The sequence below is a fragment of the Dendrobates tinctorius genome, unplaced genomic scaffold (assembly GCF_039654945.1).
Source record: "Dendrobates tinctorius isolate UK_male_01 unplaced genomic scaffold, ASM3965494v1 ptg000022l, whole genome shotgun sequence".
NCBI classification, from domain to species: domain Eukaryota; kingdom Metazoa; phylum Chordata; class Amphibia; order Anura; family Dendrobatidae; genus Dendrobates; species Dendrobates tinctorius.
Window position 1 is genome coordinate 38,928,359 of NW_027361690.1, and position 144,179 is coordinate 39,072,537.

At 44.8% G+C, this 144,179-nt stretch overlaps 1 protein-coding gene and 1 long non-coding RNA gene across 2 annotated transcripts; one reads left to right on the plus strand and one right to left on the minus strand.

Moving 5' to 3' along the window:
- Window positions 1–10,171: 10,171 nt before the first annotated feature.
- On the minus strand, window positions 10,172–117,659 carry LOC141084135 (ras and EF-hand domain-containing protein-like). Its single transcript, XM_073568610.1, has 17 exons — window positions 116,912–117,659; window positions 82,182–82,337; window positions 77,806–77,896; window positions 75,503–75,598; window positions 74,739–74,816; window positions 46,391–46,506; window positions 43,712–43,780; window positions 43,019–43,097; window positions 41,867–41,916; window positions 40,067–40,271; window positions 37,993–38,109; window positions 30,011–30,158; window positions 18,435–18,516; window positions 13,534–13,648; window positions 12,242–12,352; window positions 12,076–12,152; window positions 10,172–10,869 (listed from the first exon to the last, which is right to left on the minus strand). Exons 1-17 carry the CDS (start codon window positions 117,226–117,228, stop codon window positions 10,773–10,775), a joined length of 2,004 nt encoding a protein of 667 aa, XP_073424711.1. The 5' UTR covers window positions 117,229–117,659; the 3' UTR covers window positions 10,172–10,772.
- Window positions 117,660–125,175: 7,516 nt separating this feature from the next.
- Window positions 125,176–127,293, plus strand: LOC141083960 (uncharacterized). Its single transcript, XR_012230869.1, has 2 exons — window positions 125,176–125,273; window positions 126,834–127,293. It is a non-coding gene; the product is annotated as an uncharacterized lncRNA (long non-coding RNA).
- The last annotated feature ends 16,886 nt before the right edge of the window (window positions 127,294–144,179 follow it).

Consider the following 144,179-nt stretch of genomic DNA (forward strand, 5'->3'; position numbering starts at 1 on the left):
ACTTTAAGGTTTTTTCAATACAAAACGTTCATTGTTATATTTGATAAGGAAAACTGTCAAATGTAGACTTTTTTTTTCCAAAGAAAAATCAAGATGGCCCACAATTTTGTTGAAGTGTTTAACTTTGTCCCTCTGTGTATTTGAGTTTGACATCTCTGCTTTAGTGGAAGACCCATGTAACTTCTAGGATGTGTATCTCCAGGTCCCTAAGCTAGTTACAATTAATTGAGCACATTCACAATTTTCACTTGGCAACATCCACTGCCTTCCTACTTCTAGAAAGCACATGTGGAGTAAAAGACAGGATTTTTGGTTGCTTACCGTAAAATCTGTTTCTCGGAACCTTCATTAGGGGACACAGGAACCATGGGTGTATGCTGCTGCCACTAGGAGGCTGACACTATGCACAAAAACAGTTAGCTCCTCCTCTGCAGTGTACACCCTACCGACTGGCACTAGGCTACTCAGTTGGTGAGAAAGCAGGAGAAAACCAAGATAAAAGGAACCATCAGACAACTCAAACCGGAATAGAACACAATAGAAAGGACATGAGCTGTTAAACATTGGAGGGTGCTGTGTCCCGCAATGAAGGCTCCGAGAAACAGATTTTACAGTAAGCAACCAAAAATCCTGTTTTCTCTATCGCCTCATTGGGGGACACAGGAACCATGGGATGTCCAAAAGCAGTCCCTGGGGAGGGAATATAAAGCTTCATTCAGGTCGGAGAACTCTCCAATTCCGCCAGCAAGATCCTTCTGCCTAGGCTGGCATCCGCTGAAGCGTAGGTATGGACCTTATAAAATTTGGCGAACGTTTGGATGGAAGACCAAGTTGCCGCTTTGCAAAGTTGTAGGGCAGAAGCCCTATGGTGCACCGCCCAGGAGGCGCTCACTGCCCTGGTAGAGTGAGCCCTGCTCCCAGGGGGAGGCACTATGTTCTTGACGCGGTAAGCCTCCAAAATCGCCGTTCTGATCCAACGAGCAATCGCAGCCTTAGAGGCCAGAAGGCCTTTTCGAGCACCATCAGGAATGACGAAAAGAGAGTCCGTCTTCCTAAAGGGGGTGGTCCTGGCTAGATAGACCCTCACTGCTCTCACCAGGTCTGGCTTGTTCAACAAACACTCCAGAGGATGAACCGGAGCAGGACAAAAGGAAGGGAGGATGATATCCTCATTTAGGTGGAAGGCAGACACCCCCTTGGGAAGGAAGGAGGAAGCTGCAAAACCACCTTATGATGCAGAACCAAAAAGGGAGGGCGACAGCAAAGGGCCACCAACTCCGAAATCCGCCTAATGGAAGTGATGGCCACCAGAAACGCCACCTTCCAAGACAGAAAGGACAGGGAAACCTCTCAGAGTGGTTCAAAGGGAGGACTTCTCAGAGCCTCCAGAACTAGATTGAGGTCCTAGGGGTCCACCGGTGTCCTGCACAAGGGAGCCGCATGCGCAACCCCCTGAAGAAAAGTTTTGACCTGAGAAAGGGAAGATAGACTCTTCTGGAAAAGGATGGAAAGTGCTGACACCTGACCCTTTAAGGAACTTAGGGCCAGACCAGTGTCCAATCCCGTCTGGAGAAAAACCGAGATGGAAGGCAGAGAAAAGGACATAGGCGGAATGTGTTGGGACTCACACCAGCGGAAATCTGCTTTCCAGGTGCGATAATAGACCCTGGAAGATGACGGCTTTCTACCCTGCATCATAGTGCGAATCACCCGGTCTGAAAAACCGGACGCTCTTAGCACCGCGGTTTCAACAGCCATGCCATTAAATTGAGCGACCGAGAATTCTGGTGGCAGATTGGACCTTGGGATAGAAGATCCAGTCTGTCTGGGAGCCTCCAGGGGGCGTCCACGAGAAGGTTGATGATGTCCGCGAACCAAGACCTTCTGGGCCAGTCCGGCACAATGAGAATGACCGGCACCTCCTACACCTTAAACAGTCTGGCAAGAAGGGGGGAAACAGATAGGGAAGCGCAAACTGGGACCAGGGAATGGCCAGAGTGTCGGCGCCTACCCGAGTGGGTCGCGGGACCTGCAGATGAAACATGGGACCTTTCTGTTCAGTTAGGACGCCATGAGGTCCACGTCCGGAGTCCCCCATCGAATGCAGACCTGCTGGAAGATCTCCTGATGCAGGGACCATTCTCCTGCCACGAGACCCTCGCGATTGAGAAAATCGGCGGCCCAGTTGTCCACGCCGGGAATATGAACTGCAGATATCACCGAAACCGTTGACTGTCCAGCGAAGAATCTTGGTTACCTCGGCCATTGCCGCAGACTCCGGGTCCCCCCAGGTGACTGACATATGCCACCACTGTGGCATTGTCTGTCTGGACTCGGATTGGCAAACCCTTCAGAAGCGTTTCCCAGTGGAGGGACAAAAGAATAGCTCTCAGCTCCAGGATGTTGATCGGCAGAGAGGATTCTTTCACCGACCAACGTCCTTGGACAGTCAGATGACGGAATACTGCTCTCCAGCAGAGGAGGCTGGCATCCGTCGTCACCACTTGCCAGTGGACGGGAATGAAGGACCTGCCCTGGAAGATGAGAGGGGAGTCCAGCCACCATGTGAGAGATCGTTTGACTTGGTAAGAGAGCCGAAACGGATGATCCAGGGAGAGAACAGACCTATTCCACTGTAAAAACATGGTACGCTGATGAGGTCTTGAGTGGAATTGGGCAAAAGGGATCGCCTCCGACGCTGCCACCATTCTCCCTAGAACTTTCATGGCTGAGCGGAAGAAAACGGAGAGCTTTGATGAGAGCGAACCCCCCTGCTGGAGGATGACTCTTTTCTCTTTGGGGAGAAAGACCCTTGTCCGATGGATGTCAAACAGCATGCCTAGATAGATCAGGCACTGAGTCGGAACAAGACAGGACTTTTTCCTGTTGACAAGCCACTCGAAACGGGCAAGGGTGCCGAGAAAAATTGCGAAAGCTGTCTTGAGCCTGACAAAATGACGGAGCCTTGATGAGGAGGTTGTCGAGGTACAGGATGAGGACAAGACCTCTGAGTCTCAAAATGGACATCAAGGTTGCCATGATTTTGGCGAAAACCCTTGGGGCAGTTGCAAGACCGAATGGCAGGGCAACAAACGAGAAGTGATGCTGATGTTCTGCAAAGCGCAGGAACCTCTCGTGCCTTGGGAAAATAGGGACATGAAGGTAGGCATCCTGAATGTCTATGGAGCACAAGAATTCCTGCGCCTCCATGGAAGCAATTATAGAACGAAGGGACTCCATCCTGAAATGTCTCAGGCGGACTTCCCTGTTCAGCAACTTGAGATCCAGGATAGGCCGCACCGTGCCGTCTTTCTTTGGCACCACAAAGAGGTTTGAATGGAAACCCGTGAAGAGTTCCTGCTCTGGGACAGGCACGATCACCCCTGATCTGAGAAGGGAGGCGATGGCTGCGAAGAAGCCCGAGACCAGGGAAGGATCCCTTGGAGGGCGGGATTCGAAGAATGGACTTCGGGGATGCGGAGCGAAATTTGTTTTGCATGCCGATGATACGATCACCCTGACCCATGCGTCCTCCACCGAAGCTAACCAAACATCCTTGAAGAGGAGAAGACGAACGCCTAGCTTGGGAGATACGTTGAGATCCTGACACGAGTCATGTCGAAGATCTGCCAGGCCTAGACCTGATGGGTCTACCCTGGGTGCAACAGGAATGCCAGGAAGGGGTAGCCTTAAAGGAAACCTTTTTACTATCCTGGCGAGCCTGCGGCCTCTGCTGGTGGGAAAAAACCTGTCGCCGCAAAACGACGAAAGGACCAAAACTGCCGCTTCGGAGGCGGCCAACAGGGCTTGGATTGGGGAAGGGAAGAACTCATGCCCCTAGTGGCGTCCTTAATAATCTGGTCCAGCAGGGAGTCGAATAGACGAGATCCTTGAAAATGCAAACTGGTAAGTGACTTATTTGAAGATAAGTCCGCTTTTCAGGCCTTAAGCCAGACCATCCGGCAAATCGCTACAATATTGCTAGACGCCTAAGCTGCACAAGAAGCGGCGTCCAGGGAGGCCGAGAGCAGATACTTTTCAGCATGCAAAATCTTGTCGGCAAGATCCGCCAAGTCATCAGGACGAGCACTGGCACGTGTTATGAATGGGTCACCGAGGAGGAGAGCGCAATAGGCTATGCCACCAGAAAACCAGAGAGGTTGGTCGCTCAGCGGATTGCAGACCCCTGATCTTAACAACACAACTAGCAGTAGCCGTGGAGCGTTCCTACGTTGCCCTAGATGCTTCATCACAGCCGGAGAACTAACTAAGCCTAAAGACAGAAAGGTGAAATCTAAACTGTCCCGGAGCAGATCCCCAAAGGAATAGACAGCCCCCAAACATATATTGTCGGTGAGACAAGATGAAACACAAACACAGACAGAAAATAGACTGAGCAAATGATGGGGCCCACACTGACTAGATAGGACAGGACAGAAAAGGCACTGTTTGCAATCATGCAAAAACCCTAATAACTCCAACACGACTGAAGTACAAAAATACTGAGGTTTGAACAACCTCACCCCCACTATATCAGCACTCAGGTGTGAACTGGCGGCTAGCAACAGGCTAATACAGCAGGGGACTGAGCAAACAAAACACAAGATACAAAAATACAGGGCAGGAGCCAGCAGCCCCAGGGGGAGCAAGCTGACCCCTGACAGCAAGGCAAAAACACATGCAAAGGGTTTAGCAAATGACACTTGACTGGAAAAAATGCAGGATCAGGCAGCAGACAGAAATCCTCAGTAAGCAAAGAAAGGAGTATCACCGGCAGTCACTGAGAGAAGTCTGCTCACTTATGTAGTCCCAGTCACTACCACCACCACCACCACTCCAATTATCTTCTGCAGTTGTTGGGTTAACATCACTTTGACCAGCACCACTACCAGCAGTATCCACCAGAGGGAGCCTTGCCTCAAAAGTCAGATCAAGAGAGCTCACAACAGGCACGAATGCCATGAAGGAATTGTTTGACTCATTTGGCAAAGGCCCTCGAGACCCAGGTGGAAACAAAAGCCAGGCATAATGTGTTAGCGGCCGCTTCGAAAGCTGATTTTGCAAAGGACTCTATGATGCTGTCATTGGAGTCCTTGAGGGACGCTCCATTAGCAAGCGGGAGGCACCGTGCTGGTGGACAGTCTGGACACCGGCGGGTCCACGGTAGGAGAGGCTGTCCAATTAGCGGTGAGCTCAGGAGAAAAGGGATATATGACTCCGATGCACTTTCCTCTCTGAATCCGTCTGGTCGGGGTCTCCCTTTCTCTGGCGAGTATCTCCTCAAATTCTCCATGAGGGGCGAAGACCTTGGAAGATGGTTTTGACTGTCTGAATGAAACCACCTGATCTGTGGGTTCCGTAGAGGTGTCTTTGATGCTAAAGGTCTGGTTAACCACCACAATGAGGCTCTGGACCAAATCTCATGTTAGAGGTTTGGTCTGAATCCATGTGCGATTCATCCTCTAACGGCGCGTCCGAGAACGTCTCGCCTGACTCGGGAGAGGCAGACCGCCGGGAAGGCCCGGGGGTGAGATGGAGTGGGAAGAGGACCTAGAAAGGCGCTCCTGTCTGGATCTCTTGCGGTCCATTTTAGAAGGCCTGGACAGTGACTCCTGCAACCCAATAGCAGCTGCGGTCATGGGCAACCTGTCAAGAACGGACACCAGGGTCTGTGCCACCTTGGTGAGGTCCACCACGGACTGCAACAGAGACGGCCAGCCTGGAATAGGGATGACACTGTCACTTGGGACAGAAAGGGGCTCCAGGGTGGTGAATACAGTGGGGTTGCTGCAGCCCTGAGAGGGGAGAGGACTGACCCGAAGGAAGCTTGCACTTACACAAAGAGCACACAAAATGACTGACCAGAGCAGATGAGGAGGAAAAGGTATGAGGGCAAGAGCGCTCTCCTTTAGGCATGATGAGACAGACCCACTAACAGGTGCCAGAAGGTTAGGGGACAGTAAGGTGCAGGGGAGAGTGTCAGGCTGCAGGCTGACGGCAGCAGTCCGATGCAAGCCCCTGCAGGTATCAGGCAGTCTGCAGGGCATCCAGGAGGCAGGCGACAGGCAAGTCCCTGCAGGTACCAGGCGGTCTGCGGGACGTCAGGGAGCAGGTGACAGTCAGAGGTGCAGTGAAGAAAGTGCGCACAGCAGGAGGAAAAGGCATGCTTTCTCCAGATATACCTAGGGGAAGAGGCGGAGCCAGCCACCATATCTGGGAGTAGCAAGATGGTGAGGACCAGCTCTCATACAGAGTCCGAGGGAGTGAGAGGAGCTGAATGCCGGGCAGGAGACAAAACCAGCGGGAGAAAAACCCACCCGGATGCAGGAGAAAAAGGAGCGGAGCCAACGCCGAGCGCTAGCCCCAAAAAGCTGGGGCTTAGATTTATTACCCTGACCACTGGAGCAGGGGTGGAGCGGCGCAGATGTCCTGAGGAAGGGCCAATAGGAAGGTAGCCCAGCGTCCTATCTTGCCATAAATTAAGGGATAAAGGCCCTTAACATCAAAATGCCCCAGCGCTCCAAAAGGGCCAATTAAGGAAACATTTTCCCCGTCTTTTTTTTCATGCACTTCATCTTCCCTCTTCATCCTTTCTTCTTTGGGAACCTGGTGGAGAGGGAGAAAGGTACCTCTTTATCCGGAGATGTAAGACGTCCGAACTTGGCTGCCTTGTGGGACGTCTTCGCCACCGAGTACCGATAGCCTATGGTGGGCGAGTGGGTAAAGAGACGGAGGCAAGGACCGGATCCGGGTCGCCTAAACACACTTCTGTGTTAGGGGCTCTTGGTCCTGTCGGGAAGAGATATGAGGATACGGGGTGTCAGTACACGCTGTACTCAGTCTCTTTGTGGGAGTACAGTTGTGACTTCACACTGTAACCCTCCGGGTACCTGAAAAGGAACGACGCACACTGAGGTAGAAATGGGTCTAATGAAAGAGCCGTGTCCACCTCCTTCTAACACTAAGCTAAACTCAGTAGCCTAGTGCCAGTCGGTGGAGTGTACACTGCGGAGGAGGAGCTATCTTTTTTTGTGTGCATAGTGTCAGCAGCATACACCCATGGTTCCTCTGTCCCCAATGAGGCGATAGAGAAAGTCACACCACCAGTAAATGAATTCCCAGAAAAATGTAATTTCCAAAATGGGGTAACTTTTGGGATGTTTCCTGCTTTTCTGGCAAATGGTGCTCACGAACTACTAAAAAAAAAAAAAATCTGCACTCAAAAGCCAAATTCTCTTCCAAGCCTTGCTGTGTGCCCACAAAGAAGTTTTTGACCACATATCGGGTATCACTGTATTCGTGAGAAATAGCATAACAAATTGTGAGGTTCAATTTCTCCTTCTGAAATAAAAACTTGCCCTCCCCAGTGATGTTTATGCCACCTAGCCTCCCCAGAGATGTATATGCTCCCCAGTGATGTATATGCAGCTCAGCCTCCCTAGTGATGTATATGCCCCCCCCCCCCACTGATGTATATCTCCCCAGCATCTCCCGTGTGATGTATATGCTTTACAAAGCTTATTATCACGCAGAATTGACAGTGCTCCAGACTGACACAAACCTGTATACGTCTGCAGCATATACATCACAGGAGACGTGGGGAAGCGGCATATACATCACAGGAGACATGGGGCTGCGGCATATACATCACAGGAGAAGTTGGGCTGCGGTATATACATCACGAGACGTGGGGGCTGCGGTACATACATCACATGAGACCTGGGGTGTTGCAGTACATACAGTGCCTTTCCCACATATCATGCTTCAGACATAAAGATACCAAATGTAAATCTTTGGTGAAGAATCAACAATAAGTGGGACACAATTGTGAAGTTGAATAAAATTTATTGGTCATTTTAAATTTTTGCAGAAATACAAAAACTGAAAAGTGGAGCGTGCAATATTATTCGGCCCCTTTACTTTCAGTGCAGCAAACTCACTCCAGACGTTCATTGTGGATCTCTGAATGATCCAATGTTATCCTAAATGACTAATGATGATAAATATAATCCAACTGTGTGTAGTAAAGTCTCCTTATAAATGCACCTGCTCTGTGATAGTCTCAGGGTTCTGTTCGAAGCACAAAGAGCATCATGAAGACCAAGAAACACAACAGGCAGGTCCGTGATACTGTTGTGGAGAAGTTTAAGCCGGATTTGGATATGATTTCCAAAACTTTAAACATCCCAAGGAGCACTGTGCAAGCGATCATACTGAAATGGAAGGAGTATCATACCACTGCAAATCTACCAAAACCCGGCCGTCCCTCTAAACTTTCATCTCAAACAAGGAGAAGACTGATCAGAGATGCAGCCAAGAGGCCCATGATCACTTTGAATGAACTGCAGAGATCTACAGCTGAGGTGGGACAGTCTGTCCATAGGACAACAATCAGTCGTACACTGCACAAATCTGGCCTTTATGCAAGAGTGGCAAGAAGAAAACCATTTCTCAAAGATATCCATAAAAAGTGTTGTTTAAAGTTTGCAACAAGCCACCTGGAGACACACCAGACATGTGGAAGAAGGTGCTCTGGTCAGATGAAACCAAAATCGAACTTTTTGGCAACAATGCAAAATGATATGTTTGGCGTAAAGGCAACACAGCTCATCACCCTGAAAACACCATCTCCACTGACAAACATGGTGGTGGCAGCATCATGGTTTGGGGCTGCTTTTCTTCAGCAGGGACAGCGAAGATGGTTAAAATTGATGGGAAGATGGATGGAGCCAAATACAGGACCACTCTTGAAGAAAACCAGTTGGAGTCTGCAAAAGACCTGAGAAGGAGATTTGTCTTCCAACAAGACAATGATGCCAAACATAAAGCAAAAGCTACAATGGAATGGTTCACAAATAAACGTATCCAGGTGATAGAAGGGCCAGGTCAAAGTCCAGACCTGAATCCAATCGAGAATCTGTGGAAAGAGCTGAAAACTGCTGTTCACAAACGATCTCCATCAAACCTCACTGAGCTCGAGCTGTTTGTCAAGGAAGAATGGGCAAGATTTTCAATCTCTCGATGTACAAAACTGATAGAGACATACCCCCAGCGACTTGCAGCTGTAATCGCAGCAAAATGTGGCTCAACAAAGTATTAAGTTAAAGGGGCCGAATAATATTGCACGCCCCACTTTTCAACTTTTGAATTTCCACAAAAATTTTAAATAACCAATAAATTTCGTTCAACTTCACAATTGTGTTCCACTTGTTGATTCTTCACCAAAAATTTACATTTGGTATCTTTATGTTTGAAGCTGCGGTACATACATCACATGAGACGTTTGGCTGCGGTACATACATCACATGAGACGTGGGGGCTACGGTACATACATCATGAGAAGTGGGGGCTGTGGTACATCCATCACATGAAACATAGGGGCTGCAGTACATACATCACAAAGACAAGGGGGCTGCGGTACATACATCACAGAAAATATGGGGCTAGGTTATAGAAATCAGAAGAAATGCTGGAGTTGCTGCACTTTTCTGTGGGACAAGAGCACATAGCAGTCAATTCCTCCCACAAAGAATGTCCTTATGTTGGCACAGGCCAGCATCAATATGTAATCTTTCATTGCATGTACCACAGCATTCAGTAGTAAATGCTGACAGAGCAAGAAGGAATTAAAGGGTTGGCAGTGCTTTGCCAGACATTCTGCCCAGGGGTCGGAGAAAAGATCATTGCAGGCTGTAAAAGTCCTCATGGCCTGAGGTTCCCCATCCCTGTGATACAGAATAGTTGCTGGAGCCAAATTTGCCTAATTAATTAAGAGACATGAACCTAATAATAAATTTGATGCAGTTCTCTATCGATGGAAAATCAAATGCATGTCTGGCTGGGTTAGTTTTGCCCTATAATTTAGAGCAATATCTGGTGTAAATTATAGTAAACCTGTCAGGCTATGAGAGGCCACACTTCCTTATGTACAGTGAGAAGTGTAAAAATGTTCCAAATTATGATGCAAAATTGTATGGAAATAATGTATTTCCATCAAGAGTATAAAAACAATAAAAAAAGTCACTGCCAACATCTGGTTGAAATTATTTGGAGATTTTTGCACCAAATATTCCACTGACCCAAACATATAGTCCATGGGATTTGTTTTATTTCTGAGTACAAAACAAATTTGTAGTGGTGAGTGGGACAAAATATGACAAATGCTGTCATAAATACTTAAATAAAAGCTTTATTTACCATAAAAAGGTTCATAGGCTCTTATGTTGCAGTCCTATCAGAACATGTAGTCCACAGTCATCGCCATCAAATATGTAGGGTGCCCGTTCCAGAATTACCCACGGTGCAACAGAAACTTGCAGCAAGTATATAAACATAAAAGACCTCATAGAGGAGCATTTCTCTTCTGTTCTGCCTCGTTTCACAGCAACATATGAAACGGCACAGAACACGTTTTATACTAAAATTATGTCACCTTGAGAATTCTCATTATTGTTCAGGTCAGAAATAGTTTTGGCAGCTGAGAAGTCAGCCCAATGTTAAAATATCAGTCTTGAAATTCCAAAACCACCTAAACGTGCAGGCAGTGAAGTCATAAAAATACATCCAAATTAAGTAGAAATAAAGAATTAATTATCAATAAGAATATACAGCGCTTGTTCCCTGAGAGCTCACAATTATGTGCTAGAAATGAACATTAAATGCTTGTTAAAATTTTTCTTGTCCATGCTGGTGAGGATTCTGCCATCAAGGTAATCCGATTAAAGTGACGCATGTTTTTTATCTTGTCCGCAGGACGACAACCCGGGTGCCGGTTAAATCTTGCAGCAGCTGGAAGTCTTCTCTGGAATACTGAGTTTAGTCACGGTGTCAGCGTTTTCATTGGAGACATCCACAGTTTTCTTTACTTGTCTGGAAAGACAAAATGTCAATTACATGACCTGATATTGCACCGGTAACGTAATGTTCACATAATGCAAATTTAGTTTTAGTTTTGCAATGCCCTTTTTTTTTTTTAGCAGCGGGAGTAAACCCAAGAGACTTGAAAGTCTTTCCTTTATCTGTTTAGAATCTATTGTTTTGTCCTAAAGGAGCTGTCTGTTCACTTGACTGCAGACTTCTGAATCCTTACAGCATGTGGTGCTCTCGCTGTCTATATTCTTTAGTAGAGATGAGCAAATTTGTTCGGGTTTCCCCTTATTCGGCAAGCTATAGCGCTTACCGAATAAGCTGCAGAGGGAACCCGGCTTCCTGGATGGCACCAGCCACTCAGCTGTTCAGTGCTGCAGCTGAATGTGTCACGGCTGTGTCACAGTACATGCATGGATAGTGCAACACACAGTCTCTCCATGCATTTGCTGTGACTGACACAGACGCGACACATGCAGCTGCGGCGCCGATCAGCCGGCGAGATCCAGGAAGCCGAACAAATTCACTCAACTCTATTCTCCAGCACTGGGGATGAGAGTTTGTGGTCTCGTGACCACAATCATGTGATCTGCAGACTGCCGGCCACATTCTGAGTAGACGCGCTCCGCCTGGCGGATACGGGTGAACTGAGCGAGGCCGAGATATCGAGTAGTCAGATTGTGGCTAGAAGTATGCAAATCAGTTGCTTACGGTCAGATGACCACCCGCACTCACTAGTAATACTTGGGGAACCACGACAGCTCGCAGGACTGTATTCAGAAGTCTGTAGTCTGAACTGGACAATTACTTTAAGAAAAGTAAGAATCTACCCCATGTGACTCAGATTTAAAATAATGAAGACCATTTTAGGCCTATTTTTTTTTATAAATAGTGGTTTAAAAGATTACTTATACACCAGACAAGACAAATCCTTGGATGGTAACAGATGACACCATTACTAAGCTGAGCATTATTATAGCTGACACAGACAAATATTATGTGGGATAAGGCTGCCCTAACCAGGTATAAAGCTGAGGGTACGGAGGACGATGTAGGCCATAGCTGTATCCTGTGCCCATGGGAATAAATCTAAGCAGATGTGGTTGTGCATCCAGCCAGCTAGCCTTCCTCCTGCCTCTCCCAGTCTTTATAGCTAGAATACCGCAGTAACATATTTGGTTAGTACACCTTTACTAGTGCTGGTATTACCTGGCGAGATGAAGCACAGCTTCCACTACATTGGTGCCGTCCTTTGCACTGGTCTCACAGAAGAGGGAGCTGTAGGCCTGTGAATACACCAGACATAAGGCTCGGCACACCACTCTGCATACATCACAGTTTATGGATTAGACAGCTGGCATTATGCCAAGCTTACCATGGCTAACTTCTCCCCCATTGAAGTCGGAATTCCAGATTCACCGCTTTCTGTCCTCAAGTCTGTTTTATTGCCTATGAGCATTAGCGGTATTGATCTATCACAGGAGTTCTGCAATACGGAAAACAACACAGGGGATGTGGTTAACAGAAGAATATCATCTACTACAGCAGAAAAATAAAACTACAGAAATGTGTAGGAATAGTTGGACCTAAAAGGATATGGACTGCTTAGAAAGGTAACCTGTACATAAAAGGCAGAATGAGTTAGAAGGGTAGTCTCAAGTTTGAAAGTTAGCCCCTATGTGAGGGACAGGAGATAATTCTTAATATGATGGTCTCAAAATTGTTGAGACTTGCCCCCACCTGGTCTTCGGCACTCCCATAAGAATAATCGGAGTGGAAGTGCGTTTGCTTGACCGCTGCTCCATTCACACACGGCTCTTCAGAGCCTATATTCTTGGGTTTGGTGGGGGTTCCAATGATCGGTAAGTTGTTCCCCACCTCACTGATAGTGGATAACTTCCAAACTTGAGAATACCCAATTAACTGTGAATCTGTCAGTGGGTTCATTCTGTTCTACTAAAAACGCTTCTAAACTGATTCATGGCTGAAAGTTCAAATTCCATGTGGTGAAAACTTGCCTCAGAATAAAGGAATTAGCTACAAATGGTGTGCACCCAGCCTAGAGGTATGAGGTTTTGACAGATGTGTCTTTGGCTATAGTTTATAATCCAAAATAATGGTGGGGGATGCAGGGAGTTCTAGCTGTTAATCGACTCTTTTGCTTTATTGTTATTCAGGTATTGTACATCACCCCATGTATAAATTCTGATGTATATGACTTTTCAATTTTATATTTGAAGGGCTCAGTGGTTAGCACTGCAGCCTTGCAGCGCTGGGGTCCTGGGTTCAAATCCCGCCAAGGACAACATCTGCAAGGAGTTTGTATGTTCCCTCCGTGTTTGCGTGGGTTTCCTCCGGCCACTCTGGTTTCCTCCCACATTCCAAAGACATACTGATAGGGAACTTAGACTGAGCCCCATCGGAGACAGCAATGATAATGTCTGTAAAGCGCTGTGGAATTAACGGCGCTATATAAATAAGTAAAAATAAATACATTTTAGAAAATTAAACAGGTGATTTAGTGGCTTTAATAAACATTGGTTTGATACAAATTGTGTGGGCTTTGCCCAAAGCAACTGGGGTTATTGTGTATTCATAGTTGTGATAATTGGAATAAAATAATGAACCCCGATATTTAACACAGAGTAAAACATCAGCATTTTATACCTTGATCTCATCAATCCATTGCCGTACATTGAGGAAGCTGGCTTGGGATGTGACGTCATACATAAGCAGCACTCCATGGGCTTTACGGAAATAAGACTTTGCTATACTGCGAAACCTAGAACATTACAGACAATACATGTGTGACAATGTGACCAAAAGCAGAAAGTAAAATGCAAAACCTAGGATTATTCTGTTCTTTATGGACACTGTCAACTGGAAACTATGTGTTGATTGAGATATTAGTTAATTCCAGTGTTGTACGGGAAAAAAAACCCAAAACATCAAAACCCCTAATGTTCACCCTTTTTTAAAATAAACTATTTACTATAGTTGCATTTTCCTCCACTGTTGTCTAGTGGGAATCTGAGGTGGTTGTAAATTGACCCTTTTGATTGTTCTTTTACAAACATAGGAAAACACAGTGTATATTGCTTTAATCTGGGAAAAAAAGGGGTGGTTTGATTCAAATTTTTATGGCATTTGGTTTAGGTCACAGGGGTGGCACCGAGTCAGTCACCTCTCTGAATATACAGAGCAGCTGCTGTAACCGCGCCCCAGCTAGAGTGGCCACTCTGTATAATCAGAGTGTTGACTGAACCAGCACCGCGCCACCACCCCCATGACTGAAGCCGAATGCTGGCTGGAAGAATAAAGTTAATTTTCTCCCTGCTGCATCTGGCTGCGTGCAGCATAATAACCCTGTTAACCTGCAGATTAACCGTGTTATTTCTGGTGATAGGTTCCCTTTCACAAAGCATAAATATGTACCAATAAAAATGCTATAAATAAAAAAGCTCGCCACCTGGGCATAGAACGAGTTCAATAGCTAGGCCTGGTATATGTTCCCCATCCTTGTATATGGCTCCCCTGAGTGGCATATGCTCCCCCATCCTTGTATATGGTTCCCCTGCCTGGTATATGCTTCCTCAACCTGTTATACAGTGCCTACAAGTAGTATTCAACCCCATGCAGATTTAGCAGGTTTGAAAAGATGCAAATAAGTTAGAGCCTTCAAACTTCACACAAGAGCAGGATTTATTAACAGATGCATAAATCTTACAAACCAAAAAGTTATGTTGCTCAGTTAAATTTTAATAAATTTTAAACATAAAAGTGTGGGTCAATTATTATTCAACCCCTAGGTTTAATATTTTGTGGAATAACCCTTGTTTGCAATTACAGCTAATAATCGTCTTTTATAAGACCTGATCAGGCCGGCACAGGTCTCTGGAGTTATCTTGGCCCACTCCTCCATGCAGATCTTCTCCAAGTTATCTAGGTTCTTTGGGTGTCTCATGTGGACTTTAATCTTGAGCTCCTTCCACAAGTTTTCAATTGGGTTAAGGTCAGGAGACTGACTAGGCCACTCCAACACCTTGATTTTTTGCCTCTTGAACCAGGCCTTGGTTTTCTTGGCTGTGTGCTTTGGGCCGTTGTCTTGTTGGAAGATGAAATGACGACCTATCTTAAGATCCTTGATGGAGGAGCGGAGGTTCTTGGCCAAAATCTCCAGGTAGGCCGTGCTATCCATCTTCCCATGGATGCAGACCAGATAGCCAGGCCCCTTGGCTGTGAAACAGCCCCACAGCATGATGCTGCCACCACCATGCTTGACTGTAGGGATGGTATTCTTGGGGTCGTATGCAGTGCCATCCAGTCTCCAAACGTCACGTGTGTGGTTGGCACCAAAGATCTCGATCTTGGTCTCATCAGACCAGAGAACCTTGAACCAGTCTGTCTCAGAGTCCTCCAAGTGATCATGAGCAAACTGTAGACGAGCCTTGACATGACGCTTTGAAAGTAAAGGTACCTTACGGGCTCGTCTGGAACGGAGACCATTGCGGTGGAGTACGTTACTTATGGTATTGACTGAAACCAATGTCCCCACTGCCATGAGATCTTCCCGGAGCTCCTTCCTTGTTGTCCTTGGGTTAGCCTTGACTCTTCGGACAAGCCTGGCCTCGGCACGGGAGGAAACTTTCAAAGGCTGTCCAGGCCGTGGAAGGCTAACAGTAGTTCCATAAGCCTTCCACTTCCGGATGATGCTCCCAACAGTGGAGACAGGTAGGCCCAACTCCTTGGAAAGGGTTTTGTACCCCTTGCCAGCCTTGTGACCCTCCACGATCTTGTCTCTGATGGCCTTGGAATGCTCCTTTGTCTTTCCCATGTTGACCATGTATGAGTGCTGTTCACAAGTTTGGGGAGGGTCTTAAATAGTCAGAAAAGGCTGGAAAAAGATAATTAATCCAAACATGTGAAGCTCATTGTTCTTTGTGCCTGAAATACTTCTTAATACTTTAGGGGAACCAAACAGAATTCTGGTGGTTTGAGGGGTTGAATAATAAATGACCCTCTGAATAAACTTTTCACAATTTAAAAAAAAATTAAACAAAGAAATAACATTCTTTTTTGCTGCAGTGCATTTCACACTTCCAGGCTGATCTATAGTCCAAATGTCACAATGCCAAGTTAATTCCGAATGTGTAAACCTGCTAAATCTGCAGGGGGTTGAATACTACTTGTAGGCACTGTATGTTCCCCCAGCCTGGTCCCCCATCCTATTATATACTCCCCCATCCTGCCTGCCCTGCTGTTGTTCAATACATACATATTTACATATAAAAACACTCCTACTCACCCTTTCCCCTGCTTCCCTCCAGCATGTCATCTGCGTTAAATATTTACATAAAATGAAGCAAGAGTCAAGGCATGCGCTATCCGCCACCATTTTGCTGAAGACATTGTGTGCAAATTTGTCTTCAATAAAATGGCGCTGGAGATCACGGTATATGCAGGAGCTGACTCTGGCGCCAAATTCCTCCGCCAGCCTCATCCTCATGTCACCAGAGATAGGCGCCGAAGACCACACTCTTCCGCCAGCCTTATCCTCATGGCGCTGGAGATGGGCGCTGACTCAGACGCCACACTCCTCCTACAGCCTCGTCCTCCTCCCTGTTACCTTGAGGCACTGGACTGTCGGTGTATTGGATGCGCATCCAGCGCTCTACTATAGATGCTTCTTCAGGTGTTTTGTCTGAAACCCGCTTCTCAGAGATTTAGATGGAAACTCCTGATGCTAGTGATCAGCATAGAGCACAGGATAAATGTGAACCAAACTTTTTTGTGATTTTTGAGAAGCAGAATGAATAACCATCAGCAGTTCAAGAAATTGGTTTTCTTTTTTTTTTTTTAACTTGTGATATTAATGATAAAATTACTTTATCTTTTCCTAATTTTACACATTAAAAACACTTAAAAAAAACTTTTTGCTTAGCCATATTTTGAGAGGTTGAATTTATGTTTCTGCTGCCTGACATGTGAAGGCTTGTTTTTTTTGCAGGATGATTTCAAGTCTCATTTGGTATCATTTTGCGGTACATAATATTTTTAGAATACTTTCTATCTATACTTTATATTTTTACATTGTTCCCCTTGAGGTAAAAGTGATCATACTGATTTATTCTTCAGGTATGTAGAATTACAGTGACGAGGCGTTTCTTTTGATTTAGGTTTTGGTTACTTTTGTACACCAAGATCAATTTTGTAATAAAAAAATAAAAAAAAAGCCATACTCTGAGCTATAAGTACGTAATTTCCCGCTGACCGAGGCGAGTGGGAGCTTGTGTCTTGCGGGACGAGATGTTTTCCAATGATACCATTCTTATTTGAATGCAATTTTTGATCATGTTTTGTTCCATTTTGTGCGGCAGAATGAAAAAAAAAAAAAAGTTTTTACCCCGTTACAGTGTTCATTTCAGGGGTTAAATAATAGGCCAGTTTTTATGGATTGGGCCACTCCAGATGCTGGGATAACAGAATGTGTTTTTCTTTATTTTTGTCTTTGCTTAAAAAGAGTATTAATTGGCACAATATTGTAAGCGTTTTTTTCACTCTTCTTCATTTTGTAGCTTTTTTTCTTAAATATCTTTACAATTTATTTATGTATTTTTTTTTTACACATTCCCTCTATGGGACTTGAACATTTCATGGACTGATCAGTTGTCTAATACTCTGCAACACTTATGCATTGTAGTGTATTAAGGCCCCGTCACACATAGCGACTCACCAGCGATCCCGACAACGATATCACCTTGTCAGGATCGCTGGTGAGTCGCTACATGATCGCAGGTGAGCTGCCCAACAGACAGCTTCACCAGCGATCAGCACCAGCGACGCCAAGCGCGCGGCGTCGCTGTGTAAATTAGTTACCAGCGCGCTGATACAGGGAGCTGGTAACTAACGTACACATCATGTATCTAAGGGACGTGCGTCACTTAGAAACCCGATGTGTACGTTAGTTACCAGTTCCCTGCATCAGCGTGCTGGTAACTAAGGTACACATCGGGTTTCTAAGTGACGCACGTCCCTTAGATACCCGATGTGTACGTTAGATACCAGCTGATCGCTGGTCTCCCGCCTGTCACATACAGCGATGCGTGCTGGGCTTTCCAAGAGCGATCAGCGATACCGGCCTAGTAGACACAGAGGTCATTCTTTGACCTCCGGGTCCATGATATCCCCAGTCACCCCGCGATCGAGTCCCCTCTCTCTTACAACCTTCTAAATGCTGAAATCGTTCGACTGCGGCATCTAGAGGAATAAATATCCAAGGCGGTGTTGGCACTGGCCTCGGCTGTTACTGCAGGAACTCCACTATCAGTTAAGCCAAACTCCTGTTACGAACGCGCAAAGTCACCTTGACCATCCATTTATAGAAGTACTTTACAAACAGGACGTACCAGTATGTCCAATGTGATAGAAGGGGTTAAATACTTTTGTTTTTGTCACTGTATCATTTGATATCCATTTACAGCTACATACTACAGCTATTTAAGGCTGCGGTATTTTATCAATGTAGATATGCACATATTTTCAAGGTTTACACACACACACACACACACCTTTCTTGCCCAGCTGTGTCCCAGATCTGCAGGGTTGTATAATCTCCGTCAACTAGAAGTTTCTTCATTTGAAAGTCCACTCCTAAAATAGAGAAATTCTTAGCTGACATGTTTATAGCAACCAGATAGGCAAAACACTACTGAATAAAATAGATCTGAAGATGAACTCTGCTTAGGAAAGACAATCCGCTGTGAACAAGGTAATCCAAAGTGGAAAAACAAACACGACATTCAGGACAAAGGTGTCACAGTGGGTGAGAGGCACACCACAGATTAATGTGCATTTACACTTAACGATTGTTGTGGGAAGCTCATTTCACAATTATAGCTGGAGTCACACATAGCGACTTACCAGCAATCCCGACAACGATATCAACGTGTCAGGATCGCTGGTAAGTCGCTATGTGATCGCTGGTGAGCTGTCAAACAGACAGCTTCACCAGCGATCAGCACAGCGACACCGAGCGCGCGGTGTCGCTGTGTTCGTTAGTTACCAGCGCGCTGATGCAGGGAGCTGGTAACTAACGTACACATCGGGTATCCAAGGGACGCACGTCCCTTGGATACCCGATGTTTACGTTAGTTACCAGCTCATCGCTGGTCTCCCGCCTGTCACACGCAGCGATGCGTGGTGGCCAACGGGAGATCAGCGACGAAAGAAATTTCCAGAGGTTTCTTACAGCGATCCCGGCAGGGGGGCCGGTCGCTGATAAGTGTCACACACAGTGATCTCGCTGGTGAGGTCGCTGTTGTGTCACAAAACTTGTGACTCAGCAGCGATCTCACTATCGAGGTCGCTATGTGTAACGGGGCCTTATCTTTCAGTCTAAATAGGCTGCTGATCACCAGATAGAATGAGAAAAATGCTTGCTTGCTGGGTGAAATTTTTAACCCTTTAGTGACCGAGTCAATTTTAACCTTAATGAAATCTGACCAGTGTCACTTTTGTGGTAACTCTAGAACACTTCCACAAATCCTCATAATTCAGAGATTGTTTTTTTGTGACACATTGTACTTTACATTAGTGGTAAATTTGGGTAAATACATTTTGCGTTTTTTGAAATGCCGGAATTTTAGCAAAAATTTAGAAAAATTAACATTTTTAAAACTTTCAATCTTCACATCCTTAAACCAGTTAGTCATGCTACACCATATAATTAATAAATAACATTTCCCGTATGTCAACGTTACATCTGCATCATTCTTCAAATGGCATTTCTCCTTCGTCTCATTGGGGGACACAGATACTGTGGGTGTATGCTTCTGCCGCTAGGAGGCTGACACTAAGTGAAAAAAAGAGGTTAGCTCCTCCGCAGTATACACCCTCGCCCCTATTGCGGGCGGAAATCAGTTTTTTGCTTAGTGTCCTATGGAGGCACACACAGTCTGGATCTCTCCAGACTATTTTTTTCTAGTTTACTATGAAGATGAGACAGGGGCGACGGATCCTATTGAAAGGGCCCGATCTCCCCAAACCATCAACGGGCGAGCACGCGTTGAGTATCGTCTCCGCGTATCCTTTCCCGCACCGAGGGACATCTCTGGGACTTTTCCCCAGACATCTATTTTTTTCTTTGTTTTTTATTTTATGAAGATAAGACAGGGGCAACGCATCCTATTGAAAGGATCCGATTTCCCCAAACCATCAACGGGCGACCACGTGCCAGTATCCCTCCACGTATCCTCTCCCGCGACGTGGGACATTATGCCAGACTTAGCCCTGTCCACCCCTAGGTATTGAAACCATGGGCTTGCACAGAGGCACAAGACTAGTCTGTGCGGCCCCCACTGCTCCACCAACGCTAGACGGCGGTGCTGCAAGGTGGCGGACGGTCCCTCTCCTCACCCCCTGAAGGGGTTAGATGGAGCTAGGGTGCCTGCACCGTCCTATTTTTTATCAAAGACCCCCTCACATACCTGCTGGATCTGGATCCGTCAGGACAGGAACACTGCGCCGGTCAGTAGTGCCACTTTTGGTACCGCGCCCCCCCCCCCGGTCGGGTATGGGAAAAATTGAGGCCGCGGCTTCGGCCGGAGCTAGGCCGCGGCCGGAAGTTCCGCCCTCGGGGCCGCGTGTCACTTCCGGCAGCCCGCCCCGCACTCGGCGGCGGTAAAAATCGAGGCCCCGGCTTCAGAGCATGGGCTAGGCCGCAAGATGGGAGTACCGCCCCTAGAGCGATTTTACAGGCTGGTGAGCGCCACAGATGTCGGCATGCGATTTAAAGGAGCATCCAGGACGGGGGGGCGCAGGACTGGGGTAAGTGCTGGCCGAGAGGCTACCTCCTCCCCATATCCCCAGCAGCGGACAGATACAGCATGTCCGAACAAAAGCAAAGACGCACACGTTCTTTTACGCGGCATGCATCTCTTGTCGGGTTGCGTTTCCGCGGGCGCAGAGCAGCATTTATGCGAAGCCTGTGAATCCAAACGCGCCCAGGAGCCCTCCCCTGCGACCGCGACCAATGTGTCAAATGCCCCGGAGTGGGCCCGATCACTGTCACAGTACATGGCGTCGCTTACGAGAGCAATAGAATCCCTTCAAGCCCCAGATAGGGGCAGGGACAGTGTCTCGCCGCCTTTAGAGGGAACCCTCCACCTCACAGGAGCCTCCGGCCTGCAGGGGCCACCCTCACTCCAGGCAGACCCGGGGGAAACGAATCCACACGGTGTCGCCCAGTCTATCCGGTGCCTTCGGCATCCGTAAGATCTGCTTCTCGCTCCCTGTCACCAGTGGTTGATAGCGAGCAGACCTCAGATTGTGACTCAGACGAGCCCATGGACCTGGACACTCCAGGGTCACGTGAAACAGTGGACAGCCTCATAGAAGCCATCAATCAGACCCTGGGGATTGAGGATGATACCGCAGCGGCTACGGAGCGTAAAGTGGCAGGTAAACGGGTGAAGCGGCTGCACAGAATTTGTTCCTCTCACCCGGAGTTTGAGGACATAGTGCAGTGGCACAGAGAACGTCCAAAATTGCTTTTTTCTCGGTTTAAAAGGCACTCTAAACGTTATCCGTTTGCTCCGGACCTCCGTAAACAATCGATGGAATCCCCGATAGTGGATCCTCCGGTTTCACGCCTGGCCACTAAGACCCGGTTATCTGTCCCTAGGGTTTCCTCGATTAAAGATCCCACGGACTGCCTTATTGAGAGCCTAGGTCGTTCAGTATATGAGGCGTCAGGGTCTGCACTCGCTCCCTCGTTCGCAGCAACTTGGGTAGCCAAGGCTATGATATCATAGTCAGAAACATTAAACAAGGTCACGCAGGAGCAGGATCTACCTGCAGAGATCTCGGAGGTCACATGTCAGATGACGATGGCCGGAGATTATGTATTGAATGCGTCTTTGGATGCGGCCAATTGTTCAGCACTTGCTGCCGCTAATGCAATCTCTATCTGAAGAGCCCTGTGGTTGAGGACATGGCGGGCCGATTCTACTTCCAAGAAGTCCTTGACTTCCTTGCCTTATCGGTGCGGCCGCCAATTTTTGTATCAATTTATCTCCGACTCCACAGGAGGACAGAGCGGGTTTCTCCCTCAACAGAAGGTTAAATCGTATTTTCGTCTCCCGGTTCAGGCACGTTTTCGGGCCTTTCGCAGTGCCACCGGCCATTCTAGGCCGGGCGTGACAGCATTGGTCAGGTGGTGGCCGCTAAGCAGCCTGAGCCTGGTCCGGGACCCGAATAGGAGACCGGTCCGGGGTCATGCGTTAAAAGACTCCGGGTGGACTACGGGGCCCAATTCCGCCACCTCAGGCCGCCCCAATCAGGATAGGGAGCGGCAGGCCATATAGAGCCAACCCATTGGGGAGAATGCGTGCTCAACAGGCCAGATCGAGGGGACCCAGATCCTAAGGATCATCGGCCAAATGACTCGAGGTCTTTACCAGACGACACCAGCAAAGTGGGCGGCCGCCTACTCTGTTTTCACCACGTCTGGGCCAACATCGCTCACGACGCATGGGTAAAAGAATTGGGTGTCCTCCAGTTACAAAATAGAATTTGTCAGATACCCTCCAAGATGGTTTTTTCTTTCCCGGCTTCCCAGGGTGAATACCCAGGTAAGGGCTCTATTGGGAGCCATCAAGTCGCTCCTGCACAACGGAGTCATTGTTCCAGTGCCGGAACACAGAAGAGCTCAGGGATTTCATTCCAACCTTTTTGCAGTTCCCAAAAAGGACGGGTCTGTCAGGCCTGTTTTTTGGACCTGAAGCTTCTGAACAAATTCATCAGGATCAGACATTCCCGGATGGAGTCTCCGTTCAGTCATAGCGGTCATGGAGCAGTGAGAATACTTGGCCTCAATTGACAGCCAGGACGCATTTCTGCATATTCCCATTTTTTCCTCCTCATCAGAGGCGGCTACGCTTTGCCATCAGCGTTCAGCATTTGCAGTTCGTAGCGCTACCCTTCGGGCTAGCCACGGCTCCCAGAGTATTCACAAAGGTTATGGCAATTGTCAGGGCCACACAACATTCTCGAGGCATAGTCATCTTGCCTTATCTGGACGACCTCTTGGTCAAGGGCCCGTCAATACGGGCATGTGAGGAAGGTGTCAACATCATGCTAGATACTCTTGCCGCTTAGATGGTTGGTCAATGCAAAGAAATCATCCCTTGTGCCAGCTCAGAGGATCTCCTTCCTAGGAATGATCTTCGACGCTTGCTGAAGGTTGATAATTCTCCCTCAGGAAAGGGCGCTAGTCTCCGGCAGGGAGTCCAGACACTACGCCAACCAGTCCCTCATACCATCCGATCCGCGATAAGGATCCTAGGGAAAATGGTGGCAGCAATCGAAGCGATAACTTTCGTCCAGTTCCATCCTTCACCCCCTGCAGCACGCCTCGTGTCAGCCTGGGACAAGAATCCTTTCACGCTCGATCGGTGGTGCAAACTGTCCTCTCAAGTCAGGCAGTCGTTCGGATGGTGGATAACCAGTTCTTCTCTGGCCTAGGGGAAACCGTTCCCCCCATGTCATGGGTTGATAATGACAATCAATGTCAGTCTCCTCGGTTGTGGAGCGGTGTTTCGCCACCACACAACCCAGAAACGGTGGTCGCCACAGGAGGCACACCTCCCGATCAACTTGTTGGGGATACGAGCAATTCAGCTGGCTCTGCAGAAGTTTCATCACTTTCTAGCAGGCCGCCCCGTCCGGATTCCATCGGACATCGCCACAGCGGTGGTTTACATAATTTGTCAGGGGGGCACCCGCAGCAGAACAACCATGCGCGAGGTGGAGCACATTCTTCAGTGGGCCAAATCAAACCACTCGGTGATTTCGGCTGTCCACATCCCGGGCGTGGAAAATTGGGCGGCAGACTTCCTCAGCCGGCAGGGTCTTGCATCCGGAGAGTGGTCTCTATATCCCAAAGTTCTTCAACAGATTTGTCAACTGTGGGGAGCTCCGGATGTGGACCTGATGGTTTCCAGAGTGAATGCCAAGGTGCCCACATATGTCGCTCGGGCCAGGGACCCGCAGGCATTCGCAGTGGACGCGTTGGTTCTACCATGGAACCAGTATCGCCTCCCATATCTATTTTCCCCACTGCCACTACTCGAGAGTCAGCAAAGGGATCAAGACGGAAGGGGGGCCCGGCGATTCTGCTGGCCCCAGACTGGCCCTGTGGAGCGTGGTACGCAGATCTAAGGCAGCTGCTCGCCGATGTTCCTGGGCGCCTGCTAGAGCGCCCAGATCTACCGTCTCAAGGGCTAATTTGCCACCCGAACTCAGGGACCCTGTGATTGAAGGCAGGGCCGTTGAATCTTGGATTCTAACCCAGGCAGGGTTCGGGAGCAAGGTGGTCGCTACAACGATTAGCGCCCGGAGGCCTGCTTCAGCATGAATTTACCACCACACCTGGAAGGTGTACTTTGCTTGATGTCGAGGCCGCGGTGTTTCTCCGCTAAGATTCTCGATCTCCAACATCTTGGTTTTTCTCCAGTCGGGCTCAGAGAGCCCGGATAGCTCAGTCGGTAGAGCATTAGACTCGGGCTTTGCCCCAGGTTTCCGCATGAGACAAATGTCGGCCTTATCCGTCCTGTTCCAGTGCAGGGTTGCTACCAATTTGCAGGTGAAAACTTTTCATCCGGGGAGTGTCCCACTTGATACCTCCCTATATGGCGCCGATGGACGCCTGGGTTCCTAACATGGTCCTAAGTGTTCTGCAGGAAGCTCCATTGGAACCGCTTCAGGATATCGCTTTGAGGTACTTTTCCTGGAAAGTTGTTCCCCTAGTGGCAATCACTTCCATCAGGCGGGTTTCAGAGCTGGCGGCTCTATCCTGCCGAGCTCCGTTCCTCACTTTCCATAGGTATAAGGTGGTCCTCAGACCAGCCCCTCTTCTGCCGAAGGTCGTGTCCTCTTTGTCACATCACTGAAGATGTTGCTTTGCCTTCATTTTGTCCAGCAGCGGTGCACCGTGGGGGAAGAAGGCTCTTCACACGTTAGACCTGGTAAGAGCCCTCCGGAGGTACGTGTCACGGACGGCACCCTTTCCTCAGACGGACACGCTGTTCGTGCTCCCTGAAGAACGCAGGAAGGGACTCGCTGCCGCAAAGTCGACTATAGCCAGATGGATTCGTTTGACTATTCAGGAGTCCTACTGCATTAGAGGCACGCCGATTCCGGCAGGGATCACAGCGCACTCTACCCGGTCGGTGGGCACCTCTTGGGCGCTTCGGCACCAGGCTTCGACAGAACAGGTTTGCAAGGCAGCAACCTGGTCCAGCCTGCACACATTTGCCAAACATAATATCCATACTCAGGCCTCGGCGGATGCAAGCCTGGGTAGAAGGAGTCTCCAAGCAACGGTGGCGCACCTTTAAACAGGAGGTGCATGTAGCTTGGATCGGTGAGTCAATCTCCCACCCAGGGACTGCTTTAGGACGTCCCACAGTATCTGTGTCCCCCAATGAGACGAAGGAGAAACATGGATTTTTATGAGTACTCACCGTAAAATCCTTTTCTCCGAGACGCTCATTGGGGGACACAGCACCCACCCTATTAGCCAGTTGGCTCTTGTTTAAATGAATATGTGTTTTCTTATTTGATATAGGGGTGGTGTTTTCCTTTGGACATGTTGTACCTGTATTAAGGCTGATTTTTTTGTCCTCCTACTGCTTTGGCACCAAACTGATTTCCGCCCGCAATAGGGGCGAGGGTGTATACTGCGGAGGAGGAGCTAACCTCTTTTTTTCACTTAGTGTCAGCCTCCTAGCGGCAGAAGCATACACCCACAGTATCTGTGTCCCCCAATGAGCGTCTCGGAGAAAAGGATTTTACGGTGAGTACTCATAAAAATCCAAGTTTTATTTTGTCAGGATGTTAGAGGGGTTAAAGATATAGTAGCAATTTCTCATTTTTTCAAGGAATTTACAAAACTTGTTTCTTTAGAGACCTAGTCAGATTTAAGTGGACTTTGAGGGGCTTATATATTGGAAATACCACAAACCATTTAAAAAAAAAAAAAAAAAAAAAACACCCCTCAAACACTTCAAAATTGATCTCCAAAAAATGTTTTAACCCTTGGGGTACTACTCAGGGATTAATACAAAGTCGAATTAAAAAAATAAAATTGTAATTTTTACCCTAAAATGTTGCTTTAGCCCCAATTTTTTCACTTTTACAACGAAAAACACAAGAAAATGGACCCCACTATTTGTCATGGTGCCTTCACATTTTGTTTAGGCACATGCTCCGTGGTACAGTTGGGGCATATGTATAAACGCCCTGCAAAACGGGATTTGTATGTATGTACCTATGGGTTCATAGACTAATCCTGCTTGAAGAGCAAATGTGCACTTGGATGTGCATTAATTTTGCGAGTGTACGCCTACTAGTTGCAGACAATCAGACATAGAATGCACATGGCAGGGATCGGATTGGATGGGAAGGAGCGCTGCTTGACTTTAAAGGCCACGTCACACACACAGCGATATCGCCAGTGAGATCGCTGATTTTGTGATGCCACAGCGATCTGGCCAGCAACATCTGTGTGTGTGACATGGATCAGCGACCAGCCCCCCTGCCGGGTATCGCTGATCGTGCAAGGTCGTCCTGGGCCATTTTTTGATCGTTGGTCTCCCGCTAGCCAGCGCGCATCGCTGTGTGTGGCAGCGACAGACCAGCGATCAGCGACGCTGCACGCTGGTTTCCAATGTAAACAGCGGGTTACTAGGATCCGCGCGACTCTTAAGTTACCCACTGCTTACCTTGGAAACCAGCGTGCACGCTGGTATCTAGGGTAAACAGCGGGTATCCAAGAACCGAGCGGCTCTTAGGTGCCCGCTGTTTACAATGGAAACCAGCTTGCTCGCTGGTCCTGATCGCTGGAGGGGCTGCCTATGTGACAGCTCACCAGCGATCAGCTAACGATGTCCCAGCTATCCCATTCACGTTGCATCGTCGGTGGGATTGCTGGGACATCGTTATGTGTAACGGGGCCTTTAGAATGCAGATTCCGCTTGAATAGATTGTGGGCTCCATTAGCCGAGCACCTGAGGTCCAAGAACCGCAGAAACTCCACCATGTGACCCCATATTGGAAACTTCACTGCATAAGGAATTCATCTAGGGGTGAAGTGATTATTTTTAACCCACAGGTGCCTCACAGAATTTTATACCATTGGATTGTGGAAATTTACACAGAAACCTCAATGTAAGCGCTCAGCGCAGGATAAGCGATGGCCGAGCCTTATTCCAATTTTTGGGAGGCATAATGAACAAAGACTACAGTACAGGAATAGCTCTTATTTTTACTTTTGCACTGTTCAACATGCGGTATAAGTGATAATACGGCTTTATTCTTCAGAACGGTGAGATTACAACAACGCTATCACAGTGATCAAAAGCAAATAATTAGTATGTCATCCCCTTAGTTAGATTTTTTTTTATTGTATAATTTTTATTTCTTTCATTCTTTGCCAGTACAGTTAGGGTTAAGTTTTTTCAAAAGTAAAAAAAAAACGACTAGTGTTGAGTGCAAGCGCTTGCTACTTGAGTTTGCATAGGGATTGCTCGAGCACCTGCGATACTTTGTGCATATTGGTATCTCCCAATGCAAACTCGCATAGTGAGCACTCGCGCTCAACATTAATTTCGACATTATATATGACAACCTCATTTTTTTTTTTAAATTCTGTGTAGTACCTTTGGGTTAAAAATCCTCATTATACCCCTAGATAAAATCCTTGAGGGGTGCAGTTTCCAAAAATGGGGTCACTTGTGGGGGTTTGCACTGTTTAGGCACATCAGGGGATCTCCAAACGTGACATGGCGTCCGCTATCGATTCCAGTAATTTTTGTGTCGAAAAAGTCAAACGGTATTGTTTCCTTTCAGAGCCCTGCAGTGCGCCCAAACAGTAGTTTCCCCCACATATGGGGTGTCAGCATACTCAGAAGAAAATGGACCCCAAAATTTGTTGTGCAATTTCCCCTGTTACCCTTGTGAAAGTAAAAAACGTGGTGCTAAAACAAAGTTTTTGAGAAATAAAGTAGAATATTCAATTATTCCTTCCATATTCCATTAATTTCTGTGAAGCACCTGAAGAGTTAAACTTCTTGAATGTGGTTCTGAGGACTTTGAGGGGTGCAGCTTTTAAAACGGTGTCATTTTTAGGTATTTTCTGTCACATAGACCCCTCAAATTCACTTCTGGTCCCTAAAAAATGGTTTTGTAAATTTTATTGGAAAAATGAGAAATTGCTGATTTACTTTGAACTCTAACTTCCTAAAAAAAAAAAAAAAAAAAAAAAAAAATTAAGGTTCCAAAAATTGTGCTGATTTTGTAAAGTAGACATGTTGTACATGTTATTATTTTATGTGGTATAACTGATTTAAGGGCATACAAAATGTATTAAAGTTAAAAAATGTGAAATTTTTCAATATTTTCATTAATATGCACAAATCATATTGACCAAAATTTAACACCAACATGAAGTACAATATGTCACGAAAAACATTTTCAGAATCAGTGGGATCCGTTGATGCGTTCCAGAGTTATTACCACATAAAGGGACACTGGTCAGATTTAAAAAATTTGGTCTGGTCATGAAGGTCAAAATTAGCTCAGTCACTAAGGCCTGTTTCATACATCAGTTTTATTGTGTCAGTTAAAATCCGCCAAAATGGAGGAAAACGGATCCGTTGTTAACTGATGTGAACGGATGGCACTGGACCTTTTTTTTTTTTTTTTTGACGGATCCGCCGAATGAAGAATTTTAAAGGAACAGCTGCGGGAGAGGGAGGGCGAGAGGGAGGGCGAGAGGGAGGGCGAGAGGGAGGGCGAGAGGGAGGGCGAGAGGGAGGGCGAGAGGGAGGGCGAGAGGGAGGGCGAGAGGGAGGGCGAGAGGGAGGGCGAGAGGGAGGGCGAGAGCGAGAGCGAGAGCAGAGAGCGAGAGCGAGAGGGAGAGCGAGAGAGTGCGAGAGCGAGAGAGCGAAAGAGCGCGAGAGCGAGAAAGCGAAAGAGCGAGAAAGCGAAAGAGCGAGAAAGCGAAAGAGCGAGAAAGCGAAAGAGCGAGAAAGCGAAAGAGCGAGAAAGCGAAAGAGCGAGCGCGAAAGAGCGAGCGCGAAAGAGCGAGAATTTTTTCTGTCCGCCAGAAATGATTTCAGGGTTAAATTTCTGCCTGACTTCATTCCTCCGGGCATGCGCACTATAAAAGTGTGGATCCTGCAGTACAAAAGACGTTACATCTCAGCGGATGCAAAAAAATTGACGGATCCGCAAAAAACAGATCCAACGGATGGCCATTCGTCAAGATCCGCCGGTAATGCAAATCAGTGGGGAAAAAAACGGATCAGCCAAAAAAAATGGCGGATCAGTTTTTTTTTGCAAAAACAGCGGATTTTGACTGATGGTCAAATATGGAAGTGTGAAACAGGCCTAAGGGATTAATGCAAATGCTGAATGTTTAGTGGTAAAACAGCTTTTTGTGAGTGTTTTTCAGATGACCTCAGAGGACCGTGGCAAAGATAGTCAGCCGCGATTACGATGACAGGTGGGGGGGGGGGGGGGGGGAGTGGAGGTGGCGGTTCAATCCTGCCATAAGCGGTCTTTCAACCACTTAAATTCCACTGTCGCAATGACAGAGGTATTTCAAGCGTTAATCGGTCTCAAAGTAGACCTGTGTCAATACCGCAGTCTTCGCTGTTATGTACAGCTGTCACCCAAGGAAAGTGTGCCCACGGGTGTGGGGGGCACCTTTCACTTATTCCTGACCGCTGTTTTAAAATGGCGGTTAGGAATAAGACTGCTTAATGGCTGCCGTTTTAATGCATATTGATGGTTGTGGAGGAGTTAAAGCACACTTAAAATAATTGTTCTGAGCAGCGCATCATCCCGTGTAAACATGAATGGTGCTACTGAAACCAGTGGCACAGAAGGTACACAACGATCTATCACAGATTGTTTAGTGCGCATCTTAAATCGGAGTGCCTACGTAATCATGCCATAAAGCGACTGCCGATAGGTAATTATTTACTGATTGCTGGTCATTTAGTGCTGCGGTCAGTCCGGGTACCGTAAATGGAGCTTAACGAGATAGAGATAGAGAGTAGACAGATGTCAAAAACTCAACCTAATGTGGTCGTAATGTCTCCTTTGAATTCATTCAGGCACAGTCGTAGAAGGAAACTGGATTTTCCAGACCCTGCATCACCAGCCAAGACAAGCCTGTAGATTGGACTAGAAGATGGGGCTTCTCCTCCTATCGTCAAGCCTTCTTTCTGCAATAAACAAAACTAATGCCCATTTTCTGCAAATTATCAATAATTTTAGTAATATTTTTTAATAAAAGTCTCAAATATTGTCTTGCGTGACAATTATGACCACTTGGTGCCATTTCATATTAAAATAAATGCACATATTTTAAAAATAATTTTCTAACACATAGCAAAGAAACATGGATTTTTGTGAGTACTCACCGTAAAATCCTTTTCTCCGAGACGCTCATTGGGGGACACAGAGACTGTGGGTGTGTGCTTCTGCCGTCTGGAGGCTGACACTAAGTACACAAAAAAAGAGTTAGCTCCTCCTCCGCCGCACACACCCTCGCCCCCAGACCGGGCGTAACTCAGTTTAGTGCATAAGCAGTAGGAGAACGCGCCTTAAATTCAGGCAAGAAATTATACGTCTGGAAAAGGGACCACCCTGATCCTTACATAAGGATTTGTATAACTAAAAATAAGCAAAAGCCAACTGGCTAGTAGGGTGGGTGCTGTGTCCCCCAATGAGCGTCTCGGAGAAAAGGATTTTACGGTGAGTACTCACAAAAATCCATGTTTCTCCTTCGACTCATTGGGGGACACAGAGACTGTGGGACGTTCTAAAGCAGTCCCTGGGCGGGATCTTAGCTCACCCAATCCATGCTATTTTGCGCCCCTGATTAGAGGTGCGCAACTGCTGCCTGGAGAATGTTTCTTCCCAGGCTTGCATCCGAGGATGCCTGGGTATGTACGTTATAATGTTTGACAAACGTATGCAAGCTGGACCAGGTAGCTGCTTTGCACACCTGTTCCGCTGAAGCTTGGTGTCGCAGTGCCCATGAGGCACCCACAGCTCGAGCCGAGTGTGCCTTGATCCCTGCCGGAACCGGCGTGCCACTGATTTCATAAGATTCTTGGATCGTCAGGCGAACCCATCTGGCCAGTCGCTTTGGACGCAGCGAGCCCCTTCCGCCGCCCTTCTGGGATCACGAATAGAGAGTCTGTCTGGCGGAAAGGTGCTGTCCTTGTCACATACCTCCTAAGAGCTCTTACCAGATCCAAGGTGTGCAATGCCTTTTCTACCCTGTGCACCGGTGCCGGGCAAAACGAGGGTAAAACAATGTCTTCGTTGATATGGAATGCAGAGACAACCTTCGGCAAGAAGGGAGGAGCTGGCCTTAAAACTACCTTATCCTTATAAAAAGTCAGGAACGGCGGCTTACAAGATAAAGCCGCCAATTCCGAAACCCGCCTAATAGACGTAATAGCTACCAGAAAAATGACCTTCCTGGACAGGTAAGGTAAGGAGACTTCTTGTAACGGTTCGAAAGGAGGCTCCTGAAGGGCCCTGAGCACCAAGTTCAGGTCCCATGATTCCGTCGGCGCCTTATAGGGGGGTACTAAATGTGCGACCCCCTGCATAAACAACCTAACCTGCCAGACCGAAGCGACCTTTCGTTGGAAAAGCACCGACAGGGCCGAGATTTGCGTTCTGAGCGAACTCGGAGCCAATCCTGCGTCCAGCCCTGCCTGCAGAAAAGCCAGTACGTTGGGGATCGAAAAAACCAGAGGAGCCACTCCGCGATCCCTACACCAACGGAAAAAAACTTCCCAAGTCCGATGATATACTCTCGCCGAGGAAGGCTTTCGGGCACTCACCATCGTGGCCACCACATCGCGCCTGAATCCTGCCTGTGTTAACAGCCAAGATTCAATGGCCACGCCGTCAAACACAGGGCCCCTAAGTTCGGATGGTAGATCGGCCCCTGGGACAGCAAGTCCGGCCGATCTGGGAGACGCCAGGGTACGTCCACCACTAGCTGAACCAGATCTGCATACCAGGCCCGCCGAGGCCAGTCTGGGGCCAGCAGAATTGCTGGAACCTTCTCTCTCTCCTTAACTTTCTGATGACTCTTGGAAGCAGAGGTAGCGGGGGGAACAAGTACGGGAGACGAAACTGGCTCCACGGAAGCACCAGAGCGTCTGCTGCGATTGCCTGCGGGTCGAGGGATCGAGCGACGAACCTTTGTACTTTGGCGTTCTCTCTGGATGCCATAAGGTCCACGTCTGGTGTCCCCCACCGTTGGCAGATCTGTTGAAAAACCTCGGGGTGCAGGGACCATTCCCCTGCCGGGACCCCCTGTCGGCTGAGAAAATCTGCCGCCCAGTTTTCGACTCCCGGAATGTGCACCGCTGAAATTACCACGTGGTTCTTCTCGGCCCAACGCAGTACCGGCCCAACCTCGCGCATGGCTGCTTGGCTGCGCGTGCCCCCTTGATGGTTTACATACGCTACTGCTGTAGCATTGTCCGACTGAATGCGCACCGGCCGGTGTCTCACCAAACACTGAAACTGTTGCAGGGCCAATCGTATTGCCCGTATCTCCAGAATGTTGATCGGGAGAATTACCTCCTGAATGGACCACCGCCCCTGGGCTGTGTGACTCTGGAAAACTGCTCCCCAACCCTGCAGGCTTGCATCGGTCGTCACCACCAACCACTGTTCCGGGGGAAAGGGTTTCCCCTGGACCAGAGACGAGTCGCGAGTCCACCATCGGAGTGATCGTCGGACCAGCGGAGACAAATTGCACCGATGACTGAGGGATAGCAGCCTTCGGTCCCATGCTGACAAGAGCGCATGCTGAAGCGGACGGAGATGGAACTGGGCAAACGGGATTGCCTCCATCGCCGCCACCATTCTGCCCAACACACTCATGCCGTACCGGATGGATCTGGAGCCCGGCTGTAGAAGGTTCCGTACCCCGTTTGATCCTTCGCGCCTTGTCCTGAGGGAGGATCACCAGCCCCCGGGAGGTGTTGAAAACCATGCCTAGGAACACGATTCTCTGGGCTGGAACCAAGGACGACTTGTTCCGATTGATCAACCGGCCTAGACGGGCCAGGGTATCCAGCGTGATACTGACATTCTCCTGGCACGCCTGAAACGACGGCCCCTTTACCAAAAGGTCGTCCAGGTAAGGTAGTACCGTTATGCCCCGAGCATGCAGGATGGCCATAACCACCGTCATTATCTTCGTAAAGACTCTGGGAGCAGTGGCCAGACCGAAAGGCAGAGCAACAAATTGAAAATGTCGCCCTCCGATCGCAAAACGCAGGAACCTCTGGTGTGGAGGAAAAATCGGAATGTGCAGATATGCATGCTGCACATCGATCGAGGCCAGGAACTCCCCTGGATCCATGGCTGCAATGACCGAACGGAGGGATTCCATCCGGAACCGCCTGACTCTGATGAATTTGTTCAGGAGTTTTAGATCCAGTACTGGCCTTACTGTCCCGTCTTTTTTGGGGACCGAAAACAGGTTGGAGTAAAAACCTTGTGTCTCTTCGCTTTTCGGCACTGGGACAATGACCCCGTTGCGCTGTAGCGTCATTATGGCCTGTAACAAACCCTCCGCCTGCGATTCTGTTCCGGAAAGCCGGGAACGGAAGAATCGCCGTGGCGGTAGTCCAACAAACTCTATCTTGTACCCGGACGATATCAATTCTGCCACCCAAGAGTCGCGTGCCACTGCGACCCAAACGTGGCTGAACCTTAGTAGGCGTCCGCCCACTCTGTCGTCCGTAGGTACGAAGCGCCTCGAGTCATTTTGCTGGAGGCTTTTGGGATCTGGCCCCCCTCGTTCTGGGCAAACGGCCTCGGCCTCTACCCAGCGGATTGGCTCTGTAAGAGGTCTGCCTTTCCCTAATCTGACCATCATTTGCGGAGGTGGATGCTCTGGCCGAAGTCCCCCTCCAGGGGTTACGAAAGGGCCGAAAACGCCTCTGTGTCTGCCTGAATGCTGGCCAAGTCCTCTGCTGCGGGAGGAAACTACTCCTCCCCCCTGTGGCTTTTGAGATAAGCTTATCAAGCTTCTCACCGAACAACCGATTGCCCTGAAAAGGCAATGAGGTCAAGGATTTTTTAGAGATAGAATCCGCTTTCCACAATCTCAGCCATAATGCTCGCCTAACGGCGATCGCATTTGCTGCTGCCACAGCAGAACACTCGGCCGCGTCCAGAGAGGCGCTGACGAGAAAATCACTTGCCCCTGAAATCTGATTTGTCACCTCCAAGACCTCCGCAGGCAGATCTCTGTCTTGGAGGGCCTTATGCAGAGCATCCGCCCATGAAACCATGGCCTTAGCCACCCAAGTAGCCGCAAAGGAGGGGGCCAGGGCCGACCCCGCTGCCTCATACACCGAGCGGGCAAGCCACTCTATAAGGCGATCAGTTGGGTCCTTGATAGAAGAACCGCTGGGTATCGACAATAGCGATCTTGATGCTAAACGTGATATCGGTGGGTCCACTACTGGCGACTCCACCCATCCTTTATGGAGTTCAGGAGGAAACGGATACTTTGCTTGCAGCGCTTTTTGCATTGCAAAACGCTTATCCGGGTGTTCCCTATGTTTCTGGACTAGCTCCTCGAACTCCGGATGCGTGGCAAACCTTCTATGCGGTCGCCTGGTCTTCTTGAAGGAGACCTTGTGACCTGAGGCCGTGGACACATCGTCCTCGATCTCTAATGTCTGGTTGACTGCCTCAATGAGGCTGTCCACCGAGTCTTGGTATCCTAGGCTTTCTGGATTCCAGGCCTCCTCCTCCTCCTCGCCCTCATCCTGCTCGCTTCCTGAGCTCGGCGACGGGGAACGAGATGCCCTAATACCCGCCGCCGAAGCCCCGGAGGGCCCGGCCGACGGGGAACGAGCTCTCTTGCCATGAGCTTGTCTGGTGCTGGAGCGGCCTCTAACGGTCGGAGGGTCCTGAGACGTGGACGAGCTGTCTTCCACTGGCAGACCACCATCCTTGTCCCTGCCCGGGCCTCGAAGAGACTCAATTGCCCTTGTAAGGGACATCATAGAGTGTGATAAAGACACCGCCCATTCTGGGGGGTCCTGACCTCTGGGCTCTGCAACAATGGGGGGCTCCTGGGCTCGCTCCGACTCGCAGGCTTCACAAAATTTACCCGGCTGCGCCTTAGGCAGCCTGACCCCACAGGAAACGCAAACAGCGTATAGGAAAGAGTGAGCTTTCCCTTTGCCAGACATATTGCAAGGTAGGGTAGGAGGAGGATAACCCCTTCCTTGACTACTAGTGCGGTACTCGAAACGGGGTTGCACTCACCCACCGGTAATGTCCCACCTTGCGTCTCTTCCACGGGGCGTGCGGCGTTACTCGCCGGGGCACTTGCAGCGCACTCCGGGAGATAGGCGGCGGCTTCCGGCCGCACTTCGGCGAGGAAATGCGAGGAGGGGGAGGGGGGCGGGAGCTCCCCGGTAACTGTGCGCGCCCGCCGCTCTCCGCCCCCGGAAGTTAGTGGGCGGGGCTTCCGGCTACCCCCGGAAGTCGGCGGGCGCGCGGAACCTCGGACCTCCCCATACAGCGGGGGCCGCGGCCGCCGACGGGGCTCTGGCCGTACTCCGCGCCCATTAACAAAGGTGAGCCGGGCCGCCGTGGGGGCTCTCTTGTGGTGCTCTCAACCCCATCCCTGGGCAGGGAGGGGGAGGCTACTGCACCGGGACGCTTCGATCCCTTGGCTCACATGCGCCTCCAACTCCACCCCTGGTCTCACTACCTAGGGGTGGTAGGGGCATTAATGAATTCCCACGTTGCAGGAGAGGAACAACGTGGAGGATCACTCACACGTGCTCGCCCGTTGGGGTTCATGGGGAAACCGAATCCTCTTATCAGGATGCGTTGCCGCCTCTTTAAAAAATAACAAAGAAAAATGGTTGTCTGGGGAAAAGTCCCAGATGTGTCCCTCGGTGCGGGAGAGGAAACACGTAGAGGGCTACTCACACGTGGTCGCCCGTTGATGATTTGGGGAGATCGGACCCTCTCTATAGGATCCGTCGCCCCTATCTTATCTTCATAGAAAGGGAAGAAAAAAAAAACAAACAAAAAAAAAAAACTAGTCTGGAGCTCCAGACTGCGTGTGCCTCCATCAGACACTAAGCAAAAAACTGAGTTACGCCCGGTCTGGGGGCGAGGGTGTATGCGGCGGAGGAGGAGCTAACTCTTTTTTTGTATACTTAGTGTCAGCCTCCAGACGGCAGAAGCACACAGTCTCTGTGTCCCCCAATGAGTCGAAGGAGAAAAATATGTAGATTAGCTTATTGGCATACCTGGCAATCCATTGTACATCATGGTCACAGCTAAGAAGCCCATTATTGTCATCCACTTCGTCTACTTTTCAGTTGAAATAGTCAAGTTATACATTGTGATGGCCAAAGTGCTGATATACTAACAGGAGAGGACAACCCCTTAGATGCAGATTATTAATAGGCCCAGGTAGGTGTAAAAATAAATATAAAACTAAATAAGATATTCCTTTACTGGTTCTACACCGCTCCTTTGTAAATTGTGTAGTGGTCATCTACAACTTTAAAAAGAATCACCAACTGAATACCGTGTTTTTTACCTTCACAATTTTATGCCAAATTGTTTCACAATATATCTTTATAGCGTAATATATTTATATTCAGAGCTCTAAATTCCATTTTTGTATATATCTATAGAGTCCCCTTTGTCTAATAGAAGCTGCAGGCAAGAATTTTGTTCCGAGCGCGAACCTTCATAAATTCTGGCATTCATCCACTGGACTTCATACGTTTGCTCACCTGAGACCAGACAGATGCCATTACTCGATTCAATGTGTGACTGGATAAACGGCATTATCGTAACATGACTACTACATATTTTCTATGCATGACATTGTGTAGAATTCAGACAGTAATAAACACCCTTTTCCAGGGGTATGCCAAGTCTTTACTATTGATGACCGACCTAGCCTTATAATTGGCCATCAATATTTAGAAAATGGTGATGATCACATTACTGGCAGCTGTCGGGGGGTTAAACAATTTTATATTTCGATGGCACGGACTTATTGACACGATGATGCAAAGTGTAAATTTTTTTCTTTTTCTAAACTGGGAAAAGAGGAGGTGATGGGGGTCGCAACAATATATAATTAAATCCCTGCCCCCTACATTTATACATTTTCAGTAACGGATGGCAAAATTCTGGTTGCCTGCACTTTCTAGTAGACACAGCCTACTATATAGAATTCTAAGTGTATAAATTACTATTCAACTGTGTAAAAATGGGATTTTGAGATCTGCAAACTAAATAAATGTCAAGATATAAAGCTAGATTATTAAACTATATAAATGGATATTACATTTTTTTTTAGCTTTAATTTATTTGTTCCTTCATTGAACTTGAACCTGTGATAACATTATCACTTATGCTAGATACTGTTGCATTGCCGTATATAGCTGAAATTGCGTCATAGAATTACCAACGTTGCAGCCCTGGTGACCCACTGTCATCCAGCAATCACGCCATTTAAAATGCCACTGTTGGTAATGAACAACGGCTTTTAAGTGGTTAAACATCAGTGATCACAGCAAGTTCTAGACACTGCAGTCATACACAGATACTAAGCTGCTGAGCCCTTTACATACATGTGCACCCAGATAGCTTGTGCGAAAGGATTAAAAGGCTCCTCCAATGTTCCCGGACCCCCCAATCTTGCATGGAGAGGAACTATTACACTCCGGATGCCACACTGGTTGAGAGTTAACCGTACACAGGTCCTACTAATTTCAGTAGCACAATGCATGATCCTCAGTGGTAGTTATATGGCTGCCTCAGCGACAGCCGGCCTAGCTCAGTGCAGCTATACACACCGGGTAGGAAGACTTAAAGCAATGTGGTAGGGACACTTTAAAAAAGTGACCTGTTTATTTTTTTTGGTGACAAAACATAACCAGCTATTGCAATATATAAAACAGCTATCCAGATAGCAATTCCTGGGGTGCTATCACAGGTTGGAAGCAGCCTACTCACTTTTGGAGTGAATGCAGTAAGTCGCCTTTTTGAAGAGGCAGTGGAGCCACTGCGGCTTACAGGGCGAGAAGGGATCCACTTAGTCCGTCCATCAACTTCTGATCTGGCTTCCACAGTCTGGAAACACAACAGCAAATAATATTCAATATAACACAGCAGCAGGCGGATTCTAGCTTTTCTGCTGCCTGAGGAAAGAAAAAATAAAATAATCTCCCACCCCTTAAAAAAAAAAAACAAAAAGCACTCATTAAGATTTTTTTTATACTGTATGTGCATCTACTTTAGTGTGTTAATATTCTCCCCTACCGCCGCCTTCTAAAGTATCCAGAGACATTGTGCTCCTCTTCTCAGTGAGCTCACCGCTATTCACACTCGCTGGATCACCCGAGAGTGGCTTTTACAGTCTAAGTTTATGGACCATCAGAATGAGGCTCAATAGGCCTCATTGTAACAGCCATGTCTGGCTCACACAGAGTGATCCACATAGTCTGAAGAGCGGTGACGTCACTGAGGAGCACAATGCCGCTGGAACCCGGGAAGGGTGACCGTAGGTGAATATATTGACACATATACACGACATTACATGCTTGTTTATTTGAAATACACAAGACAGAAGCGAACAAACACTAAATGCCAGCGGGGAATAATATACACATATACCGACAATGAATAAGCTGCACACAAACTATATACCAGCAGTGAACAAACCAAGTATATAACTGCAATAACCACACACACTTATTAACAGGGAATACACTGCACACAGACACATACGCCACACACTGTGTACCTGGTTTGTTTTTTTTATTATATTTTCACACTTCACTACTGAAAATTCCAGTTCTCAGATGATACAGGAAAGATGTATATCTTTGTACCGTGTTAGCCAGTAGATAGAAAAATATTCAGAATTGAGAGTTCTTAGTGGTTGATACCTTTTAATGGCTAACTGAAAAGATGGTAACACATTGCAAGCTTTCGAGACTACTCAGGTCTCTTCGTCAGGCTTCAGATGTTGTATTAGTGAATGCCTGATGAAGAGACCGGAGTAGTCTGGAAAGCTTGCAATGTGTTACCATCTTTTCATTTAGCCATTAAAAGGTATCAACCACTGAGGACTCACAAATTCTGAATAGTTCTCAGATGATAATTCTGAAAAAAAAGTTCACCGCATGCTCGCCAAGTAGGTGCAGCCTCAGAGGACATCCAAGCGTATTACAGACACTTATGGCTTATTTTACAAATACAAGAAGTGGTTGTCAGAGTCTAAGAGCATGTTCCCACACGGCGTATATACATTGGATTTACCATACAGATATTCACAGTGGGAAGCTGGCTGCATAATGTCATCCGCACGCTTAGGAGGAAACGTGCAATGTATATTGTTTGTGGCTGCAGTATCCACAATGCGTATGACCGGTGTTTACACACAATGGCCATCATTCTGTATCATGGACAGGAAGATAGGGTGGTGTAGAGATGTCCTGCATCTAATACCTACTATATTCTGTATTTTCAGCCTCTACACAGGCCATATTCTGGCTGACATAAATGGCGAATCGGAGCTCTGAAGGACCAAGTATAACGCCGGGTGTGAAATGGGTGCAGCAGACATTATCTGTAAGGGCTGTAATCAGTCCCAACAGAAATTACACCATATCCAATCATTTCAGCCCCTAAATTTCCTAGAGGGTGTACAGTCTTTCTAACTTCCCCTCACTGTATAAGGCACTTCTCTCACAGGCAAGTGCCAGCACCACTAGTCCACCTGTACTGCATCAATAACCAATAAAAAGTAGGAAGACATTCTGTGGTTTGGGAGGTAGCCAAAGGCTTTGCACAGACAGGAGTCATACAAGCTCTTCCCGCACCGAACACACCAGTGTGCACAGCACACAACAAAAACAGGAGGGCTATCAGTGTCCACTGTGGTTAGAAAACAGTACTGCGCCTTGAACAAAACGTCTGACACCATCTTGCCTCCTGTTCCTGGCAGATGCAGTCCTGTGTGCGCGTCAGGAGGAAGAAGACTGCGATTGTGAGCGGCCTGGTGCCAGGAATTGTATAGCTTTACCTCTGCTTCAGAATTTATATAAGAAACGCTCCCTTCCCAGGGCTCTTCAGAGCTATTGCTGGGCTCGCTTCCAAAGTCGCTGGCAGAGCAGTCTATGTCACTGTACCCAAGGCTTCGAGGCATGGACACGCCACTGTCTTTACATCGGTTGGCCCAGCTGGCGACATCAGAAAACTTGGTATATGGATCATCGTCTGCTGAAAATCTGAGGAAAGTCAGACAAGGATGATGAATATAATATAAACTGCACAAAACAAATAAACGATGAACAAGTATTTTACATTGGCTGAGCCCACTGCATATACACCCACACCTGTCGTACGTGTACGTTACACGTCTAGAAAGAATTCTAAATAGGTCGGACAAAATGGTGCACATGTTGAATTATACCTGCCAAACACATCTGATAAATCAATTATCTGAAAGCAAACATTAAGTGAGCCTAAAGGCCCTGTCTCACAAAGCGAGATCGCTGAAGCGTCACCGATTTTGTGACGCAACAGCGACCTTGCCAGCGATCTTGTTATGTTAGACACTTAGCAGCGACCAGGCCCCCCGCTGCGATGTCGCTGATCGTGCTCGAATGTCCTGGGCCATTTTTTGATCGCTGGTGTCCCGCTGGCCAGCGTGCATCGCTGTGTTTGTCACCGACGAGCGACCTCGTTAGCAACTCCAGAAATCATGGACGCAGGCGGGAGTCGTCAGAATCGCTGCTGTGTGACAAGGTCCAAATGACCGCCGAGGTCGTTATACGGATCGCCGCATCGTTGGGTAAATCTCACTGTTTGGCAGCTCACTAGCGACCATTTAGCGACGCACCAGCGATTCTTACCAGGTCGTATTGCTGTCGGGATCGCTGGTGCATCACTAAGTGTAACGGTACCCTAAGTCAGGAAGGCATGAAGGACAAGTAGAAGATGCAGCTGTTTAAATCTCTTATCTAACTCAGATTTATAATTATAATAAAGTGAGTAATTATTTTATAAAATGCATCTGTACTAATTAAAATGAATATATCATTGGAAAAATCTTGTAAATATTATTGGGGCTGAATAGTACTGCTTATCAGTGGGAGCTGGAGTCATGAGACGCCGTGCCCCGTGCGGCCACAACACCTCTCTGAAGCTCACAGTTCCTGCAGGAGCTGCGCACACAGAGCGGGGGACGGGCTCAATTGGAAGTCGGTAGCATTGTCCACCACAGTGAAAATGTGTGAAAGTTTTCCCAAATGGTAGGTACACTTAAAGGTCTTACCTACCTACAAAAGGGACTAACGTGACTTCTACTTTCTTTGTGCAACAGGCCATATGCCATGCGTAATGGACTAATTAAGCATAGAGAGAACCAAGGCACGCCAAAAATAAAAATTTATTTCAATGCCATCAGCAGGTAAATATGTGTAAGACAGTGGGCCAATGTATCGGTTACACGACCTTGATCAAGTATATAGGAGGACTCGAAAATGGAGGAGTACAAATTGACTAATTAATATTATTCGTCTTTATGGTTTCACTCACTTTAAAATTTAAAAAAAAAAAAAAAAACAACTTTGTAAAAAAAGTCCAATAGGTTTTCATAGCGACAGAGTCTTGGCCAAGTGACCTAATTTTTCCTATGCAAGGGACCAATACAACAACAAAGCTTCAAAAAGGTGAACAGTAAAGTCATAGGCTAAAGAATACTCCAGACCAACTGGGACATCAATCTGCACAGATTACGTTCTGCTTCGAATCCCTCTCGTCTGCTCATTTCATTACTATGGATGCTAGCTGATTAATGTGTCGCAGATTTCCATCCTACCTGCTATAGGTAATCACAGGAGCGTCCTTTGGAGGATTGGGAGAGGAATGCTGAAAAAGGAGGAGGACACGGTTAACAGAAATCGCATGCTTCCCTTTATACCATGGTGCGGTCCCTACCTGGAAACGTCACCAAAACAGGGTATGTTCACGTGGCAGATTTGTTACACATGAAAATCAGTTCCTTGTAGGGTTGAATGGGGTTTCTTCTGCAGCATGTACATGAATGTCTACAAACCCCATCCAGAAGATTGGGACAGCGACTAACATTTCTGCACCAAATCTGTTATGTGTGAATATGCCCTAAAATAAGTTTTACACGCCAACAAAATCATGTTTAATCTGTAATCTCCAGGAAAGAAACTTCAAAACATTTCCATTTCAGGAAAATGACTACCGCTGAGTAGGATCCTACATTTATGTCTGGATAGTTACTATCACTGGGAAATTAATCAGAAATCGCATAAAACTTTGAAGACTTACCCCAGCTAGATGCGAACCTGAATAACACTTGTGCTATATGTAAACTATATATAAATGGTAATGAAGACTTTTACCATTTACAGATCTCAGAGTTTAGTGCATAAGGAGTATAGTCTTCTAGCAGAGCAGAAAGTCAATGTGTGCAGCATGAAGACAGCAACGAACAAGCAGCGATATAAAACCACAGCACTCGGATCAGGCGTCACAGAAGCTAGATTAGGTTATTCATAGACTACAACGTTTCCACTTGCAAGAGACTTTTTTAAGCAACCGTCATAGGAGTCAATAGCTTGCCGCATTCAATGAATAAAAGACTCATGTAGATTCTGCTACGGATCTGAGTGCTGTGGGTTTTCTATATTTAATATAGACTCATGAGATACACAATGGGGGGGGGGGGGTGTCACATAATCCGCCTCCATGCAGCTTTACATTAGATTGGGGCCACACCTGCATTCAGAATTGGGCTGTTCTGTTCTAGGAAGAGAAAAAGACATCTAGCAGGAAGGAACAATTAATCACGATACAGGCCCCACAGGCTAACGGGTTCCCGCGATCTTATGTAAGGCGGCTTGGCCCTTTTTTCATCTGGTAAAACTGACAACTCCACACGTGGGAACGAAGCCTTACATTATTATTGTACATGTATATTCTACTCAATACAACTCACCCGTTTTTTTTCATTTTCAATGTTTGTTAGTGCAAACCGCATGCTGTCATTATTGTCATACAGAGACTTGTTGGCCTCGCTGCAAGTGTAGAGTACAAACATCCAGTAAGTCTCAGACATATAAACACCTGTACCTCATATCAGGAGATGTCATCTGATCCCCAACATTTCCTAAACCACTCAGAATCCAAGGTAGATTGTGCAGATTTATTCTTACATTTACTCCAGCTGTTATGTGTCATGCATTTCTATGCATATTAAATAAAATATTAAAACAGTATTGTATATTAAAAAGGATCCTGCCAGCACAATTTTACATATGGAGAGTAGTGGTATTAGTTATATAGGCAATTGAGTCCTTTTTGTAGAGGTCTGATGTAGCAGTCATGAGAAACCTAGTATGGAAATCATATGCAAATCAAACCTAAGTGCAGTGGGGGCGTGACAGTGCACTTAGAAGAAGCCGCCAGTATTGACACGTCCCAAGTGTACTTCCAACCTGATTTGTATACGGCTTTCACACTTGATTTTTCATGACTGACACAGTGTATCGCTACAAAAAAAGTTTTTTTTTTATTTGGGGACAAGCGCCTATACAATCATACTATTACTTTCAAACGCAAAACCAGGCTGAAAGGGTCCCTTTAAAAAGATACAAAATAATGTAAAACAAAAGATATATATCTTACTCACTTCAGCAGCTGAATCTGATTGCTGTACCCGGTGCTCTCGTCTATCATGGTCTTCAGTAGTAGTTTTTCTCTGTTTTACAAGAAAACGGATTTCCAGGTTAGGTTTAGCCTTGCATTACATTTAGCGTCTCTGTTTAATGCATATATACAGTGGACCTTCTAAAACACTTCTGATTATTGCAGCATGTTGGCATCCATCACCCACATTGTGCTTTATATGTTATTTTGGATCACAAGGTATGTAATAGCTGTCTACTGCGCTATCCCATTTTTTATTCTGCAGCATATTAGCACATACTGTATAGGCCAAATAGAAGCCAAAGGACATTTTCTTGAGCGAGACCTTGAGTATTTGACATGTACGCCGGGAGCGTCCCCAGTGTATACACAGAATGTGATGTGATCGGAGCCGAATACATCATTATCAATAGCGGAGCCGACAAATCGCACGCTTGGTGTCTGCAGTCCATCCACCTACACCAGGGCTTCTCTACACACGTCTTGACAAAGACAACATCCTTTTTGCTTGAAAGTAGCTGTTAATAAAGATGGCTCCAAACACACAACCTAAACAATCCCTCCATTTACTAAACGCCCTTATAGTCTCATCCATTTACATCGTTGAGCTAGTAATAGGTAATCCTTACCCATTAACTGATGGGAATAATGACGCAGCATCCGAACAGCTTTACCACAGCTCACAACCTAATTTCTGTGTGTGTACACACACTGTATATAATGGAGGATTAGTTTTTGATTTTGTCATTTTATTATTTAAGAAAATGAAGAGTATATGATCCAGCTCCTTAAAATGGCAAATTCTTTATTGATCCATAAAATAGATGAATTCACCATCGTCGTTTCGTTCTCAAGGAGCTTTTTCACAGCTGATCCCAATTATCAACATAGCTGGTTAAATAGCAACTGCAAAATATATATGTTGATAATTGGGATCAGCTGTGAAAAAGTTCCTTGAGAACGAAACGACGATGGTGAATTCATCTCTTTTATGGATCAATAAAGAATTTGCCATTTTAAGGAGCTGGATCATATACTCTTCATTTTCTAGGATGCTGCACGTCTTGTCCGAGCTCCATGGCTTGTCAATGAGCTGGCTAGGGCGTATTGCCTAATTTATTTTTCCTTTTTTGCACATTTTTTTTTTAACCTATACTGCTCTGTCAGCTATTCCCAAAAGTCCATTCATAAGAAAGAAAGTTTTGATACTATGTTAGCCAGTTGAAGTAAAGATTGACTGATCTCAGTAAAAGAAACAAAATGAGGCCTTGTTCACACGTTCAGTATTTTATATCAGTATTTGGAAGCCAAAACCAGGAGAGGGTAATAAATCCAGAAGTGGTGACGTGTTTCTATTATACTTTTCCTCTCATTGTTCCACTCCTGATTTTGGCAAATACGTAAAATACTGACCAAATACTGAACGTGTGACCATGGTCTGATCTTGTAGATATGATAATGTGTAATAAAAAAAAAAAATATGTGATATTGTAAAGCAATGGAAGCGCCCGAGTAGCGTGAAACGGCCGTAGTCAGCCATTTGACACACTCTCCTTCACATCTCCGACGTGACATGTAATTCAGTGTCAATAAACATTCATCATTATCCCGCAGAGTGCGACCTTTTTCTCTTGGAAACTACATTCGTCTTGCTACGAGGTCAAGCACCCGGGAGTCCTGGATGTGAGCTCTCCGCCTGCTGCCAGCCACGGACCTTAGCACGGTAACAGCGGTGCCGTCCGCTTTCTTGCATTGACTTCATTATTTTGCTTCTATTAGCGCTCATTCACACGACTGTATTTTCGGTCAGAGTGCTGTCCGTGGAAAAAATGGATCAAACTCGGACAAATGATATTCAATGAGGCAGCGCAGGTGAGCAAAGTTTTTTTTTTCCCACTGACAGAACCTGTGCGTGAAAAAAAAAAAAAAAAAAAAAAAAAATCGGAATCCACATGGAGTCACAGTATGGCATCCGATTATTATGGATACATTGCAATTCTGGAACGTAGGAAACTAAAAATGGTCTTGTAATAGCTGCTGTTGTAAAAAAAAAAAAATGTACGCGGATGACAAGAGATGAAAAAATATATATTTTTCTGGATGAAACTGAACAATTTTGTACATACGCATGTAAACCTACCATTACTGGGAGCGAAAATTACACTTCAAATCTATAAATAAAGTGCTTTTTACCTACTACTACCAAAATTCAATAAATTTGAAGCAGAATATGTACCGAAATTAACAACAACACACATTATTGACTACTTGAAATTATTTATCTGCCATTCTGGCACTAATGCTCCTCTGTCCACTGGTGAAGTGCCGTGTTAAGTGGCATCACTGCAGGGTCCAATCATTTTTCATGCCAGCATCAATGACACATCATGTCAAAATGTGACTGCTGCGGCCAAAGATCTTGGGAGCACTGGCACTAGAACGGTAGGCAAACAAGTAATGAGTCTTCTGCTGGCAGCTCTTTTTACATCTGATACTCCACTTTATCGATCTAGTAGGTGGAGCAATGGAGGCGTTTTATTACCCCCATTTCCTTATCCTCCAATTATTGTGCTTGCTTCATTAGATCGGGTCAGAATAATCATGAGTGTAACCACAAAACCAATGAAAGTTTGGTCAACGCCAAGCTCCCTCCATTCCTCACCTTTCATGCTGTGCCCGCTGATCAGTAAAGTCACTTTTCAGCCTGTCCAAATCAGTCTGTAGAAGTGAGATGTTTGTCTGGGTCTCCAGCAGGGTCCGTTTCAAGTCTGAATTTTCCTTAAAAAAAAAAAAAATAATACCAATAAGGCTCTATTGACATCTTGTTTTTGCAGTTTTTCATTTTCACACACCAACTTTTCCAGTGACTACTTAATGACCCACGTGAATAGCAAAAGTGTTTTCTTTGCCCTCTCCATACAGCACAGGCGCCAGCTGCATTGCGCTGCCAGCACCTGAGAGTAATTCATCCATCAGACCTAGTTCTGATCTAATCAGTTCAACAGAGGGACAGCTGCATTAAGAAGAGATACCCAAGGAGGCCGCGGCCAGATCGGAGCCTATCGGCACAGTGTGAGGTGTCCTCCTGATGGCTTACATGTCTGCAGAGATATTATTCCTTTGAAGTCCTCTGGAGTCCTAGGACACTACTAATTTTGTAAAGTGTGGATTTATTACCACCACAAATTGTGTGATGTTTTGTCTCAATAAGATCCGCTATCAGTATGTATTTTCCCCCTTGTTCCCCAAACCAGTAGGAAAATTTAAAAAAAACCCACATTGTCATTGCCCATTAAAGTGTAAAAACATTTATCTTATATAGTGAAAAATGGACCCAAAAAAAAAACCTTATAAATTTGGCAAAAATGTAACGTAAAAAAAGCAGTGGTGGAAATGCATTAATTTCCACCACTTTCTTGCATTTGGAATTTATTTTTCAGTTTATTAGCATAAAATGAGCGGTAGCAAATATAAATTGTTACGCACAAAAACAAGCCCTCATACAGCTACGCCAACCAAAAAAACAACACTGGCCGCTGGAAGAGACGGAAGAAAAATCTAAAGTGCAAAAATGAAAAAATCACCCATCCTTAAAAATGCAATCTGTCACCAAGTTTTTACTACCTAATCTGAGAACAGCAGCATGCTTTATAGGAAAATACTCTGATTCCAGCAATGTGTCACTTACTGAGCTGCTTGCTGTAGGTTTTAGAAAATCACTTTTTTAGACAGATTATCACTAGATCAGTAAATCTGCTGCCATGTAGTCCCAACCACACCCCAATACTAACTGACAGCTTTCTGCCAATGCACAGTGTACACAGAGCTGCCAATCAGTGGTGTGGGCGGGGTTTTACAGAGCTCAGCATTTAGAGAACTGCTAGATCTTCAGCAGAGAAAATAGTTTTTAAAGAAAACTGAAGTCAATGTAAAACACGAGATGTGAATATGCTGCTGATTTTGGTAGTTATTCGCATCATTGCGGTGTAAAGCTGTTATCCAAACAATCATTTAGTCAATTAGTATCTAGTGTGTACAATCACCTGGAAACTAATCCTGTAAATGCCAGGTTTTGTTTTGTTTTTTTTAAAGAAACCTTTCTATTATGGTTTAATCATGATAATGCAATACTGTCAGCGTTTATTCAGCATTTACCTTGTTCTAAGCCACAGAGCTAAGTTTATTAGATCTAGTAACATCCCTAAAAAATCCTAGCAGACACCAGAGGCTACTGCGGCACTCAGTCTATACTTGTTTTGGTGTCTGCCACTCTATCTCCGCATATTGCAGTAGGTTAGTAGACTGCATGTTTGGCCTATACTTTAGGCTACCACTGTAGTGATGTAATTATATTGCTGGATTTTAATACCGCATAGATTTTATAATCCAAGCGTGCTTCCATAATGTGTGTACGTGCACACTAATAAAAATATTATATACCTAAATACACACACACACAAACATATATACACCCCAATATGTTACTTCTAGTGAATAGGAATTCAGTTAGCAGGTATTTGCTATATAATCTGAGAAAAGCATGATACAGGGGCAGAAAGACTGAATCCAGTGATGTGTCATTTACTAGGCCATTTGCTGTAGGTTCAATAAAATCAGTTTTATCAGCAGATCTGAGGACAAGTTACCCCATGCCTTTTAGTCCAACCACACCGCTACCACTGATTGTACACCATGCATTGAGAAAAAAATGCCAATCAGTGGTGTGTGTAGTCTTGTACACAGCTCAGCATTCTGAGCTCTGCTAGATTTGCAGCAGATACATTTTTATGAAAACTGATGCACCCAGTAAATTGAATGACACATTGGTGCAATCAGGTTCTCTGCCCTTACATTAGCTGCTCTCAGATTCTCTTTAAGGGATACAATCTTATGGGGTATGTACACTGCTTGGCACTTAGCTTTAGCAATGACTCAATAGTAAAAACACATTGACTGGAACCTTGTCTTCACATTTGTAATAAGTCATACCCATTGTGCATTTCTATATTATAACATGTCCATTGAATTCATTTTTTCTTTTTAAATATTGTAGTGATTTTTAGTCAAGGGAGCAATATAGGATTTATCATTTCTGGGTATTTTTTTTTTTTACCCGTCCCTTGTTAATACATGAAGTTTCAGTCTCTGAAGAGATGAATAATTCAGCACTGGCGATAGGCTACCCATTGTGACGATGTGGAGGGGGAAGCGGCACAATCTGTCCACCACAGACGATAAACACATTCAGACGTGGTGGAATTGCCCCAGAATTGAGGCAGTGTTTTTGCATTTGCGCAGCAATTTAGGAGTATGATGCTTGTAAATGGGAAATTCAAAACATCCACACAAAGGAAAAAAAATGATTTTTGGATTTGAATAAGATCTGCAGCACCCTCATTATATTGTAGAAAACCTGGGCATTACCAACAGGGATGGTCAGCACAAATTACTGCTGTGGCCAAATCCATGTTGGGAAAAGTCCTCCCCCTGTGAACTTAGCGTAAACGAGTGCACTTCATTTTCTCTGTTTTTCTTTATCTCCAGGAGGGTCCTTTTTAAGTCACATGCTGCCTAAATGTACTAAAATTGGATCTATCTTCAGATTTCACAATGCAAATTGCATACATAATGTAAAAACCCTTTTGAACTCGAGAAAGCTGATGTACTTGCTACGTAGCCTGATAAATGGCCCCTTAGTCTCCTTCCCTCTCTGGTCCTGCAGAGATCTCACACTGCTCAGTATAAGCTGCAGATGACAGACTGCGTGCATAGAGCCTGAATACAGTAGGATGCATTCCATCTTCACCCATTTCAGGCAAGGCACATTTTCGGCGTTTTTCGAATATGCTGTTTAAGGAACTTTATTCTCATTTGCATATTAAAATAATTTTTGCATCTTTTATTGTGATACATGGGGCCTAATTATTTTTTAGCATTTTCCTACTCTTTTTCCATTATCATTGGGAAACTAAAAAAATCTAAAAGAAAATATTTGTTTTTTTTATTTTATGGCCACAAAAGGACCACTACACCATGTTCCAAATTATTATGCAAATTGTTTTTAAGGGTCATAGCGCTTTTTCTTTTTTTTGTTTAATAAAACCCATTGGTGGTATTGTGTCTCAGGGTTCTTTGGATCACTGAAATCTCAGATAATTCTGATAATTAGTTTGCCATGTGAGTCCAATAAAAGGAAAACTGAATGTTCCACACTATTGAGCAGGACACAGTTTTCAAGTATCATGGGAAAGAAAAAGGATCTCTCTGCTGCCAAAAAGCATCAAATAGTGCAGTGCCTTGGTCAAGGGAAGAAAACATTAGATATTTCCCAAAAACTTAAGCGCGATCATCGTACTGTTAAGAGATTTGTGGTTGATTCTGAGCACAGAAGTGTTCATGCTGATAAAGGCAGAATGAGGAAGGTTTCTGCAAGGGAAGTTCATCAGATTAAGAGAGCAGCTGCTAAAAAGCCATTATAAACCAGCAAACAGATATTTGAAGCTGCTGGTTCCTCTGGAGTCCTTCAAACCTCAAGGTGTAGGATCCTTCAAAGGCTTGCTGTGGTGCATAAACCTACTATTCGGCCACCCCTAAACAGTGTTCACAAGCAGAAACGGTTGCAGTGGGCCCAGACACACATGAAGACTAATTTCTCAAACAGTCTTGTTTACTGATGAGTGTCAAGCAACCCTGGATGGTCCAGATGGATAGAGTAGTGGATGGTTGGTGGATGGCCACCATGTCCCAACAAGGCTGCGACGTCAGCAAGGAGGTGGAGGAGTCATGTTTTGGGCCAGAATCATGAGGAAACAGCTGGTAGGTTCCTGAAGCAGTGGAAAATGACCTCTGCAAAGTATATAGAGTTTTTGACTGAAAACTTTCTTCCATGGTATAAAAAGCAGAAACGTGCCTTCAGGAGCAAAATCACATTCATGCATGACAATGCACCATCTCATGCTGCAAAGAATACCTCTGAGTCATTGGCTGCTAGGGGCATAAAAGGAAACTCACGGTGTGGCAACCATCTTCCCCTGACCTCAACCCTATAAAGAACCTTTGGAGTATCACCAAGCAAAAGATCTACGAGGGTGGGAGGCAGTTCACATCAAAACAGCAGCTCTGGGAGGATATTCTGACTTCATGCAAAGAAATACAAGCAGAAACTCTCCAAAAACTCACAAGTTCAATGGATGCAAGAATTGTGAAGGTGATATCAAAGAAGGGTTCCTATGTTAACATGTAACTTGGCCTGTTAGGATGGTTTGGAGTTTTTGTTCAGTAAATGTGACCTCCTAATGCTGCAAATTCCACAAATGAGCATTTTCAGTTCTTTAAAACATATCAAATGTTTAGAAATTCTACAGTGCCTAATAATTTGGAACAGTGCATTTTCACTTTTTATTCATTTTGGAGATTATACTGTTATCATTGGGAGGTTTCTTCAATAAAATTCGATGTATACTCTTGTTCAGCTTGCCGTAACAATTATTTGAATATATCATGGCAGAGGCGCGGTTGCTAGTGATGAGTGAACGTGCTCGGATAACGTGTTATCTGAGCATGCTCAGGTGTTATGCTAGTATCTTGGGCATTCTTAAGTAAAGTGCTTAAGGGTATGTTCCCACAGTCAGTAAACGCTGTGGGTTGGACGCTCCGTACATCCGCAGGGGCCAGATGTTACAGCATAGTGGATGGGATTTCAAGAAATCCCATCCCCACTATGCGTGCACGGACGCCTACAGCTTCCCTGCGGACAGGGGCTTCCTGGCACTTTTCAGCCTGGGGTCAATCACAAGGCAGTGGCCATCCAGTTGCGGTGCTTTCGCCCTGTTTGTCTCTGGCCGCTGCATTAAAGAACCATACATAACAGGCTTTAAAAACAGGGTGGTACATAGATATGGGAACTGAACAGAGCTAGCTGCATATATATGGAAGCAGAACCAAGCTTACTGCCTACATAGATAATGTAACAGAAGCAAGCTGACTACATAGACACGAGACCGGAACCAAGACTGCTGACTGGAGCTTACTCCAGAGATATGGGAGCAGAAGTGAGCTTACTCCAGAGATATGGGAGCAGAAGCGAGCCTACTACAAAGACATGGGAACAGAACGGAGCTTACTACAGAGATATGGGAGCAGAACTGAGCTTACTACAGAGATATGGGAACAGAACTGAGCTTACTGTATAGGAGAACGGAGCTTACTACAGAGATATGGGAACAGAACAGAGCCCTAGAAAAAAAAAAAAATAGTGGAAAGTGAGTGCCCCATCAAAACTAATAATGTTTCCCATTTATAACAAATAATGTCCTCTCAGTGCCCACAAAGCTCTGAATATACAGAATGATGGTCCTACATACCACAAAACACAATATGATGGTCCCCAAAGCCCTTTATTATACATTGAGGACCCCATATCTCCCTATATATAGTAAAATGGCTACATAGCCCCTATACAAAATAAGATGTTCTCATTGCCCCTATATATAGTATGATAGTCCCCACTGCCTCTATATACAGCATGAAGGTCCCCACTGCTCCCTGTATATAGTATGAAAGTCCCCACTGCCCCCTATGTACAGTCATGGCCAAAAGTTTTGAGAATGACACAAATATTAATTTTTACAAAGTCTACTGCTTCATTACAGCCCTGCCTTAAAAGGACCAGCTAACATCATTTCAGTGATTGCTCCATTAACACAGGTGTGGGTGTTGATGAGGACCGGGCTGGAGATCAATCTGTCATGATTAAGTAAGAATGACACCACTGGACACTTTAAAAGGAGGCTGGTGCTTGGCATCATTGTTTCTCTTCTGTTAACCATGGTTATCTCTAAAGAAACACGTGCAGTCATCATTGCACTGCACAAAAATGGCCTAACAGGGAAGAGTATCGCAGCTAGAAAGATTGCACCTCAGTCAACAATCTATCGTATCATCAAGAACTTCAAGGAGAGAGGTTCCCTTGTTGCCAAAAAGGCTCCAGGGCGCCCAAGAAAGACCAGCAAGCGCCAGGACCGTCTCTTAAAAGTGTATCAGCTGCGGGATCGGGCTACCAGCAGTGCAGAGCTTGCTCAGGAATGGCAGCAGGCAGGTGTGAGTGCATCTGCACGCACTGTGAGGCGGAGACTCTTAGAGCAAGGCCTGGTCTCAAGGATGGCAGCAAAGAAGCCACTTCTCTCCAGGAAAAACATCATGGACAGACTGATATTCTGCAAGAGGTACAGAGTGGACTGCTGAGGACTGGGGTAAAGTCATTTTCTCTAATGAATCCCCTTTTTCGTTTGTTTGGGACATCTGGAAAACGGCTTATTTGGAGAAGACCAGGTGAGCGCTACCACCAGTCTTGTCTCATGCCAACTGTCAAGCATCCTGAAACCATTCATGTGTTGGGTGGCTTCTCAGCCAAGGGAATGGGCTCTCTCTCAGTCTTGCCTAAAAACACAGCCATGAATAAAGAATGGTACCAGAATGTCCTCCAAGAGCAACTTCTCCCAACCGTCCAAGAGCAGTTTGGCGATCAACAATGCCTTTTTCAACATGATGGAGCACCTTGCCATAAAGCAAAGGTGATAACTAAATGGCTCAGGGAACAAAACATAGAGATTTTGGGACCATGGCCTGGGAACTCCCCAGATCTTAATCCCATTGAGAACTTGTGGTCAATCATCAAGAGACGGGTGGACAAACAAAAACCTTCAAATTTAGACAAAATAAAAGCATTGATTTTGCAAGAATGGACTGCTATCAGTCAGGATTTGATCCTGAAGTTGATTGAGAGCATGCCAGGGAGAATTGCTGAGGTCCTGAAGAAGAAGGGTCAACACTGCAAATATTGACTTGCTGCATTAACCCCTTCACCCCCAAGGGTGGTTTGCACGTTCATGACCGGGCCAATTTTTACAATTCTGTCCACTGTACCTTTATGAGGTCATAACTCTGGAACGCTTCCATGGATCCCGGTGATTCTGACACTGTTTTCTCGTGACATATTGTACTTCATGTTAGTGGTAAAATTTTATTCAAATAACTTGCGTTTATTTGTGGGAAAAACGGAAATTTGGCGAAAATTTTGAAAATTTCGCAATTTTCCAACTTTGAATTTTTATGCCCTTAAATCACAGAGATACAGCACACAAAAAACTTGATAACTAACATTTCCCACATGTTTACTTTACATCAGCACAATTTTGGAACCAAAATTTTTCTTTGTTAGGAAGTTATAAGGGTTAAAAGTTGACCAGCGATTTCTCATTTTTACAACACCATTTTATTTTTAGGACCACATCACATTTGAGGTCACTTTGAGGGGTCTATATGATAGAAAATACCCAAAAGTGACACCATTCTAAAAACTGCACCACCTTAGGGTGCTCAAAACCACATTCAAGAAGTTTATTAACCCTTTAGGTGCATCACAGGAATTTTTTTGAATATTTAAAAAAAAAAATGAACATCTAACTTTTTTTCACAAAAAAAATACTTCAGGTTCAATTTTTTTTATTTTACCAAGGGTAACAGGAGAAATTGGACTGCAAAAGTTATTGTGCAATTTGTCCTGAGTACGCTGATACCTGATATGTGGGGGGGAACGACTGTTTCGGCGCATGGCAGAGCTCAGAATGGAAGGAGCGCCGTTTGACTTTTTCAATGCAAAATTGGCTGGAATTCAGATCGGACGCCATGTCACGTTTGGAGAGTCCCTGATGTACCTAAACAGTGGAAACCCCCTACAAGTGACCCAATTTTGGAAACTAGACCCCCCAAGGAACTTATCTAGATATGTGGTGAGAACTTTGAACCCACAAGGGCTTTACAGAAGTTTATAACGTACAGCGGTACAATTAAAAAAATCATATTTTTTCCACAAAAATGATCTTTTCACCCTCAATTCTTATTTTTCCAAGGGTAACAGGATCCTAAAAGTTATTGTGCAATTTGTCCTGAGTACGCTGATACCCCACATGTGGGGGTAAACCACTATTTGGGCGCATGGCAGAGCTCGGAGGGGAAGCAGCGCCATTTGACGTTTTTGGCAGGAATTGAGATCGGACACCATGTCGCGATTGGAAAACCCCTGATGTACCAAAACAGTGGAAACCCCCCACAAATGACACCATTTTGGAAACTAGACCCCTAAGGAACTTATCTAGATGTGTGGTGAGAACTTTGAACCCCCAAGGGCTTCACAGAAGTTTATAACATAAAGCCGTGCAATTAAGAAATCATATTTTTTCCACAAAAATGATCTTTTCACCCTCAATTCTTATTTTTCCAAGGGTAACAGGACCCTAAAAGTTATTGTGCAATTTGTCCTGAGTACGCTGATACCTCACATGTGGGGGTAAACCACTATTTGGGCGCATGGCAGAGCTCGGAAGGGAAGCAGCGCCATTTGACGTTTTTGGCTGGAATTGAGATCGGACACCATGTCGCGATTGGAAAACCCCTGATGTACCTAAACAGTGGAAACCCCCCACAAATGACACCATTTTGTAAACTAGACCCCCCAAGGAACTTATCTAGATGTGTGGTGAGCACTTTGAACCCCCCAGTGCTTCACAGAAGTTTATAACGCCCGGGCGTGAAAATAAAAAATTCGTATTTTTTCCACAAACATGATATTTTAGTCACTATTTTTTTATTTTCCCAAGGGTACCAGGAGAAATTGGACCCCAAAAGTTGTTGTCCAATTTGTCCTGAGTATGCTGATACCCCATATGTGGGAGAAAACTACTGTATGGACACACGTCGGGGCTCGGAAGGGAAGTAGTGACGTTTTGGAATGCAGACTTTGATGGAATGGTCTGCGGGTGTCATGTTGCCTTTGGAGAGCCCCTGATGTACCTAAACTATTGAAACTCCCCACAAGTGACCCCATTTTGGACACTAGGCCCCCCCACGGAACTTATCTAGATGTGTGGTAAGCACTTTGAACCCCCAAGTGCTTCACAGAAGTTTATAACGCTCGGACGTGAAAATAAAAAAAATCTTTTTTTCCACAAAAATGATATTTTTGCCCCCAATTTTTTATTTTCCTAAGGGTAACAGGAGAAATTGGACCCCATAAATTGTTTTGCAATTTGACCTGAGTAGGCTGATACATGTGGGGGTAAAACACTGTTTGGGTGCATGGCAGAGCTTGGAAGGGAAGGAGCACCATTTGACTTTTTCAACTCAGAATTGGCTGGAATTGAGATCAGACGCCATGTTGCATTTGGAGAGCCCCTGATGTGCCCAAACAGTGGAAACCCCCAATTCTAACTCCAACCCGAACCCCAACACACCCCTAACCCTAATCTCAGCCCTAACCCTAGCCCTAACCCAACCGTAGCCCTAGCCCAACCCTAGCCCTACCCTAGCCCTAGCCCAACCCTAGCCCTACCCTAGCCCTAACCCTAATGGGAAAATGGAAATAAATACATTTTTTTTATTTTATTATTTTTTCCTAACTAAGGGGGTGATAACGGGGGGTTTGATTTACTATTTATGGCGGTTTTTATGTTTGGCAGCTGTCACACGCTAAAAGACGCTTTTTATTGTAAAAATAGTTTTTGCATCACCACATATTGAGAGCTCTAATTTTTCCGGATTTTGACCTACCGAGTCATGTGAGGTCTTATTTTTTGCGGGACGAGTTGACGTTTTTATTGGTACCATTTTCGGGTACGTGACATTTTTTGATCACTTTTTATTCCGATTTTTGGGACGCAGAATGAACAAAAACCAGCGTTTCATGAATTTCTTTTGGGGGGGTGCGTTTACACCGTTCCGTGTGCGGTAAAATTGATAAAGCACTTTTATTCTTCGGGTCAGTACGGTTACAGAGATACCTTATTTAGGTCGTTTTTTTATGTTTTGTCGGATTTATGCAATGAAAACTATTTTATATAAAAAATAATTATTTTTGCATCGCTTTATTCTGCGAGCTATAACTATTTTATTTTTTCGCTGATGATGGTGTGTGGCGGCTCGTTTTTTGTGGGACAAGATGACGTTTTCACCGGTACCATGGATATTTATATGCATCTTTTTGATCTCGCGTTATTACACTTTTTGTTTGGCGGTATGATAAATCATTTTTTGCTTCGTTTTTTATTTCTATTTTTTAAGGGGTTCGCTAAAGGGGTTAACTAATGGGACAGATTTATAGGGCGGGTCGTTACGGACGCGGCGATACCTAATATGTGTACTTTTATTGTTTTTTTTTTTTTATTTCTAAAAAATGGATTTATTTGGGGGAAATATATATTTTTTTTTCCAATTTATTTGGCGATTTTTTTTAATTTATAACATTTTTTTTATTTTTTTTTTTTACTTTATTAAATAGTCCCAGGTGGGACATCACTGTCCTGTGACAGATCGCTGATCTGTCACATCACAGATCACTGTGACAGATCAGCAATCTGTCACAGGCACTGCAGAAGGTTTCCTCATGCCTGCGCTTTGCAGGCACTGAGGAAGCCAGCTTCCTGCAGGCCCTCGAAGGCCCCCGTCGCCATCTTGGATTCGGGGGCCTGCAGGAAAGGAGCCCCCCGCAGCAGCGCTGCACATTGCGCTGCCGTGGGGGGCTCAGGGAAGCACGGAGGGAGCCTCCTCCCTGCCGATGCTTCCCTTTAACCCCCGGTACACCGCGATCATGTTTGATCGCGGTGTGCAAGGGGTTAACGTGTCGGGGGCGGTCCGTGACCGCCCCTGACACATTGTGCCGGGTGTCAGCCGTGATAATCAGCTGACACCCGGCCGCGATCAGCGGCGCTCACCACGTGGGCGCCGCTGATCGCGGTAGACGTACTATCCCGTCCATGGGCATAGGGGCCCGGGTCCCATGGACGGAATTGTACGTCTCATGTCAGAAAGGGGTTAACTCATTCTAACTGTCAATATAACCTTTTGCTACTCATAATATGATTGCAATTATATTTCTGTATGTGATAAAACACCTGACAAACACACATAAAAACCAGAGGCCAGCAGATCATGTGAAAATATAATATTTGTGTCATTCTCAAAACTTTTGGCCATGACTGTATATACAGATGAAACTAGAAGTTTACATCCACTATATACTGTATAAAAATACAAATCTGCATGTTTTTCTCAATATCTGACATGAAATCAGAATAAATCTTTCCCGTTTTAAGTCATATGTTTCTTTTTTATGTAATGTATGGTAACTTCTGGTTTCAACTGTATAGTATGATGACCCCACTGCCCTGTATATCTAATATATAAAGCTCAAGTGTGTGTGTGTGTGTGTGTGTGTGTGTGTGTGTGTGTGTATGTATGTATGTATGTATGTATGTATGTATGTATGTATGTCCGGGATTGGCATCCGCACCGTCGCAGCTACAGCCACCCCGAGAGTGTCCTAGGCTATGTTGTGAGGCGAAGTTTTAACCCAGCACATTCCAATTCACCAAACAATTTTGCCCCTATCTACATAATGGGGAAAAAGTGTGTGTGTGTGTATCAAGCCCCGCCCCTCATTATGATGTCATAATGGTTGCCATGGCGACGCTGATGTCATCATAGGTTGCAAGCCCCGCCGCTGACTATGATGTCATAATGGTTGACTATGGGATGGAGGATGAGTGATGGGTATATGGGCACGGGACTATGGGATGGCGGATATGTATGATGGGTATATGGGCATGGGACTATGGGATGAAGAATGTGTGATGGGTATATGGGCATGGGACTATGGGATGGAGGATATGTATGATTGGTATATGGGCACGGGCCTAAGGCCTCTTTCACACTTCAGTTTTTTGCATCAGTCAAAATCCGCCAAAAGGACGGATGCTGGATCCGTTTTAGAACTGATGACAACGGATGCCACCCGTCCGTTTTTTTGACGGATCCGCAAAATGAAGAATTTTAAAGGAATCGCAGGAGAGAGCGAGAGCGAGAGCGAGAGAGAGAGCGAGAGAGAGAGCGAGAGAGAGAGCGAGAGCGAGAGCGAGAGAGAGAGCGAGAGAGAGCGAGAAAATTTCGGGTTAAATGAGTGTCTGGAGGATCCGCCAGAGAAAAAAACGTTGCAAGCTCAGTTTTGAAATCTTTGAGGATGGTGACGGACAGCAACTTTTGGCGGATCCGCAAAAAAAACGGATGCAACGGACGGCAATCCGTCACAATCCGCCAGTAATGGAAGTCAATGGGGAAAAAAAAATGGATCCTCAAAAGAAAATTGAGGATCCGTTTTTTTCAAAACCTGGCGGATTGTGACTGATTGTAAAAAACTGAAGTGTGAAAGAGGCCTAAGGGATCGTGGATATGTATGATGGGTATATGGGCACGGGACTATGGGATGGAGGATGTGTGATGGGTATATGGGCACGGGCCTATGGGATCGTGGATATGTATGATGGGTATATGGGCACTCGACTATGGGATGGAGGATAATTATAATTTGCTATAACTAACCACTGTTAGTTACTATGCTCGGGCAGCGCCGGGCTAGTATAGTATAAAGGTCCCCACTGCACCAAATAGTTTGGTGGCCCCAGTTGCCCCCATGTATATAGTAGAATGGTTCTAGTCCCCCCATATATAAAGTCTGATGGTCCCACAGCCATATATATATATATATATATATATATATATATATATATATATATATATATATATATAGTAAGATATCCCCAGCTCACCCCATATATATATATATATATATATATATATATATATATAATGACCCCAGTTAACTCATATATACAGTATATAGTAGAATGGCTCCAGTTCCCCCATGTATATTGTAAGGTGGCCCCAGTTCTCCCATATATATAGTATGATGACCCCAGTTCCCTCATATATATAGTATGATGGCCCCAGTTCCCCCATGTATATAGTATGATGCCCCCAGTTTCCCCCTGTAATAATAATATTCTATTTTTATATAGCACTAACATATTCCACAGCTCTTTACAGTTTGCACACATTATCACTGTCCCCGATGGGGCTCACAATCTAAATTTCCTATCAGTATGTCTTTGGAATGTGGAAGGAAACTGGAGTACCCGGAGGAAACCCACGCAAACACGGGGGAGAACATACAAACTCCTTGCAGATGTTGTCCTTGGTGGGATTCGAACCCAGGCAAGGCTGCAAGGCTGCAGTGCTATCCACTGAGCCACCGTGCTGCCCTGTATATAGTATGATGGCCCCAGTTCCCTCATATATATAGTAGGATGACCCCAGTTCCCTTAAATATAAAGGATGAGAGCCCCAGTTCCCTCATATATGAAGTATGATGGTCCCACAGCCATATATATATATATATATATATATTATGATGACCCCAGCCCCCATATATACAGTATGATGGTCCCAGTTCCACCGCATATACATAGTAGGATGGCCCCAGCCCACATATATACAGTATGATGGCCGCAGTTTCACCCCACATATATACAGTATGATGGCCTCACAGCCCATTCATATATTCAGTATGATGGCCACAGTTTCACCCCCCCATATATACAGTATGATGGCCGCAGTTTCACCCCCCCATATATACAGTATGATGGCCGCAGTTTCACCCCCCCATATATACAGTATGATGGCCGCAGCTTCACCCCCCCATATATACAGAATGATGGCCGCAGTTTCACCCCCCCCCATATATACAGTATGATGGCCGCAGTTTCCCCCCATATATACAGTATGATGGCCGCAGTTTCCCCCCCCATATATACAGTATGATGGCCGCAGTTTCCCCCCCATATATACAGAATGATGGCCGCAGTTCCCCCCCATATATACAGTATGATGGACACATTTTCACCCCCCCATATATGCAGTATGATGGCCCCCGTTTTCCCCCATATATGCAGCCCCGATCATATAAAAAATAATAAAGTTTATACTCACCTCATCCTGTTTCCCGGCACTGCAGCCTCCGTCTTCTCTTCAGGCCCGTAGAGCGGTGCGAGACAATGACGTCATCGCGCCGCCTGCGTGCACAACACAGTGTGTGTCATAAGCTGCAGACAGCGGCTGAGACAGACTTTGATGTGCGCGCCTGCTGCCGGCCGCATCACAGCACAACAGACACGGCCGCACACAGTTTACTGTGCAGGGCCATCAGGCGGCCGGCCCTGCACAGCTGCTGGGGAAGCGGCCCGGGGGGGCATTTGCCTCCCTGCCACCCAGCCCAGCCCGCCCCTGCCTGCGGAGACGGACATGCCGCGCATCTTTCCAGACAGCAGCATGTCTATATATGTAATGGAGATATGCAGTCTCCGCTGCGTAAATTTCCCATACACTTTCATTAGATGCGGTCAAACCGCATTATCTTCTTAGTCACGTATTAAGTGCAGGAACACAGCTTACTACGCATGTGTACTAATTTACATAATAGCGTACCTTGTTTCAGCCGGAAGTTTGCGTACACTGCCATAGAATCATAGAATCGTAGAGTTGGAAGGGACCTCCTGGGCCATCTGGTCCAACCCCCTGCTCAAAGCAGGATTCGCTAAATCATCCCAGTTAGATGTCTGTCCAGCCTCTGTTTGAAGACTTCCATTGAAGGAGAACTCACCACTTCTCGTGGCAGCCTGTTCCACTCATTGATCACTCTGTCAAAAAGTTTTTTCTAATATCTAATCTGTGTCTCCTCCCATTCAGCTTCATCCCATTGCTTCTAGTCTTTCCTTGTGCAAATGAGAATAAAGTTGATCCTTCTACAATGTGACAGCCCTTTAGATATTTGTAGACAGCTACTAAGTCTCCTCTCAGTCTTCTCTTTTGCAAACTAAACATTCCCAAATCCTGCAACCTTTCCTCATAAGACAGGGTTTGCAGACCGGTCACCATTCTGGTCGCTCTTTTCTGAACTTGCTCCAGTTTGTTGATGTCTTTTTTAAAATGTGGTGCCCAAAATTGGACACAATATTCCAGATGAGGTCTGACCAAAGAGGAGTAGAGGGAAATAATTACTTCACGTGATCTAGACTGTATGCTTCTGTTAATACATCCTAGAATTGCATTTGCCTTTTTTGCTGCTGCATCACACTGTTGACTCATATTCAGTCTGTGATCTATTAGTATACCCAAGTCTTTTTCACATGTGCTGTCACTTAGCCCTATTCCTCCCATTCTATATATGCTTTTTTCATTTTTATTGCCCAGATGTAGTACTTTGCATTTCTCCCTGTTAAAAACCATTCTGTTAGTTGCTGCCCACTTCTCCAGTTTATTTAAATCTTTTTGAATCCTCTCTCTCTCTTCTCTAGTATTAGCTATCCCTCCTAGCTTTGTGTCATCAGCAAATTTAATCAGTTTACCCTCAATTCCTTCATCTAAATCGTTGATAAAGATGTTGAACAATACAGGGCCCAGGACAGAGCCCTGTGGTACCCCACTTGAGACATTCTTCCAACTGGATGTGCAGCCATTTACGACCACTCTTTGGGTCCGATCACTAAGCCAGTTATGAATCCACCTAACAGTTGCCTTGTCCATTCCATACTTAGTCATTTTTTCAATAAGGATTGTATGAGAGACTTTGTCAAATGCTTTGCTGAAGTCAAGATATACTATATCTACAGCATTTCCTTGATCCACCCAATCAGTAATACCATCATAGAAGGAAATTAAATTAGTCTGACATGACTTATTAGTTACAAACCCATGCTGACTCTGTTTAATCACTTCATTCTTATCCAGGTATTGACATACATGTTGTTTAATAATTTGTTCAAAGATCTTTCCTGGTATAGAAGTCAGACTCACCGGCCTATAGTTGCCTGGGTCCACCTTCTTCCCCTTTTTGAAGATAGGAACAACATTTGCTCTTCTCCAGTCTTCTGGCACTTCTCCTGTTCTCCAAGAATTTTCAAAGATTATGGAGAGGGGTTCAAAAATTTCTTCTGCTATCTCCTTCAGTACTCTGGGGTGTAATTCATCTGGACCTGGAGACTTGAATACATTTAGGTTAGCTAAGTGTTTCCTCACTATCTTTCTGTTTATAGATATCCTGGATTCTTCTATTCCCTTAATAGGACAGTGAATAACAGTTGATGTTACATTTCCTTTCTGAGAGAAAACAGATGCAAAATAGGAATTTAAAAGTTCAGCCTTCTCAACATCCTGTCTTACCATTTCATCATTTTCATCCTGTAAAAATCCTATAGCATCTTTGACTTTTCTTTTACTTTTGACATATCCCCAAAATCCTTTATTATTGCTTTTGACATCTCTTGCAAGCCTCAATTCATTTTCAGCTTTAGATAATCTGATTTGTGCCTTGCAGGTTCTGCAGACAGCATTATATTCTTCTTTAGATATGCCTCCTTCTTTCCATTTTATAAACATTTTTTGCTTCCTTTTTAGCATGTGCTTAAGTTCTGTGTTCATCCATCCTGGTTTCCTTAAATGCTTCCTATTCTTCCCTCTTTTCGGAATTGTTAACAACTGTGCTTTGAGAATTTCATTTTTCAAGATTTCCCATCCTTCCTGGACATTTTTGTCTTTAAGGATATCCAGCCATTGGATCCCTCCAATTCTCTTTCTGAATCCCTTAAAATCTGCCTTTCTGAAATCTAACCTTGACGTCTGAGTCTTCACAGGTCTTCCGCCTCTAGTTATCCAAAATTCTAAAATAGCATGGTCGCTACCTCCTAGGGTCCCAGCCACTTTTACCTCCTCAACCATTTCTTCCCTGTTTATAAGGATTAGATCCAAGGTAGCAGTTCCCCTTGTTTTCTCCTTTACCTTTTGGAAGATAAAGTTGTCAGCAAGAGAGGATAAGAATTTCCTTGACCTGTTAGTTTTGCCTGAGAGAGATTCCCAACAAATGTCTGGATAGTTGAAATCTCCCATGACAACTATGTCATATTTTTTGGAGAACTTGGCCATTTGATGCATAAAGAGTTCATCCATATCTTCAGCTTGCACAGGCGGCCTGTAGTAAATGCCTACAATGGTGTCCTTTCCATTGTTCTGTCCTTGTATTCTTACCCAAACAGTTTCCACAGAACTCCCAGTCTCTGAAGCTTCAATCTCTGTGCAGATATACGCATTTCTAACATACAATGCGACACCCCCTCTTCGTTTATCAAGTCTGTTTCTTGCAAATAAGTTGTATCCTTCTAGTCTTGTATTCCAATCATGTGTATTGTCCCACCAAGTTTCAGTGATTCCAATGACATATTTCTTTTCCTGTGTTAGTAGTTCCAATTCTCCTTGTTTGTTGCCCATGCTTTGTGCATTAGTATAGAAACATTTTAGTTTGTGATTGGTTTCTCCTTCTCCAATATTTTTTTTAATTAGATTCTTTCGTCTTTGTTCTTCCTTTCCACTTCTAATAGCAGAGTTCTCAGTAGCATTTGTCAGGTGTATGGCTTTTTCTGGTCTTTTGCTTCCCTTCCCATGTTGTTCTAGTTTAAAGCTCTCCTTACAAGTGTAGCAAGGCGACTTCCAAATACCTGCTTTCCAGTCTTCGTAAGGTGCACCCCATCTCTAGCAAGTAGTCCATCGTATAAGTAGTTCACTCCGTGATCCAGAAATCCAAATCGTTGCTGACGGCACCATCGACGTAGCCAGTTGTTCACCTGCAGAATCTTATTCCACCTCCTTGTTCCATGGCCATCCACTGGGAGGATGGAAGAGAAGACCACCTGCGCTCCCAGTTCTTTCACTTTCTTGCCTAAGTCTTCAAAGTCTCTGCAGATGGTTTCCAGGTCGTTTCTTGCGGTGTCATTTGTCCCCACATGTAGTAGCAGGAATGGGTAGTCATCTGTAGGTCTGAAGAGTCCTGATATCCTGTCAGACACATCTTTAATTTTTGCACCTGGAAGACAGCACATTTCTCTTGAAGTTATATCCGGTCTGCAGATAGCGGCCTCTGTTCCTCTCAACAGGGAATCCCCCATGACCACCACTCTCCGTTTCTTCTTCACAACATTTTTCTTTCTCCATCCAGGAGGACTCTGAAGGCGTACAAGGTTGCTGTTTGTTGGCAAAGTCTTATCCTGATGTATTTCTTCATCGTTTTCCTGCGTGAGAGCCTGGTACTGGTTTCTGAGCAGTATGGGTGCTGACTGCCTCCTGATCCTCCTGCTTCTCTGGGTCACATGTCTCCATTCCTCTGTTTCTTCAGGTGCACTTCGAATTTCTTCTCTTTCTGTAACATGAAGAGATAATTCTGCTCTGTCCAAGAACTCTTCACCTTCCTTAATGATCTTCAACGTAGCTAACCTCTCTTCGAGATTTTGCAACTTTTCCTCCAACAGGGTCACAAGCTTGCATTTGTGGCATGTGAAGTTTGGCTTTTCCACTGCCATTCTCACTATGAGCTGACTGCGAGAACTCCCGTGCATGTGACTGCCGGGGACGGGGTTATCTCCGGTCACTGGCCAAGTTCTCATGATAAGATGATCGCGAGAACTGCAGTGCAAGTGACTGCTGAGTTTTCTCCGATGATCATCTCCAAGCTCCGCTGTGTCTGAATGTCAGGCTAAATGGTGGCATAATGTCACCGTTCAGCCAAAGGCATCCAGAAGTAGCAGAGCTGGACTCGTCGTGGGACAGTATGTATATCTTCTCGGTGGACAGGTAAGGATATTGTTTTTTTTTTTTATTTTAATTCTCTTACATGAGACGAGGGCATCCATGGAATAGGCGATGCAGTAAGTATGGTTTAATTAAGGTCTATTAAAGGAGTCTGTGCTATTATTACAATTAAAGGACTTTAATCTGGCTGTGTCTTTATTTACCATGTACAGTGGGTACACAAAGTATTCAGAGCCCTTTAAATTTTTCACTCTGTTTCATTGCAGCCATTTGGTAAATTCAAAAAAGTTCATTTTTTCTCATTAATGTACACTCTGCACCCCATCTTGACTGAAAAAAACTATTGTAGAATATTTTGCAAATTTATTAAAAAGAAAAATTGAAATATCACATGGTCATAAGTATTCAGACATTTTGCTCAGTATTGAGTAGAAGCACCTTTTTGAGCTAGTACAGTCATGAGTCTTCTTGTGCATGATGAAACACATTTTTCACACCCGGATTTGGAGATTCTCTGCCATTCTTCCTTGCAGATCCTCTCCAGTTCCATCAGGTTGAATAGTGAATGTTGGTGGACAGCCATTTTCAGGTCTCTCCAGAGATGCTTAATTGGGTCTAGTTCAGGGCTCTGGCTGGGCTAGTCAAGAATGGTCACAGAGTTGTTCTGAAGCCACTCCTTTGTTATTTTAGCTGTGTACTTAGAGTCATTGTCTTGTTGGAAGGTGAACCTTCGGCCAAGTCTGAGGTCCAGAGCACTCTGGAACAGGTTTTCAGCCAGAATATCTCTGTACTTGGCCACATTCATGTTTCCTTCAATGGCAACCAGTCATCCTGTCCCTGCAGCTGAAAAACACCCCTATAGCATGATGCTGCCACCACCACCATGTTTCACTGTTGGGATTGTATTGGGCAGGTGATGAGTAGTGCCTGGTTTTCTCCACACATACCACTTAGAACTTTTTGGTGATAATTCTATCTTCGTATCATCAGACCAAAGAATCTTATTTCTCATAGTCTGGGAGTTAGTCAAGTGTTTGTTTGTTTTTTTTAGCAAACTCTATGCGGACTTTAATATGTCTTGCACTGAGGAGAGGCTTCCGTTAGGCCACTCTGCCATAAAGGCCCGACTGGTGGAGGGCTGCAAAGTTGACTTTGTGGAACTTTCTCCCATCTCCCTACTGCATCTGTGGAGCTCAGCCACAGTGATATTGGGGTTCTTCTTTACCTCTGTCACCAAGGCTCTTCTCCCACGATTGCTCAGTTTGGCTGGACAGCCAGGTCTAGGAAGGCTTCTGGTGGTCCCAATCGTCTTCCATTTAAGGATTATGGAGGCCACTGTGCTCTTAGGAACTTTGAGTACTGCAGAAATTATTTTGTAACCTTGGCCAGATCTGTGCCTTGCCACAATTATGTCTCTGAACTCCTTGGCCAGTTCCTTTGACCTCATAATTCTCATTTGGTCTGACATGCACTGTGAGGTCTTAGGGTGAGTTTCCACATGCCGTATTGTCGACCCTTTGGACGGAGCAGAAACACCGCTCTGCCCAAAGCGCCGCCCCCTTCTGTACGCACGGTGATGTCGGATGTGCTCATTGAACACATGCGGAATCGCAGCATCGTATTCATAGAGTAGGCTATTTACCTTGTGGAGAGTCTCCGCAAGGTAAACAGACATGCTGTGTTCTAAAAAGTTGCGTTGCATGTCCAGATACGGATGCGGCCCTGCACGCATAGTGGAGACGGGATTTCATAAAATCCTCTCAACTATGCTGTAAAATCTGGACGCTGCGGATTGAACGCTGCGGTTGTATGCAGCTTTCAACCCGCAGCTAATCCGGATGTAATCCGTCAAGTAGAAACATACCCTAATATAGACATGTGTGTGCCTATCCAAATCAAGTCCTATCAGTTTAATTAAACACAGCTGGACTCCAATGAAGGAGCAGCACCATCTCAAGGAAGGTCACAAGGAAATGGACAGCATATGACTTACATGGAGTGTCTGGGTAAAGGGTCTGAATACTTATGACCATGTGATATTTCAGTTTTTCTTTAATGAATTTGCAAAAATTTCTACATTTGTTTTTTTTCCAGTCAAGATGGGGTGCACAGTGTACATTAATGTGAAAAAAAAAAAATGAACTTTTTTGAATTTACCAAATGGATGCAATGAAACAGTGAAAAATTTAAAGGGGTCTAAATATTTTCCGTACCCACTGTAACTATAAGATTAGTAATGGATAGGTGTCTCAGACGTTTCTCCAGTACTAAGCCGTGGGCTTGATGTCACCTGACAATACAAAGGTGACATCAACCCCACAAATATGAACCCCACTTGCCTCCGCTACAGGGCCAGTGGGAAGAGCCGGGTAAAGTGCCATAATTGGCGCATCTTTGGATGTGCCAATTGTGCGGTGGCTGCGGGCTGCTATTTTTAGGCTGGAGAGGGCCAAAATCCATGGGTATCACCAGTCTGAAAATACCAGGCGCAGCTGTCTGCTTTTTCCTTGGCTGGTTAAGAAAAATACGCTATTTTTTAAATAGACTGCTGTGGCCTGGTATTATCAGGTTGGTATGGTTCATGGATATTGGATCTTTACCAGCCTGAAATACCACTCCCAGTAGTCTGCTTTACTTTGGCTGGTTAACAAATATAGGGGGATCCCACGCTACTTTTTAAAAAAAATTATTTATTAAAAAAGGAGGGGACCACTCTCTGCGCTTTCCTCCACTTCATGTGTCATGTACGTCCGGCTGTGTCACAAGATTTACCATTATTTAAATTAGTACACGTGTAATAAGCTGCGTTCCCGCACTTCATACGCATGTGACTAAAAAGATATTGCGGTTTTACCGCATCTAATGAAAGTCTATGGTTTATTTACGCAGCGGAGACTGAGCGAGACTCTACATAAATTGACATGCTGCGGTCTGGAAAAACGCTGCACATGTGCATCTCCGCGGCGCCGATGCCCACAAAGTGGGCATGGGATTTCTTGAAATCCCATCCACTATGCTGTAACAGCTGAATGCTGCAGGTTGGAGGCTGCGGATGTACGCAACGTCCAACCCACAGCGTTTACTGACTGTGTGCACATACCCCAATATATCTGGAAACAGGAAATCACTTTTTTTTTCTTCCCAGAAGCCAACTTTCAATTAGCTTTATTTCATTTGACAAAAAACCCCGCATGCAGTGAAAAAAATGCATCAAAAACGCATGTGGAAAAAACACATAAAAACCGCAGGTGACCTGCCAGTGACCTCAGATGCAGATTTCACCTGCGTTAAATCCTGAACAAATACTGAGCCATTTCTGATCGTGTGCACATACCCTATGGGTATGTTCTCACGGTCAGTATTAGGCAGCACTTTGCACGCAGCACATGTCTGCTCCATCCAAAGCGCTGTCGGCTTTTGAACGCATGTGTTCACTGAACCATGCGGAATCACCGCATCCTATACATTGTATGGGTGACTGTATCTTGCGGAGACTGAGTGTCTCTGCAAGATAAATAGACATGCTACAGTCTGGAAAGACGAGTCGCATGTACTGTACGTGTACGCAGGGAAGCTGGAGGCATCCCTGCACGCACAGTGGAGATGGGATTTCACGAAACAACACCCACTATGTTGTAACATCTGGCAGCTGCAGGTTGGATGCTGCGGATGTACGCAACATCCAACCCGCAGCGTTTACTGACTGTGGGAACATACCCTAAGTGTTCATAGTCCTTGCGACTGCATGATTCCCAGCTGTCAGACAGCCAGAACACATGCAGGGATTGCTAGTTTGTTAGGCTAAGGCCTGTTTCACACTTCCGTTTTTGTGTCCGCCAAACGGATCCGTTTCCGTTTTTTTGACGGAAACTGATGCAAACGGATCCGTTTTTTTAAAAACGGATCCGTTTTTTTGACGGATCCGCGGTAACCGTAATGGAAGTCTATGGGACAAAAAAAACCGGATCCTGCAAAAAAATGGCGGATCCGTTTTTTTACGGAAAACAACGGATTTTGACGGATTTGAAAAAACGGAAGTGTGAAACAGGCCTTAGGAGTTAACACTGGATGGAGACATAAGGTAAAAAGGAATAATATGCAAGCTACTAGATGAATCAATCTAAACAAGCCATGTAAAGCTATGTAAGTTGCTTACAATGTATGCACACATATGAAAGATCTTTTCATAACTTCCGAGTGCAAATCACAAAGTAAATAATACACGTACTGAAGCATGTACAGTGCAAACACAGGGAACCTGCCTGGTGTGGTACAGTTCACTGGTCACAGCCCTGATACTTAAGATAAGAGACAGCTGCCTTATATAAGACTGCACGCTGTGTATGTGCACTTGGCGAAAAGTATACATCTGGAGGTTTTCCCAATGTATATATAACATTATCATATGCTGTCATATACCAGACTACACCTGCATACAATTTGCTTAAAGCGTAACCATTGTATTAATTTTTAATAAAACAGTACATGTGAAAATAAGCAATTATTTATTATTGAAGTTGATGGAGAGCATGCCAGGGAGAATTGCTGAGGTCCTGAAGAAGAAGGGTCAACACTGCAAATATTGACTTGCTGCATTAACCCCTTCACCCCCAAGGGTGGTTTGCACGTTCATGACCGGGCCAATTTTTACAATTCTGACCACTGTCCCTTTATGAGGTAATAACTCTGGAATGCTTCCATGGATCCTGGTGATTCTGACATTGTTTTCTCGTGACATATTGTACATCATGTTAGTGGTAAAATTTCATTCAAATAACTTGCGTTTATTTGTGAAAAAAATGAAAATTTGGCAAAAATTTTGAAAATTTTGCAATTTTCCAACTTTGAATTTTTATGTCCTTAAATCACAGAGATACGGCACACAAAAAACTTAATAAATAACATTTCCCACATGTTTACTTTACATCAGCACAATTTTGGAACCAAAATTTTTTTTGTTAGGAAGTTATAAGGGTTCAAAGTTGACCAGCGATTTCTCATTTTTGCAACACCATTTTATTTTTACAGACCACATCACATTTGAAGCCACTTTAAGGGGTCTATATGATAGAAAATACCCAAAAGTGACACCATTCTAAAAACTGCACCCCATAAGGTGCTCAAAACCACATTCAAGAAGTTTATTAACCCTTCAGGTGCGTCACAGGAATTTTTTGAATATTTAAAAAAAAAAAATGAACATTTAACTTTTTTTCACAAAAAAATACTTCAGGTTCAATTTTTTTTATTTTACCAAGGGTACCAGGAGAAATTGGACTGCAAAAGTCATTGTGCAATTTGTCCTGAGTACCCTGATACCTGATATGTGGAGGGGAACCACTGTTTCTGCGCATGGCAGAGCTCAGAAGGGAAGGAGCGCCGTTTGACTTTTTCAATGCAAAATTGGCTGGAATTCAGATCGGACGCCATGTCACGTTTGGAGAGCCCCTGATGTACCTAAACAGTGGAAACCCCCCCCAAGTGACCCCATTTTGGAAACTAGACCCCACAAGGAACTTATCTAGTTATGTGGTGAGAACTTTGAACCCACAAGGGCTTCACAGAAGTTTATAACGTACAGCGGTACAATTAAAAAAATCATTTTTTCCCAAAAAAGTTTTTTTCACCCCCAATTTTTATTTTCCCAAGGGTAACAGGACCCTAAAAGTTATTGTGCAATTTGTCCTGAGTACGCTGATACCCCATTTGTGGGTGTAAATGACTATTTGGGCGCATGGCAGAGCTCAGAAGGGAAGCAGCGCCATTTGACTTTTTTGGCTGGAATTGAGATTGGACACCATGTCGCGATTGGAAAACCCCTGATGTGCCTAAACAGTGGAAACCCCCCACAAATGACACCATTTTGGAAACTAGACCCCCGAAGGAACTTATCTAGATGTGTGGTGAGCACTTTGAACCCCCCCAAGTGCTTCACAGAAGTTTATAACGCCCGGGCGTGAAAATAAAAAAATCGTATTTTTTCAACAAACATGATCTTTTAGTCACTAATTTTTTATTTTTCCAAGGGTACCAGGAGAAATTGAACCCCAAAAGTTGTTGTCCAATTTGTCCTGAGTACACTGATACCCCATATGTGGGAGAAAACTACTGTATGGGCACATGTCAGGGCTCGGAAGGGAAGTAGTGACGTTTTGGAATGCAGACTTTGATGGAATGGTCTGCGGGTGTCATGTGCGTTTGGAGAGCCCCTGATGTACCTAAACTATTGAAACTCCCCACAAGTGACCCCATTTTGGAAACTAGACCCCCCAAGGAACTTATCTAGATGTGTGGTGAGCACTTTGAACCCCCAAGTGCTTCACAGAAGTTTTTAACGCCCGGGCGTAAAAATGGAAAAAAATATTTTTGCCCCCAATGTTTTATTTTCCTACGGGTAACAGGAGACATTGGACCCCAAAAGTTGTTTTGCAATTTGTCCTGAGTAAGCAGATACCCTATATGTGGGGGTAAAACACTGTTTGGGTGCATGGCAGAGCTTGGAAGGGAAGGAGCACCATTTGACTTTTTCAATGCAGAATAGGCTGGAATTGAGATCAGATGCCATGTTGCATTTGGGGATCCCCTGATGTGCCCAAACAGTGGAAATCCCCCCAATTGTAATTCCAACCCTAACCCCAACACACCCCTAACCCTAGCCCTAATGGGAAAATGGAAATAAATACATTTTCTTTTCATTTTATTATTTTTCCCTATCTAAGGGGGTGATAACAGGGGGTTCGATTTACTATTTATGGCGGTTTTTATGTTTGGCAGCTGTCACACGCTAAAAGACGCTTTTTATTGTAAAAATAGTTTTTGCATCACCACATATTGAGAGCTATAATTTTTCCATATTTTGACCCGCCGAGTCATGTGAGGTGTTCTTTTTTGCGGGACGAGTTGACATTTTTATTGGTATCATTTTCGGGCACGTGACATCTTTTGATCGCTTTTTATTCCGATTTTTGGGACGCAGAATGAACAAAAACCAGCGTTTCATGAATTTCTTTTGGGGGGGTGCGTTTACACCGTTTCGCGTGCGGTAAAATTGATAAAGCGGTTTTATTCTTCGGGTCAGTACAGTTACAGCGATACCTCATTTAGGTCGTTTATGTTTTGGCGCTTTTATGCAATGAAAACAATTTTATATAAAAAATAATTTTTGCATCGCTTTATTCTGCGAGCTATAACTTTTTTATTTTTTTGCTGTTGACGCTGTATGGTGGCTCGTTTTTTGCGGGACAACTTGACGTTTTCAGCGGTACCATGGATATTTATATGCGCCTTTTTGATCGCGCGTTATTGCACTTTTTGTTTAGCGGTATGATAATAAATCATTATTTTTTGCTTCGTTTTTTATTTTTATTTTTTAATTGGTTCGCTAAAGGGGTTAACTAATGGGACAGTTTTATAGGGCGGGTCGTTACGTACGCGGCGATCCAAAATATGTGTACTTTTATTGTTTTGTTTTTTTTATTTCAAAATAATGAACTTATTAGGGAATATTTTTTAATTTATTTAGCGATTTTTTAAAAATTATTTTTACACTTTTTTTTTTTTTTTTTTTTTTTTTTTTAACTTTATGACATTGTCCCAGGGGGGACATAACTGTCATGTGACAGATCACTGTGACAGATCAGCGATCTGTCACAGGCCCTGCACTTGGCTTCCTCGTGCCTGCGCTTTGCAGGCACTGAGGAAGCCGGCTCCCTGCAGGCCCCCGAAGGTCCCCGTCGCCATCTTGGATTCAGGAACCTGCAGGGATGGAGCCCCCCCGCAGCAGCGCATATTGCGCTGCTGTGGGGGGGGGCTCAGGGAAGCCCCCTCCCTGCCGATGCTTCCCTTTAACCCCCGGTACACCGCAATCGTGTTGATCGTGGTGTGCAAGGGGTTAACGTGTCGGGGGCGGTCCGTGTCCGCCCCTGACACATTGTGCCGGGTGTCAGCTGTGATAATCAGCTGACACCCGGCCGCGATCAGCGGCGCTCACCACGTGAGCGCTGCTGATCGCGCTAGACGTACTATCCCGTCCATGGGCATAGGGGCCCGGGTCCCATGGACGGGATAGTATGTCAGATGTCAGAAAGGGGTTAAACTCTTCCCAAGGGTTAAAACATTAGTATTGATGTTTCTAAATGATTATGAACTTATTTTCTTTGCATTATTTGTGGTCTGCAAGCATTGCATTTTTTGTTTATTGCTTGGAAATTCAAAGACATGTTGTCAGTAGTTTACAGAATAAAAGTACAATTTACATTTTACTAAAAATATACCTGTAGAAAAATCAGACAAACTGAAAATTTTGCAGTGGTCTCTTAATTTTTGCCAGAGCTGTATGTCAGTAGAGTCACAAATACATCCTTAGCCTTGCTTATAACAAAATACAAAAAATCCTTTATTGATAAGTCACATAAACAAGATAAAATTAATATAAATTACTCCACACATTATATAATACTTGTAAAAATAGGAGGGCAACGATACAAGTGTGGTGCAACAATGCAGGAGAATCATAATTAAGCTATGGGGCAACCATAATATCACAGTGACAAGATAAGTATCTTACATTTTATGGGAGTCCATGAAAAAAGGTGGATAGAGGTAAAGGTAGTAGAAGGACCAAAAGGATACCTATTACACCAAATCACAATAAACAGAACGTCGAAGAAAAACACAAGTATGATAATAGGTAACAAATCCCTTTTCAGTAACACCATAACATAACCTGATGCACAGAGAGATTACTGTGTTGTAGGTATAAGTGCCTATCAGAGCATGGTCAGAGCTTTTACAGGGAGTAAAAAAGCCCTCTTACCCATTTTTAAGATGCCTGTATGTTGCACCAGCGGAAGACGCGTCGGGGTGAGGGGACGTGAGTAGCACTTTTGCCACAGGTAATTATTTTGGTATATGACATCTGCCATGTTTATGTTTCGATGGGCACAATTTCCCCAGTTCAATAGGGGCTTGGGTCAGTTAACTACTGTCTATACGGGCAGCTCTTGCCTTACCATATTCAAGGGCATTGTACCTTGATCTTGATTTTTACCTTTCTCTGTTCCACATACCTGGCAGTTATATTTATGCTTATTACATCTTATGACCATGTGATGTTACCATCTATTTATCGCAAGGGGCTTATTTGCTAGCAGTTCTTATTACACCTATGCACACTCATTGATACTATAATTGTGTACCTATTATAGGTCTTTGCTGGATTTGTCCCTACTTGGTAGATTTCTCCTTTTTTGTGCTGTTTCTACTTTCTGCCCCCGTCTCTTGACATAGTGCTCAGCGTCACCTATATCAGCATTTCTGCATTTTTTATGTTTTGTCGTCTAAATATTGATTAATAAAATTATTGGCTTTAATGATACTCGGTGGGATCTCTTCCTTGTCCTGTATGTACATATATAGAACTGTTTGTCGCAATATTCACATTATGTAAGCCTCGAGCATTGCTTACTTGTCAAAGATTAGGACTTGCTTACCTGAGAAAGATCATAGATTTGTTTTTTAAGCTTCCCACTCTCCTCTCTGGTTTCTTGGGCTTTCAGTTCATCTTTGTGCTTCAAATCAAAAATACAAAAAATAAATAGCATTAATAAAAATATAGTTATGCTAAAAAAATTACAAATGAACTGAAAATTCATGGGAAAATAGCTGTACGGTAGTCAATATATGTTCTCCTGTGACAATCTGGAGCACAAGAACTGCCAATTACATAAGGGCTCTCATATGTATCATGGGACTGTGGGAGATGCATTTTACATGTAAGAGAAGCCAAAGTGTTTTAGGATCACTTATTGTAGGGAAAAATGCAGCTGAACCCTTTAAGAGGGAAGATAGGTTACATTTCTTTTTCTAATTGAAATTAAGTGGAAACTTTGCATCAATGACAAAGATTTTATTTCCTTTTAAAGAGGTTTTGCAGCAGCTGAGTTGTGAGTTACGCTTACAACAAACAAAACATTATGTAGAAGTTCAGTGACCAACGAATCTGAACACTACGATATTAGCACATATATTCTCGCTCTGTTTTTAGCTGCTGTGGTCTTGTACTGAACCACAAAGCTCAACTACTAACCCGATAAATAAAAGTATTCTTTCTTTAGCTGGGACATCTGAAAGCCACTTATCAGAGGTCTATGCACAGTGACATGATTGGTGGTCATGCGGTCAGGAACAGCTCTAACCAATACACAGTGTATATAATACATACATGCAATTAAGTACTCCGCGAGGAGAAACCTACCTTTGCCATCCGGGCGACCCTGGCATGCAGGTCTGATATTTCATTCTGGTGTCTTCTTTGCATTTCCTGAACTGTAGCTTCAAGTTTCTGTTCCTCCTGAGATGATACATAGAATTACAGGGCATGGTTTTGATACAAGGAACTAATGGCACATACATTAATTTCAGCTCTTTGCCAACGTCGTATACCGTAGCAGCACACTCCTGTCTTATCATTACAATGTTGTATTCTTAACCTACAAAAGCCATGTGATCAATCAGGAAATTACAGGTTTAATTGTAACACCCCAGCTTTGCCTGGTATACAGGCCAACTACAGGAAGCATGGCAAACCCAAAACACAGAGTATGTGCCCAGCCTGATCCAAGTCATCAATCCATGGGTGTTACCACTTATTCACTAACTCAAATAATGGCAATGAACTCACCGATTAATTTACTGCATGTTGTCACCACTGGGACAACCCCTTTAAATGATGTAGTCCCCCGCATTCATTTATTTTACTCACTTATATTGTACCATTAATTTCCACAGCACTTTACTGACCCCATTGGGACTCACAATCTGAGTCACTAATAGTATGTCTGTCGAGGGTGGGAGGAAACAAGAGTACTTGGAGGAAATCCACGCAGCATACACAGGGAGAACATACAAACTCCTCACAAATGTCATAGATGGGTTTTGAGCCCAGGACCCTAGTCCTACAAGGTTACAGTGCTAAACACTAAGCCACAGTGCTGCCCATTAAAAAAATAAACATATCTGTACTGATGCCATTCAAGCAATGTTGGCACTGGGTTGTTACATCATGTGAGCCCTGCAGCCTTTTAACATCTGCTATTAGGCTGCAGTGCTCTCGTGACAATGTCATGCAAACCCCAGGGCCAACATCGCTGGACTGGCTCCGGTACAGGAAGTGAGTACATGTTATTTTTATTTTTGAAGTGGGACCATTTCATATAAAAAGTGTGCGTCCAGGTAGTGGGCAACCCCTTTAAGCCTAAGGCCTCTTTCACACATCAGTTTTTTGCCATCAGGCGCGATCCGGCTTTTTTTTGTAAAACCGGATCCGGCAAAATGCAATGCCGGATCCAGTTTTTCCCCATTGACTTGCATTAGCGCCGGATCGCATTGCGTTTCATCCGTTTTTTGCTGGATCCGGCTACTTGTCTCATTCCGGCGTCTGGAAAAAACGGCTACTGTAACGTTTTTTTGTCTCCGGCGAAAAAGCCGGAAGCGCCGGATCCGGCGCTTCCAGCTTTTTGCTACAATGAAAGTCTATGGGCGCCGGATCCAGCCACCGGATCCGTTTTTTTAAGTCTGCGCATGCTCAGATCCAATTGGCCAGCCCCCAGGAAACAGATATAACCTGCTAGACGGATCCAGCAAAAAAACGGATCCGTTTCTACAGTTCTCCAAAATTTATGCCGGATCCGTTTTTTCTAAAAATAGCCGGATCCTGCCTGACGGCAAAAAACTGATGTGTGAAAGTAGCCTTAGGCATGTCTCAACTAACTCATTAAAGAGACTGGTGAAGACAAGTTCTGTCCTATTCATAGGATGGGTAATAAATTATTGATCTGTGGGTTCCAAAAGCTGCAAACCGTATTGCTACATAGGCAGTTTTATCCCTGATAGAATTGAGTGGCGGTGCACATTTGCAAACTGCACTATTCATTCATTCTCTATGGGGCTGTCGAGCGCTGCACTTGGCTTTTTCCAGCAGCAGCAGAGAGAACGAATGGAGTGGTGGTCAGAAGCTTCTATTTTCTTTTCTCTTTATCACACAGGTTGATAAGTTTTAGATTTTGATAGGGTGGGCTTTTAATGATGGAGAAATGTCAAATATGCAAATCTGATTTCTTTATTTTAAAAAAGTGGAAAGCTGGTTGAGTTGATTTTTTTATTTAAATATTCTTACATTTTTTCACTTACCGTAACTTTTTAGCCCTCTTCGACTTGAACCTTCAATTGTTTGATTGTTTATACTGCAATTCACTAAATTTCTTTTTGTGCGTCAGCTTCACAAGTGGACTAAGATGACAGGTAACTCATCTGCACCCCGCTTAGGCCCTCAGGGAACCCAATGGGAGCAGCTATGCAGGCGTCATTAAAATGATTGACAGCGACACTTGGGTGGGAGTTCCCTGTTTAACCATTTAATACACAGATCTTTTTTGTACTTCACTGTGATTCTGATTGTTTTTATAAAAGTCTCGTATTACAGAAATTATATCATTGTGAATGATGCCACAAAACAAATACAAGACTGGGTACAAGATTCTTTGCTTGGGTCTGTCTTACCTGTTCACGAATTTGACTTTCTACTTTAACTAAATGATGCTGCAAATCTTCTTCCAACTCGGCCATCTGTAGGGCTGTCGTCTCCTCAGTCCTACAACATTTACGAACACTGAATACACTTTATACAATGTATGACTGCATCACACGATGACAAAATCAGTAAAAGTACCACGTGTTATATTATAGTGAATACTTTGGCCCACATTTATGTTTACTCTAGTTTGGGTGATTTGTGCCAAATTTATTAAAAGTTGCATACCTCCTAAAAATTTGGTGCATATCAGAGGGTCTACATGCAAAAAAAAAAAAAAAAGAATCAAACATATACAGTGGGGCAAAAAAGTATTTAGTCAGTCAGCAATAGTGCAAGTTGCACCACTTAAAAAGATGAGAGGCGTCTGTAATTTACATCATAGGTAGACCTCAACTATGGGAGACAAACGGAGAAAAAAAAATCCAGAAAATCACATTGTCTGGTTTTTTTTTTTCATTTTATTTGCATATTATGGTGGAAAATAAGTATTTGGTCAGAAACAAGCAATCAAGATTTCTGGCTCTCACAGACCTGTAACTTCTTCTTTAAGAGTCTCCTCTTTCCTCCACTCATTACCTGTAGTAATGGCACCTGTTTAAACTTATCAGTATAAAAAGACACCTGTGCACACCCTCAAACAGTCTGACTCCAAACTCCACTATGGTGAAGACCAAAGAGCTGTCAAAGGACACCAGAAACAAAATTGTAGCCCTGCACCAGGCTGGGAAGACTGAATCTGCAATAGCCAACCAGCTTGGAGTGAAGAAATCAACTGTGGGAGCAATAATTAGAAAATGGAAGACATACAAGACCACTGATAATCTCCCTCGATCTGGTGCTCAACGCAAAATCCCACCCCGTGGGGTCAGAATGATCACAAGAACGGTGAGCAAAAATCCCAGAACCACGTGGGGGGACCTAGTGAATGAACTGCAGAGAGCTGGGACCAATGTAACAAGGCCTACCATAAGTAACACACTACGCCACCATGGACTCAGATCCTGCAGTGCCAGACGTGTCCCACTGCTTAAGCCTGTACATGTCCGGGCCCGTCTGAAGTTTGCTAGAGAGCATTTGGATGATCCAGAGGAGTTTTGGGAGAATGTCCTATGGTCTGATGAAACCAAACTGGAACTGTTTGGTAGAAACACAACTTCTCGTGTTTGGAGGAAAAAGAATACTGAGTTGCATCCATCAAACACCATACCTACTGTAAAGCATGGTGGTGGAAACATCATGCTTTGGGGCTGTTTCTCTGCAAAGGGGCCAGGACGACTGATCCGGGTACATGAAAGAATGAATGGGGCCATGTATCGTGAGATTTTGAGTGCAAACCTCCTTCCATCAGCAAGGGCATTGATGATGAAACGTGGCTGGGTCTTTCAACATGACAATGATCCAAAGCACACTGCCAGGGCAACGAAGGAGTGGCTTCGTAAGAAGCATTTCAAGGTCCTGGAGTGGCCTAGCCAGTCTCCAGATCTCAACCCTATAGAAAACCTTTGGAGGGAGTTGAAAGTCCGTGTTGCCAAGCGAAAAGCCAAAAACATCACTGCTCTAGAGGAGATCTGCATGGAGGAATGGGCCAACATACCAACAACAGTGTGTGGCAACCTTGTGAAGACTTACAGAAAACGTTTGACCTCTGTCATTGCCAACAAAGGATATATCACAAAGTATTGAGATGAAATTTTGTTTCTGACCAAATACTTATTTTCCACCATAATATGCAAATAAAATGAAAAAAAAAACAGACAATGTGATTTTCTGGATTTTTTTTTCTCAGTTTGTCTCCCATAGTTGAGGTCTACCTATGATGTAAATTACAGACGCCTCTCATCTTTTTAAGTGGTGGAACTTGCACTATTGCTGACTGACTAAATACTTTTTTGCCCCACTGTACCTGCTATAAAGCAGGTGAAAAGTGAAGGCCAATTGGAATAATAACTATAGTTTACACCGGCAGCTACAGAGCTCTAGAAATTGAAAGAATCAAACAAGCGTTATAAATGAAAAATTTCTAAAAACAAACAAACAAAAAAAAAAAAAAAAACAGCACTTGGCAAACACTATAATAATAATCTTTATTTTTATATAGCGCTAACATATTCCGCAGCGCTTTACAGTTTGCACACATTATCATCACGGTCCTTGACGGCGCTCACAATCTAAATTCCCTATCAGTATGTCTTTGGAATGTGGGAGGAAACCGGAGTACCCGGAGGAAACCCACGCAATCACAGGGAGAACATAGGCTGCAGTGCTATCCACTGAGCCACCGTGCTGCCCATGACACTGAAAAATAGTGCATAGATTACCTGGATAGGGAGTGGACATCAACCTTTAGATAGATGTATAACACCTAAAGCCAAAATACGGCAGAAATTTGAGTGTAAATCTATGCCTACTTGTAGGAGGTGTAGATTTAAATTAGGGACTTGAGTACATTCCAAAATTTTGCCACATTTATTAAAAGGTCTCTTTGGTGCAATTTAAAACATCATTATATATATATATATATATATATATATATATATATATATATATATATACATACACATACACACACACTCACTGGCCACTTTATTAGGTACACCTGTCCAACTGTGTGTTAAGACTTAATTTCTAATCAGCCAATCACATGGCGGCAACTCAGTGCATTTAGGCATGTAGACATGGTCAAGACAATCTCCTGCAGTTCAAACCGAGCATCAGTATGGGGAAGAAAGGTGATTTGAGTGCCTTTGAACGTGGCATGATTGTTGGTGCCAGAAGGGCTGGTCTGAGTATTTCAGAAACTGCTGATCTACTGGGATTTTCACGCACAACCATCTCTAGGGTTTACAGAGAATGGTCCGAAAAAGAAAAAAAATCCAGTGAGCGGCAGTTCTGTGGCCGGAAATGCCTTGTTGATGCCAGAGGTCAGAGGAGAATGGGCATACTGGTTCGAGCTGATAGAAAGGCAACAGTGACTCAAATTGCCACCCGTTACAACCAAGGTAGGCAGAAGAGCATCTCTGAACGCACAGTGCGTCGAACTTTGAGGCAGATGGGCTACAGCAGCAGAAGACCACACTGGGTACCACTCCTCTCAGCTAAGAACAGGAAACTGAGGCTACAATTTGCACAAGCTCATCGAAATTGGACAGTAGAAGATTGGAAAAACCTTGCCTGGTCTGATGAGTCTCGATTTCTGCTGCGACATTCGGATGGTAGGGTCAGAATTTGGCGTAAACAACATGAAAGCATGGATCCATCCAGCCTTGTATCAACGGTTCAGGCTGGTGGTGGTGGTGTCATGGTGTGGGGAATTTTTTCTTGGCACTCTTTGGGCCCCTTGGTACCAATTGAGCATCGTTGCAACGCCACAGCCTACCTGAGTATTGTTGCTGACCATGTCCATCCCTTTATGACCACAATGTACCCAACATCTGATGGCTACTTTCAGCAGGATAATGCGCCATGTCATAAAGCTCGAATCATCTCAGATTGGTTTCTTGAACATGACAATGAGTTCACTGTACTCAAATGGCCTCCTCAGTCACCAGATCTCAATCCAATAGAGCATCTTTGGGATGTGGTGGAACGGGAGATTCGCATCAGGGATGTGCAGCCGACAAATCTGCGCCAACTGTGTGATGCCATCATGTCAATATGGTCCAAAATCTCTGAGGAATGCTTCCAGCACCTTGTTGAATCTCTGCCACGAAGAATTGAGGCAGTTCTGAAGGCAAAAGGGGGTCCAACCCGTTACTAGCATGGTGTACCTAATAAAGTGGCCAGTGAGTGTATATATATATATATATATATATTTTTTTTTTTTTTTTTTTTTTTAAAGCCTGGGGTGAGACACCCCAGTGTTAAAAAATCTGTCACATTTCCCTTCCTGAAGACCGCTTGCTGGTTTATCATCATTTTTCAGATTTGGCGAGTTCTAAGAGAAGTAGTTGAGGTGGGCAAGTTTCTCCAGGAGTTGTGGAAAGCAGACTAATAAATCCCTGCATATGCATATTGTTCTGGATCAGATTTCAGCGTGAGGCATCATAATCCCTCACTTCTCCAGTTTCCAGAGTGACTTCACGGATGGACGCTTGCCGATTTAGAGGAAAAAAATACACTTCAATTAAACAACACAGTAACGTAATGTGTAATACGGCGGTAGAGTGTTCCTAAGGAGCAGTGTGGCCCCGTGTCCGGTTTTCATGCTGTGCTGCGGATATTACATCCTGTGCCTCGCTGTGCCTTATTGTAAGATGCCCCCCGGCAAACTCAATCTTGTAACCATGGTTATGGAGACAGAAAACAGGTTTTTTTTTGTTTCGTTTTTTTTTAATAGACAAACCTTTTTAGAATGGATTCCAGTTTTTCAGTGTTTAGCCGCTGAGCTCGGAAGTCATAAGACATGTTCTCAAGCAGTTTTTCATATTGCTCAAGGAGGCCGGGTACAGACACCCCCTGAATGTCCTGGTGTAAGCTCCATAGCTGCTCTCGGGTCTCTCTGCAAAGCAAATGGATTTATGTTAACAAGAGCTACACCGGCCTTTCACTAAGAATTAGGCGTTACATTGTGTCGGTCTTACTAAAAAAAACAAGCAATAAATGAGTAGAAACAGCACTAAATTTTTCTGCATTGTCCTGTATGTAACATTTACTTCAGTTACCAAAATTGTAAAACCCGTTTTCTTCCTGGTATATCTGCAAAAGCTCAAATTCGCAATGTGCTCACAAACTTCAGTTCTGTCTGGGGAAGATTTAGAGAGTAGCTGAACTTTTAGAAAACTTTTGGAGACATCACGCAGAAATGTCAGAAGTGTTGAGGGTTTGTCAGTTTACACTCCCCGATCACTAAACAGAGGGGCAGAATTGCCCTCATTCAGGACAGAATATACAGTACAGTCTATGGAATATGTCTAACGCTGATTTTCTGTCTCATAGGTCACTAATGCTTAGTAAAGTGCTTCTGTCCATATTTCTTAGCGATCTGTGCTATTTTCAGTACCCAGACAGCAAAGATCAAAACTGTAATCATTTCTCTATGATAGATTAAATGTTTCTAAAACTGCTGTTACTTTTAACATGCAAACTGCCTCTTTGGAAAGAAAGAGGACTTAAACGCTATACCGCCACCTATTGGAAGCAGCGATCCTACAAGTCACAATCAACCCTTTAACAACGAGTTTTGCAATATGACTTAGGATAAGAACCAAATCAGAATCTCAAATTGCAGACATGGTGTTTCGGGCTATTTGCCCTCGGCAGTGCAAAGCATGACAACTGATTTGGCTAGGTGAGAGGCTCTGGACTGAGGTCTAAGGGGAAAGGTTTCATGCATGCATTTTCGAAGGAGGGAGAGGAATAAGCCGCGCAACTCTGGAAATGGCTCTCTCTCTCTCATTATGAGAACAAAGGATTAAATTCTTCATGCCTGGTGCCCACAATTAGGAAGTAGCAGATCTTTGGACGCAGCGTAGTTTCACTACACCCAAAACACTGCATTCTAATCACGCAGGTAAATCCACACATGTTCACTGAGCAATGCGGATTTACCGCATCCAATACATATCGTGGAAATTTCTGTCGTGGAGACTAGCGTCACACAGCTGGTGAGTTTACACAGCGTCAAATAGAAGTACAGTGGGCATGGGATTTCTATAAATCCCATCCACTGTGCTCGTAATCTAGAACGCTGCCTCCACAACACTGATATTTCGGATCGCGGCCACGTACTTCGAGGCCCCTACATACACGAACAGTAATCCTCTAGTCTTGGAGGGGTTGCCTTCAGACTGTAGTGGAAGAAATCCAGCTCAACGGTATAAAATCTTCAACTTTATTTGTATGTGATTACAACATCTTAACATGCATAATAAGTCAATAGATGGGATCACGGGTTCTGGGGCAGATTTTATACCGCTGAATTTCTTCTATTAAATTCTGGTCATCGTTGGTGGCAGCGACGTTTATTCCGAGCTCCAGAGATCATGATGGCATTAGCGGTGAGATGGCTTTTTTCTAATTCGGGTTTGACTTTACGCTAACATGTATGGGCATCCTTCTAGTTCAGTGTTGTCAGGGTGAAGCCCACTTCACTATACAAGACCTCTTTCAGATGGTGCATAGTACGTGTGGTGAAAGTTTTCACACATACCGGAGACACTTATTGTAGACCCATTCAAGTGAAAGGGTCAGTGCACGACCGTGTGTGGACAAAATACGCTGACATGTCCGTTTTTGTTTCTTTTTTTAACAGCAACACGGGCCGCAAAACATCCCACACGGATGACACACAGGGATGTCATCCCTGTTACACGTACCGGCACCTGAGAAGCAGCTGTACAGTAAGCGCTGTTCCCTGGTGCATAATTCTCCCCTGCTCTGTCGGTGATCATGAGATTGAGTTATATTCAACTGATAACAGCGACAGCAGGCGGCGGTGGACAGTGTCAGCCGGAGCCTTCCTGCAGCTGCCGGCGAGGTCACGTGTGCAGCTACTTAAGAGAAATTAATATTCACCGCAATCCACTCCCATGGGCATGGAATGTGGTGAATATTCATTCCCTTTAGTAGCGGTACACGTGACCGCCAGCAACTGCAGGAAGGCTCCGGCTGATACTGTGCTAGCCATTAAAGAGCAATGAATACTCACTGCTCTCTGTGCACACTGTCCAAACGTGCAGAGCAGTGAGCATTCCGGCAGCCACCATTAGGCATGCTTGCACGCAGCGCATGACATTCCTGACATACGCTGCTTACAAGCATAACGCAGCTGCTGGCACCAGAACAAGATGCTGCTAGGGAGCGCCAGAAAGGTAAGTGTAATTTTTTTTTTTTCTTTTTAATGTTTTCTGATGGGGCCATAGATACCAGGATGGGGATGAGGGGACATTAAGTACAGAATTGACCACATTTTTTGCTTCAATTTTTTTCCCCCAAATTGGTGCGCCTTATGGTCCGGTGCGTCTTATAACCTGAAAAATACGGTACATAAAACATGAAAGTTTGCACTTGAGATTTCACTCTACACTCAAAAGGAATTCACAAAGTGAACGGCTTCCTTTTAGGCAAGGGCTACACAGCGTTTTCACTCAGTGCCGCTGCCACATGGCGGCGCTACAGAAGTGAATGGGGTCACACTGCGACATTTCAGTCACACAATCTCTGTTGCTGCCCAACTACCTGTGTACCCTATCCTAAAATTGACAGTCGCAGTACAGAACCTTAAAATATGGTGGCGCTAGAGATCAAGATATAATATGCAATATGTATAAAAAACACTAATCAATGCATCATGTTCAAGATGACAATCTCTCTAGTGTCAAGAATGCGTGACTGTTCTACACATGTGAACAGGGTTTGTAGTAATCCATACACCTGCAGCAAAGACAACCCTACTGCATACATTCCTGCAATAGATCTACTGTCATGGCCTTGGGCACCATATGACATTGTTCTGTAATTGCTGGATACCTTGAAGGTTAGTTACACGCTCTTCAGCCATGACTATTAATAATAGCATCTATTTATACATGTCTTCTGTGATTTCAGAGATATAATAATCCTGAGATATAATAATCCTGAATAATCCTGTTGGCAGAAAGTGTTCTTTGTCAAAATCTGCAAGTTGCCTACATGCTGAATGTAGAGGTAATAAACCCGGATTATGAGCGTATAAACACTGTAAAAAGACATGACTCTCAGCATGCCGAGACTGGGAGCACGAGGAATGTGGGCGATGGCACTTTCTTTTTATCTTCTACAAACAGGTGTAACTCTTAAGACCAGTTTTACACTGCTCCGACACAGTCACAAATACCGACTCCGACATCTCCAGGACTGTTTGCAGTCTAGGTGGAGAATTAAGGTGACTCTTCTATGACCCATGACTAAGCCTGATTTGCCCTCGTCCATAGTCCTCCATCACACAAGATCCAGTCACTGTTCAATAACTGGTCGAGTCGCCACTTGGTGCAAGCGCAATACCCCTTTTTGTACAAGTGTAATGTGCTTACTCTGGCGCATTGATGTACGTGGATCCAACATATTGATTGTCACATTCTGGGAAACTATATTCTCATGGGCATGACCAATATATCAGCATTATTTTAGAAATGTAACATGCTTACCGGCAAAATTTCTTGTGCACTTCCAGTTTTTTTCTAAAATGCATACAGTATAGACCAAAAGTTTGGACACACCTTCTCATTCAAACAGTTTTCTTTATTTTCATGACTATGAAAATTGTAGATTCACTCTGAAGGCATCAAAACTATGAATTAACACATGTGGAATTATATAATTAACAAAAAAGTGTGAAACAACTGAAAATACTGTATGTCTTATATTCTAGGTTCTTTAAAGTAGCCACCTTTTGCTTTGATTACTGCTTTGCACACTCTTGGCATTCTCTTGATGAGCTTCAAGAGGTAGTCACCGGAAATGGTTTTCACTTCACAGGTGTGCCCTGTCAGGTTTAATAAGTGGGATTTCTTGCATTAAATGGGGTTGGGGCCATCAGTTGTGTTGTGCAGAAGTCTGGTGGATACACAGCTGATAGTCCTACTGAATAGACTGTTAGAATTTGTATTATGGCAAGAAAAAAGCAGCTAAGTAAAGAAAAACGAGTGGCCATCATTACTTTAAGAAATGAAGGTCAGTCAGTCCAAAAAATTTGGAAAAATTTGAAAGTGTCCCCAAGTGCAGTGGCAAAAATCATCAAGCACTACAAAGAAACTGGCTCACATGAGGACCACCCCAGGAAAGGAAGACCAAGAGTCACCTCTGCTGAGGAGGATAAGTTCATCCTAGTCACCAGCCTCAGAAATCGCAGGTTAACAGCAGCTCAGATTAGAGACCAGGTCAATGCCACACAGAGTTCTAGCAGCAGACACATCTCTACAACAACTGTTAAGAGGAGACTTTGTGCAGCAGGCCTTCATGGTAAAATAGCTGCTAGGAAACCACTGCTAAGGACAGGCAACAAGCAGAAGAGACTTGTTTGGGCTAAAGAACACAAGGAATGGAAATTAGTCCAGTGGAAATCTGTGCTTTGGCCTGATCAGTCCAAATTTGAGATCTTTGGTTCCAACCACCGTGTCTTTGTGTGACGCAGAAAAGGTGAACGGATGGACTCTACATGCCTGGTTCCCACCGTGAAGCATGGAGGTGGAGGTGTGATGGTGTGGGGGTGCTTTGCTGGTGACACTGGTGGGGATTTATTCAAAATTGAAGGCATACTGAACCAGCATGGCTACCACAGCATCTTGCAGCGGCATGCTATTCCATCCGGTTTGTGTTTAGTTGGACCATCATTTTTCAACAGGACAATGACCCCAAACACACCTCCAGGCTGTGTAAGGGCTATTTGACCAAGAAGGAGAGTGATGGGGTGCTACGCCAGATGACCTGGCCTCCACAGTCACCAGATCTGAACCCAATCGAGATGGTTTGGGGTGAGCTGGACCACAGAGTGAAGGCAAAAGGGCCAACAAGTGCTAAGCATCTCTGGGAACTCCTTCAAGACTGTTGGAAGACCATTTCTGGTGACTACCTCTTGAAGCTCATCAAGAGAATGCCAAGAGTGTGCAAAGCAGTAATCAAAGCAAAAGGTGGCTACTTTGAAGAACCTAGACTATAAGACATATTTTCAGTTATTTCACACTTTTTTGTTATATAATTCCACATGTGTTAATTCATAGTTTTGATCCCTTCAGAGTGAATCTACAATTTTCATAGTCATGAAAATAAAGAAAACTCTTTGAATGAGAAGGTGTGTCCAAACTTTTGGTCTGTAGTGTATATATTTGTAGGGGCTGATAGGGAAGATACTGTACGGTGTGTACATCTGTCCCAGAAAGTTAAGCTGGGTGAGACATTAAAAGCCGGGTAATACTGGTTGGTGCAGAAGATTAGGTGCTGAGCCGTTTATTTATGATAGTTCTGGGCCGGGTTTTATTGGAGTGATGAGGAGGAGTTAGTGGTGGGACTCATCACTCCAGCTCCCGTTCCAGTACAGGTAGTACTGGAGGCTTAGCCAGCTCAGCTGAGAGAGGCCATCTCATTACAGACACGGAAAAGGCTGAAGAAAATCCTTGTTACCTTTTTGGCTGAAAATAAAACCCACGTTTTCCTTATACAGACTCAGTCTGCCTATGTCACTGCCACGCTGCCCGACAACACATGTGGGGGAGAAATGTGCACTGTCACTAGTATGGCGTAGATTTATTATGGTGACTGTATTGCCTTTTCACAGGATTTACTAACTCAGTACGCAGAAAAGGAGTATTTTACTACAAAATGACTGTTCAAACCCAGCTCAGGCACTGGGTATACAGGTGACGTGGCTAAACAGTTCAATTCACCTTCTCACCTACCATGATTCCCAGAAAATAAGACAGGGACTTAAACAATAGTTTTCTTCAAAAGATGAGTTAAGGCTTATTTTCAGGGGATGTCTTTTCTCCCCCCCTGAACAATCCATTTCTTTTTGAACAAAAAAAAAAAAATGTATTCGAATATAATCATGTAATAACACACACTGCACATATGGTAATTGTCAGTCTGTCTCCTTTTTGGTTCCTCTAGACTCCCGCAGATAAAGGACCTTTGGTGACATCATGGTCATATGACCGCGATGTCACCAAAAGTCCTTAGTAACTCTTAGCTATAGAAATACTGCCCCCCCACCATCACCACCTAATGTCAGCCCTGACTGTAACTAGGTCTTATTTTTGGAGTAAGGCTTATATTTAAAGCACAGGAAACTGTAAAAAGCCTGTAAAGTCATGTTTGTTGGGGCTTACTTTTGGGGTAACACTACTTGTTTTCCCTTCTACCTTGAAACACTCTAGGGTCCCATAAAGCCAGAGCTGTCAATCAAGAAAGAGAAGGACAGAGATAGATGGAAGACAAGTATGTGGGAAGGTGCGCTGAACTGTTTGTACATGTCAAGGTAGCACTGAGCACTTATGTGTTGTCTGAACAGCCTTTTGACCTGAAGGAATAAGAAAAATAAAGGTGTTCTTCTTAGAACTATTATAGCTGAATGTACCCAGAATGTGGTATTGTCTGCAACTAGAAGACTGAAAAAAAAAATAAAATAAATCTGTCTCATCAACAATGGAGCGTGAAAACATACATTGCTCCTGTAAACTGAGCATTTATTCACTTGCATTCCACAGGACTGACACACATACAGTGACTCGGCCTCCTGGGCCAGGTTTACCGGTAAGACACGAAGGTGAAGTATATGGTAAAGTATGAGAAGATGTGTGCACTGCCCTATGATCAGGCTGCCATCAGAGAGCATCACGCTGTAGTGATTAGGGCACTGGAAAGGGGTTAGGAATCTAATAAAATAGCAAATATAAACAACTGCCAAAACAATCAAGTATTTATTGGCGCAATCCTACACAATTCCACGGATGTCAAACCTAAAAACGTGTACAGCACACCTTCCCATTACCTGGAACTAGTGTCTCCGCAAAAGAAATTGACATGCTGTGGTCCTGAAAGACGCGCCGAATGTCAGTCTCCGTTGGTGAGACGCAGGCGTACATGCACGCATGGTGGACATGGGATTTGTAGAAATCCCATCTATGCTGTAACATCTAGCATAAATACGCAGTGTCAGAAATCGCATGAATACCTGATCGTGGGTATGTACCCTTGAAAGGAAATGAAGACCAAAAGTGGTTCTTCAGCCACACACAGCATCGAGTACTCCTGTAAAAATGACACAAAGAATTGAACCCACAAGTACCACAGAAATAATATATTCAAGTCCCCAAGACATGCAGCTGCAGGGACTCGAACATATTATTCTAGCACGCCAAACACACTGTTAGCACCTAAGCATGCTGGATAACACCTTAACGTTCACCCATCACTATTTAGGACTTTTCATACATGGGATACGTCATGAAGAAGAGAGACACAAACATTTTATTATTTTTAATGTAATTTGAGTAACATATTCGACTCTCCACTGGCTCACTATTTTAGGCCTCTTTAACAAGTCCGTAGAAGATAAAAATTGTCATCAATGTGTCCTTTGTTACCATCAGTGTTTTTCATGAATGGATGAATACATTACCAAGCTTCTCCTATACTTTGCAGTGCTGAATATGTTCAGCACACTGATGCCATCCATCCCACAGACTTGTATTTAACTTTTTCATTCACGCTGCCAGAAAAAAACAGACATATATGCATATGTTTGGCACGGACCCTTGGTCCATGAAAGACACGGACATGTGAATAGCAAAATAGGTCATAATGGGTACGTGTTATATCTGTGAGAAAAACAGATACAACACAGACGTGGAATACGGACGTCTGAGTAAGGCCTTAGACAGCTTTGCAAGTCTTGCCACTTCTGAGCTAGGGTATACAGGTGCTTCTCACAAAATATCATCAAAAAAGTTACCGTAATTTATTTCAGTTCTTCAAAACAAAAGGTGAAACCCATTATATAGAGTCATTACAAAGAGTGATCTATTTCACATGTTTATTTCTGTTAAAGTTGATGATTATGGTGTCCACAATCAGTGATGGTTTGGGGAGCCATGTCATCTGCTGGTGTAGGTCCACTGTGTTTTATCAAGACCAAAGTCCGCGCAGCCGTCTACCAGGAAATTTTAGAGAACTTCATGCTTCCCTCTGCCGACAAGCTTTTTGGAAATGTAAATTTCATTCTCCAGCAGGTCTTAGCACCTGTCCACTCTGCCAAAAGTACCAATACCTGGTTTAAAAACAACAGTGTCACAGTGCTTGATTGGCCAGCAAACTGGCCTGACCTTAACACCTGAACCTTAACACCTGACCTTAACCCCATAGAGAATCTATGGGGTATTGTCAAGAGGAAGATGAGACACCAGACCCAACAATGCAGATAAGCTGAAGGCTGCTATCAAAGCAACCTGGGCTTCCATAACACCTCAGCAGTGCCACAGGCTGATCGCCTCCATGCCACGTCACATTGATGCAGTAACTGATGCAAAAAGAGCCCCAACCAAGTATTGAGTGCAGTTACTGAACAAACATTTCAGTAGGCCAACATCTCGGATATTAAAATCATTTTTTCAAGCTGGTGTTATAAAGTATTCTAATTTACTGAGATAATAACTTTTAGGTTTCCATTGGCTGTAAGCCATAATCATCAACATTAACAGAAATAAACACTGGAAATAGATCACTCTGTAATGACTATATACCAGTTTCACTTTTTGTATTGAAGAACTGAAATAAATTAACTTTTTGATGATATTCTAATTTTGTGAGATGGACCTGTATTTAGTTTGTCTTCTCTTGCCATGTCATGTTTTTTAAAAGGATCTTTCACCAGTTGAGCGTGTTAAACTGAACACATCAGAAATGGTGGCTGCAGAGCTAAGTAAAACCGTTTTTATTTTTTAATTTCTCCATTCATTTGCAGAGAAATTCGCTTATAAAGCTTAGGTGATTTACACACGTGGTCAAAATTGTTGGTACCCCTCGTTTAATGACAGAAAAACCCACAATAGTCACAGAAATAACTTGAATCTGACAAAAGAAATAAACTAAAAATCTATGAAAATGAACAAAATGAAAGTCAGACATTGCTTTCAAACCATGTTTCCAAAGAATTTAAAAAAAAGAATAAAACGCATTAAATAGGCCTGGACCGAAATGATGGTACCCTTAACTTAATATTTTGTTACACAACCTTTTGAGGCAATCACTGCAATCAAACGATTCCTGTAACTGTCAATGAGACTTCTGCACCTCTCCACAGGTATTTTGGCCCACTCCTCAAGAGCAAACTGCTCCAGTTGTCTCGTGTTTGAAGGTTGTCTTTTCCAGATGGCATGTTTCACCTCTTTCCAAAGATGCTCAATAGGATTTAGGTCAGAGCTCATAGAAGGCCACTTCAGAATAGCCCAATGCTTTCCTCTTAGCTATTGGGTGTTTTTAGCTGTGTGTTTTGGGTCATTATCCTGTTGCAAGACCCATGACCTGCAACTGAGACCAAGCTGACACTGGGCAGCACATTTCTCTCTAAAATCCCTTGATAGTCTTGAGATTTCATTGTATCCTGCACAGATTCTAGACACCCAGTGCCAGATGCAGCAAAGCAGCCCCAGAACATAAGAGCCTCCTCCATGTTTCACAGCAGGGAAAGTGTTCTTTTCTTGATACGCTTCATTTTTCCATCTGTGAACTGAACATAGAGCTGATGTGCCTTGCCAAAAAGTTCCTTTTGTCTCATCTGCCCATAGGACATTCTCCCAAGAAGGTTTGTGGCTTGTCAACATGTAGTTTGGCTTTTTTATCCCAACAATGGTGTCCGCCTTGGTCGTCTTCCATGAAGTCCATTTTGGCTCATACAATGACGGATGGTGTGATCTGACACTGATGTTCCTTGAGCTTGAAGTTCACCTTTAATGTTTAGAAGTTTTTCTGGGCTCTTTTGTTAACATTCGTATTATCAGTCTCTTTGATTTGTCATCAATTTTCCTCCGCGGCCAGGTCCAGGGAGGTTGGCTACAGTCCCATGGAGCTTAAATTTCTGAATAATCTGTGCAACTTTAGTCACAGGAACATCAAGCTGCTTGGAGATGGTCTTATAACTTTTACCTTTAACATGTTTGTCTATAATTTTCTTTCTAATCTCCTGAGACAACTCTTTCCTTCGTTTCCTCTGGTCCATGTTGAGTGTGATACACACCATGATACCAAACAGCACAGTGAGTATCTGTAGCCCTCTATACAGGCCCACTCACTGATTCCATGATAGACACCTGTGATGCTAAGTAGTGGACACACCGCGATTTAACATGTCCTTTTTGTCACATTTTCAGGGACACCATCATTTCTGTCCTGGCCTATTTCATGAGTTTTATTTCTTCAAAAATTATGTGGAAGCATGGATGAAAAGCAGTGTCTGACTTTCATTTGTTAATTTTCATAGATTTTTTATTTATTATTACTTTTGTCAGATTCAAGTTATTTCTGTCACCATTGTGGGTTTTTCTGTCATTAAACGAGGGGTACCAACAATTTTGACCACTTGTGTATGTTGGGGTTCTCCAAGAATGAGGTAAAATGGAGTTCCTAATACAACTCCAACAGCACTTTCATCCTCCGTAAATCTGGCAGCTTTAAAGCAGTGCCCAGAGAACGGGAAAATTAATCATTGCGGACGATGAAGCTAGAGATAACTCGCAGCATTGTCCTCTGTAAAAAAGAAGACCTATTTCTTCACATATCACAGCCCTTCTACCTGCCACTGACTGAGGCATGTGTGATACAGCTAACGAGACCTGACAATAGCTGTATGTCTTTAGAGTTCAGCCCGGGTTGTCATATAGCAAGGATGGGGTGCAGTTAAATTTATATTAGGGATGCCATTTTCTTTCATTCTTGGAGATTCCCTTTAAAATCAACTGGACACATCAAGAGATTTGTCTCTTGGGGCTTGTACTTCTTCCCCTGCATGAGGTTGACCAATGATAAGCAGACAGCAACATACAGGGGGGAAAAAACAAAAACCACCCTCAACTTCTCACAGATCTCTGCAGCTACTGTGAGATACTCAGATACAACAGAGCTGAATTATGCACCATTACAAGTGCTTCCAGATCTCATCTTACATTGCTGTCAGCTATCATCCTCCCCTCAAACTGAATGCCATGATCTAGAAGTGTTTATAATGCAGGAGAAGATGTACGTACTACTAGAGACAAATCTCTAGTAACGCTCAGATAAATAACATTATAACCCAAACCTTACAATTCAATGTGCCCACAAAAGGAGAGAAATTAAGAAATAAAACCAAAATTTTACTCAGCACTGCAGCCTCTAGTCTATGATGTGATCAGTTTTACATGCTCAAACAAAATATTCCACAAACCAGAGCCTCGACAAAACCAAAACTGGCAAATTGAGAAGTCTATCCTAAGCCTTGTCATATCTGAGCACGAAGCTTTCTAGCATTTAGATGCTATATAGAATTACATCCTCCTCACCCTTCTTGTTGGTAACTCCCAGAGAGGGATTTTGCACTCACTCTGGGAAAGTGAAAGGAACCCCTCTGTAAGGGCTCATTCACATATCAGCGATTTTGTTATACAAGAAAAACGGACAGAATTTCATCAGTGATTTTGATCAGAATGGCAGAGCTTGGTCCGAGTTTCATGGATTTTTCACTGATGAAAAAATGATCTGACACTAGGATAAATATCGGACATGTCTCTGCGAGTTTGCATGGACCACTTGGTCCGCAAAAAGTCACAGACATGTGAATAGCCTCAGACTATCAATGGTGTGAGTGCCAATTTGTGAAAAACATGGCTAGCTCTCGTAAGTGAAAAACAGACGTGTGGATGAGCCCTAATATTAAGGTAAATTATCCAATTTTCTAATGACCAATATTTCAAAAAGTCTGATAATTTCATCTATTGTCACTGTTTCTACAAGAAGCTAAAGTATAGGTCCCCTTTAAGTTATTTTGTACTGGTTTATACAACATATTAGAGCCAAGAGCTGCATTTACAATTCTGGTGACTTCTGAGCTGAAATTTCGCAGCATTTTTTTTGCACACAGAATTTAGCACCACACAAAACACAACAAATAATGGACTCGACAGTTATGGCTACATTTGTGATGCAGCATCTACATTGCCTTATCCATTGCTGTTAAATGATCTCTGATCGGCACCATATAAGCTACTGGCAAGTCATCTAAAGGGAATCTCTCACCACATTTGACCCATCTTAGGCCTCTTTCACATCAGGTTTTCGGCGTCAGGCGCGATCCGGCGCTTTTGACTAAAACCGGATCCAGCGAAATGCAATGCCGGATCCGGTTTCCCCCCCATTGACTTGCATTAGAGCCGGATCGAGCCGGATGGCCATGCGTTTCATCCGATTTTGGCCGGATCCGGCAATATCACGCGATCCGGCGTCTGGAAAAAACGGCTACTGTAACGTTTGTCTCCGGCGAAAAAGCCGGACACGCCGGATCCGGCGTGTCCGGCTTTTTCATACAATGAAAGCCTATGAGCGCCGCAATGCGCCTGATCCGGCGACAGCCGGATCCGGCGGCCGGATCCGGTTTCTTTGGTCTGAGCAAGCTCAGTAGCTCTGCCCACAGGACATATATAAAAGCAAGACAATGGGACCCTCAGCCACACCCAACATGCCACCCAAGCCAAGAACCAGGAGCAGGAGAAGGCAGCAGACATCTGCAGCAGCAGCACCATCAGCACCACCCCAAATGGAGCAGCATGCTGAACAACGGGAGGGGAGTCCAGCAGCAGATGAGAGACGGTAATTATCAAATCCCCCATTCCTCCAAACTAGGGCTATGGAATATCAAGATATTCATTGGCCCTTTGTTTCTCTTTATTCAACAGCCGCCCAATAGATGCAGCAGCAGCAGCAATGGCAGCAGCAGAAACACCACCCACAGCCATGGAGTCTGGCCATGAGGAAGACAGCACATCTTCTGGGAGCCCTCCCTCGCATCGTCAGCGTTTGACGGTAAGTTTTTATTTCCAAAATCCATCATCTCTGTAATATATGTGTATTCATTGCCTTTTATTTCAAAACAGGAATCACAAGATGAAGAGGAGCTCCCAGAAGAAGAAGGAAGGGGTGGACAGACACTTGGAGTGGGCTCACAATTGGTAAGTTTTTTGCATCAAACGCAGAAACACAACATCACACTACACACAACATAGAAAACAATGTTCTGCAGACCACACACAGCAAACAAATGTCTACATCCAAAGACATAACATTTTTTGTTTTCTTCTCTAGTCTTCCCAATCTGGTGCTCGGCCAAGAGGTCCTCGCAGTGCCTCCCAGGGTCGTCGGCGACAGCAACGCGGCGGTCACCAGCGTGTAAGTATAAATATTTTTGCTTTGTTTTTTTTGCACTTTTTATTTCATTTCTTTTGTGGAGGCTAATTATGTTATTTTTGTCTTTTTCTTTAACAGCCTTCACAGCGTGCTCCCGACTCTGACGGTGAGGATGGAGGGATTGATGTTGGCCGCCTCATCGATCTCGTCAGAGAAAGGGAGCCGCTCTGGAATATGGCTGACCGCCGCCACGCTGACCTGATCGTTACCCGACGACTCTGGGAGGAAATCTGTTCGCTCCTTGTGGACCGCTGGGAGGACCTCGAAGCTCGGGCCCAGATTAAAGAGCGTAAATATATACAGTACCGGTTGCTTGATTTAAACCAGTGTTTCCCGAACTCCAGTCCTCGTGGTCCCCACGGATCATGTGTTCAGGATTTCTATTTACTTTGGAAATCCTGAAAACATGACCCCTGGGGACCATGAGGACTGGAGTTTGGGAAACACTGATGTTGTATACTAACCACTTTGTCCTTTCTCGTTTCAGGGGAGAGAATTGTGAAGCGGTGGCGGTCTGTGAGGGATCGTTTCAAGAAGGAGTTCAATAAAGAGATGCGGGCCCCGAGTGGATCTGGAGGACTCAGGAGCAAGTACAAGTACGCACGAGCCCTGTCGTTCCTCCGGGAGACAATGCTCACCAGAAGGTAAATATTACACACCACATGTGACAAAAAAATGTTTAGATGTAACTTTTTTTTTTTCAGCCAGGGCCATACCATGTCACTATTTTAATTTTTTCTTTTTCTCTTTATTCCACAGCACGGTGAGCAGCACTCGGGAGCCTGCACGATTGGACCCTTCTGAGGCGATCCCTGAGACCGGCACCGAGGGACACTTCGACCGCCCCGGTACATCTGCACCTTCCCAGCCTTCCCACACATTCGACCCATCTGTCCCATCCACCAGCACAGGAGCATCGTGGCCGCCTACATTACATGAAGCTGCTGGTGAGGAGATCGCTTTCCCTTTACCCCACCCTTCTGCCCCTGCCACCTCTAGTACACCTGCGGGTACTGGGCGGCAGCGGCAGAGGGGTCAGGAAAAGACTTATGCGCCAGAGTTCTTGCATCTGAATGCATCTTTCCAGAACTGTCTAAAAGTCTTGTCAGAGCAAATCTCCGCAGGCTATCAGCAGATCAACTCCAGCATTCTGGAGGTGAAGACACTTCTGCAAACCATGCATTCAGAAGCAAGATCTTCGCCAAACCACACCTTTTTCAGGTCTGTTGTGGAGCGCATGGAAACGCTCTCTCCTGCCCAGCAGATGCATGTAATGCATTCATGCCACGCTGCTCTCCAGCAAGTTACCTCCCAACCTCCTCCTCCCACCACAGTAGTTCCTCCACCTGCACCCCCTCCAGCCACTTTCCATCCTCCCCCTCCTATTACATCTACACCCCCTCCAGCCACTTTCCATCCTCCCCCTCCTATTACATACCATCCACCTCCCCAGCACCAGCAACCTCCCCAGCACCAGCAACCTGCCCCGTACCAGACATCTCCCCACTTCCAGCAACCTGCCCCGTACCAGACATCTCCCCACTTCCAGCAACCTGCCCCGTACCAGACATCTCCCCACTTCCAGCAACCTGCCCCGTACCAGACATCTCCCCACTTCCAGCAACCTGCCCCGTACCAGACATCTCCCCACTTCCAGCAACCTGCCCCGTACCAAACTCCTTCCCCATACAACTTGCCATCAACATCATCTGCTCCTACAGTCCCTGCCCAACCCTCCACTCCACCACCCACCACCTCTTCTGCTTCCCACATGTCCACCCATTCTGTAGTTTTTTCCACACCTTCACCTCTAACTGTTCCTTCCCCACCACGATCCCAGTCCTCTCTCCACACTCCCAGTGTCGAAGTGTCCCGCAGCCCCTCCAGCAGTATTTCCACCACACACTACACAGATTTATAATGTGTGTATTTAAATAAAAATGACCAGTTTTATGGTTTCAAAGCTTTATTAAACAAGTTTATTAAAATTTTAAAAAAGTTTACTAAAAAAAACATTTTTCAATAAAAGTTAAATTATTTTACACTGGTTGTCTGTCATTTCTTTCTGCGGCGAAAAAGGTTAAATACAGGGTATTTAAAAGGTGAAATGGTATTCAAAACTAGGTATATAACTGTGGGTAAATTTTAGCTTTTTGCCACAGTTGTGTTCCTGGTTGTGTTTGAAGCAAAGTATTTCACCTAAAAAGTTGTGTTTATTGTTGGTGATTTCCTAACAATGTACACAACTTTTGTTAAAAGGTGAAATACTTTGCATAAAACACAACCAGGTACACACCTGTGGCCTAAAGCTAAAAATAGAGACCATGACAAGATAGCCAACTTTGGTTGGCAAAGGTATATACTGTTGGTACAGAAGGTACACAAGTTTGGTTGGGCACAAATCTTTCACACTCTGTCATCCTGCCAGTGTACTCTGCCTTGAGGTGACAAAGTATAGTGCAAAATTGTCCCTCATTACTGAAACCGTCACAGAACTTCTAGTGGTAATGTCATGGTAATCTTGCAAGGTGGTTTCTTCAGAGGTGTCCTCAATGGAAATGGGTTCCTTGCAGATAACAAAATTGTGGAGTACCATGCACGCTTTGATCACCTCGTCCACAGTTTCTGTCTTGAGGTTGATCGCAGTCAATAGGACCCGCCATTTGGCTGTCAGAATACCAAAGGTACATTCAACCATTCTTCTTGCTCTTGTGAGGCGGTAATTAAAAATGCGTTTTGGTCTTGTCAATCCTCTGCTAGAGTACGGTTTCAAAAGGTGTTCTGACAGCTGGAAGGCTTCATCCCCTACACAGACAAATGGCATAGGTGGACCAGATGTTTGCGGCAGCGGTCTAGGTGGTGGGAACTGGAAGGTGTTTCCATACAGTTTACGCCCCATGGCAGACAGTTTGAAAACTTGAGAGTCATTGGAGCGGCCATAGGCCCCAATATCAACCGCAATAAATTTGTATTCCACGTCAGCGATGGCCATGAGGACAATTGAAAAATATTTCTTGTAATTGAAATATTCCGATCCAGCTGGCTTTACAATGCGGATATGTTTCCCGTCCACAGCGCCCAAGCAGTTGGGAAACTGACATATCTGTTGAAACTTGTCAGCAATTTCAATCCACCTCTCTGTTGTGGGCTCTGGTAAAAACTCTTCAGCTAAGGAGTCCCACAGTGCACGGCATGTGTACTTCACAATTCCAGATATGGTGGAAATCCCGAGTCTGTACTGGAAATGCAGTGACGAAAGGGATTCTCCAGTTGCAAGAAATCTGTGGGGAATTAAAAAACAATAAATTAGTTTTAAATCACAGCATTACATACCAAAACTGAGCTATAACATTTGGAGATACAAACTACCACCAACAAGATTGCAGTGAAAGTGTGCTCTGATGCGATCACATCCAATAAATGTGGCTTACCTTAAAGTCACCATCAGACGCTCTGCGGGTGAAACAGAGAAGCGGCAATAGGTGTCCGCTTTTCTTATGAGGTGTGCAATGCGCTCCACCAAGTAATCAAAATTCTCCATTTTCATCCTAACATATCCAAAAAATTTATCCAGGTTTCGTTGAAGGTCCATGCAGAGTGTAGAATAGACCCCACGCGTCATTCTCTTGGCTGTGATGGGGTGGATCCACAAACGTCGTCTACGATGCCTGATGCGCTGCTGTCTCGCTCTCTCCTTCTCCAGAACAATCACCCTCAAACGATTCGCCTCCGCTGTAAAATCCGCCAAATTCTTCAAAATATTTCCAATCACAACATCCATCTTCGCCAGTAACTTGCTCTTCTCTCCAACCTGCACTTTCTCCTCTACAACCTGTCAAAGAAGGGCTGTAGGAACATGCTATATATAGTTTTCCAGTAGCCAATCCCGTTCGGAAGGCCACAAGGGTCAATTTTAAAAACCGGATCCGGCGTAATCCGTCGAAAAACGGATGAACCGGATGAGACGGATCCGGTTTTGTCTGTCAAGAAAAAGACGGATCCGGCAGAAAACCGGATCCGTCACATCCGGTTTTACTAAACATTTGCCGGATCCGGCGTTCCGGCACGACGCCGGATCGCGCCTGACGCCGAAAACCTGATGTGTGAAAGTAGCCTAATATGGACATACAAGTTTTAGACTGCAGAGGAGAGTGGTCCCTGTACACCCATAATAGTTTAGATGGGTCAAATGTGGTGACAGGTTACCTTTAAAGGGGGCCTTAAATGTGCCTATCACCAGTCAGCAGGGACTTTTTATTTAAGAAAAGGAGTAGACAGTCTCAGACTTCTGAATTTTCTAGTTGAAACTCATTAGTAAAAATTTGTCCAGAATGTTCCCCCAAAAGGACCAGACTTTAACAAAATTCAGGTGCGAACGTTCGGCTTGTGGAACCCAGACTTTCAGAGCGCGAGATCCCATAACCCTCTATGAACATTCTTGCTCTTTGCATTAACCCAGTGCTGCCATGCATCGTACTAAGATGTTATCAAACAGTAATGACTCCACTTATAATCCGTAGCAGCTTGGCAAAGTATGCAGCAGTGCTGGGTTAGCACAAAGAGCAGAGGGTTTGGAATATTACAACTTGGAATTTAGGACCTGAATTTTGCTAGAAAATTGGGTCCTTCCATGGGATGCTTGGACATCTTGTGTTATTTATAATATTCACCATTCTGAGGATCCCCACTCAAATAAAAAGGGCAGCCACAGAGAAATAAGTATTCGGTATGAACTCCATATACTAAGTACTGTCGTTGTATCATAGTTTAAACACTTGCAAATATTATCAAAGGTTTAGGTTCAATTTTTTTTTTTTTTTTAAAGGGAACCTATCAGTCATGCTGACCTGCAAACAGCACGGTTCAGAGAACAACTCTGCTCCTACAAACATGTTTCATGTTTCACTCTAACACTGCAAAATGTAATTGGAAGCATACCTTACTGGGGACGAGATGACTAGTCACAGAGGCATGTCCCCACAAGACTCTCCACGACTGACAGGTAGTATGCAGGGTGGGGACACACTGAAGGGTCCAGTTATTATAGTCCCCCTGTTTCTGACTCCCGTTACACAATATTTTCTCTCTGAAATGCCACTGTGTTTCAGAATGAAGTATGCTCGTGGCAATAACTGAACCAGTCTCAGATTCTCTGGTTCGGGCAGCATGAATAATGCAACAGGTCATGTGAAAAATAAGCTAATCCACAAGTAGTGATGAGCTAACGTGCTCGGATAACATCTTATCTGAGCATGCTTGGGTACTGTCCGAGCATCTGTGAGTGCTCGCATATTATGTTCCAGTCTATGCGGCTGCATGATTTGTGGCTGTTAACCAGCCTGAACACATGTGTGGATTGCCTAACAATTTTAACCCCCCCCACCCACACACACACAATCGGCAGTCAGTCATGGCACGGTTCAGTCACTGCTCTGTGTATAGAGTGTGATGGCCGGCCCTAATGATGAGCTGCTGTCAGTCAGTGCCGGGGAGCGGTTAAAGCCACCACCCTCTATACACAGAGCAGCGTCTATTAGAATACAAAAATATTCAGACTGCTACAAAAAGACAATAGAGTAGGTTATATTTTTGTATATGACCAAAGTTGAAAAGCAAAAAACAAAAGTATGTTTTTATATTTTCCCCATGAACATGGCGTTTTAACCCCTAATGACCCATTTGTGCCTTTAGGACAATCAGGGGTTTTATTCATGGTCGCATTCCAGGAGTCATAACATTTTTGTTTTTTCATCCAGCGTCCAGCACGATCTGATAGGATGCAGTGTATGGCACACAAAGGCCATTGTGAGATCTCAAAATGTCATCACAACTCATCGGCATGCCATCGTCACGCTGCAGGCGATCGATCGAAAGTGCCATGGGACGATAGAGGGAGTTCTCGCCTTCTGTCAAACTGCTCATATTCTGCTGTTACACATGACAGTGACATACGTGGAGTTAACTATATATGGAAAATACATAAATCTTTAGTTAAGATCAAATAGATTGGGAAGATCACACTGTTAACAGGCGCTGCACCTTGTGATTAGGATGATGTATACATCCATCATGGTGCAGAAAGTGACAGGTGTTCTTTACAGATATGTACATCAAGTGGGATTAAGGGGTTAAAAATTCCCCTATAAAGTGTGCATAGTGCCAATGTAATAATGTTACATCTATTGTTTATAACCAAGGATCCAAATATGTTTATGGACTGCAGTAATCTCTGGAAATATTCATCCCACAAAGTAATGTGACCGAGTCATAGGCTAGAATGGCATGCAGTTACTGTAACTGGTCGTCATGTATTCATTTAAAAAGGGTTATAGCCATCTCTAGCTTTCGTGGCTTTTTACAAAAAAAAACAAACCACTAATCGCAGCTGTAGAAAGCGGTTTGCGTAACCGCTATAGAAATGAATGTGAGTTACAGAAACCGTGGGGCAAAGTGAACTATGCCGTTATTGTGACTCCCGAGTTCCAGAGCCAGCACAGCCCATTTTGCTATGCAGGTTCCGTAATTTCCATTAGTCTCTCTCTGAGTTAGGCTATGTTCCCATGATCAGGAAGCAGCAGCGCTTTGGACTCCACGTATCTTCACTGCATCCAAAGTGCTGCGTTCTAACCACACAGGTAAATCCATGTGTTCACTGAACAATGCCGATTTACCGCATCCAACACACATCTAACCAGGAAATTTTTGTTGTGGAGACTAGCGTGTCCGCAACAGAAATTGACATGCTGCGACTTGTAAACCCGCACCGCGTGGGAGTTTACGCAGCGTCAAATAGAAGCACAGTGAGCACAGGATTTCTATAAATCCCATCTACTGTGCTTGTACTGTACAACGCAACGTTTTGAAAGTGCGCTGCGTCCAAAACGCTGCTATTCCTGATCGTAGGCATGTGTCCTTACACACAGCACAGCTGCGTTGCTTTTGCAGGGCCACCTCTGGTGGCCAGGAGGAGCTAAAAGCAGTTAGGTCATGGTCGCACCTTCAGTATTTTACCACAGTATTTGTAAACCAAAACCAGGAGCGGGTGATAGATACAGAAGCGGTCACGTGTTTCTACTTTCCTCTGCCTGTTCCTCTCCTGGGTTTGGCTTACAAATACTGATGTAAAATACTGACCACATACTTACTGCATGTGTGATTGTGGCCTTATTCCCATCTCAGCCATGAAAGGCAAACATAGGAATAACCCATTTAAGAGATAATACCAGACAATGGCGTGTCACCTATAGGCAGGCTAAAGAAAAATGCACAGCATGGCATACAGTTTACAGCCTACTGATATATAAAGGTCAGACAGAAAACAAAAGAACACTCTCTGGGTCTCAGACAAAGGAGTCCTGATTACAAATGTAAATGAAAAGATGAGAACAGGGCTTAACCCCTTAACCCCCAGAGCGTTTTTTTGCTCCCCTTCTTCCCAGAGTCATAACTTAATTATTTTTCCATCAATATGGCCATGTGAGGGCTTGTTTTTTTTGCAGGACGAGTTGGTTTTACCATGTCGTATTCTAGAAAACGGGAAAAAAATTCCAAGTGCGGTGAAATTGCCAAAAAGTGCAATCCCACACTTGTTTTTTCTTTGGCTTTTTTACAAGGTTAACTAAATGCTAAAAGTGACCTGCCAATATGATTCTCTAGGTCATTACGAGTTCATAAACACCAAACATGTCTAGGTTCTTTTTTTATCTAAGTGAAGAAAAAAAAATTCCAAAGTTTGCTATAATAATAAAAAAAAAAAAAATAATAATAATAATTGCACCAATTACAGATACCCGTAGCGTCTCCAGTTTTTGTGATCTCGGGCTGGGTGAGGGCTTTCTTTTTGCATGCCGGGCTGACGTTTTTAATGATACCATTTTGGTGCAGATACAATCTTTTAAATGCCCTTATTACATTTTAATACAATGTCGCTGCGACAAAAAATAGCTTAGTTACTCACCGATAACGGTGTTTCTCGGAACCCATGACAGCACCACGGAGAGAGGGGGTCCGCCCATCAAGGACAGGAACCTACAGACAAAAGAGCGGCACCTCTCCTCCGCCCCCAGTTGGTTACAGAGCATCAGAGGGTCTCCCGGTTAGTTAATAACAAAAGTATATACATAACATTATAATTTGCATACTTATAGAGAAACCTCGTGACTAAGAACACACTCTACACACATTAAATCGTGCTCACCGCACACGTGAAAAAAGGGGGGGAATTAAGCGGGTGCTGTCATGGGTTCCGAGAAACACCGTTATCGGTGAGTAACTAAGCTATTCTCCCTCACCCATGACAGCACCACGGAGAGAATTTCAGAGATTGGTAGCTTAGGGAGGGACCACCGCCTGAAGGATCCTTCTCCCGAAGGTCAGGTCAGACGCAGAGGCTAGATCTAGGCGATAGTGTTTGAAAAAGGTAGAAGGTGTTGACCAGGTGGCCGCCTTACAGATCTGTTCTATCGATACCTCTGATCTTTCTGCCCATGAGGTCGCCATTGCTCTTGTAGAGTGGGCTTTCAGACCCTCCGGGATGGTATTCCCGCTGCATGAGTATGCCAGGGCAATCGCGTCTCTTATCCATCTTGCCAGGGTACTTTTGGACGCCCCGAGCCCCTTACGAGGTCCCTGGAAACACACAAAGAGAGATCCTTCCTTCCTACATCCCTTGGTGGCCTCTAGGTAATGCACTAAGCACCTCTTCACATCTAATGTGTGAAATTTCTCCTCTCCTCTATTCGTAGGGTTTGGGCAGAAGGAAGGAAGGACTACCTCCTGTGATCTATGGAAGTGTGTTGCTACCTTGGGCAAATATGCAGGGTCAGGTTTCAATATAATTCTATCCTCCATAATTTTAATGAATGGGGGTATTGCCGATAAGGCTTGAATGTCACTTACTCTGCGGGCCGATGTTAGGGCCACTAGCAGTATCGTTTTTAATGATAGGGTCTTTAGTGGAGCTGACTGAATAGGCTCGAATGGGGGTCCTGTTAGGGCTGACAACACTAAGTTCAGATCCCATGATGGTACTTTCTGGGTAGCTATTGGTCTAGACCTGGCTGCGGCCCTCATAAACCGTGCCACCCAAGGGTCGCTCGCTACCTCCTGATTATAGAGGGCGCCCAGGGCCGCTACTTGTACCCTCAGTGTGTTAGTCGCTAGTCCCTGTTCTAACCCTCTTTGGAGGAATTCCAGGATTTTATCCATTTGTATTCCATCCTGAACCTTTGCCCCCGAACTGGATAGGAATTTTCTCCAGGTTCTACCATAGGCTTTGATTGTAACTGGTTTTCTACTTTTTTGTAACGTGGAAATTAGATTTTCTGAAAATCCTTTCCCCCTCAGCAGTGACCTTTCAAATTCCATGCTGTTAAATGGAGGTTCACTGCTTGGGGGTGTAGCACAGGGCCCTGTGATAGAAGGTCGGGGAGATCTGGTAGAACCCAGGGGTCGGTTACTGACATTATTCTGAGCCATGAAAACCATGTTCTTTTTGGCCAGAAAGGGGCTATAAGTATTACCCGAGCCCCCTCTTCCCTGACTTTCCTTATCACCGCCGGAAGGAGAATGGTCGGTGGGAAGGCATACAGTAAACCCCGTGTCCATGGGAGCATAAATGCGTCCAGGGTGTGAGGATTCCCTTTGGGATTCAGAGAACAGAATATTTCCACTTTTTTGTTTTTGTGGTCTGCAAATAAGTCTATGTCTGGGGTTCCCCACATTTCCACAATCTTCTGAAAAACGGACTGATTTAGAGTCCACTCCCCCTGATGTAGTTGGGTACGGCTCAGAAAGTCTGCCGTTTGGTTCTCTACTCCCCGTATATGTAGCGCCGATAGGGACAGTAAGTTTTTCTCTGCCAACCCGAATATCTCGAAGGATGCCTCCATTAACGTTCTGGACCTGGTTCCCCCCTGGTGGTTTATATAGGCCACTGTTACTCGGTTGTCCGAGAATATCCGGACATGATGGCCTTTTAATGCTGGCAAAAAGTGACTCAAGGCATAATTTACTGCTAGCAGTTCTTTTTGATTCGAGGAGGCTTTTAGTTCTTGACTTCTCCATCCCCCTTGAGCCACGCTGATGCCCATGTGTGCTCCCCAACCCACAGGACTGGCGTCGGTGGTAATTACATGTGTGATTTTGGCCTCCCAGGGAATCCCTTTGGACAAGTTGTTTTTGTCCTCCCACCAGGCTAGGGAAAGAATAGTTTTTGAACCTAGCGTAATATGATGTTCCAAGCGGTCTCCTAAGGTCCGCTGGTTGGTCAGGATATCCCATTGCAGATCCCTCATATGTATTTGTGCCCACTGGACCGCCGGCAAGCATGCAGAGAGGGACCCTAACAGGGACATTGCTCGTCTTAGTGTCATAGAGGGATTTTGCCTCGCTTTTTGTACTATATGAATAATTCTGTCCCTTTTGTGATCTGGCAAGTAACATACTTGGATGTTTGAATCCAGTGTCAGGCCTAGGAACTCCTGGACTCTCTTTGGTTCCAGCCTTGACTTTTTCAGGTTCAGAAGCCACCCGAGGTTTTTTAGAGTGCTCATCACTCGGTCCCTCTGTTCTGTGCATTTCTGGCCTGAGTTGCTCGCTATTAAAAAGTCGTCCAAATAAGGCACTATCAGAACATCCTGTTCTCTTATGTGAGCCATCATCTCTGCCACCAATTTCGTAAAGACTCGTGGAGCCACTGAGATCCCAAATGGCAGGGCCTTGTATTGGAATTCTCTTATTTCTCCTGCTATCGAAACTGCTAGCCTGAGGTATTGCCTGGATTCTTTGTGAATAGGGACATGGTAGTAGGCATCGCTGAGGTCTAGGACCACCATAAAACATTGCGGAAAGAGAATTTTGATGGTCGATTTGATCGATTCCATCTTGAATTTTTCGTTCTTGATATAGCAATTCAGTTTTTTTAAATTTATGATGGTGCGGAAGGTGCCGTCTGGTTTGGTTACCAGGAAGAGAGGCGAGTAGAACCCCCTGCCTCTCTCCTGTGGGGGAACCTCCTGTAGGACTTTTTTGTCCAACATACTCAGAACCTCCCTTTCGAGGGCGTCCTGTTCGTTTTTTGACGACCTTATCGGGGTAATTATGTATTTTTGCGGCGGGAGAGAATAAAAGTTTATCCTTAATCCCGATCTTACAAGATTTATCAGCCAGGGATTGTTGGATATTTTCTCCCAGGCTGGGAGGAAAAATCTTAGTCTCCCTCCCACCCTGGGCCCACAGTCACTTGGCGGGTTTTTTATCCCGGGACGAGTTACCGAAGATGAACCCCCTGTCCCTTCTTCTGTCTTCCCATTTTTGGTCTCTCGGGGGTCTCCTCTGGAAGAACTTTCTGTTCCGAAAGGACCGTTTAAAGCCTGTGGCGGTCACAGGTCCTAAGTTTGGGAAGCCTTTCTTTTTGTCACCCGCCTTTTCGAGGATGTCATCCAGGGTTTCCCCGAAGAGGAATTTTCCTTCACAGGGAATGGCGCATAATTTTATTTTTGTCTGGAGATCCCCAGGCCAACATTTTAACCATAAAGCTCGTCTAGCTGCATTCGACAAGGCTGCTGTTTTAGATGACAATCTTATCGAATCAGCCGAAGAGTCGGCCAGGTAGGCTGCCGCCCCTCTTATCATTGGCATGGATTCCAGGATTTTATCTCTGGGAACCCCTTCCCTTATCTGTCTCTCCAATTGGTCTATCCATACCATAAGAGCTCTGGAGGTACAGGTTGCCGCTACCGCCGGCCTGATGTTTCCCCCTGCTGATTCCCAGGTGCCCTTAAGTAGGGTATCCGCTTTTTTATCCAACGGGTCTTTCAGGGTACCCATATCTTCAAAGGGGAGTGCAAACTTTCTTGAAGCTTTGGCTATCGCCACATCTAGTTTGGGGGCCTTATCCCATGATGTGGATGCTTCCTCCTCAAATGGGTACTTCCTTTTGATGGAAGGAACTGTGGAGCTTTTCCTATCCGGTTTTTCCCATTCTTTATCTATGAGGCCTTGGACGTTCTTATTTAACGGAAATACCTTCCGTTTTTTTTGACTCAGTCCCCCGAACATAATGTCCTGGACTGATCTATCAGTCCGGGGTTCTTCCACCCCCATAGTGGATCTTACCGCCTTTACTAAGGCATCCACTTCGTCCAGGGGGAAACAATGACGACCTTCCGTCTCCTCATCGGAGGATGACGAGTCGGTATTTACAGTATGGGAGGTGACTTCCCCTGACGATAAGCTGTCAGATTGGGACTCTATCACCACGTCCCCCTTCCTTCCCTTCCTTTCCCGTTTTCTGGATGAAAGGGCACTCTGAATTTCTGCGCGGATTACCGCCCTTAGGTCTGCGGCATGATCCGGGGTTTCACCGCCGAGGACCTCCTGTATACAGGAGTCACACAATTTTTTCTCCCAGGGCGTTGGTAATGGTTTCCCACAGGTGGGGCATTCCCTGTTCTTGGTCTTTTCTTTCTTCTTTCCCTGATAAGGGAAAGAAGTCTATTATAATGGGGAACATTCACGAAGATCCACTTACCCCTCATGCGCGGTTGCAGGTACCGGTTCTGGAAGTGGATCCAAATCCCTCACTGGGCGATCCACGGCAGGTGACTTGCTCCTTGCAGTAGACTGTTGCGTGGAGTGGCTGCTGGACCTGCTCCCTCGTCCGTCTTTATCCTTTTGGCGGCGCTGGTGATGCTGCCTTTGTTGCTGCTGCTGCTGCTGCTGCTTAGGCTGCTGTAGCTGGTCGCTATCCATCGCGCCTGAACGCTTCCAGCTCTGAGGCTGCTTTAGCGTTCCCAATTTGAATAAGCCGCCCTGGCGTCACCTGTCTTCCCGGCCTGCACCGCTCTTCCCCCGGGGAGTGCGTACTGCGCATGTGCCGACCGCGGGGACCCGGAAGTTCCTCATTCTACTTCCGGGGCAGCGCCATCTTGGTACACCTGTGTACCCAGCGCTGCCCCTATCCGGCGTCCCTCGGCCCCTACTCCTCCCGGAGCGGCGGCCCGGTCCTCCCCGCCCGCTCACCCTGGACAGCCCCTCAGCTGCAGCGGTGGCGGCTTCGGCAACCGACCCCGCCGCGACAGGGGCCTTCCCGCTGTCTGACCGCGGACGGGGCGGTCCCGGATCTTCAACTCCCGGTAAGCGCTGCGCTCTTGCTGCCGTGGTTCACCCGTCAAGGACAGGAACCCAACTGGGGGGCGGAGGAGAGGTGCCGCTCTTTTGTCTGTAGGTTCCTGTCCTTGATGGGCGGACCCCCTCTCTCCGTGGTGCTGTCATGGGTGAGGGAGAAAAAGTAATTCTGGCGTTTTGACTATTTTTCTTGCTACACCGTTTAGCGATCAAGTTAATCCTTTTTTTTTTTAGTGATAGATTGGGCGATTCTGAACATAGCGATACCTAATAGGTGTATGTTTCAATTTTTTTTCTTTTTTATTGGTTTTATTTAGAATGGGGTGAAAGGGAGGTGATTTGTACGTTTATTTTTTTTTATATTTTTAAACACTTTATTTTATTTTTTTGTCATGCTTCAATAGTCTCCATGGGAGACTAGACGCTGCCACAACCCGATCGGCTCTGCTAGGTACAGGTGATGATCAGATCGCAGAATTACTCACTTGCTATGAGCGCCGACAACCGAGTGGCGCTCACAGCAAGCCGGCACTGATAACCATAGAGGTCTCCAGGAGACCTCTGGTTGTCATGCCAACACACCGGTGACCCGCAATCACGTGACGTGGGTCACCGGTGGGCGTATTTCTGGCACGATTGCCAGAAGCGCTTGGTAAATGCCGCTGTCAGAGTTTGACAGCGGCTTTTAACGGGTTAACAGCTGCGGGTGGAACGCGATTCCACCCGCGGCTATTCCGGGTACATGTCAGCTGTTCAAAACAGCTGACATATCCCTGGAAAGATGTGGGCTCACCGCCAGAGCCCACATCAAAGGGAGGGAGTCCGATAACGGCGTACTATTACACCCGATGTCGGAAAGGGGTTAAAAATACTGAATTTGGTGACCATGCTGCATCAAATTACAGAAAGAAAAAAAAAAAAAAACATGCAGAAAGAAAACATATGAATGAAGTGTTTGTCAAGACTGTTACATTATACCCTAATAACCAAATGTACTGGCCATTATCTAGACAAATTGCTAATAATGGGCATATGAGGGATGTGTGAGGAAAGCCTGTGTCCTGCTATAACAGCATATGTAGGATGAGACTGGCCTACCAAAGATTCCTGCGATGGCCATAGGCACCAAAGATCAATTCTCATAAGTTAAAGGAGTTTTCCAGTTTCCTGTCCCCCTACCAGATCCAGAACCGAGTCTCCACTGCTGATCCAGGTTTCTCTTACTGTCTTCAGCACTAATATTTCAAAAGCGCTGCAGCCAATCAGTGAGCTCAGTAGCTCTGAGAAGTTTGTGCAGTCAACTTGAGCAGCGCAACTGAGGCTCAGTGATTGACCAGTATTGCAGCCAAATACCGGCTGCAATAAGTGGTCAAAAATGATATTGAGACGGATGAACTTGTAAATTCCTATTTTGCATCTGTGATCTCTAAGAAAAAACAAACGTAACATCAACTAATCGTCACGGTGTCATTGAATAAAATAATCCACACTATCAATAAACCGAGAGATGGTGAGGGAACACTTAGCTAATTTTAGTGAATTTAAATCTCCTGGTCCAGATGAATTACATCCTAGGGTACTGAAACAGCAGAGGAAATTGCAGAACCACTATCCAGAATCTTTGAAAAATCCTGGAAAACAGGAGAAGACCCAAAATATTGGAGAAGGGCAAATGTTGTCCCTATCTTCAAAAAAGAGGAAAGAAGACAAGCTAGGAAATTACAGGCCAGTGAGCCTTACTTTTATACCAGGAAATATCTTTCAACAAATTATTAAACATGTATGTAAGTACTCGGATAAGAATGCAGTAACTAACCAGAGCCAGCAAGGGTTTGTAGCAAACAAGTCATGCCAGACTAGTCTAATTTTCTTCTATGATGGAATCACTGACTGGGTGGATCAGGGAAATGCGGTAGCTATAGTATATCTCAACTTCAAATTACATGTATAGAATGGGAGGAATAGAACTAACCAACAGCACATGTGAAAAATACTTGGGTATACTAATAGATCACAGACTGCACATGAGTCAGTGTGATGCAGCAGCAAAAAAAGGCAAACACAGTTCTAGGATATCTTAAGAGAAGCTTAGAGTCTAGATCACCTGAAGTAATATTATTAAGTAATCATCCTCCTCTACTTCACCTTGGTCAGGCCTCATCTGGAATACGGTGTCCTGTTCTGGGCACAACATTTTAAAATAGACATTGAAAAACTGGAGCAAGTTCAGAGAAGCGCTAACAGGACGACGAGCGGACTGCAAAGTATGTCCTACGAGGAACGGGTAAAGGATCTGGGAATGTTTAGCTTGCAAAAAAGAAGTCTAAGAGGAGATTTAATGGCTGTCTACAAATATCTGAAGGGAAGTCACAATGTAGAGGTACCATCATTCTCATATGCACATGGAAACAGTATAAGCAATGGAATGAAACTGAAAGGGAGGAGACACAGATTAGATACAAGAGAAAACTTTTTGACAGTGAGGGTGATCAATGAGTGGAACAGGCTGCCACAAGAGGTGATGAGTTCTCCTTCAATGGAAGTCTTCAAACAGAGGTTGGACATACATCTGTCTGAGATGGTTTAGTGAATCTTGCATTGAGCAGGGGGTTGGACACGATGACCCTGGAGGTCCCTTCCAACTCTACCATTCTATGACTGTTGAGGTGACAGTGCAGCTGACAGTATCAGACACTCAGGACAATGGCAGAAACACAGCGCTGGACCCAGGGAGGGTATTAAAAGAACAGTTAAAAAAAAACAAAAAAAAAAACAACTGCAGCCGGGGAATAGGGGGTTTTCCAAACCAAAAATCCCCTTTGAGTCCATCTTAACCGTGAGTGTTCCTGATGATATGTCCTGTGTGTGCAAGTTTTAACTGATCTCAGCCTGCATATATGTGCACATACCTCTTAAAGGGGTTACCCGGTCCAAATAAACAAGTCTGCAGTCACTCTGTGCGACTGCAGACTTGTGAATGCTCTCTAGTGAACGCAGTGTGTGCTGTGGGGATTCGCCGGTTTCTGACCCAGGACAGAAAGGTATGTATGCGTTATACATACTCCCATGCAGAAACTGTATAAGGGGTCACTCCATACACTTGTAGGGAGCAAGGCCGGTCCCCATCTAGCAACAAAGCGGTCCAGTGGGCATAGCCTCATTCCATACAAGTGTCTGGAGCGAGGCAACACCAACTGGCAAACGCATACATACCCTCTGGTCCCTGCTCAGAAACCTTGCAGCGCACACTTGATTTGGACTGGACAACCCCTTTAAGCTGTATATACACCTGCTGACCACAGCAGTTAAAGGGGTTTTCCCACAAGTTACATTTTAATTAATAGATCTTGAAATAATTTCCACAACTGGATGTGTTTATATAAAATGTGCCTGTGCTGAGATAATCTTATAAATGTGCTCCTGCTGTGTACTGTGTAATGGCCGTGTCTGACTGTGGAGGGACATGGTCTGATCATACCACAGCTCCTGGGCAAGGGAGGACGCAAAAGAGTATACAGACATTACAGCACAGGATCACAACTGATTCTTCGACGTAAAACATTGCTTAAAAATAGTAAGTGAAATGTTTACATCACAGAAAGAATCAGCTGTGATCCCCTGCTATCCTGTCTGTATCCTCTCTTTTGCGTCCTCCCCTGCCCAGGAGATGTGGTATGATCAGACCATGTCCTGTACGGTCAGACACAGCCATTACACAGTATACAGCAGGGGCACATTTATAAGATTATCTCAGCACAGGAACATTTTATTTAAATACATCCAATTGTGCATCTTATTATTATTCCAAGATCGATTGGTTAAAATCAACTGTTTGTGGAAAAACCCCTTTGATGCTGTCAGTCACCTATACACAAGCTGTACAGCAGTCGTAATAGTCCGTGCTCACATGACGACCAGTACACCGAGTGCCCAGAATAATTGTTAGTAAAATCATTCTGTGTGCATCCCACGTTACCCCCGGCCGGGTGTCAGTACTATCACACAGCACCCCCAGTCAGGTGGCGGCTGCATCGCGCAGCACCCCCAGTCAGGTGGCGGCTGCATCGCGCAGCACCCCCAGTCAGGTGGCGGCTGCATCGCGCAGCACCCCCAGTCAGGTGGCGGCTGCATCGCGCAGCACCCCCAGTCAGGTGGCGGCTGCATCGCGCAGCACCCCCAGTCAGGTGGCGGCTGCATCGCGCAGCACCCCCAGTCAGGTGGCGGCTGTATCGCACATTACCCCGTCAGGTGGCGGCTGTATCGCACATTACCCCGTCAGGTGGCGGCTGTATCGCACATTACCCAGTCAGGTGGCGGCTGTATCGCACATTACCCAGTCAGGTGGCGGCTGTATCGCACATTACCCAGTCAGGTGCCGGGTCTCTCCCCCCAGTCAGGTGGCGGCTGTATCGCACATTACCCCGTCAGGTGGCGGCTGTATCGCACATTACCCCGTCAGGTGGCAGCTGTATCGCACATTACCCCGTCAGGTGGCGGGTCTCTCCCCCCAGTCAGGTGGCGGCTGTATCGCACATTACCCCGTCAGGTGGCGGCTGTATCGCACATTACCCCGTCAGGTGGCGGCTGTATCGCACATTACCCCGTCAGGTGGCGGCTGTATCGCACATTACCCCGTCAGGTGGCGGCTGTATCGCACATTACCCCGTCAGGTGGCGGCTGTATCGCACATTACCCCGTCAGGTGGCGGCTGTATCGCACATTACCCCGTCAGGTGGCGGCTGTATCGCACATTACCCCGTCAGGTGGCGGCTGTATCGCACATTACCCCGTCAGGTGGCGGCTGTATCGCACATTACCCCGTCAGGTGGCGGCTGTATCGCACATTACCCCGTCAGGTGGCGGCTGTATCGCACATTACCCCGTCAGGTGGCGGCTGTATCGCACATTACCCCGTCAGGTGGCGGCTGTATCGCACATTACCCAGTCAGGTGGCGGCTGTATCGCACATTACCCAGTCAGGTGCCGGGTCTCTCCCCCCAGTCAGGTGGCGGCTGTATTGCACATTACCCCGTCAGGTGGCGGCTGTATCGCACATTACCCCGTCAGGTGGCGGGTCTCTCCCCCCAGTCAGGTGGCGGCTGTATCGCACATTACCCCGTCAGGTGGCGGCTGTATCGCACATTACCCCGTCAGGTGGCGGCTGTATCGCACATTACCCCGTCAGGTGGCGGCTGTATCGCACATTACCCCGTCAGGTGGCGGCTGTATCGCACATTACCCCGTCAGGTGGCGGCTGTATCGCACATTACCCCGTCAGGTGGCGGCTGTATCGCACATTACCCCGTCAGGTGGCGGCTGTATCGCACATTACCCCGTCAGGTGGCGGCTGTATCGCACATTACCCCGTCAGGTGGCGGCTGTATCGCACATTACCCAGTCAGGTGCCGGGTCTCTCCCCCCAGTCAGGTGGCGGCTGTATCGCACATTACCCCGTCAGGTGGCGGCTGTATCGCACATTACCCCGTCAGGTGGCGGCTGTATCGCACATTACCCCGTCAGGTGGCGGCTGTATCGCACATTACCCCGTCAGGTGGCGGCTGTATCGCACATTACCCCGTCAGGTGGCGGCTGTATCGCACATTACCCCGTCAGGTGGCGGCTGTATCGCACATTACCCCGTCAGGTGGCGGCTGTATCGCACATTACCCCGTCAGGTGGCGGCTGTATCGCACATTACCCCGTCAGGTGGCGGCTGTATCGCACATTACCCCGTCAGGTGGCGGCTGTATCGCACATTACCCCGTCAGGTGGCGGCTGTATCGCACATTACCCAGTCAGGTGGCGGCTGTATCGCACATTACCCAGTCAGGTGGCGGCTGTATCGCACATTACCCCGTCAGGTGGCGGCTGTATCGCACATTACCCCGTCAGGTGGCGGCTGTATCGCACATTACCCCGTCAGGTGGCGGCTGTATCGCACATTACCCCGTCAGGTGGCGGCTGTATCGCACATTACCCCGTCAGGTGGCGGCTGTATCGCACATTACCCCGTCAGGTGGCGGCTGTATCGCACATTACCCCGTCAGGTGGCGGCTGTATCGCACATTACCCCGTCAGGTGCCGGGTCTCTCCCCCCAGTCAGGTGGCGGCTGTATCGCACATTACCCAGTCAGGTGGCGGCTGTATCGCACATTACCCCGTCAGGTGGCGGCTGTATCGCACATTACCCAGTCAGGTGGCGGCTGTATCGCACATTACCCAGTCAGGTGGCGGCTGTATCGCACATTACCCAGTCAGGTGGCGGCTGTATCGCACATTACCCAGTCAGGTGCCGGGTCTCTCCCCCCAGTCAGGTGGCGGCTGTATCGCACATTACCCCATCAGGTGGCGGCTGTATCGCACATTACCCCGTCAGGTGGCGGCTGTATCGCACATTACCCCGTCAGGTGGCGGGTCTCTCCCCCCAGTCAGGTGGCGGCTGTATCGCACATTACCCCGTCAGGTGGCGGCTGTATCGCACATTACCCCGTCAGGTGGCGGCTGTATCGCACATTACCCCGTCAGGTGGCGGCTGTATCGCACATTACCCCGTCAGGTGGCGGCTGTATCGCACATTACCCCGTCAGGTGGCGGCTGTATCGCACATTACCCCGTCAGGTGGCGGCTGTATCGCACATTACCCCGTCAGGTGGCGGGTCTCTCCCCCCAGTCAGGTGGCGGCTGTATCGCACATTACCCAGTCAGGTGGCGGCTGTATCGCACATTACCCAGTCAGGTGGCGGCTGTATCGCACATTACCCAGTCAGGTGGCGGCTGTATCGCACATTACCCCGTCAGGTGGCGGGTCTCTCCCCCCAGTCAGGTGGCGGCTGTATCGCACATTACCCCGTCAGGTGCCGGGTCTCTCCCCCCAGTCAGGTGGCGGCTGTATCGCACATTACCCCGTCAGGTGGCGGCTGTATCGCACATTACCCCGTCAGGTGGCGGCTGTATCGCACATTACCCCGTCAGGTGCCGGCTGTATCGCACATTACCCCGTCAGGTGCCGGCTGTATCGCACATTACCCCGTCAGGTGCCGGCTGTATCGCACATTACCCCGTCAGGTGCCGGCTGTATCGCACATTACCCCGTCAGGTGCCGGCTGTATCGCACATTACCCCGTCAGGTGGCGGGTCTCTCCCCCCAGTCAGGTGGCGGCTGTATCGCACATTACCCCGTCAGGTGGCGGCTGTATCGCACATTACCCCGTCAGGTGGCGGCTGTATCGCACATTACCCCGTCAGGTGGCGGCTGTATCGCACATTACCCCGTCAGGTGGCGGCTGTATCGCACATTACCCCGTCAGGTGGCGGCTGTATCGCACATTACCCCGTCAGGTGGCGGCTGTATCGCACATTACCCCGTCAGGTGGCGGCTGTATCGCACATTACCCCGTCAGGTGGCGGCTGTATCGCACATTACCCCGTCAGGTGGCGGCTGTATCGCACATTACCCCGTCAGGTGGCGGCTGTATCGCACATTACCCCGTCAGGTGGCGGCTGTATCGCACATTACCCCGTCAGGTGGCGGCTGTATCGCACATTACCCCGTCAGGTGGCGGCTGTATCGCACATTACCCCGTCAGGTGGCGGCTGTATCGCACATTACCCCGTCAGGTGGCGGCTGTATCGCACATTACCCCGTCAGGTGGCGGCTGTATCGCACATTACCCCGTCAGGTGGCGGCTGTATCGCACATTACCCCGTCAGGTGGCGGCTGTATCGCACATTACCCCGTCAGGTGGCGGCTGTATCGCACATTACCCCGTCAGGTGGCGGCTGTATCGCACATTACCCCGTCAGGTGGCGGCTGTATCGCACATTACCCCGTCAGGTGGCGGCTGTATCGCACATTACCCCGTCAGGTGGCGGCTGTATCGCACATTACCTGGTCAGGTGCCGGCTGTATCGCACATTACCCCGTCAGGTGCCGGCTGTATCGCACATTACCTGGTCAGGTGCCGGCTGTATCGCACATTACCTGGTCAGGTGCCGGCTGTATCGCACATTACCCCGTCAGGTGCCGGCTGTATCGCACATTACCTGGTCAGGTGCCGGGTCTCTCCCCCCAGTCGCCCCTCCAGCTCCTCCCAGGCAGCTGACGCCTCGCACGGCTGATGACTCGCCGGCAGGTTGAGAGCTTCGGAGACCTCCTCGTACCGGGCGCAGAAGTCCTGGAAGTCTATTAGGCCGTCTCCATCCACATCCAGTCTGCGGAACAGAGGACGCACCAGGTGTGACTGGAGCCCGAGATCCGTACATACGCTAACGAAGTCCTCCAGCTCCACCAGCCCGGAGCCGTTCACATCACAGGCGGAGAACAGGCTCCGGAGCTGGGAGAGGTCGTGTGCTGAGCCCATCGGCGGCTGGAAGTTCTGCACCCTCCCCCGAGTGTGTCACTATGGTACAGCCTGCGCCCGAGAGTTTGGCTACTTTGCATGTACCACACAGATAGTTGGGGGTGAGGGCCGCTCTAGTGGTTCCTCATCAGTGCGCCCAGCTCTCGGTAGTGCAGGTACTTGATAAGAGACGATCCTGGCTGTGTGTTATCCGGTGTCAGCAGCCGGGAGTCCTCATCTCCCGCCACACATTCCTGCACACGGCCGTCCGCTCCCCGTCCATGATGTGAGAAGTTTGTTGTATCTGTCCCTCCTGTGAGCGCTGAGCGGAGCTGACACTGAGGCTCCGCCCCGGGCATAGGCCGCCGCCTCCCGCCAGGTAACAGTCTCCTCAGGTGGTGGCCATGGTTACCGGTGACTGCCGCCTCCCGCCAGGTAAGGCTGGTTTCACATTTGCGTTAAAACAACGCTGCGCCCTGCGTCGTTAAGCCCCGCCCCGAGCCGGCTCCCTGCCCGCCCCATCCGGGATCACTGCCTACTTTCGCATTTGCACGCATGCGATCGGCGCACCCTATCTTTAGCATAGGGTGCGCAGATCATGCGCTGCCAGTGTGAAAGTAGCGTGCTGCGCACTTTTGACGGTGCGCCGTGCGCGCCGAAATGCAACATGCTGCTTTTCGGCGCGCACGGCGCACCGTCAAAAGTGCGCAGCACGCTACTTTCGCACTGGCAGCGCATGATCTGCGCACCCTATGCTAAATATGGGGTGCGCCGATCGCATGTGTGCAAATGCGAAAGTAGGCAGTGATCCCGGATGGGGCGGGCAGGGAGCCGGCTCGGGGCGGGGCTTAACGACGCAGGGCGCAGCGTTGTTTTAACGCAAATGTGAAACCAGCCTTACAGTCTCCTCAGGTGGTGGCCATGGATACCAGTGACTGCCGCCTCCCGCCAGGTAACAGTCTCCTCAGGTGGTTGCCATGGTTACCGGTGACTGCCACCTCCCGCCAGGTAACAGTCTCCTCAGGTGGTGGCCATGGTCACCGGTACCACTCTCACACCGGGGATTTCTGTCATGTCCGGCTGTGAAGTCGGTAACAATGGACCAACTGAGACGAAAGTGTGACCCAATGAGCCAGCCTGCTGCCGTGTCCGCCGTCCCATATTGTATCCGGTTGTGTCCGTCCTTTACGCCAGATACCGTATCGCCGCGGACTGCGCGGTTGTGTCTGGTGTAAAATATGGCCGCCACCGGAAACCTGACAAATGGCGTCCAGACTGCAGCCATCACCTCCGTTTGCCGCTTTACCCTTACCGTGGGCTGCGCCACGTTTTTTTGCGGTTTACTTCACGTATCCGTTTGTACTGCAAAAAAAGTAACCCTTTGACCCCCTGGACAATTTTTCACTTTTGCGCTGTAATTTTTTAAAAAAGAGCCATAACTTCATTTTTCTGTCGACGTAATAAGGGCTTGGTTTTTGGTGACGGAAATTGCAGTATTCAATGACGTCATTCATTTTACCATTCAGTATAGTGAAAAAAATGATAAAAAATTCCCAGCTTGATGAAATTTAAAAAAAAATATATAAATATATGGAATTCGGCAATAGGTTTTTGGCTTTTTGCGGTGTTATATGCGCGGTAATGATAACAGGTAACATGGTTCTCCTGGTTATTATGATAATGAAGCCACCAAACTTGTTTTATTTTTTTTAAGTGCAAAAAGCAAACTCAAAAGTTTGTAATGCAAAAAAAAAAGTCATGCATCATTTTTCATGCCAACACTTCTGTTTATTGCTGCAGAAAAATCAGCAAATACGAGGGGCGATCCAAAAGTAATGATAATCGGTTATTTCTATTGCACACAGAAATTAAAATAAAATGTTTTCTTCTCTGTTAGGTACCCACTAGTCCAGGAAAAAAAAAAAAAAAAAAATCGCTTAAATAGGCCACGATTCCCGGGAGCTACATTCATTTGAATATGAACTGCCAAGGAGTGAACATCAAAATGGAAAAAAACGAGCTCAGAGCTGTCATCAAATACCTCTGCTTGAAAAAAATGTTTACCAAAGACATACACAGCGACTTGGTGGAAACATTGGGGGACTCTTCTCCTCCATATTCCACAGTTGCACGCTGGGCCAAGGAATTTAAGCTGGGAAGAACATCGACGGAAGATGAACATTGCGAAGGACGCCCATCCACGTCCCTCAATGAAGAAAACGTGAAAAAAGTTGAAGAAGTTGTGTTGGCAGATCGAAGAGTGACTATCAGGCATGTAGCTGAGGTCACAGGGATCTCATATGGCAGTATTCAAAGAATCCTTGCAAAAGAATTGCATATGAGAAAGGTCTCCGCGCGTTGGGTGCCAAAAATGTTAACCGACGAGCAAAAGAAGAAACGAGTTGACATTTCAATAGCAAATCTCGAAAAGTTCCAAGCAGACAAGGAGAATTTTTTGTCACGTTTTTTGACCATTGATGAGACCTGGATCCACCACTTTGATCCCGAAACTAAACAGCAATCGATGACATGGAAACGAACCGACGCCGAAGAAATTCAAAGTGTCAAGCTCAGCAGGGAAGGTTATGGCGTCCTTTTTTGGGACGCTGAAGGAATTATTATGGTGGACTATTTGGAGAAGGGAGCCACTATTACGGGCTCCTACTACGCAGAACAAATAAGAAGATTGCGGGAGACTATCAAGGAGAAAAGGCGCGGCAAACTGCGGCTGGAGTGCTGTTTCACCAAGATAACGCACCGGCTCACAAAGCTGCAGTTGCCATGGCTACCATTCAAGAAGCGGGCTTTGAACTGGTGGAACACCCCCCTATTCGCCAGATCTAGCCCCCCAGTGACTTCTTTCACTTTCCTCGGCTCAAGGAACACCTTCGGGACAAGAAATTTGACAACAATAGCGACGTGATAACCGCTGTTGGGGAGTTTTTTGAGGGTCAAGATCAAGAATTTTTTTCGAAGGGAATTCTAAGTTTAGAAAAGAGATGGACTAAATGTATAGACTTGTTAGGAGACTACGTAGAAAAATATATATTTTTTTTTACTATATTCATTGTGTTTATTATTGATTATCATTACTTTTGGATCGCCCCTCGTACTCAGTGTCTGCATATACCCTACCAGGCCTCTGAATGATGAGTTCTGTATAACCACACCACAATCATTGATTGGCAGCTTTCTATGTACACTGTGCATAGGCCGAAAACTGCCAATTAGTGGTGGGGGCAGAGTCATACGGAACTCATGAATGTGTAGGAAACAGAAACAGGGAAACAGAATTTAGATCTTTTCACAGCTCGGTCCACTAAACTACGGTATGTGGATTCCAGGCAGTGGCGTAACGAGTCTGATGGGCCCAGATGCAAGATTTGGACCAGAGCCCCCCATCCTGAATACATTTATATACAGGAGTGGTCCAAAAGTAGGTGGACAGAAAATAAAAACATTTATTTTGATTTATATATAAAATTATATTTACTAACACAAGCATAACATTGACAATTAAATTTTATTCTGAACAATAATACAAAAGCCCTTAAATTTTATCAACGCAGGTGCTCAAACTGTGTTCCATCACAATTTGCACAGCTTTGAAGTCTGCCTCTTAGGCCTGTTTCACATCCATTTTTCCCCATCAGTCAAAATCCGCCGTTTTGCAAAAAAACGGATCCGCCATTTTTCTTGGCGGATCCGTTTTTTCCCCATTGACTTGTATTAACGGCGGATCTTGACGGATTGTCATCCGTTCGATCCGTTTTTTTACAGATCCGCCAAGATTTTGCCGTCCGCTGACCGGACAGGACGGACAATGAAACGTTTTTTTTCCTCGGCCGGATCCGCATTTTCTATTGCACATTCCCGGGAGAAATACCTGTGTCGGAAATTTAACCCTAAACTCAGTTCTGGCGACTGAAAAATATCTCTCTCTCTCCTCTCTCTCCCCGGGCAGCAGTTCCTTTAAAATTCTTAAAGTTGTGGTCAGTACAGGAACGGATCCGTTGTCCGCCATTTTAGCGGATTTTAACTGACAGAAAAAACTGATGTGTGAAACAGGCCTTACGCTTCGACAAACATTTTTGCACAAGTCTCTTTGGGTATTAATTTCTTGAAATGCATCTCTTATGTAATTTTTCAAATCACTGACACTTTTTGGTTTTCGACCATAAACTTTGTCCTTGAGTACTCCCCAAAAGAAAAAATCCATCGGGGTCAAGTCTGATGAACGTGCCAGCCAATCCATTTATTAGGAAATGTTTCATTATCCTATTACACATACTGGCCTCATACTTTTGGACCACCCTGTGTATAAATGTGCCCTCCATCTTGATATATATGTCCCCCATCTTGGTATATGTCCCTGTTTTGCAGCTGTTCTTTAATGTATAGAAAAAAATTATACCATTATACTCACAAGGGGCAAACATAGAAGTAATGTGGCTCCATTGAAAAAGTATAGTGCACCCCCATATCTCTTCATATAATACACAGCCCATAGTCGACAATAAATAAATTCAGACCAAAAAAGATATAATAACTTTTGGGATACCAAATCCACCCACAGAGATATTGGGATAATATAGGCACCCTAATGGACACTCCTAAATCTAATCATGAAAACCAAAAGACCATAAAGGAGTAAAGAGTCCATAATAATATAAAAATATATAAATTTTATTAAACCTATGTCATGTAAATTAGAATATAGACAAATACACTACAGGATCAGGTAGTGATGGCCAAGGTCACTTTATAAAAAATGTACAAAACGCTGCCGTGCTATAACAGATCAAGGACACAAACACAGGGTATACTGTATGTAAAGATCCTTAGGCTACTTTCACACATCCGTTTTTTTAAATCCGGCACGATGCGGCAAAAATTGTGGAAACCGGATCCGGAATTGGATCTGTTTTTTTCACATAGAATGTAATGATCGCCGCATCGTGCCGGATGGACATGCGGCGCCTCCGGGTTTTGCCAGATACGGCAAACATGCACCGTTCGGCGTCTGCAAAAAAACGTTGGCTGCAACGTTTTTTTGCAGCGCCGGACCGGCTTTTTCAACAGCGCATGCCCGGACACTGTGAGTTTTAACCCCACAAGTGCCCGGCGCGCATCTCTCTCCCACTCCCCTTCTCTCTCTCCCTCGCCATACCTTTCTTTGGCTGGCTCTCTCGTCCCCCGCTGTCTCTCTCTGGCTGCTCTCTCGTCCCCCGCTCTCTCTTTGGCTGCTCTCTCGTCCCCCGCTGTCTCTCTCTGGCTGCTCTCTCGTCCCCCGCTGTCTCTCTCTGGCTGCTCTCTCGTCCCCCGCTGTCTCTCTCTGGCTGCTCTCTCGTCCCCCGCTGTCTCTCTGGCTGGCTCTCTCCTTCCCCGGTGCTGCGGTTCAAATCACGTTCATCTCTGGGACACAGAACCCGTCTCCTTCCTGAGCGGTATGATAGTTGGACATTCCCATCTTGTTTGTACTTGTGTATAATTGTACAGATTAAGGAGGCACCTTCAGGGATCTTGAAATGGTACCCAAAGATGAGCCAGACTTGTGCAAGTCCACAATTCTCTTCCTGATATCTTGACTGATTTCTTGACTTTCCCATGATGTTACACAAAGAAGCAGTGTGTTTCAGGTGTGCATTAAAATACATCTACAGGTGTGTCTCTAAGTAACTCAAATGTTGCCTAAAACCCGAAGCTTCCAAACACATGACACCATCATATGGGTAGTCCAGAATTGTTTAAAGGCTAACAGTTGACTCCCCTGCAATTTTGTCAGATAATACTCAGTTTCTTCCTGAAAATGATTGCTATCACAAATTCTTTGGTATTATCTTCATTTAATTTGTCTTAAGGCCCCGTCTCACTAAGCAATCTCGGTAGCGAGATCGCTGCTGAGTCACAACTTTTGTGACATAACAGCAATCTCACCAGCGAGATTGCTGTGTGTGACAGCGATCAGCGAGCGGCCCCCCTGCCGGTATCGCTGATCGCTGCAAGAAATCTCTGGACATTTCTTTGGTCGCTGGTCTCCCGCTGGCCAGCACACATCGCTGTGTGTGACAGCGGGAGACCAGCGATCAGGTGTAAAAAATAATAAAAAAAAAAAAAATATATAGTTATTCTCACCTTCCGATGTCCCGTTCAGCCATCCCGCCTCTCTCCACGCTCCGGTCCCAGTGATCCTTTGCACGAATGACCGCGAGACTTTGTAATCCCGCGAGACCGTGACATCTCGCGGTCATTCATGCAAAGGATCACTGGGACCGGAGCGTGGAGAGAGGCCGGAAGACTGCGCGGGACATCGGATGGTGAGAATAACTATATTTTTTATTTTGATTCTATTTTTTACAGGATGGCCAGCGATGCCGGGCGCTCGGCATCGCTATGCTGATCGCTGGTGAAGCTGTCTGTGTGACAGCTCACCAGCGATCACATAGCGACTTACTAGCGATCCTGACACCTTGATATCGGTGTCGGGATCGCTGGTAAGTCGCTTAGTGAGACGGGGCCTTTAAATGAAAAAACAGAAAAGAGAATGAAGCAAAAAGCAAAACATTGATCATTTCACACAAAACTCCAAAAATGGGCCAGACAAAAGTATTGGCACCCCTAATACTTGGTTGCACAACCTTTAGCCAAAATAACTGCGACCAACCGCTTCCGGTAACCATCAATGAGTTTCTTACAATGCTCTGCTGGAATTTTAGACCATTCTTTGGCAAACTGCTCCAGGTCCCTGATATTAGAAGGGTGCCTTCTCCAAACTGCCATTTTTAGATCTCTCCACAGGTGTTCTATGGGATTCAGGTCTGGACTCATTGCTGGCCACCTTAGAAGTCTTCAGTGCTTTCTCTCAAACCATTTTGTAGTGCTTTTTGAAGTGTGTTTTGGGTCATTGTCCTGCTGGAAGACCCATGACCTCTGAGGGAGACCCAGCTTTCTCACACTGAGCCCTACATTATGTTGCAAAATTTGTTGGTAGTCTTCAGACTTCATAATGCCATGCACACGGTCAAGCAGTCCAGTGACAGAGGCAGCATAGCAACCCCAAAACATCAGGGAACCTCCGTCATGTTTGACTGTAGGGACCGTGTTTTTTTCTTTGAATGCCTCTTTTTTCTCCTGTAAACTCTATGTTGATGCCATTGCCCAAAAAGCTCTACTTTTGTCTCATCTGACCAGAGAACATTCTTCCAAAACGTTCTAGGCTTTTTCAGGTAAGTTTTGGCAGACTCCAGCCTGGCTTTTTTATGTCTCGGGGTAAGAAGTGGGGTTTTCCTGGGTCTCCTAACATACAGTCCCTTTTCATTCAAACGCCGACGGATAGTATGGGCTGACACTGTTGTACCCTCGGACTGCAGGGCAGCTTGAACTTGTTTGGATGTTAGTCGAGGTTCTTTATCCAACATCCGCACAATCTTGCGTCAAAATCTCTTGTCAATTTTTCTTTTCCGTCCAGATCTAGGGAGGTTAGCCACAGTGCCATGGGCTTTAAACTTCTTGATGACACTGCGCACGGTAGACACAGGAACATTCAGGTCTTTGGAGATGGACTTGTAGCCTTGAGATTGCTCATGCTTCCTCACAATTTGGTTTCTCAAGTCCTCAGACAGTTCTTTGGTCTTCTTTCTTTTCTCCAGGCTCAATGTGGTACACACAAGGACACAGGACAGAGGTTGAGTCAACTTTAATCCATGTCAACTGGCTGCAAGTGTGATTTAGTTATTGCCAACACCTGTTAGGTGCCACAGGTAAGTTACAGGTGCTGTTAATTACACAAATTAGAGAAGCATCACATGATTTTTCGAACAGTGCCAATACTTTTGCCCACCCTCTTTTTTATGTTTGGTGTGGAATTATATCCAATTTGGCTTTAGGACAATTCTTTTTGTGTTTTTTCATTTAAGACAAATTAAATGAAGATAATAATAACAATGAATTTGTGATTGCAATCATTTTCAGGAAGAAGCTGAGTATTATCTGACAAAATTGCAGGGATGTCAATACTTTTGGCCACAACTGTAGTAATATTTGTGTATGTAACTTCTGACTTTGCCGTAAGTAATACAAATGCATTAAAACATTGTCTTTCATTATTCTGGCATATGGCAAATATTAATAATTAGATTATGGCCCGATGCTATCGCATCGGGAGGATGCGATAGCATCACACCTTTTGCCATGTTAACCCTCAACACACACACTCCTCTCACCTTTCGCCATCTCCACTCACTCTTTCACTCCACATACGACCCCTTCTCTCACTCCGTCTCTCATACTCACGCCGTCATCGCCGCTGCTCCACGATCCCCGACTTCTTCTTCCGCCGGCGCCATCCTGGATCCAGACGTTGTCCACGCCGGCGACATGTTCTTGCGGCGACGCCATCTTGAGTATCGTGAAATCCCGCGATACTAAAGATGGCGTCGCCGGAAGAACATGTCGCCGGCGTGGACGACGTCGGGATCCAAAATGGCGTCGGCGAAATCTCGCGAGTTTTCGCGGACTCCATTTTGGATCCCGACGTCGTCCTCACCGGCGACATGTTCTTGCGGCGACGCCATCTTGAGTATCGCGGGATTTCGCCGATCCAAAATAGCATTGCCGCAGGAACATGTCGCTGGCGTGGAGGACGTCTGGATCCAGGATGGCACCGGCGGAAGAAGATGTCGGGGATCGTGGCGCAGCGGCGATGGAGGCGTGAGTATGAGAGACGGAGTGAGAGAAGGGGTCGTATGTGGAGTGAAAGAGTGAGTGGAGATGGTGAAAGGTGAGAGGAGTGTGTGTGTTGAGGGTTAACATGGAAAGACGTGTGCGGTGACGTCACCGGTTACAACTGGACGGAAGTTGTTACAACCGGAAGCTGCTTAGGGTATTTATTATTATAGATTATGGTAATCCTAATTGACCTAAAACGGGAAAGGTTTATTCTGATTTCATGTCAGATATTGAGAAAAACTTGCAGATGTGTCTTTTTATATAGTGTATGTAAACATCTGGTTTCAACTGTAGATAAAATAGAGAATAAGATATTACTGTTTTAATTGCCATTACTGCTAATATTATGTGATACCCTGTACCTGAATAACTGACTACCTTCATTTCTGTGTTAGGAAAATAAATAGCTTAGTTGGTTACTCTTTCCTCATCTCTCTCTGCTTGTTGCATCCCAGTATCCTGTTCACATTTGCAACACAAAAACATCACAGAGGCATGTCCATTTTGGATCCAATTCACAGATCAAAATCACCCATGCAAGTTTTTGGGGTCTGTGAACATGACGGACAGCACACACAATCCCATTCATGTGCAAACCGTGTTTTGTGCACTTTCATCATTGGAAGTTTGCAATTATTTTTCTTTTCTGTCGTACCTGAAAATCAGTGATTGTAAAAACAAACACGTTGACCAAGCACTACTAAAAAAAAAAATCAGTTTTTTTCATGTACGAGAAAATAAAAATGTGACGTCTGAATGTGCCCTTATAGCTATAATTTGAGATAATACCGTACAATAGGAGCATATAACCTCAAACTGATTGCAAAATGAGATTTGTGAATAAGCAGAAACAATTGTTTAGCAACCTATAATGTTTATACTTCATTTTCCCCATACAGGTGTCAGTGGGAAAGAGAAGATTCTGGAACTTTTCCTATTTTAAAGGTGAAATACTTTTACACCCCAAGTAAGAGGTGCAATGAATGTCCCATGTACCTTTACTGGTGCTTTTTGACGCCTTCGTACAAAGCAGATAAAACACAGCCACGTGCATTAGGCCTTAAGGGCATTTTTTTTCATTGCTCCAAATGTTTATTGTGTTCTTGAATGAATTAATTTTAAGAGGAAGTACCAGAATGATATTTGCATTTATAACTCTTCACAGTTCAGTATTCCAATGAGTATCTTCTATAATCCAATGTGTGTCTGCTTATGACTGATGAGCAGGTAAAGCCTGTATTCAGAACACGTTTGTCAACATGTTGGTTGGAATTATCAAAAATAACCTAAGGCGCTGCTGTTGTCAAAAGTGATATTAACGGGAAATTTACTAAAAATAAAGCACTAAGTATTGTTGAATTTGTATTTGTTTTCTGTAGCAGGTATTGAAGCTCATGTTGAGAGACTTAGCAGATCTCAGTCGAATTTTCAATTTCATGATGCATAACAACACAATCTAATCATCAGTAATGACAGTATAACGTGGGAATGACTCTACCTCATAGATTTGACTGTATTATGCAGTTATCTCTATGGCATGTTATGATCGTATTACCTTATGCTGATTTTACAAGGCTGTAATATGGCGATTTGTTTGGTCCAGTAGTACCACAGTTGGGTCCCAGACATTGCTGCGCTACACCTTCTCTGAAGATTGCTTTGCTGAAGAAAATAGAACAAGGCGCTCTTTTCACTATTTCTGTAACAGTTACTTTAGTATGGTAATTGGATGATGTGTTTGTCAAAAAAAAAAAATAGTAAAAAGGTGTTTTTTGTTTTTTTTAAGGTTCCTCCACGTTCTTCCATTTATTTGGGTATCCTCCACTCTAGTCCCTTTGCACAGTGTTACTTGCTTTTTAATACTACTGTAACTGCAAGGGCTACAAAGCTCAGTTATATATTTCATAGAACATAACGCTATGTGCACACGTAGATTTTGGTCCTGCGGATTTTTCCGCACGGATTTGTAAAAATCCACAGGTAAAATCTCAGGTCTAAAGACCTGCGGTTTACCTGCAGATTAGCCTGCAGTTTAGCCCTGCGGTTTCACACCTCTACAATGGAGAAGGTGTGAAACCGCTGCAGATTCCGCACAAAGAATTGAGATGCTGCGGATTTGAACCCGCAGCAAATCCGTGCGGAAAAATCCGCAGCATGTGCACAGCGTTTTTCAGTTTACCATTGAAAACTATGGTACTGTACAATGCACCTAAATCTGCTGCGGACCCGCAGAGCCTGAAACGCTGCGGATCCGCAGCAGAATCCGCACTGTGTGCACATAGCCGAAAACAGCACTCACCACATGTATCAATAAATCTTTGAGGCCAACGACCCTGTCACCAGCACCATGTTGTTTTTCTTTAGGCCGTTTTTGGTAATTAATGAATATTTCATACACCCCATAAAACGCGTGGTCTTGGAGATGTTCTGACCATGTCATCTAGTAATCACTATTTGCCCCTTCTTATAGAGTTTGTCGACTATTTGGGCAACCCCTCCTTAAATACTATATTCCCCCTTTTAAAATAAAAATACCTTCTACTCACCTCCCCACCAGTGTCATTCCAGCTACATCGGGTCTCACGAGGATCACATGTCATTGTTAAGTAGATACGCTTGCTGTCATCAATCAGCATCCGCTATTGAGCTGCTGTGCTTTAATTTCCTTTGTAAGAACCGTGGCTGTCCGAGGGAGGTCTGAGCATTGCAGTCTATTAGCGGCTGCTGATTGGATGTAGGGCTCATGTGACATAACAATGACACATAAACCTCAGGAGACTCGGTGCTGACATCACTGGAGCAACGCCGATGCTGGAGGTGAGTATAGTGTATTTTTATTTTACAAGGGGGAATATAATATTTAAGAAGCTGTTGTCCTAGTAGTGGACAACCCCTTTAAAGTAATTTGGGTCACTTACACTTGCCCATTTTACCTGCTTTAAACACATCAATTTTAATTACTATTTCCACATTTCAGTGCTTATTTAGGCTGCACACTCCAGCTGGCAGTACTTGTGGACTCATGTGCACCATATGGCCATGATTAAAGGTCCTTCTGTACTTCTATGTTATTGCCTTCTTATTATTGGGCAGTATCATACAGGAGGCAAAGTAGATGCCCCCATGGAAAACTATTTAATAACACCACTTGGACTTAACTCGGAGAGGTGAAAAAAAAAAACCTAAAACTAAGTACTCTGTTAGTTAATAACTATAACTACTACTATTGCTTTACTTATTTTACATTTTCCAGATTCTCAGTAGCTAAACACATTTATTTTAATCCTTGATTTACTTTAATCCTTGATGTTTGAAGATAACAATACGTTGTAACATTACAAGCACATATTACTATAATATAAGCGTAAGAAGCTGCTTAAATGGCTATATTGCTTTTTTAGATTACTTTGATTTTGCCCTTTTGATCCTGTATCCTAGGAAATAAAAGGAATGTGCTCTATATCTACAAGACTTGTCCTATATTGTCTTGTAAGATCATTGTGTGTACATCATTCCTCAGAAAGGATACTTCTTGTGAAAAAGAGTGTTCTTCATAACACACATTGATTTACTTACATAAGACACGAATGACAAATAAATCTAAGGTAGAGGTTGGTGGGAGTCGGGAGTGGGATGGGAATGTTTTGCTTCTAAAGCCTCAGAACAACTCAGATAAAACAGGTTGTTGAAATTGCAAACAGTTTAAGGCCTCATTCAGAAGTTTGTGTTTCCCATACATGTTGTATCCAATTTTTCCTTGGATAGAACACATACCCAATATAACCTTTGGTGCTATTAACATGTCCTTGTTTTTTTGCGGACCGTGTGTTTGTTTTCTTCCGCCAGCATGGATTAAAAATGCCAATACAAATCTACAGGTTTGTGAAAAACACATATAGCACACAGATGGTATATGTCCATGTTTGACATTGCAGTTTATCCATACATGAAAAACACTGATGACACGCTGGCCAAACATTGATCACACACTAATCCAAACTACCGATGATCATAACGTTTTTTGTGCACGTGAAAAACACGTATGAGGACTAAAGAGGGGTTCTATTGGAGTATAACCCCTTAGCGTAATATCAGTACATAGAAGTGATTGTGGAAGTGATCACGTGTGAGGGGTGGGGTCTCAGGAGAACCATATCCACAAGCAGTGGCTAATGGTTACACACTTTTGAAGACAAAATTTATTTTACCAGTAAAATAAAATTAGCTATTAGCCACCTTATATTAACGTGGTCTTAGCTGCATACAGCTGCCTCAGCATGGAAACCCAAATTCAATGTTCTTTTAATGCACAGTTATGGCTTATTACAAGACAGAGCTTTGATAACTGCATTAACCCACATGTTCAAGACCTGTTTCTATTAATGGGAAGTAAACCGGGAAGGCCTCCCCAATGTGTGTAAAAAGGGAAAAACCTGACAATCACCTGGAATGGGGCCAATATTTGCCCGCCGAGGGTTCATAGAATCATAGAATGTTAAGAGTTGGAAGGGACCTCCAGGGTCATAATGTCCAACCTCCTACTCAGTGCATCCTAGACAGATGTCTGTCCAGCCTCTCTTTGAAGATTTCCATTGAAGGAGAACTCACCACCTCTCGTGGCAGCCTGTGCCACTCATTGATCACCCTCACTGTCAAAAAGTTTTCTTCTCATATCTAATCTGTATCTTCTCCCTTTCAGTTTCATTCCAAAAACTGAGTTGTGCTTCACTAGTTGCCTATTTCCTTATGGCCTGCTTTCCAAACTACCGGTATATATTTTTCTGAAACACTGTGGCATTTCATAGTGAAACATAGCTGGCTGCAATTGCACAGCCAAGCTCTGAATCATGCTGCCCGTAGTTCAGGCAGGATGAATCTAGTGACCGGTTCCTTTTAAAGTTTCTATTGTATGATTGCAAGCAGAGACCAAGAACAAGATGAATTGATGCAAAAGGTATTAAAGGGGTTGTCTGGTCCAAATCACTAAGTCTGCAGTTACAAGCAGGCTCGGACTGGCCCATAGGATAACAGGTGAATCCCCCGGTGGGCCCCTGTGCTGATCTGGGGACCCAGCACTACTGTACGGGCAGTATGTGGCATAATTAACTTGATTCATTCTTTCCAAAAAAAAGCAGCATCTAATCATTCATTAATCAAACTACCCAGTTTATTAATATATAGATATATAGGTAAATTTGTGAATGAGGGTAATGTAATACTTGTACACAGGTGACAAGTGGGCCCCCCCAAAGTCAATGTTACTGGTGGGCCCTTGGCACCCCAGTCCGACATCGGGGAATCCCTACAGCGCACAGTGCACGCGCTGGGGGGATTCATAAGTCTGCAGTCACACAGAGTGACTGCAGACTTATTGATTTGGACCGGACAACCCCTTTAAAGGTACTTGCTGTTGTAGCAGTCGCACACTAGCCCTAATGACCATAGTCCCTTCTGTCTCATAAGAAGACATCAGTACTAGAAATGGTACATGCAGAATACTGCTATAGATTTTGCTTTGGTCAAGGAGTCTCAAGTTACCCCTCTGACTATGGCAAAAACCTGCCATATATGTACATTCACACTATTTTTTTTTTCTTCTAGTATTTCTTGAGAAACGTATTCCAAAGTACTTTAAAATCTTGACTCAGACCTGTGGGTCCACACATTAGGTTTTTTTTCCTCAGGTGAAAAACAGTCTATTTTTTTCAGTGGACTGGACCCAGTTTTGATCTGTATGTAAATTTTTACAATCCTTGTTGCATCTGTTTTTGTCATATTCGCTCCTCACCAAATCGCCTCCAAGACTTCTCCCGAATAGCCCCTATCCTCTCGAATTCTTAGCCCCAACACGTCCGACTGTCAACCACACTCGGATTCTTTAGGGTATGTGCACACGTTGCAGAAAATTTCTGCACAAAAACCTGAATCCCTTCCCAGAAACCGCACCTATTTTTCCGCGGTGTTTTTTGCGCGGTTTTGATGCGTTTTTGATGCGTTTTTTACCGCAGTGGTTTCTAAAAGCATGGGAGAAGCCTAAACCGCAGAAAAAAACGCAAAATTAATGTGCATGATGCATTTTTTACCGCAATGCGGTTTTTTCACGGTAAAAAACGCATCAATGTGCACACAAAGTGCAAAATGCATAGAAATGACTGTGCAGCTTATTTTTAGCGGTTTTATAGTGAAAACCGCGGTAAAAACCGCTAAAAAAACGCTGTGTGTGAACACAGCCTCAGACGGAACCTGAAAACCCATCTCTTCAGGAAAGCTTACAGCCTGCAATGACCCCGCTGTCTCCTCACCACTACTGGAGCTACCGCCTTAACCAACACCGGACTGCTGCAACCCATCAACCTACTGTCTCCTTCCCCACCATCCTGTAGCATGTAAGCCCGAAAGGGCAGGGTCCTCTCTCCCCTCTATATCAAGCTGTGATTGTTAGTTTAGAAAAACCAAGAAAACTGAACTGGAGTAGACTTGAATGACATGCATGATGTAAAAGCATGTTCACACTGGCCATAAAAGCAAGCAAAACCAAAGGAAAAAACAATGTGTGTATATACCCTAATGAAAATAAATAAGTAAAAAAGCAAGTGCATTAAATAACATAGGGTACTTGGTAAACACTATTTTGATCAAAAAAGTATAAAGCCGTCCCACCACAGCAAGGTGTACCCATTTGAGACAGTAACTACACTAACGGTTAAAACCTAGTGTGAATAGTGGCAGAGTCTCTGGGTCCCAAACGGACACCCAGCTTCAGAGGGAACTACACAACTCAGTCGAAAGAAGACCACACCCTATTTGCACTGAATACAAAAATCCTGAAGAAAAAACAAAAAAACTGAGCCGGAGTAGACTTGATATCTGTAATTTGTATGTAACCCCTTCTCATGTACAGCACCTTGGAACCAATGGTGCTTTATAAATAATAATAATATTAATAAGGAAATATCAATTTCTTAGTTTGTTTTATAGTAAAATACAGACCGTATGCAAACGACAGCTGTGTCTTATCCATTTTTTCCGCGCTGCCATTGAATTGCATTGTCTAGTTTGATCCAATAGACATAGCTCCATTTTTTTTTTTTTTTCAGATAAACGGTCTTCAAGATAAGGAAAAGGCACATTTGTTGTAATGGGTCTGTGATCTATACACAAAATTAACCCATAGCATAGTACCAAAAAACTGATTACTAAATGAGCCCTATTGGGAACACGAGCATGGTTTTCTACCATTCAACACAGAGCTAGGTTAATGTGTTAAAGTAAATACCTGTACACACAATGAACAGGATCTCCCAGTGCCAGCAGAGCACATATTGTCACTGGCATCAAAATGCCAGGAACTCAAGTCCTCCTTTGATCTTGATTTTATATGTACAGGATTTAATGCATTAAAATAGAAGACCTGTAAATGTCCTGTATGAAATACTTAAGCTAGGACTACAATTCAAGTTGTGTTCTCTTGACTAAATTTGCATCTGACGATAGCAAACACGGAATCCAGCATGTTTATATTTATTCTGTTGTATCACTGTTGCTGTAACTTGTGTGGCACAAATCAAACTACATTCTGTAATGCAACTATCCATAAATACAGTGGCATGTAAAAGTTTGAGCACCCCTGGTCAAAATTACTGTTATTGTGAACAGTTAAACCTGTGCCCCCAGAACCACCAGCAGTTGTGTCTGTATATATAAATACCATACCAGTCCCTTTATTACGTTACACACATAAACAGTAATTTTGATATGTAAATGAGGGTTTTGACTAGTTGATGTGGCGTTAGTGTCCCCAAACTAGTCGGCCAACTTAGATGTTGCCACGCCCCTGTGGGCGTGATAACATAACTTACAAGCACCAGCGTCATCGCTAGCGCTATACTTACCTCGCACATGCATGCGGCTTCTTACCGTCCCATCATTGAACTTCTGAAGCTACGTGTACATGTCCCTGTTTCAGAGAGGCGCACTGTGCATGATCGGCGGTCTTCTACAGCCGAGTGTACACGTGCCGGCTTCAGGAGGAATCGATGCGAAGAGAAGCCGCAAGCATGCACGAAGTAAGGATAACGCTAGTGATGACGCCGGTGCTTGTAAGTTACGTTATCACACCCACAGGTGCATAATAACATCTAAGGGGGAAACCAGTCTGTGGACTCTAACGCCCCATCAACTAGTCAAAGCCCTCATTTACATATCATAAATGCACTTTAGAAATACTTTTTATAAAGATCTGTTTGTAATGTAATAAAGGGACTGTTAGCCAGGGTATTTATGTATGCAGACATAACTGCTGGGGACATGGGGGACCTGAAAGGTTTCATTTAAGCAAGTTAAAGATGAAATGATCTCTAAAAGGCCTCAAGTTAAAGATGACACATTTGCTTTGTATTTTAGATCAATAAAAAAAAATATATTTTCATGTTTTACATTTGAAACATTATAAAAAGTAAAAAGGCTTAATGCAAAAGTTTGGGCACCCTGCATGGTTAGTACCTAGTAGCACTCCCTTTTGCAAGCATCACGGCTTGTAAACGCTTTTAGTAGCCAGCCATGAGTCTTTCAGTTCTTGTTTGAGGGATTTTCATAAATTCTTCCTTGGAGAATTCTTCCAGCTTTGTGAGATTCCTGGGTCACCTTTCATGCACTGCTATTTTGAGGTCTAGTGACAGATTTTCAATGATGTTCAGATAAGGGACTGTGAGGGGAATAGTAAAACTTTCAGCTTGCGCCTTTTGAGGTCGTTTATTGTGGATTTTGACATGTGTTTCGGATCATTATCCATTTGTACAAGCCATTCTCTTTTCATCTTAAGCTTTTTTATGGATGGTGTTATGTTTGCTTCAAGAATTTGTGGAAATTTAATTGAATCTATTTTTCTCTCTACCCCTGACATGTTCCCTGTGCCATAGGCTGCAACACAACCCCAAATCATGATTGATCCACCCCCATTCTTAATGTTTGGTGAGATGTTCTTTTCCGGAAATTCTGCGCCCTTTTTTCTTCCCATATATCTCTGATCATTGTGGCCAAAGAGTTCTATTTTAACCTCATCGGTTCACAGGACTTGTTTCCAAAATGCATCAGGCTTGTGGGGACAGGGCCTGACAAGGTTGTATATTTCTTTTATGCACTTTGACCTTTCTCTGTACCAGCTTTGTATCTAGCTTGCTGCTCAGAGCATTTTACTGTGGCAGTTTGGCGCCATATGTATACTTATCTATGGGATTTTATTTGGTATATCTATTACATACTAGCTACTATACGCCTTTATTTATATATACACATAGGTTGTGGTCATCTTATATGAGAGCTCACACCGTGCAGATACTGACTAGGAATGTGTTACTTATTCCATGTATGCATTGGCGTCTGATTAACCACTGCTGTGCAGGGGGGACATAGTGAAGCTATACCTGGTATATTATTGCACATTAGCAACTTTACCTGCACAGACACACTGGTGTGGTCATTTCATATGATGATTTAAACTCTGCAGGTGGTTACTAGATATGCTCTACTTGTCCTACAGTTGTGGCCAAAAGTATTGACACCCCTGCAATTCTGTCAGATAATACTCAGTTTCTTCCTGAAAATGATTGCAAACACATTCTTTGGTATTATTATCTTCATTTAATTTGTCTTAAACGAAAAAACACAAAAGAGAATTAAACAAAAAGTAAAACATTGATCATTTCACACGAAACTCCAAAAATGGGCCAGACAAAAAGTATTGGCACCCTCAGCCTAATACTTGGTTGCACAACCTTTAGCCAAAATAACTGCGACCAACTGCTTCCGGTAACCATCAATGAGTTTCTTACAATGCTCTGCTGGAATTTTAGACCATTTTTCTTTGGCAAATTGCTCCAGGTCCCTGATATTTGAAGGGTGCCTTCTCCAAACTGCCATTTTTAGATCTCTCCACAGGTATTCTATGGGATTCAGGTCTGGACTCATTGCTGGCCACCTTTAGAAGTCTCCAGTGCTTTCTCTCAAACCATTTTCTAGTTCTTTTTGAAGTGTTTTGGGTCATTGTCCTGCTGGAAGGCTCATGACCTCTGAGGGAGACCCAGCTTTCTCACACTGGGCCCTACATTATGCTGCAAAATTTGTTGGTAGTCTTCTGACTTCATAATGCCATGCACACGGTCAAGCAGTCCAGTGCCAGAGGCAGCATAGCAACCCCAAAACATCAGGGAACCTCCACCATGTGTGACTGTAGGGACCATGTTCTTTTCTTTGAATGCCTCTTTTTTTCTCCTGTAAACTCTATGTTGATGCCTTTGCCCAAAAAGCTCTACTTTTGTCTCATCTGACCAGAGAACATTCTTCCAAAACGTTTTAGGCTTTTTCAGGTAAATTTTGGCAAACTCCAGCCTGGCTTTTTTATGTCTCGGGGTAAGAAGTGGGATCTTCCTGGGTCTCCTACCATACAGTCCCTTTTCATTCAGACGCCGACGGATAGTACGGGTTGACACTGTTGTACCCTCGGACTGCAGGGCAGCTTGAACTTGTTTGGATGTTAGTCGAGGTTTTTTATCCAACATCCGCACAATCTTGCGTTGAAATCTCTTGTCAATTTTTCTTTTCCGTCCACATCTAGGGAGGTTAGCCACAGTGCCATGGGCTTTAAACTTCTTGATGACACTGCGCACGGTAGACACAAGAACATTCAGGTCTTTGGAGATGGACTTGTAGCCTTGAGATTGCTCATGCTTCCTCACAATTTGGTTTCTCAAGTCCTCAGACAGTTCTTTGGTCTTCTTTCTTTTCTCCATGCTCAATGTGGTCCACACAAGGACAGAGGTTGAGTCAACTTTAATCCATGTCAACTGGCTGCAAGTGTGATTTAGTTATTGCCAAAACCTGTTAGGTGCCACAGGTAAGTTACAGGTGCTGTTAATTACACAAATTAGAGAAGCATCCCATGATTTTTCGAACAGTGCCAATACTTTTGTCCACCCTCTTTTTTATGTTTGGTGTGGAATTATATCCAATTTGGCTTTAGGACAATTCTTTTTGTGTTTTTTCATTTAAGACAAATTAAATGAAGATAATAATACCAAAGAATTTGTGTTTGCAATCATTTTCAGGAAGAAACTGAGTATTATCTGACAAAATTGCAAGGGTGTCAATACTTTTGGCCACAACTGTATGTACACACCAGTGTCTGATTTATTAGTGTTGTGCAGAAAGAACATAGTGAAATCTGTAGGGAGATTTTTTAATTAGCTACTATGGCGTTTCATTAAGACATTACAAACTTTATATCTCCCACTGGTACAATATATTTGTGATATTTATGCATATACTTACCTTGTTTGGCCTGTTTGAACTGGAATCTCCTTTAACTGTGGTTTTATTGTCTGGCCATTGTGCTATAATAAAATGTAATATTTTATGGCATTACTTCTTTGTCTGTTATGATATGTTTGCTATTTTGAAGTGCCATTTATGGTAGACCAAAATTTTTTTGGATATATTGTTTAGATGCTATTTTGCATACTTTTGATGCTGAATTTTATGGTGAGGACGCAGAAGAGGTTTTCTTCTGATGACTCTTCCATGATGGCTATATTTGTGCAGGTGTCTCTGAACAATAGAACAATGTACCACAACTTCAGAGTCTGCTAAATCTTTCTGAAGGTCTTTTGCAGTCAAGCTGGGATTCTGATTTGCCTTTCTAGCAATCCTACGAGCAGCTCTCACTGAAATTTTGCTTGGTCTTCTAGACCCTATCTTGACCTATACTGTCCCTGTTAACTGCCATTTCTTAATTACATTTGAAACTGAGGAAAGGGCAACTTGAAAACGCTTTGCTATCTTCTTATAGCCTTCTCCTGCTTTGTGGGCCTCCACCATTTTCATGTTCAGAGTGCTAGACAGCTGCTTAGAAGAAAGAACCCATGGCTACTGCTTTTTGGCACAAGGTTAGAGGAGGCTGGGTTTTTATCAAGCTGGGAAATTTGCATCACCTGGCCTTTCCTGATGATGATCGTGAACAAGTCATAACCCTAACAGGCTAATTAAGGTCTGAAATCTTGGTCAAAATTATCTGAGCACACAAATCTCCAAAGGTGCCCAAAATGTTGTATTGGCCCATTTCTTTTCTTGCAATTTTTAAAATAAAAAAATGACAATATATTTGTTTGCCTAAAATACAAAGAAAATGTAATCTTTCACTTTAGGCCTTTTAGAGATCACTTCATCTTCAACTTGCTTAACTCTTCACAACAACAGTAATTATGACCAGGAGTGCCCAAACTTTTACATGCCACTGTATGTACCCCCTGGTAAAGAAGGATCCTCTTTAAGAGCTCCTTTCTAGCTTTCACGTTCCATTGAATTGTGCACTGTTTGCTGCATAACTACTGAGTGCAGATTTTCCATGCAGGACGTTAGATGGTTTTGATGATAGCCTTTAAAATGGATAAATATAATGGTGATGATGGGCAAAATTCAAGTCTAAGGCTGGTTTCACATTTGCGTTTTTTGCGCTGCGTTTTTGCGCATATGTGCGCATGCGTTTTTTACCCTATATTTAACATGGGTGCGCATACGTGCACGTTGGCATGCACACGCATGCGTTTTTCGTGCGCTGCGTTTTTTTAAGGTGTGCGTCCATAAATTCCAGACGCTACATGTTGCATTTTTTGGTCCACCCGACCGCTTAAAAAAAACATATGCGCACGTTTTTGCCCAAAAAATAACATTACAGTCTATGGGTGCGCATACGTACGCATTGGCATGCGCACGTATGCGCTTTTTTTAAGCATGCGTTTTTTAAGTCAACCTTAGGGATGAGCTTTACGATATTGACTACTAACCCTAAACCATAACCCTAAACCTACTAACCCTACCCCTAACCCTACTAACCCTAACACTAACCCTAAGCATAACCCTAACACTACTAACCCTACTAAACATAACCATAACCCCTAACCCTACCCCTAAACCCTACTAACCCTAACCCTACTAAACATAACCATAACCCCTAACCCTACTAACCCTAACCCTTACCCTACTAACCCTACCCCTACTAACCCTACTAAACATAACCATAACCCTTAACCCTACTAACCTGAACCCTAACCCTACCCCTTACCCTACTAACCCTAACCCTACTAACCATAAACCCCAACCCTACCCCAAATCCTTTTTTGGGTGAAGACAAACAATGTGCAAAAAAAAAACGCAAATGCATACAAACGCTGCGTTTTTTGCTTCATGCGCACAAAAATGCTGCAAAAAACAGCGTTTGTATGCGTTTTTTCCATGCGTTTTTTTGCGCAAAAAACGTGCTGCAAAAAAAAGCAAGTGTGAAAGTAGCCTAAAAAAAACAAACTGCACAGGTGAACCAGGACAGAAGCAACGACCTGGCAATAGGGATTCTGAGCCGAAAAAGTGTTTCTTTCATGTCAGGTAATGGTGACATGATGTGATTTTAAAGGGAACCTATCAGCAGGATTTCACCCCCCCCCCGTATATCCATCCTACCCCACCCCCTCTATTCCTCTTACCTGCCGGCACTCCCAGAACCGTGCAGTATCCTCATCTTGGAGGGCCAGCGCGGTCATGTTAAAATAGTCGCTAACCTATCAGAGACTGCCGGTTGACAAGAGTACGCCCGTCGCATGCAGCACATGACACTGTCATGTGCCGGCGACGTCAGACTCAAAATCATCAGTGTTCGTTGGGACGAGCAACACTGTTGTTCAGGTAATGAACGCTGCGTACGTGTGCACCTGCATATACTCTGCATGCGCTTTTAAAGGGCCCGTGCCCTTAACAAAAGCAGACTTTTTTTCCTTCTTTCCCCCTCTCTCCCTCTGGTCAACAGCAAGGGCCCACCGGGGATTTCCCACAAGGCCAGTGCGGCTCTGATGGAGGAATTGACTGGTCATGTAAAGGTATTGCTGACAATGAAAGCATTATTCAGATCCACTCAATGGTAAAAATTTGTAAAACTTTGCATTCAGGTGATGGACCCATGCTTTTGCTTTAAGACCCATGAGATCCAAGCTCACATTTGTATATAATTTATAATAGAAAAGTAATGGGAAATATGTGATAGACAAAATTTCCACTTACGCCTAAACCTCTATTAAGTATAAGCCATCATTTTTTACCAGAAGCAGTATAGTGCCATTTTTTACTTTAAGTACCCCTGAATGGAACCAAATGTACTCATTGTAGTCAATTGGAACCCTCATAAAAAGGATCATTTTTTGGTGGAATTCCAATATTTGTTTTTTGTTTCTGTAAAAGAACTGAAAAATTGAACTCTGAAAACTAGTATGAACCCAGCCTAATTGTAGATTAGCTAAATAACGGTCCTTAAGAGTTACCTGAAGCAGTACCCATATTCCTTTCTTCTCCTAACAAAAATACGTACACTTATTTCATATGGACCTGCATGTTATGTTTCTGATCATAGATAAGGAGGTGTCTTCTAGTTCCTGATCTTCAATGACTTTTGAAAAGGCAGATAAATGAATAGACAGTCTAATTTTGCTATCTATGAAGAGATTATATATGATTAGAGATAATTTATACAGTATAACTCACTGGCACAAAATAGGTAGCATAGAAGGAGCAACCATAACAAGTAGCCATTACTATAATGCCTACTGTAGACCAGAACTACTCATGAACAGTATGCTGCAGAGCTAGTTTTCACAGTCACATTCTAGTCTGTCCTCCGGTGCTTGTCTCATTTTCATCTGCCCTACCTTCTCATTTAAGTGATTATATTGGAGAAAGGTATGCAACTGGTTCTTAAGAATGCCTTTAAAATCCTGAGGCAAATGTACTGTATAAAGTCACATGTAGACAGTTTGTCATAAGAACATGCAGAAAAAGTGCATGTCCATAAATTCATTCCATTGAACGTGTCATGTTTTATTGTGTAAGAAGATTGAATCATTGGCTTATTAGGAAAATGGTCCAAATCAAAATAAGATCTTAAAGAGGACAATTACTGTACATAGTAGCAGGACTGTACTTAAAAACATTTTTCTTTTTTTTCCTCTCCATTCCGTGGTGAATACACAGGGTGTCGGAATTACTGGTTCCTGATATTAATTTTCATATTCCATTGAGAATTTTATTTTGTTGAGCTCTATGAACATATACTTTCATCCAACTATTAAGCCATCTAATCATAAACAGGCAGCGTCCATAGGTAGGAAAAAGTAGACGTCTACAGTTCTTACAGAAGTGAAACACCAATTGAGGTCAAGTGAGGGTTTGTCTTGTGATCCCACTGACAACGCCCCCTTCCCTACCTAGCAGTAATACCCTCATTCCTCGCCTACTCCAAAGATGCTCCTCACTCTTATTCTGTCGTCTGCCTATTCTCCTGAAACTGTCTCCTGCAAGCTTTTATCTGTCTAAGGCCGGGATCACACATGCAAGAAACTCGGAAGAGTCTCGCATGTTAATACCTGGCACTGCCGCCGGCACTCGGATCGGAGCGTGCGGCCGCATAGCAATACATGCAGCCGCACACTCTGCTCCTGAGTGCCGGGTATTAACACGTGAGACTCGTCCGAGTTTCTCGCATGTGTGATCCCGGCCTTACGTGATCACGTCTCTCCCAGCATTTCCTGTTAGTGTCAGGAGAGGAGGCAGGCAGCCTCATCAGAGTGAAAAGTGTCACTTGACATCCAAGTATCGAGGATAAGACTAGGAGGGAAACGTTATCAACGTGGTGACGAGACAAATACACGTGACTATGCTGACACAGTTCCTGACCCCAATGGGCATTTAGGTCAGAACTGTGGACACTGCCCTTTATTATTGGACAGCGTCATAGTGAGATGAAAGTAAATGCCCACAGTGCTGATCAAAATGAAATGCCCAGTTGAACAAGAAAATGAACACGTTAAATGCAAGTAATTTCGGTGCCCATTATCTCCATATCGGAGTAGAAGATAAAAACTGTTTTTCTGTACATTCTTACAACTATGTGTAGGAATCTACAGTTTATAAGGCAAAAATTGGTGAAAATTCCTTTAAAAAAGGACCTGACACTTGCTCAAAAAAATTTAGTTGCATACCTTCAGAGTCTTTTCTGTGGGGCGTGTAACTTCACCCTTCCCTCCCAGATGTCGCCAATTACAGATCAGGCTGAGCTGCCAAGTTGGGATTCTTAGTGTGTGGGAGAGGTGAAAGTGCACACCCCAAGACTAGAGTCTGAAGAAATGACCAGTTGTATTAGAAAAAGACTTTTCACATAGTGTGCTTCAAAAACAGCATATGTGAATATCTGTGCAATGGAGTGACACAATCCAAAACGGAAAAAAGTGGCAGAAGTAGGTGATTTCAAGGATTTTTTTAAAATTTTAAAAGGAAGTTAACACTATTTTATTGAGTAAGTGACAGGTCTTTAAAGAGGACACATCACTCAATTTTTCATGTTGAACTGGACACAATGCAATAGTGGCTGCAGAGCGGAATTACCGTAAACATTTTTATCATTTGCTTGTTTGTTTTTTTTACTTCCCCTTCCAAATTCAACTGCCAAGGTGCACCTCAGCTCAAGAAGAAAAGAATCTGGTATAAATATTTAAATCCTGAAAACAGCACTGTCTAAATGGGTGCAAGGTGCAAAGTGCAAATCTACCCCAAGTAAACTGGCAAAGCTTCCTATCAAAGATATAAAAATCCAAAAAAAGCAGCACATCCAAAATAGTGAAAAATTAAGGATCCTTTATTCACCAAAACCAGCTACATTTTATCTCTATGGAGTGCACTTGAGAACAACTCCATAGAGAGCTGAAACATAGATGTATTTTTTGGTTCTCTAAAGTCTGTTGGGGATTACTCATGCATGTGCTGAGCAACGAAAAAACTAAAAAAAAAGAAACAAGCAATATAGATGTGTCTTGCTCAGCATAAACACACAACAGATGTTTTAGAAAACCTTTAGCTTCCTTTTCAGAATCAACGTTTTCTATGGGTTACCAAACTATGTGAGCCATTTATAGCAAACAAGATTTGCTATTTTGCAAACCAAAAAAGACGGGCTGAAGTTCTGTGAAAAAATGAGGAAGCGTTTGTACTTTTTACCATCAATTGGCTGTTATTTGTTTGGACACATTGACTTGGAAGACGGAGTTCCCGACCTTTTTGGAAAAGATTTGTTACATCTATAGGAGCTTGGAAACTATATTTTCAATTTAAATCGGCAAGTAATGGTTGAAATAGACCTTTGCTGGGGTGGGACCATGCTTACCTGGTTAGGCAAAATGGCCGGTTGGGGTTAGTCATTCAGGGATATGAAGTGACAGTAAAGCCCCCATTACACACAGCGAGATCGCTAGCAATATCGCTGAAATGTCACTGGTTTTGTGACGCAGCAGCGATATTGCTAGCGATATCGCTATGTCTGATACTTACCTGCGACCGGCTCCCCCGCTGGTTATCGCTGATCACGCGAGAAGGTCCTGGACCATTTCCCGTCGGGCGCTTCCTGCTGGGCTTCCTGTGGCGCTGACGAGCGACGCGTGGATGCGGGCGGGAGGACGTCAGGATCGCCGCGTCTGACAGGTAAGTAGCGACCCCCGACCACTGCTATGTCGCTGGTGAGATGTGCCTGTGTGGCAGCTCACTAGTGACCACTTAGCGATGCACCAGTGATCCATATCGCTGGTGCATCGCTTAGTGTAACGGTACCCTAAGTTAGGGTTTACTGGCTTGAGTCATTTGGCTAAGCTGCGGTGATTGGTTAAAGTTTGAATTTAAAGTTTGAATTTATTAAGTTACTGGATACATTTTTGGTTTTTGTATTTAACACCTTATCACACCCCTGCCACTATAGGGCCCTATAGGGGTAGCAGGGAGAGCCGTCGAGGAGTGGGGGGGCCAATGCGCAGGTCCTAGGGCTCCAACCTCCGCTGACAGGTAGAGATACACAGGTCAGCATAGGGACAGGCACTTCCCTATGGTGTTCATTCCTTTGTGTATGATGCATTACTAATTTTAGTGTATTTTTTTGTATAATTGATTATTAAAGGTTTGACAATTTTAGCAGGGCTATATGAGATAACTGTGATTTTACTGTAGTTGTCAACTGACTACAAGTCTGACTGCGCTGGAACCAGCAGAACCGAATCCTAACGGAGATTATATATTGTAGGGATTCGACTCGCTCAGGTGCAGCGGGAGACAGTCAAGAGGCAGGTTCCTTTAAAGTTCATGCGGTTTATTTGCGTCATAAACCATAAATCAGC

Bases quoted from the DNA above. Each gene is read 5' to 3' on its own strand.
- LOC141084135 (XM_073568610.1), bottom strand. From the start codon at position 117,228: ATGGGCTCAGCACACGACCTCTCCCAGCTCCGGAGCCTGTTCTCCGCC. The intron at 12,153-12,241 runs GTAAGCTTGGCA...GTGTATTCACAG, and splicing joins TGGGGGAGAAGTTAGCCATG to GCCTACAGCTCCCTCTTCTG. The intron at 10,870-12,075 runs GTAATACCAGCA...TTGTCTTTCCAG, and splicing joins GCTGTGCTTCATCTCGCCAG to ACAAGTAAAGAAAACTGTGG.